This window comes from Accipiter gentilis, chromosome 25 (assembly GCF_929443795.1).
Source record: "Accipiter gentilis chromosome 25, bAccGen1.1, whole genome shotgun sequence".
NCBI classification, from domain to species: Eukaryota; Metazoa; Chordata; class Aves; order Accipitriformes; family Accipitridae; genus Astur; species Astur gentilis.
The window spans coordinates 19165125-19278246 of record NC_064904.1 but is presented as its reverse complement, the minus strand read 5'-3'; the positions used below and the strand labels follow the sequence as shown (position 1 = coordinate 19278246).

Below are 113122 nucleotides of genomic sequence, written 5' to 3'. Positions count from 1 at the left end.
GGGGACTTGTGAGAAGCCTAATGCATCACTTATCTCTCTCATAGTGCTATTTATTTCAGTGTCTATCAGCTCCTTGTGAGCAATATTTTAACAAACAGGCTAGAGGGAGGATTTCTAACTTGTGAATTATTTTGATAGTTGTTACTCTTCCTCTTTTTTTCTTTTAACTCTGCAGATGCTATTGAGTTCGGAAGCAGTAAGACCCCAGCGATCTACCAGGGGTCATCATGCATCAATCTCCTGCCACCAGAATTGACCGTGAGATACAGATGTTCTGCTGCTTCTTAGCTGGTCAAATACAACACAGACACCACGCTCTAAGCTATTTGATTTTGGTCTCCAGTTCCTGAAGGTCCTCAATTTCAAGGATTTCTTCCCCTGTAGGGAAAGAGCCGAGACTGCAAGCTCAAAATGCACCAGCACGCAGGAAGCCTGGGGTGGGATATTGCTGGCAGCAAGGCTGAGGGTAATTACGGCAAGTGGGGAGCCCCGAGGGATTCAGGCACCGCATTTTCTCATGTGGCTGCTCCGCTTGCCAAGGTTAGCGGACTCCTTTCTATGGCGGCATGTTTCATTGATCAAAGTAAGAACAGGGCAGCGATTTATGGCATATGACAGCTTGAAAAGCAATGCTTTTCAGCAGATGCTGTCATAGACGGAGACAAGATTGACAACCCAGCTGTTGTCTTTCTTTTGAAAGCCGGCTTCTTCCTAGGTGGTCGGTACCAAACGCTGGCTGGAGCGGCTGCAGCATTATCCAAACCCTCCTCCGCTGGGACAGCTTGAATGACACAAGAAGTTCCCTTTACATTTTGCTATAGGACCAAAAGAAAGATGTTTGCCAAGAGCTGGTGGATTCACATTTAAGAATGGCTATAGCTTTTCCAGTCTTTCAATCTTTAAGTATCTTCCCAGAGACACGAAACTGTGTAAATAAGTCTGCCAGCTCCAGTTTCCCCTTTCAGCACCAACTTCTTAGTGAAAAAGTCTCCATCAAGTCCAATGCTCTGTCATTAACAAACCATTTGCTTTTCTCCTGTCCTGAAAAAGGTATTTGATAATATATAGGACTCTTGACCCTATGACCTATTTTGATGGAGTCATTTATATCGGTCATTTTAGCATCCTATACCTTGGTGTTAGACCTACTCGCAGTAACCCATTAGGACGCTTCTTTCACTGCACCTGATGGACTCAGAAATTTCTAGGCTTTGCAGAGTTGTACGCTCAGCAGTACTTTGCCACTCCTTTTGCTGGGCTTTATTTTGCTGGGTTTGACAGGCAGGTTGGCAATGTGCAGGTTTCTCTGCAATTCATCCTGCTCCTGCTTCCAATGGCTGCAGCCAGGTGAGACCTCGGCAATGCAGGGCTCCACTATCCCCCTCTGGATACATCTGCTGTAGCTAACTGGAATAGGTGGACCTCCATTAGGCCACATTTTCAATAGTGTCCTTAAATGTTCCTGGTTGCTGCACATTAAGTGTTCATTCTCCAAAGATTCCTGTAAAAACCATGTCCTCCAGCACAGCCAATATTTCCCATTTCGTCCGAAGGCTACTGAAAGAGGCAGTGGGGGGAGAGAGGTGGCTGGATGCTGGTGAAGTTGGGGGCAACCACGGAAAACGTGGTGGCTTGTAAAGCTTTGCCCTGGAGCCAGCAACAAGTTTTAACCACAGCCATCTACACTGGAACATAATGCATGATCTCGTATTTTAACTATGTGGGCAAGGCAGAGCCAAAGATGTATCCACTGGGTTTTGATCAAGAGCCTTGTTTCTCCAAATGAGCTCGTTAAAGCACAAGAGTAGGAACGATTTTCAGTCTTTTGTATGTCTCTTACTTGGAGCAACATAATCCTTTGTAGCAGGATTTGGAGATGCACCTTGGTCCGGCTGAGTGACCCTACCTGCACAAATCTGATCTAAGAAGGTGTTTTTATCCCCTTTTTGCATCTGCTCATTTCCATGAGAATCTTCTCCTTTTCGGTTTTTCTTTTCCCACCTCTTGCAGAGAAACTTGTTGATACCTATGAAGACAGGAGTGGCCGTTTTGGGGCATTTTGGCAAAGCTGCCAGGGTTCCCCGCTCCCTTTGCCAGGCTCCCTGGGGAAGCGGTGACCCCCGGTGTGTTCTGCTGGGTGGTGGCTAGAGACCAGCTGAGATATACAGAGCAACATTTACAATTTTACATATTTATTTATTCCCTGTTTTCAAGGAAACATGTAAAAACATCTGAGCAGCAATTGAAGCACCTGGCAGAGCGTTGTATGACCCGCCTGGTTCATCAGGGAGCTGGGGCTGGTATTACCCAGTTTGCTGTTAGCCCTTCATAGATGTGCCAGCCGTCATTTATGGAGCTCTCCTGAGGACTCTTGAGAAGCAACATCCATACCAGGGTGAGCAGGCAGCGTCCCGGGCAAGCGAGTGGCCTAAGATGTGGTGGGATGGAAAGAGACGCGAGGACGGTGTGTAGGGTACGGCTGAGACTGGATCTCCTTGCCAAAACCCATCCTACCTCCTAAGCACGTCGTGCCTCTCTGCCCAGCTCACTCAGTTTCCACGTCTTGTCCCCTTCTTGTTGCTTCTTGCAATGGCTTCAGAGGACTCGGGCAAAATGCAGAATACCCCTTAGAGGCCTCAGCGGCTCATCTCTATTTACATCTGTTGTAGCTGCGCGCACACACGCTTCTTATGTCTGCGCAGCCCTAGAGGTTACTTACACAGGTTTTGTGGAAAGCTGCGTGTTTGGAGCCAGGAGCAGGAGGGTCAACGTGAGCTGTTTCCCCCCGTGTTTGCCTTTCATGCTTGGATCCCCTGCCATTTTATCAGGTGAGAGCGTGAAGGTTTTCCTCCACCCCAGCATCCTGGCTCCATCTAAAACCTCACCCAGCCTGGCAACTCTTCCGCTGTCCTTTAAGGAAATTCTCCTTAAATTACCATCATTTCATCAGCACCAGGCGTGCTTTGTTATTAATAATTAAGTAGGAAAACTGTCTTAGTACCAGCGCTGCTGACACGTCTTGAGTTGGAACCAGGCTTCCAAAGAGAATTGCTTGAAAGGGGTAGTTAGGGAAGCAATTTCCTCGATGGTGCGTGCTAATGCACATCTCCAAGCCTGTCTTGGAGCTGCTGGAGCCGGGGAGTCGAGCAGCAGCGTTGAATGGTGCCTCCTTGGGGATCAGTGTCTTGTTTCATCAGGGCCATCTGCTTGCAACACAGCCTCAGTCAGCTCCAAGTCCTACAACAAGCTGCTTTCATTGCTGGCTGGAAATGGTTTGAAAAATCCGAGTGTTGTAGGTAAACATGACGTGAGGCTATGGGATATAGCCATCCAGGGAGTTATCTCGCCGGCAGGCATTTACGGGGTGTTAGTGTGCACGAAGAGGGGCCTGGAGCCGCTCAGGCATCTCGCTGCAGACCCATCGGAGGTGTGAGCCGGAGCTGTGCTCCACGCTTGTGCCGACGGCCGGTCGGAGGGGGTGGGATGGGACATCTCTTGTGTGCCGCGCAAACCAGCGTGCCTAAAAACCAGGCTGCCCCAAAGGCCCAGCGGAGCTCCAGTCAGGCTTTGCCCTCAACACACACAGAGGTCTCAGTTTTGCAAAGGCAAGTTCTGCAAATATTCAGTTGCTGTTGATGGGACGATAAGGTTTTGCAATGCAAAAGCCTGCATTTATATTCAAAGGGCTATTTGAAACTGGAAGAGCCCAATGAAACCTACTGCCTGCCGGGTTAAATAAATCCTTTGCATCCTCTTCTTCCTCAGCTCCTCTTCATCACCGATTCTGTGCGCATCACCGGGCGTGAGAGCAGCCTGTGATACATTTGCCAGGGGCGCTTTTTTGAGAACCATTAGTTAAGCTGATTTATTTTGTCGCCTCTGTGTCCCTGGGGTCCCTGTGAGCCGACTCATCGAGCGCCCAGGGCAGAGCTGACATTGCTGGAGAGGCAGATGCCAGTGCACGGCGGTGTTTCCAGAGACGAACCAGGGTCTTCTCAAAGCGACCCCTTGACGACAGCTGAACAAATATTAACGTGAGCAGCGCTTCCCATGCTAACCAGTATTTCCCAGTGCTTTCACTAGCACCCAGATACTGCCACTTCTTCTCTTTGCCCTCCAGCTGTACACCGATCCCCTCGGAGGGTTAAACGCGATCCGAGCTAGTGCATGCTGCTTTCACGAGGATTTAGGCTGCAACACCTAATTTACCACTAACGGGGCTTAAGGAGCAGCGGTTGTACATCCAGACTGAGAGCTGATCCGCTTGCGGGGTCATGCATTAAGGCTGGAAGATGAGCATTTCACACCGTGCCCCAAAACGATGCCAGCAAAATGTGGTGTACGTAGAGCCGGATTAGGTGTTCCAGGGCCAGGATCATCCTTTCTTCTGTTTTCTTCAGTGCAAGAGAGATCTGTGTCCTCTTCCCCCAGCCTCAAGTAGATATGTGTAGGACAGACCTAGGAAGATCGCTGCTTTTTTCACGGTGAATTCAGACCCAAGGTCATCCCCGAACCCCAGACTGGGCACAGGAGCGTGAGTATAAATACAAATTTTTGACGGCTGCCCCATCCAGTTTGGAAATATAGACCCATGAAGGTTTTATTATGTACTTTTTATTTTTACTTTTCTTATATTTCTTTTTTTTTGTGTTTGTTTTTGGCAGGGCTTCTTTGTAGGAATTGTCCAGCTCCATTTCACCACCCAAGGTAAGGAAAACGTAGCGTCCCACTGGCCAATTCCCACACTTTGTTCAGGCACAAATGGAAGAGATGTTGGAGATGTTGTGTTCAGTTATCTCAGCCTGCCTACCATGATATTTTCACTTGGGCTTAACGAGCTAGGAAATCTGGGCCACTGTGTGCTGGTGGATATACTCATCCTTCCTTCAGCTAAATATGTTATCGGATGGCTTCCACGGAGATGAGCAACTGCTTCCTTTGAACTCACGAACCATCAAGATTCACTAATTTGCCTAGACCACCTGCTTGGCTAATATTACCACAGGCCTCTTGTTTTCTCTCTGAAGTGGTAAACAGAAACGCAGAAGGTGCCTCAGTGTTGCTGTACCGAGCCACCCCGGCATGCCGGCAGCGGAGATCGGCCGGACCACGCCGTCAGCTCTGCCCCGGCCAAATAACGACAGCACGGACAATGCAAAGCCCCGCTAACAGCCTCCGCTTTTTGGCCCGGGGACTTGCAGCCCTGCAGAAATCCTCCGGCTGGATCCGCGAAGGTCCCAAGGTCCCATATTTTGCCATAAAAAACCAGAATTATCCTGCTTCTCCGCTCGCTCTGCCTTGTTTTTGCGCAGAGCTGGCTGGGGTGCCTCTGCTCCCCAGACACGGAGTCTGCACATTGGATGCTCCATCCGTGGGGATGAGAGTTGACCGCTGAGGTGTTAATGAGTCCCCCCACCCCAGCCAATTAGCGCCGGTAAAGGAGATTTTCTTCCAGCCAGCCTGGGGAGCCTTCTATCGCGCTGATCTGCACAGGCACCCGCCCCGCAACGCATCTAGTGATGCCGCAGGGTATTTCTTCCACGGGCCGCAGATATATTTTTTAATTGCCATAGAAACCTCCAAACATCGCAGCATATGCTCTTATGTCAGGATCTCACCGCTCCGCACCTGCTTCCTGGGGACACTATGGGGAATAGGTGCTTGTAATCTCCTGAGCGGTGGCAGATGACTATTTTTGGTTTTATTATCCGGCACGCTCTTGATGTCCCCTGGAGCACGGGACAGACTCTGTGGCTTCGGTCCTTTCACTCTCACCCATCGATGACTTGCTGCGTGTGGGGGGACACCATCTCTCACCGATCTGCCCGGCCTCGCAGAGGGCTGCATTTGATGTTTCAGCCCTAAATATTCTTCCGATCGCTGCTCTTACCGCTTTAGATGTGCAAAATGCAAATCCTGAGAGGCGTTGCTGGCAAAGCAAGCTTGGCAACCCTTAAATTAGCAACGTGCAAGCGCGCGGCGTTCTGCCGGGAGCTCCTCGTGCCGTTAACGCCGACGGTTTAACGAGTCTCAGCTCCCCGTTCCCGTGCAAGATGTGCACACCGGCGTGGCAGACGGGGTATCCTCGCAGCTCCGCGGGCCATCCCTCGGCACGCCGGGACGGTGGAAGGACCGTCGGCACTGAGCTGAAGGGAAAGGGGCTCTTTGATTGACCATTTATTAGGATGGAGCCGGAGGATGAGACAGATGGCTAGGGTTTGTTGGCAGGGAACTCCGCTCCTGTTTGTTTAATTAGTCACCAGACATACTGAAAGCTAAAGTGTGTTCCATGCAAACTCGGAAGCGGGGTGAGATGGACCATTTGCGCTTGACGTACAGGAGCGACTTGGTGATCCTCATCTCGTGGTCCTGCTGCGGGATCGATGCTCCTGCACACAGGACTGGGCATTCCCGGTGGCTTCAGGCAACCTTTATCTCCCTGCTATTTTTTTTTTCCCCCGCAAAAGGGATGGATTCAGCCATGTGCACGGCTTTTTAAGCCAAAGGAGGCACAAACCTGGAGTTTTCCTTCCTCCAGCACGCACCGCAGCCGCTTTTGATTCACCGGATTCACCGGTGGAGGGGTTCAGCTCCTGGTATTCCCATCACGTCTCCCTCCTTCGCCATCTCCTGACACCTGGGCACGTCTCTTACCTCTGAGCTTCCCTGTCCGCAGAGTGACCGGGACTGGGAAATGCTGCAAAGGTACCAGTGTCGCTTGTTCCCTGAAGCACAAGCCGTGCGCAGATCGGACATTTGACACCCTTTTGCTGTCCCCACAAATAAACGCACTTTACATCTTTATTTATGTTTTATAAAGCGTTAGATTCTGCTCGGTATTTGCTGTCTTCTTGGAAACGCTTGTGCTTGGGTTTGGGGTTTTTTTCCCCATTTCCCTTCTTGGATATACCTGCATCACTCATCCCTCGAATACCAGGGAAATAAAATCTCCGGGGGAAATTGATGGCCCGAAAAAACCCAAATCCTCCCCCTCTCTGTTAGCGCTCGCAGGGTTAAATCCATCGACTGCTCGCCAAAACCCCGGGACAGCATTTACCACTGATCGTGCCGATATGCAAAACATTCCAAAAGAAAAAAAATTAAAATAATTTTTAAAAAGACCCCTTTTTTTTTTTTTTTTTGCCGATGCGACATTCACCGGAGTCGAAAGTGACATTTCCCCCCCCCCCCCAAAAAAATTAAAAATTAAAAATAAACCCTTGCCATTACCCCGCAGTCCACTAGATGGCGGTTTCCTCCAGCGGGAAAATCCGGGGTTTTGCCAACCGGCGGGGGGCGCGAGAGGGCGCGCCGGCGCGCCAGCCTTCCCCCCCCCCCACCCCGCGCCCCGCCCCCGCGCTCCCCCCTCCCCTCCCCTCATCATGACGTCACCGCTATGCAAATGAGCGGCATGTGGGGGAGCGGGGGCTCGGCGCGCCGCTGGGTTCAGTCTCGCGCCGCGGAGCCGCCGCCGCCGCCGCCGCTCGCGCTCCGCGCCCCCCCCCCCCCCCTTCCTCCTCCTCCTCCTTCTCCTCCTCCTCCTCCCCCACCCCTTTTTTTTTTCTCCCCCCCCCCTTTTCCCTTCATCCCCGCCATGGCACGGCCCCCCCCAGCACCGAGCCGACCCCCCCCGCTTCCCGGCGCCGGTATGAGTCAGGTGAGTGTTTTAGTGCGGTGGGAAGGGGGGGGGGGAACTTTTTTTTTGGGGGGGGGGGGGGAAACAACTCACTCCCCCTCCCCACTTTAGCTGCAGTGGGGACACCCCCAGGGTGCTGGATGCATTGAGGGGGGGGGGGTGCTGGATGTTTTGGGGGGGGTGCTTACTCCCCCCCCCCAATTGGGGTGCTGGATTTGTGGGTGGGTGGGTGCTTACCCCCCCCCCCCGGGGGTGCTGGGTGTGTGGGGGGGGGGCTGCTCCCAGCGCTGGGGGTGTCAGAGATCTCGTTTGAGGAGGAGGAGGAGGAGGAGGAGAGCAGCCGGGCTGCGGTGCCCGGCCCCGCTGCGTGCCAGGGCCGAGGGCGAGCCTTCCTCCTCCTCCTCCTCCTCCTCCTGCCCCCCCCCCTCCGCCTGACCCCCCCCCCCCTTCTCTCTTCCAGGTGTGAGGCCCCCGCCGGGAGGAGGCAGCCCCCGCCGCAGCCTCGCTGGGGGCAGCCCTGACGCTGCTGCTGGGGTTTTCCTTCTTTTTTTTTTTTTTTTTTTTTTCCTTTTTTTTTGGGGGGCTTTTTCTTTTTTATTTTGGTCGCCCCCCCCCCGCCCCCCCCCCTCCCCGTCCCTTCTCCCTTTTTCCCCTCCTCCTTCCCTCCCTCCCGTGTCGCCGTCAGGGAATCCAGCGCTGCACCGAAGCCAGAAGAGAGGGAGCAAAAACCCAACCCAGGCCGAAAGCTGCGTCCAAAACAAAACCCACCGTTTTTATTGCAAAGGAGATTTTTTTTTTTTAAATTTTTATTTTTTTTTTTTTTTTTTTTTAATCCTGACCCCAAACGTAGGGGAGGAAGCGGAGTCAGGGCAGGAAGGCTTTCCCGGTATATTTATTTTCTCCCCCCGCAGAGGTGTCTCCTCCGGCCGCCGGCTCACCATGATGTTTCGAGACCAGGTCGGCGTGTTGGCCGGTTGGTTCAAGGGCTGGAACGAGTGCGAGCAGACTGTTGCGCTGCTTTCGCTGCTGAAACGCGTCAGCCGGACCCAAGCTCGATTCCTCCAGCTCTGCCTGGAGCACTCCCTGGCAGACTGCACCGAGCTCCACATCCTCGAAGGGGAAGCCAACAACCCCGGTGAGTTGGTTTTTGCTGCAGCCCTTCTTGAACGATGCTCTAATGCAGGCAAAATTTAAAAAAAATGAAAAAAAAAAATATGACAAAACACCCAAGAGAGGAGGGAGGTCGGGGAGCCAGGGCTCCCCAGCTCGACTGCATCAACAGCTTCTCTTACGTTTTATTTTTCAAACGGGTGATGCCTTATTTCAGTTTGATTATTTCACAGCGAACTACTCCAGTCTATGGCGTGGTGTAACTACGGTAGCATGAATGATTGGTGGGGTTTTTTTCCTCCCCCCCCCTCCTTCCTCCTTCCATGCAGTTTCCTGTGAAATAAGTAAGTCAGGTCACGTAGAGTCTGGATTTTCTAGGCTTCTTTTGGACAACGTGGCTTGCTTTGCTTTCTGCAACATGCAGAAGCAGCCCATCACTACCTTAGACGAACTGTTATTTTCTAAAGGTCTGAGCAGCTGGGTTAGCCTACTTTAATTTTATTTTATTTTTTGAATGTGGCCATTCCTATTTCATCATTCAGATCCTGTTTGGACGCATTTTTTTCCTGCGGCTCTGAATACCCCCTTGTGTTTCAGTGGAGCTCTAAGAAAATACGAGTAGGCTGTTTTATGTTACTGAACGTTCAGGATGCATTACAGCAAACGTGCATGGCTATGAAAGTATATTTTGGTTTTATTTATACACCGTTACAAGTTACTCAACTCCGCAGAAGTAAACAGAGTTGCAGCAGGATGAAAATGGCCCGAGCGATGTGCGAATTGCGCCGTGTGTTAACGTATTTATTCATGGGTGTGTGTGCATTACCAACACGTATGTTCCTGAGTGCGTATGTGCAGATACACGCAGGGATGCAAGTCGCTTTAAGCAGAGTTTCTGATACGCAGAATATGAGCAGGGAGGGCGAAATCTCTCTTTAAGTTGCATATTTCTGCTTCCCCAACCCCTCCAAAAAAAACCCCAACAAAAAACCAAAGCAAAACCTCCCCCCTCCCTTGTTGCAAAGCCATCCCTTTTATTTAAAATCCCGGGGGGTTGCGGCGGGGATGGGGGGGGGGGGGGGTGCCCGGGAGCTCTTGCTTTTCGAGCCGTGCGTGTCGAAGCGGTGTCGGAGAGCAGCCCCGTTGCATTTTTGCGATAGGTGGAAAAAAATTTTGCGATAGGTGGAAATTTTTGCGGGCTGACGGCGGCCGGATCCCGAACAGAGTCCCCGGTGTTGACGGGACGGGGAGGAATGCAGGGTCCTTCTCCAGCTGTTCCCTATTAGAGCACCGAGCCGGCAGGATTTGGCAGCTGCCTGTGCTGCCATTTGATGACAAGGTCCAGCGCGACGTCGTCTTCGACCGAGGACGGATTTAAGTCCTTCTGCAGGAAACGCAGACCTGGGGCTGCTCCAGGGCTGGCTATGGGGGGGGGGGGGGGAGAGACGACAAGGCTGGAATTGGCCCGTTCCCTTATATAGCTCGCAGGAATGAGAGGGAGGAATGCTGCCGAGTGCGCCTGGGCGCGATACTGCTGGTTTTATAAACAGCTGAAGGGCCGAACCTCGTCCATTTGGGGTGGGGAGGCCCCTGGGGGTTTTGGGGAGGGAGGCAGGGAGGGAGCATGCTCTCTAAATTCAGCTGCTCCGGGATAAATGTGCCGCGATTCCCGCGGCAAGGCGGCGTGAGCAATGTATTTTTAATAATTGTTTATCAGCCTCGCGATTTTTCCTTCAAATTGTGGTTTTGGAGGTAGCCGCGTCCCCTCGGTTGGTCAGGTAATTAGAAGGGGGTGATTTACCTCCTGACCGCAGGAAAGGTAAATTCGAAAGGAAAACGGTGTTTTGAAGTTTTCCCGGGTACGAAGTCGCTTAGGGCCGTCTGCGTGGTGGCATTTGCTTGGTGTAAGCCAGGGTGGAAACCAGGGGTTGGACCCTTCCCATCTCGACTCGTGCGAGCAATCCCTGCTCGCCCCTGTAATCCCATTGACCTTGCTTGGCGCGAGGATTTCTCCCGCGAGCTGAGCTTGGCATCCAGCCTCCTGCCTGCCCCTTAGCGCGTTTGTGGAGCTGCCTGCGCTTTCCCTGACGTTCCTTCCAAAAATTTTGAGCTGTTCCTCCAGGGCATTCGTAACTCCAATAGCAAAACCTGCATCTGTCGAGTTCCTCTTTCTCGCCAAACGCCTCTCCGTACCGCTTTCCCGTGGGATGGACGTACCCGTGCATCCTGCGGAGCAGGACGTGCGCTTCTCCGAGCCGCGCGGTCCTGTTGCGGTGGAGGGAAGGGTAGCTGAGATTTGCCACCGAGCGCCGTTAGGAAATAGCTCTTAGGCTCCGGTGTTAACGCTGCCTTCTTCGTAAAACCACCTGTATTTCTTAAATCGCTCCTATTCAGCACCCGTTTTGCAGTCTGGCATTTGTCACTGGCCTGGCAGTGGAATCGCACCAAGTTCTTCTGAAAAGCAGCGTCATCGTCTAACGTTGCGTTACTCTTTGTTGGTTGAATCCCGTTGTTTGCTGAACTAAAGTTGAGCTCGATTCCCTCCCAGGCTGAGGGCTGAGGCGGCTCCTGGTATGTTTTCCTGGTGTTTGCTGACTTGGAAATGGTGGTTCCCTGCTTGTAGATGCCCCACCGGCATCCTTGTTGATGTTGGGGACGTGGCAGCAGTGGTGTCCAAGGGACCGCGGGGTGACGGGGTTGCACAGCCCCAACGGGCCGTGGGAGCTGGCTCTAAGACGTGGTGTGGTCACCTTCAGCGAAGCACGGGTGAAATCCTCCGTCTGGCAAGCGGCGTCACCGCGAGGTGAGCGATGCTGGTCTGAACGCGACGGGCTGGTCTAATGTGCCGGAGCAAGCGTCCGAATTGACTTAAACGGTGGGTCCGCGCGAGAAGCGAGTTGTTTCGTACGTGCAGGACCTGTTGCTTGTCCCAACCCCGTTGGGGAGGTGGGAAAGCTTGACCGTTACCCCCAGTTCGCAGCCGTTAGAAGGAGGCGGCAGCCTTGCCATGCTCCTTGGTGGATGGGCACCATCCTTGGCAATATCGTCACCAGCGACTGAGATCAGGAGGGTGCCCAAAGGGGGATGGGAGCATGAAATCCTCACTGGCTGCTGGAGCTGGGCTCGTGAGCCTTTGGGTGTGTGGACCAGGCGTGGAGGAAAACTCCTCTGAACAAAGGTTGTCCAGGTTGTTTCTTGCCTGGTAGACTCCAAATAAGAGGTCTGCTGTATGGCAGGTGAGATGGAAAAACCTCAAGGATGAAAAATAACTCTTTTTAACTAGTTAATTGACATGGGGAAGCAAGCATATTTATTTTGAAGGAGTTCTATCTTATTTTTTCCAAGCGTGAGGGTATTTTTTGATAATGGCAGCCGAGCCCTTCTCGTTAGGACTGCAAACCCGATGCGGCTCTGCAGCGTACGGCCATCTACGACCCCCAAAAAGGTCTGAGGAGCCTCCTGCTTCTGTGGCTCTTTGGATACCTGCTCAGGCACCGAGGGGTGGATGTAACCGCGTTGCCCACCTCGGATGAGAGACATCTTGCAGAAAGCTACACGGGAGACGTGGTGGCCACGTGTGGCGCGGGGGCTGCGGGACCGCCTGCAAGCTGCAGTGCGTTTACAAACGTTGCTTGATGATCAAGGTAAAATGGAAGTGAGAAGCAAACGCAGGAGGAAATCTGTGTTTCTTCATTAGGTGAAGTGTAGGGCTTGTGGTTGTCCTTCGTGGTGGCTATGAGTAGCCTCGCAGAGCCTTAGTGGTTTAACTGGTAAAGAATGTGGGTTGCTGCTAATTCAGTTTGAGCGCAAATGGCTTGGCCTGCCGTGCACGGAGAAGAATATAGAAACCATATTATCCGCGCACAGAAATAGAAGTTTCAGGTATTACATAGCGCTATTTAAAAGCCTGCTATAACTTCCTTCCTTCCTTCCAGCCTGGCCTCGCTGGGCGGCTTCGTTCCCAGCTGCTCGGAGCCGTCAGGACGCGGCGACCTCCTCCGAGCCGCCGGTAAAGGTCAGGCAGGAGCTTAACGTGCCCCGTGGTGGGAACGGGACCCACGGTCCTCCCGCGCCCGCCGGCTGGGGCTCAGGCACCGAGGGGTGCCGGGTACGGCCGCTCCGCGGGATACAGACCCGCTGGGGAGGTGGGAGGCCGCCGAATCCACGAAACATGGTCCGTAGGCTCTTGGCGTTGAGCGCGAGGTGTGCTTATGCTTGGGCATCCCCTCTCCAATGGCCAGAAGTGGGACCGGGGTTTTTTTCTTTTTCTTTTTTTTTTTTTTTTTTATTGGAATAGTCCCAAATCCCATCCCACCAGCCCCAGCTTTGGAGCTCCCGCAGTCTCTGCGGGTCGACAGAGATGCCCGAAAGCTCCTGTGGGTCCTCCAGGCACCCAAGCAGCCGTCTGCACTGATGGTAGCAGAGTGACAGCTTTAAGCTCTTGGTCTCGAAGGACAACAAGCTTGCTTTGCCCTGTCTGCAGAACTAACTACTTCACATGTTAAGGCCAAAATCTTTATTTCATTTCGGCAGGCTGTCAAGTATCACAATGAGAGCATCAAAATGACCTAGATTTCTTGTCCTGGGAAGGACTGGCTGGAGGAATAGACAAGGGTTGCAGGCAGCGGTAATGTCTTTAATTAGACCAAGTGATGCAGCTGGAAAAAATGGCCAAGCATGAAGGTGCACCAGCTCAAAGGAAGGCTTCTGTGGTTGTGGGGGTTTTTTGTTGGTGGTTTGTTGGGGGTTTTTTTGCCATCAGCTGTACCAGCTGCTCTATTAAAAGGTATTACATGTTCCTGCAGACTTCGCCTCTTATATTCTTAGGTCGTCATGGCTCCAGTCCCTACGACTTTTGCTGCCACCCCATCTGCAGACAGTCTCCCAGCACATCGGGAAGCTGCTACCCCTCCGCTGTGCAAATTTTGCAGTTTGCCCCCAGTGCCCCCCACTGATGGAAAATCATCCCAGTGCCCAGTTTGAAGATGGTTCCCAGTTTTTTGGGTTTTGGTTTTTTGGGTTTTTTTCTTGGCTTATCACTGCGTTGCAATGCTGAACTCTAGTTTTAAGCGCCCTTGGGCTGTGTAAGAGCATCGCTGGGCTGTCTCACGGAGGGGCTGAGCAGGCATCCTTTGGGGAGGACGGGGTGAGGAGCTAAGCCCCATGCTCAGTGGGAGCAATAGGAAATTTTAAGTGCAACACTGGACGTTGGCATCGTGTGGTGCCTCTGCCGGGAGAGGGGTGTGAGCAGCCCTGCCAGCTCTGCTCATTAAAAATCATGAGCTGGGACTCTTAAATGGAAAGATCTGCTGAGCTGTTGGACACTGGCTTCTTTTAATCTGCATGCTGTTGCTTGAGCTGCTGCCATGCATCTTGCCCAGGTTTTGTTTGCAAACTTGGGGGCTGGAAGCTATCTCTGCTGGGGTTTTTTTTTTTTTTTTTTTGGAGAATAGCAAGGGGAGGAGTATGGAGGTACAGAGCCGTGTTAGCCAGGGGCTTTGAGCAAGGCGACACACCCAGTATTCTCTTGCAATTCAAAGATACTTGTCTTTTGAAAGATGCTTTCCGGAGGAGCTGTGGGAAGCACCGCAGGCCAGTGTTTGGCTCACGCCAGCCCTGGCTGGAGGCAGGTCTGTGGCACGGCGAGAAGAAGGCTCCCCTTCGCTCTGCCCCTTGCCCTTTTACTGGGACCTAGAGGGGATGCCTCTGGGCTTACGCTTAACTCTTCTATACTTTCTCCTATTTGCTTAAAAACGCCTTCCTTCGTGGTTCCTGGCACGCGTCCCTCGCAGTGGGAGAAGCGAGCGGCGAGGTCTCCTCCACGGGGCAAAGCTAACGAGGGCTGGGTCGTTTGGGTGGCGGGTGCGACTCTTCTGTGCTGCAGGGCTTGCCGGGGGAAACTTTTTTTTTTTTAGGTAGCAATGCTTAAAACAGGAGAGAGGGAAGAAAAAGTTAACTCATGAGAACGGCGTGGTTTGCTGCCTGGAGCATCGTGTGGTGCGAGAGGGTCTGCCCACGCGTGGGATGCTTTCTTCCAAAGAGACTTTTCTGTACTTTGCAGTGTCCTTTTAACCATTTTGTCATATAGTTGCGTGCCTCAGCGAGGGGCCTGATGTCAGGGTTACTTTCCCCACTGGCTGCAGTTGGGAAAAATCCCACCGTTGAAGTGCGTGTAAAAAGATGCAGAGAAGCATTTCACCCATCGTCGCAGACCTGAGCTGGAGTTCTCTGCCTGGACCAGCTTGTTGTTGTTGTCCCTTGATTTCTATGCAAATGCTACCCTTCTCTGTAGGTATCTCATGTTTGTGCTCGGGAAAGGAGTCGAGATTAAGTTCTGCCCCACAACAGTGGGTGCAGGGAGGCTGTAAGTGAAGGCGAGGAACCGCACGGGGCATCGCTGACAGCGTGTGGCGGTTTTCAATCCATCAAGATATAGATTGATGGGAGAGGTCAAGGAAAACTTTAGATCGGGAGCCGAATAAGAATTAACTGTGGAGCCATCAATTAAAATAATCTAGTTTGCGAATGCACTTATCTTCAAATGAGATTAAATGGATGAATGGGGAAGGCGCTTTGCTCGTAGCCTGGGCCGTTGCGGGTGGATGATCGTCTGCATAGTTATGTCCTTTGGCGTGTTAGACCTCAGCACCTGAACAAAGCTGCGTGCCCATCTCGCCATTTATATTTTCCACGTTTGCATTTGGGCCAGTTGCTTTTAAAACAGTTGATGCTCTGGTCAGCCAAGGTTTCCCGCAAAGTTTCCCTGAAGCAGTTGGTGAAGGTTCCTGTGGACCAGGTGGATCACGGTGCGAATTCCCATCTTCCTACAGTTTCTCAAGCTTCGGCCTTTCTTTTCCATCTTCCATCAAAAACTACCTTTATTTAATTTGTGGCCGATGAAAGCCATTTTTTACCAAGCTGCGAGTTACGTTTGCAATCGGCGTGAGTAACTGAAATAGTAATTAGCGTGAACGCTTGCTATATTTTAAGATGCGTTCGTCAGTGCTTTAGCTCTCCAGCTTCGTGCTTCTGTCTAATGTTACCGCAGATAACTGTTTGGAGAAAGGGCACCCCGTGTCCGACCGCTGCATCCAAACCCCAGGGCTCAGAGCTGACAGCCCCTCGGGGTTGGGTTCATCGGGGCTGGTGTACTACAGCGGCTGCTGGGCTGCGTTTTTGGGGTCCCACCTGATCGCCCCAGTCTTCTCCCCACTCCTTGCGTGGTGCTAAGTGAGTGGGATGACCCAGTACGTGAATCGCGTGTGCATGGATATGTACCTCGGAGTGGGCATGTGCCCTTTGTATTTTCTTTCTGTTTTCACTGAGTAAACAAGAGCATTAGTTTTTTTACGAACTCTTAGTTACGCAAGAGCTGCTAAGGGGTCTGAAAGAGGCTGCAGACTCTGATGCAGGGGGTGCTCACCCCTTTTCTCTTAAAAAACAATGTGTTTATCTTCGCAGCCTTAAGAAGGAGACCCAGAGGTCTCCACCGAGCCCGAGTTTGGCAATGGCAAACGGCCAAGCCGGTGGCTTTCCATCTTGGCCTCAGTAATTACAAATAAAGTTGAGGTTGGAGCGAGCAGATCCGTTCCCGGCTTTCCGCCTGCGCGCCGCTTCCTCTTCCGCAGCAGATGCGTTAAGTGGAGGGGCAGGATCTCATCAAAACAAGGTTGGGATTGTTTCTCGGTTGGAGAACCGTGGTGCTGGCTTTTCTTCGGAAGGGGTTGCGTTTCTGGCAGGGGGGGGATTGCACGCTGGGTTTCTCCTCCCGGAGCAGAGGGTTTGGGACGGTCTCACCCGTTGCGTGATGGCCGTGCAATTCGGTCTGCTCTGATTTTTGGGTCCTGAGCAGAAAATGAGCCCGGTCGGGGTGGGAGGACCAGCTCTGGAAGCAGAAACCCGGTTTGCTTTGTACCTGGCAGGAGTTAGCAGTGTGAGGCAGGTGGATGGGCTTTTACTAATTTTTCCATGCCCGAGGCAAACGCATCTGTCTAAGGCAAGAGGAGACGTAAGCGAAGGATTTATCAGCGCAGGTTCATCCTTCCAAAGCCTGGTTCACAGCTTGCAGTTTTATCTGTGTATTTGCATGTGGTGGCTCCATGGCATGGTAGGGTTGCGTCAAAGATTTTGGCGGAGGTGTCTGAATTGTAGCCTGTTTTTTTTCTGATCAGGCTCTGGGCTTGCCGAGCTGCGTGGGCGTGCGGGGCAAGAAGCTTTCGGGGCTTCTGTCTGGAAGAAGCGAAGGTTATGCTCGCTGATGAAGCCTGTAGGCTTCTATCTCTGAGTTGAAACAGGGGTGATAACCGTGTATTTTGCTGCTATTAATTCTGGCTTCCGCCCTTTGCAGACTTTTCAGGGCATTTGCTTGAGCTGTAGCACAAAAAATTTCTCGTATTATGTAAAAATAATCCGCGGGGCAGAAAAAGACTTTCTCCTGCCCGGGCTACTGTGCTTGAACGAACTCGTGGTCATTTTGTATTGTGAGCGTGGGACTTTCCGTTACGGATGATATGGATGGATACGATGGCTCTGTTGCACCAAGGGCTGAGCCAGCTCCTGCTGCAATCCCTGCAAGCCTTCCCTGACATTTGCAGGAGCTGGACGTGGCCCCGCGTTGAGCTATCATGCCCGAAGATGTTATTTTACTTAAAGTAACGTTAATATTGTGAGTGTCATCTGCAGGATTCAGCAGCTTTGCTCTGCTCTTTGCTGTTGAGCGAGGCAGCCCTGGAGTGGAAGCACAGGGCGCTTTAAAAAGCTTCTCTTCTGTTACTGATCCTCGCAAGTAATTAGTTCCAGATTTCTCTTCTCTTTTTTTTCTTTTCTTTTTTTTTTTTTTTGATAAAACTTATTTCAGACAAACCACAAACCTACCTTACTTTTAACCAGTTAGTTCTCCTGTTCCTTGCCTACACTGTTGCCTGGTGTGGTATGGGCACGTGTTGTGTTTGGAGTTTTAATTGTTGTAAGATATTGAGTGGGTGGATAAAACAGGGTTTGACCAGGTTTAGCTTGAAGCATTTTAAAACTCACTTTTCATGCCACTGCATTTTTCTTGTTGTCTGTGTTTTCAAATTAAAAACCCTGAACATCACAGATTTGGTTCCTCTTGTCCTCGTGTTTTATTGTCCCCTTCCCTCTGTCCCTCATCTGCAACGGGGAGTGAAGAAGGAGAAAAACCAGGAGAGAAATGTGGAGGAAAAAAAACCTCACAACTCTTGTTGTGGAGAAACTTGGCTGATCTGACTTTTGCAAATAGAACATAGTGTTTCTGCAGCAGCTGTGGTCTATGTTCATGCATTTCCCCGGTTTTCATAGTTTTCCTGTTGGGATATTCCCCTTCTGTGTCATCCAACAAAAATCCATGTGATTTTTCTACCTTTTTTTCTGTCTGTTCCCCAGTGTGCTCAAAGTGCCCATGGGGTCAGCTTGGTTCTGGGTAGGTTTTTTTAAAAAATCTTACAGTTCCAAAAAAGTGGATTATTTAAAACAAAAAAAAACAAACAAACAAAAAAAACAATCCAAAAAACAAAGTCCCCAGGCTGTTTCCCACCAGATAATGCGAACATAGATGAAACGTTGAGTTACAGCTACCTGAGTGACCTTTTAAGATAAGAATTGTTATTGACTGGCGGTATTATGTTAAACTGATAAGAAAGAATTCTTTTCTAAAAGAGGAGGGGAAAAAAAACCCCAACAAACCTTCCAGTAACCATAACAACTTACTCGGCAACGCCGCGGGCAGCGCACAGCTCCTTCCTGACGCTGGTGCTGGGGTCTCGATCCCGTCCCGCAGCCCCTCGGAGGGACCTGGGAAACCTCCCCGGAGCTTCAGGTTGGTGCTCTGAAGGATGCTCGAGGTCGCTTAACGCTTCTCCGGTTGCTGTCAGCCCCTGAATTTTCATCCTCCGTAGGGGAATTTTAGCTGGAGAGTTGCGCTGGGGCTCGGTGCTGTGCTGGTGAGTCGGGTGCTGCGGGTTTTGGGTGTTGTGGGAGGGATGGGTGCGAGGGGAGGAGGTGCTGGGAAGCAGGAAGGATGATTTTGGAAGGCAAAGGAGGATGCTTTCGATGGTCCTAGCTTCAGAAATGAGGAACCGGGCAGGGAAGGCTCTTCCTTACGGTTACTTCCCATTACCTTCCCTTACAGGCAGGCAGAGCGCAGCCCGTGGAGCCCCGTCGGGAGCTGGCTCCCATCTCTGCACCCCAGCAGAGGTGCCAGCCCCCGTTTTGGGTTATTGTAACAGAGTGAGGAGTCTGGTGAGGACATACGTGTGCTTAAAGCCTTCCTTTGCCCAGATGAGCCCTGCTTGGTATGTTTGCACATGCTGCTCCTGGGGATGCTGTCAATTTAAAGCAGAATTCACACTTCTGCCACGGACTTCGTTACCTTCTGTTATCAGGGGCTGCCACTGAGATTATTAGAGCTAAAGAAAACCAACCGTGAGCAATTGATTTTTCTTACCACCGGCTTTTCTTCTTCCTCCCCCGTCCCTTTGCACTTGTATTACCTGCGTGTCGTGGGTTCCCACGTTTCGTGGAAAGCGCGTGTCCACGCTCGTGGCTCGCGGGTGGGGGTGAGCCGAAAGGTGAACGAGCAAGAAGCAGCAGCTTGGAAAGCTCAGGGACCCGGGAGGTCTAAAAGGAGAGGGGATAGGCCTGATACAACAAAAAAATACTCTAAATGCTTTAGAATTAGGGCTGGGGTGGGGGGGGGGGGGGATCCATTTGAATACATACCAGCAGAAGCGACAGAGGTGTGCAACTCGGTGTGTCTGTTCAGGAAATCAATTACTTAAACCTGCTCGGTTAAAAGAATCATCGCAGCAGCATGAATTCTTTTAACGATAGCTCTTAGCTCTGTGTAAAGGTGTCTTCTCGGACTGCACTCGCTAACCTTTCATCACATTATTCTGAAGCAGTCAGTTGGATGCTGAATGCTTTTTGTAGCCGATGTCAAATCTCGGTCAGCCGGGGAGCCTTTATAAATAAAGGTGTCTGCTTGTATTCAGGCATACGTGGATAATAGCTGCTGTAATTCAGCTGTCCAGCTCAGCTACCCGGCTTTTATAAATGACTGATCAGAGATTCCACCGAGAATGAGTATTTAAAGGGATGGAGCTGCTAAAAGTGGTCTCTGTACTGATAAGTATAGCGAGTCTCTATCCCCGGGACAGGTGGCCGGCGTTGCCCTCCTTCCACTGATGTCCCGGGTTTATATTTCACACAAAGCAAATGTTGCATTAATAAATTTTTGCATTGCGGCTAGATTGCAAGGCTCTGCATTAATTTTTTGCAAGCTACGCTTGAATCTTTCAGTTTGTCATCTTTTTCTTTTCCCTTTTTTTTTTTTATGGGAGCGGGTAAACACTCGGAGATCTCTCTGGACAAGCCACAGCAGCTGGAGGATACTGGTTTCTCTATGGAGTGGAGGAATTTCATCAGAGGAGCTATTGTTTGACTGTGTTCTCAGCATTTTGGCAACTGTTCTTTAGATTAACCCTACAGAAAGGGGAGGGTGCTCTTTGCCGGGTCTGAAATAATTGCAAAAATGTGGGCAGATGCTTTTGCATTGTTAGAAGTCGATACTGGTTGGTAGTGGGGAAGCATGGTGTGGGATTAAGGAACGAAGAAGCCCAAGTTCTTTAAATCCCTCCTAAAGCCAAACTGGATGTTAGCATTGATGTTCAGTTGTTTTCTGTTTTTAAAATAGAAATAGTTCGCGTTTTCTGTGCCCGGTTCCTGGGCGCACAGCTTGCTTGCAGGGTGGCAGCTTGCGGGGAGCATCGCCTGTCCCCTCGCGGCCGGTGGTCTGGATCGTTTGGCTCCATCCCTGTTCCCGGGCTCCATCCCTGTTCCCGGCCGCTTCTGTACCCTCCCTTGGAGGGAAGATGCTGAGAGCTGCCCCACGGCAAGTTTCTTGCTGCAGAGGCTCCTTGGGCCGTTCCTTCTCTCCCGGAGGGCTGCGGTGGGTTGCAGCTGGCACTCCCAGCCCGTGTCCCAAGTGAACTAATACAGAATACTCACTTGCTGGAAAATCCATTTTCCTGGGCGTAGGCTGTTGTGCTTGCAAAGGAGGAGGATTCGGTACAAGAGCAAGCATCCCACGTATGGCTTAGATAGGGCAGGTGGGGAAGGAAACCCTGCCCCAGCTCTGAAATGTTTGTGCCTAGGTTACCTGTATGCAGGGCCCTTTTAAAATGTATTTCTCCGTGCATTTATTTATTCCTATCCTGCAGCTTGAGTCCTGGCAGAGCTGTATATCCACATGCAGTATACCCCAGCCCTTTCGCCATTTGCATCCCCTGCAGAAAACATCTCAGCAAAACGTGCCTTCTCTGGGGTGGCTTTTGTTTGCTTATTTTTTTACTTTAAAAAAAAAAAAAAAAAAAAGGTTGCTAAAGCTTTTCCCAGGAGACGGTCAGCACTTCTGAGTGACTTCTTGCATTCCCGGGCTGTATTCCCCATCCTGCGTGGGAAGGCAGGGCTGTCCCTGCGCACAGCTGATGCTGATGCCCTGGTTCCTTTTTTGGTCTCCCCCAGCACTGGCCAGGCTTGGACCCCTGTGCCCACGCCGAATCGCAACGTAAATGCGTCCCACCTCAAGGATGGGAATGAAGAGGGATGTAGTCTGCTGCCCAATGAACCACCCTGCTGAAGTCAGTGATGCTTTTAGCTGGGTTTAATTCCAGTGGGTGAGTCCTGCTCGCCAATGAAACGGATAAAAAATTGCTTCTTGGGGTTTTGAGTGTAATTATGCTGAATTTATCCTGCTGGATTTGGCCCCTCGGCACTGGTGGAAAACGGGAACAACCTCCCTAATCCTGCTAGGGCCACTGAATCTGGCAGCAGCCTCCCCGAGCCGGAGAAAACACTTTGCAATACTGACTCTCTTTTTGTACGAAGGCGCATCAAGGTGTTCTTGAGTTAACAAATAGATGCTGCTGGCGAAAGCTGGTGGCTCTGGAGGGGCAGAGCTCCTCACTGCAAAGCTGCCCGGCTGCAAAAGCTTGGCATGTGCCCCTTCTTCCCCTGGGCACACCGCTCTTCGGTGGTAGACCTGGGTACGACGTGCAGATTTTGCTTTTTTGGGTTGATGGGTGGGGAAGTTAGCTCATGAAATCTCACGTTTTAGCTTGCGGTGTGAGGGTGGCAGTGTCTGATTTACCAAGGCAATAAAATCTGATGGTGGTGGATAGCAAAGAACCCCCTTAACGGGTTCGGTGGTGGCTGGAGATAGCCGGACTGGTGTAGAACTGGAGGGGCGAGTCGTTCCCGTGCACCGAGGGACAACACGAACTCGCTGTGGACCAGCAGTTGCACCACAGCCTGGGCTCTTACCTGTCCGTGCTCTGCCGTGAGCGCAAGGATGCGTCGCCCACCCGTGACCCGGCGTGGTCCCTCGCGGGGAACCCGGAGGAGAATTTGGGAGCCCGTGAGCTGTGGCCGGGGGGTGATGAAGCTCCTCGCCCACCATGCAGCAGCTTCTTCCTCTGCTGGTGCCTGCAGAGCCGAATTCAGCCCCTGGCTCCGTTAGTTGCCAGCTCTGCAAAACATAACCGAGGTGGTTTTGTTTGGTTTGGTTTTTTGTTTTTGTTTTTTTTTTTTTAATCTGATGTGCTTATTTTGGTTCAGTTTACCCATACAATTACACTAATTTGGTCTATTATATGCAAAGAGATTAAAAATGCATCTGGCAGAGAGGATTAAAAACTAGTAATCTGGCTGTTAAGAAGCACACGATGTTTTCGGATTTCCTTTCTAGGTGTGCGGAGCTCTAACATAAGCAAATGTGATCCTTTGTAGTTGCAGTTTTCATAGGGAGAGCTCATTAAAGCTAGTGTGATTGTTCAAGTAAACGAGAAATGAATGAATTTAAAATATAAAACTAAATGCTACCACATTAAAGCAGTAGTCATGATTTAAGAGCTTGATCTTTGTTTTGTTTTGGGGTTTTTTTCCCCGTACGTGAACCTGGAGCAATAGGCTTGCTTTACCTTTTAAAGGATTTAACAAGTTGCTCTAATTTTCTTTTAATGTTGCAGTGCTTCAAAATAATGCAAGGTCAGACCGAGCGTAACTAATTCCAGTTTGAAGGCAGAGGGTAGCCTGTTTCTCAGTAGACTTACAATTAGTGCAGCAATGCTCCTGCCTTCGAGAGGGACATAGTAGGAAATGAGACTGCTGGAATCTCGGTAAATAAAAATATGTGCTTGGGTATTTTTTTTTTGTTCCCTTTTTTTGTACAAGGAGATGGGGGAACCCTATAAAAGCCGAGGTTTAATTTACTTTTGCTTGCTTTCACGTGCGCTTCTGGCCTGAGAGGACTCGTGGCAGGAGGTCAAGCAGGAGGATGCTCTTGCATCCTTGGGGGCTGGCACACCCCTCCGAGGGTGCTGTCTTTCGAGTTCTCGTCACTTGGTTTGTCCGGGTTTACCCATGGCAGGGTCCCGAGGATGCCGAGAGCTTTTCTCCCGGGATCCGAGTTGGTCTGGTGCTGCTGCGTGAGTCCTGCTGCTCCATCCCAGCCAGGCGCTGGGCTTTCGGGGGCAATCACCTTGCTATTTTGCAAAATCTCTTTGTTGCACCATTAAGACTTGTTGTTGTGAATATTAGCTTCATCATCTTGACGTCAGGAAAAAAAAAACCCACCTGGCTGTTTTCACATAGCTCTTGGTATGCTACCTGTTCTGGCCTCCCGTGTAACAAGAAGCCCAAAGCATCGTCCTGCTTCTCCTGCAGCAAGCCCCACAGTGTGCGTGTGGCCAAAGCATATCTGGCTTTAGTTAGGGTCATCTTTGGGGATCCTGCAGCCTGTCCCGGCTGCGGTGCTACTCCGATGGATGCTGTTAATTAGCAAATAGCTGTCACCGTGTCGCCTCAGTGCTTCAGGTGATGCCCAGGGTCCTCCACTGCCATCATTAGAGAACAGTTTCCCAACTTGTCCCTTATTGCATGTGTTAATTTTGCTTTCAGAGTCTGGACTGCTGTCGCAATCCACGTGCAATCCACGTTTTTTCCGTACGTTGCGGTCTCCTGCTGCCGGAGGTGGCCGGCAGCGTGGTGACACCGTGAGTGTGGGCAGGGAAAGGGGAGCTGCCATGCCCTCGCTCCTATTTACCTTCCGGAGAAACTTTATTTTCACGATGTAGAGGTTGCTAGCGATCGCCGCCAGTGTTTGCTGCCACGTGCCCAAGGGGGGACGGCGAGGACGAGTCCCGTTTCCCACCAGCCTTGCCCCATCGCCGCCGGGATGCAGGTGCTGCTCCCTGGACCACTCTGACTCTTCCCCGCGTGGGATGCAGCCAGCAACCTCCCATCCCGTCGGTGCCAGCTGGAGCCTTGCCGGCAGCACCAGGCGTCCCTGGGCATCACCTTCCCGCTGGCAGAACCCTGGACGAAGAAAAAAAAAAAAAGGCGTTTTTCTTTCTCTGTCTCTTACCTGCTGCGTGACTGCCTGGCCTCGGGGAGGGAGATGGGGCTGTGGGCATCTCTCCAGCCGTGCTTCGGTCTGCTTTTATCTCCCTTGAAATGTCTGCACGCCCTGGTTTGCAAATACAGTCAGCTCTGCCTGGCTCCATTGAGGTTTTTTTTCTTTTTTTTTTTTTCTTTTTCGTTAACTCCTTACATGCCCCTGGCTGATATAATTTGGCCCGTTGTGGTAGAAATCCCAGTGTGTGCTCCATGCTTGTGCTCTTTTTTTTTTTTTTTTTTGCAGCAAAGACCGTATGTTGCAGCTCCCAGGAGAGAGGGAAGCAGAGTTAAGTTTTCATCTCTGTCGTAGCTAATTTAAGGGGTGAGAAAGCGGCCTGGGTTTGTTTTTTAAGAACTGGGCATATACTGATAGTACCAGTGTCAGTACTGAATAACTCAATAAGCTGAAGAATGCAGTAATATCTAAAATTAAATCTGTTCTTAATTGCTGGGTTATAAATGGCAGCGTTTTCTCCAAATGGAATTAATTTATTATTTTTCAATTGCCGACACAAGACTCAGCAGCACAAACCCCACAGTTAGCATTAATACAATAATAAGGCGCTTCCAAAAGGTGCATTTGGCATTTGTAATGCACAATACAATCTAACAAACCATAAACTGTGTCAAAATACCGTTAAGGTGGTAATTAAAACTTAAAAAAAAAAAGTAGAATAGATGAGTACATTCCAAATTGCGACTTTTCAATGAAGCTCTTTCATAAAAAACATTGTTTCTTGCCAAAACAAATTCAAAGGCATTTTTGTAATTTCTGTTGGGGAAAGGAGGAGTGTTTATCCAGCTTTTCATGTTGGCTGGGCTTTTTGACTTTTCTTTAAGGAGGGGAAAAAAAAAAAATGCAGTGCAAAAAGAGGTATTTTTGTCTGAATGTGCATTAAAAAGTCTCGCTCCTGTCCTCTCCAGAGTGATGTGCAAAGGCTGGAGAGGGATGCGCCTGGGGCTGCAGGGCTTTCTTTAGCATCATAGCTGAAACCCAGCGGTGATGGGATCCCCTCGCACGCGGAGCCCGAAGCGGTTCCTGACGGCACCAGGATGCCGGGGGTCCTGCCGACATGGGTGGCAAAGCTCCCCTTGCCTCCGGTGGCTCCTGTTTTTGGAGGAGGAACCCCCCGCGGGTGCTCGGGCTGGGGCTGGGGTTCCCACGCTTGCTTTGCAGAGCATCTTCTTGCAGTGACAGGCATCCAACTGGTGCACAAAGCAAAACTGCTTGAGGTATTTATAGTTTTTCCTTCTGATTTTTTTTTTTATCCTTCCAATTTTGGACACGTTTTTGACAGCTTTTACCTGCTGAGTCACCATTCATCCTCTTGCACGGGAGCTACTCCTGCCATACCAATTCCCCGAGCAGGCTTGAGCAACCATCGTTTAAAAATAAATCCTGTCAAGGAAGTGTTGGGGTTTTTTTTTTTTCGTATCACCAACTGCTTTTCCTGCTGTGTGTTTGCTTTCTTACACAAGATGGCTATTTTATAGATGCGATGCCTTCACGTTGCTAAGGATGGCTTTATGATTTATCACGTCCCGCCGCAGCATACCGTATGGAGGAACTGCGTGTTGAAACCAGATAACGGTGCAACTTTTGAAGATAACTATATCTGATTCTGCAACAAGTGCTCTGGTTTCCCTAAGATGGACTTTTGCGGTGGTAAACCGCAACTTGAGCACAAACTGTTTGATTTGCGTAGCTCCGCTTGATAAATAACTCCTCGTCTGCGGCAAGTAGCTGTGACTGTTCCTTCTGATGGATGGGAAGGGAGGGTCGGTCTGGCCAAGGGTAACCCTGATATCCAGGTTGGTTTTCTTTCCCAGGTTCAGATGGCAGTAGTGTTTACAGCTGTTTTTGCAGTGTTGCTTAGTGTTTAATCTGCAACACTTGCTTGCAGACTGCCTGTTGGCGGCCAGACCGCGATGGCCATCTCTCTAGAAACCACTTGGAAAGACTTTGGGTATGTGCAATGTCGCTCATTCAGGGTATCGAAGCATCTGCCTTCCCGTCGCTTCAAGTGCTTTCTGACCCCCCAAAAATGCATGTCAGATTTATTTGCTTTGCTTTATTAGCTGTAGTTTTGTGCGTTGGGTAGTAAATGTCAAGAATATCGTTAGCTCCTTCCTATTTCTATATTCTCACCAACTGGAGCCCGCATTGATGCTGTAGATGAAGGGGAGATTGCTTTATGTTGTGCACGGCTGTTCTGCCCGAGCGGTGTATTCCTTATTTTGTGGCTGCTTCCACCTTCCTTCTTTCCAGGGAATACACTGCAGAAATTAAATATTTGGTCTATTTATAAATTTCAGTCTAAATATTAATCCGCCTATATATTAATTCTCCAGGTGGTTGCATTTCACTGTAATACAGCTGCTAGTGGGATGTTAATCTTGGTGAAAGTCTATTTTAGCTTTCTCCTGGTTGTACAGCCTGCAGTCATCCCGCGGGGCAAATCCTCCCCCAGGAAAGAGGAAAGGAGGCTATTTAAGGAGGAGCAATTTGGGAGGGAACAACTGCGGCTGAAACCGAAGCCAGGTTTGGGAGGAGGAGGCTGGGAAGGAGCTATTTCAGGGGAAGGCTTGCCTGGCCACATCGACGTCGGGCACGGAGGTGTCCGTCCACCCTCCTTCGTGTCTGATGACCAGCACTCGTTTTGACACGAGAAGTTTAATGCGTGATGTTTTCTTGACAGGCTCGCACGGGGAGGTGCAGAAATGTAGGATGCCACTGGTGGTGTAGGTGCCTTGGTGGTTTGGGGGCGTCTGGTAGGTTTTTGTGGCATCCTTCGGGGTTCTGCCTGTGCGCGGGTACATCTTGCATGCACCGCAGGCGTTAAACGTTGCACGTGTTTTGTGTTGCGTGCCTGCTCCTTCCTCAAGGGTTTTTTATATTTCAGCCTGTCTTCCCAGAGGGTCGGATCCCAAGCAGCCTCTTATCCAAACTGGAGTCCCATCCTGCTTGCAGACATACACCTTGTGTTCTTTCTTCTCGTTTCTTCTAACGAGCGGCCCATCTTTTCCATAACTAAACTTCTAATGCCCCGGGGATATGCTGTATTGATCGGCCAGTAAATCTCTGACCTCAAATTCAGCAGGGCAGCTCAGGTCCCCACGGGAGCGGGGTTTAAGTGTGAAACCCTCGGGATATAGTCACAATCCTGGATGCGATGCTCTAGCCCTTGCCCCTGTAGTTTTTCTTGATGACACAGAAGACGACAAGCTTTGTACTTCTGCTTTTAAATCTAAATGAGTAATTCAGTAACGAATAGCTATCAGTTCATTGCTTTCATGTTAAGGAGAAGTCCTGTCCTTTGAAAGCCTTTATATAAGAATATATGTGAGCTAATTTCTAATCTTGCGCGACTAACCAGTACTTGAACATAAGGCTTCCCTTTATCACTGCAGTCTCTTTTGTTATAACAATCTTCAGCAAATGTTTTTTGGAGAATTTAACGTCTAGCTCAGACACGTGGTGACACACTCTTAAGACTAAAAATGGCCTTTTTTTTTTTTTTTTTTAACTTTCCAGCATGCTTGTGAGTACTTAGCACTAGAAGGGAAAACAAAAGGCCCACCAACACCAACAGTTTCTGCAAAAGAAGGTTTCTAAAATTGCATCTCCTTTTAGTAAGGAGACCGCGTGTGCCTGGGCTATAACACAAAAATTGTTGAAGTGTTTTGCTTAACTCGCTAAGGGTTTTTCAGTGCCGGGGACTTGGTCGTTGTTTTTTTTTTTAACAGTTGGAAAAAGCTTGTAAAACTGGGGAATGTATGCCGTGGTTTTCCCTCCTTTCTTATCCCTGCTGCTCCTCATCGGGCTTGCCAGTGCTGCCCGTGCAAGGGTCCTAAATCATCTCCTTGACGTCTGCGCTCGTCCTTGTGCGCCGAGCCTGGGCACAAGCTTCCTTCTGTCCTGCATCTTTCTGCTTGTTTGAGATAGAGTATTTGTTTTCCCTCCTTATCAGCCCACATGGGGACTCGAGGGCGAGCGGCTCATCGTGTCCTGCATCCCGGGGAGGGAGCAGGGATGCTGCAGCCCCTCTCCTCGCCGGCGTTGGCTGTTTTCAGCAGGGTCGAAACGCTGAAATCGCAGTAGGGATGCGTTTAGGGGAAAGGGGGCCGTGGTGGCACGGGCCGTGCATCCCCACTCCTGAGCAAAAAGGGGTTGTTATTGCAGGAAAATACCTTCAGGGTTGTGGGATGGGACTGGACGGTTGGGGCTGGGGCTGCTGTGGTGGTGGTGCTCCTGTCCAAAGGATTTCAGCTTCCCTTTATATATTGAATAGAAAGTGAATTGGGCCATGCAGTATTTAAATTGTTTTTGAAAAATCAGCTTTTTTACAGTTACTGTTCATCCTTCCTCTCAGATGTCGCTTTGGCTGGTGATATGTGGTAAAGAGGAGAAAAAAGAAGGGGAAATCCTACTTAGGGATAAAGAAAAGTGTATTGTCCCTAGTGCCGGAGCCAGGCAGCGAAGCGTGAGAAAGACTCGCGCAGGACTCCTTGCGGCCGCGTGTTTCAGCTTCGGCCATTTTCCCATCAAAGCAGAAGCCACACAAATATCTCGGTTTTTATTATTGCCGTGATAAAGGAAGCATTTTCTGTCTGAAGTAATAGCTGTAAGGGATTTCTTGGGTAGTTTAGAGGGATAAGTGGGCCTTTTGACCTGCGCTGAGGACACAGGGGCTCCTCAGAGTAAAGACTTTGAGCTATACAAGTTCTCATGTCACTGAGGATGATGATGGTATGCTACGGCGTATCTGAACCTTGCTCAAAACACACAGGTTTAGCTTTGTTTTTCTTTTTTCCCCAGGGGTTTTAACATGCCCTGCTGGCTTTGTACACTTCTTTCTTCCCATGCACGTTGGTCCGTGCGCAAGCCGAGAGCCGATTCGTGGGGAAGTCTCCCCGTCAGCATCCCGGGAGGAGCGGGATGAAGGCATGCAGAGGCCTTCAAGTTGAGGGATCCCTGTACAAATGGTGTTTTGCGCCATCTCCCCTCGCTTAGCGAGGGAGTCCCCTCTGTCTCTCCCCCGGCGTCCTTTGGAGATGCTCCAGGAGAGCATCAGCTGTGGGGACCTTGTGCAGATGGTGGGGATGGTTGGATTCCAACTTCCATCCCTGGAGATATTGAAAAGACGTGTAGACGTGGTGCTTGGGGACATGGTTTATTGGTGGAGTTGGCAGCGTTAGGCTTATGGTTGGACTCGATGATCTTAAAGGTCTTTTCCAACCTACATGATTCAAGTAACTATCAAGTAACTAGTGATAGGATGAGAGGAAATGGCCTCAAGTTGTGCCAGGGGAGGTTTAGATTGGATATTAGAAAGAATTTCCTTACCGAAAGGGTTGTCAGGCATTGGAACAGGGAAGTGGTGGAGTCACTGTCCCTGGAGGCATTCAAAACACATGTAGACAAGGCACTTCAGGACACGGTTTAGTGGGCATGGTGCTGTTGGGTTGACGATTGGACTCGATGATCTTAAAGGTCTTTTCCAACCTAGACGATTCTATGATTCTATCTATGATTCCACTCTGGTAGGGGGATGGATGGGAATTCCATGTGTGTTGGGATGAGGAGGTGCCTGCCCACCCAGGCTTGCTGCGGGGTGGGAGCAAGGAGACCCCTTGGCTCCAGGGAGGATCCCTTGTTGCACCCCGTGCTCCGAGGGATGACTTTGGGAGCGATGCCCCTAATCCAGACCTCTTAAAGCTGCTGCTGTCCTGCTTTCGGTGGGCAAATGGGAAACGTTTGGATGAAGGCACCATCTGATGGGCGCCAGAGCTACTCCCCCCATCCGAGACCGCGAGATAAGCCGAGGGAAAGCGTGGAGACGTATTCCCTCCCTCCCCCGGCACGCACATAACCCCGAGGCTTGGCTGTTGTTTCAAAGCTGCTGTCTGGCTGTTTTAAATTTAGGAACCAGCTCACGCAGGCGCAGGCTGCGAGCGGCTGCACCGCAGGACGGGGTGTCTGCACCGACCGGAGCTGCTCCTCCTCATCATCCTCATCCTCATCCTTCTCCTGCCGGATCTGCTGCGCTCCCCAGCCCAATTCTGTATTTCCACTTCACCTGCGACATTCCCGCTTCCGAGTCGAGTCATCGGGAATTAGGGGTTTTGGGGGGAACTTTCGATGTTGGGGGAAGAGAAGCAGCGGGGAGAGCGGCTCTCGCGGGGTCTCGAGGTCTGTGCACCCACGTCCCTGCGTCCCTGGTGCACGACCTTGTCCTGCAATTGCGTTTCGGCTATAAAACACTCTTTTTGGCTTGAGAAGTCGCGTTGGCGTGGACTTGCAGAGCACGCAAGCATGCAGCTCCTGTCTCTGCAGGCATGGGTTGAAGTCAGAGCATCAGCATCTGTCTTGAAGCTTGACCTTTTGTGCGCTCGCTATTGCAAACACAGTTTTTTTGCAAACTTGGGGGGGGAAAAAGTAAAAATATGTAAAGAGCTGCGCTAAAGGCGTTCCCTGTGGGATGGCTTCATCTTTAGCCCCGGTTTGTTTCTTGGTCCCCTGTAAGAGGAAGATAATCTACCTGGCAAGGGTGCTGGGAAGCTAAATTAATTCACGCTGAGGTCTTCGGTTAGAAATCGCTGCAGTAAGCACAAAGTGTGGGTGTAGGCATGGTGCGGTATAGCACTCGGATGGCGCCTGTTAACGTGCACGTAGAAATGTGCTGATATCTTTCAGCGTGGCTTTAAAAGTCGCCTGTACCGTTGAAAGTGTAAATATAGGAACAGTAATCAGCCCAGCAGCGCTCTCTGCAACCTCCAGCTTCCAAAGTGAATCCTTGTCTCTCCCTTCTTTCTGCACCCGCGTCCCCATCTTGCGTTACAGGTCCCTGCTCAGGACATGCGCTTGCAAGACTCTCTGTTTTTCCCTATCTGACGGTCACGGAGGATTGCAGCTCTTTGTCAGGAGGCCTCATGCCCCTCCTGTCATCAGGCAGTGAGGTTTAAATAAAAGGAAAGTTTCTTTGGGTAGGAAAAAATAAATAAGGCTCCACCTGAATTTCCTGGGGTTTTTCTGTGGCTTTTCTTGGGTTGGTTTTTTTTTTTTTTTGGTCGAGAATAGCCTGGAACGCTCCTCACTAGAAACAAATAAGAGCTGAGGTGTCTGAGCTGAATATTATAATTTATTTGAACTGAGTATAATAATCTATTTTGAGCACACTGTGGAAGCAGGAGGCTGCAATAGCTTTGCAATCCTTTGTGCGAGTGAAGGGAGGAGAGATGGGGATGAGGATTTCTGCTTTGAGGTGTGCCTGGATGTGGTCATCTACATCTTGGCCAAAAAATGTGAGACCCACCCCATTCATCCAGTCACGCAAGAAGCATTGCTTTGCCTCATCACCATGCAGATCGTGGGTAAAGGGGAATTTGCTCCGCAGACCCCTCTGCTGCCCTTGCACTGAAGTTTCCTTGCATAAGGCTTGGCGCAGTTTCTCGGCAGAGATGGGAGTTTACCCCTGTAGGAACAGGGTTCCCCTTAACAGGAGATCTTTGAAAATAAATAAGTATGTTTTTGGTCTGGAAAATGCTTTCAGATCCTTAGATCCTCCAGCCAGAAGGGAGCATGCTGATCCTCCGGTCTGGCCAGACAGTCGTGCTCCGTCATTCCCGTAGCCGAGCTCCTGGTTATTGGGTGAGCTGGATTTTATTTCGGCATTTTCCATCAACTCCGCGAAATGGGGTCAGCTCTTGCCCGCTGCTCTCTCCAGTGGATGATGTGCTCCTCTGGCAGAAAATCCTCTCTGCTGTGCCTAACCTCACCGATGGTACGTGTCAGCAGCGCGTAGGGCTTTTATCGGGAGATGAAAACAGATGCTCAGCACTGGAGGGGGGGGGGGGGGGAAGCTGATTCCTAAGGGTTTGGCTCTCGCCATCCCTTCTCCCACCCCAGGATGGGACGGTGATGGGCAGCAGCATCCCTCCTCCTTGCCCCTTGGCTGCCTGGTTCCAGTGGGTCCCATCAGCATCACGAGGGGCGAATAAATAAATAAGTAAATGCAGCCGGGGGGGTATCCCCGCTCGGAGCAACCGGCAGGTTTGCCGCTGATCGAACGTACCAGTTGTACAGACTTCAGCTGGGGCCGGCGGGTTTTCTTCTGCCGGGAAGAGCCAGGTTGAGCGATAAAGGCCCCCTTGTTAATGCATATTGCCTTAAGCTGTGTTTCCTCAGCTTTCCTTCTGTTTACCAAAAGTATTCAGACATGTAATTCCACCGGATCTGGCTGCTTACGGAGAAGGCTGGATTATTTGTGTTTCATAAATAAGGCCAGAAAACACAAGGTCCAGAGCACTGAAAGCCAGCTCTGCATCACTCCTAATGGGGCTTCTTTTTTGGTCCCATGCTCCTGCCCTTTGCTTTATTTATTTATTTTTTAATTTCTGGGGTTTTTTTAACCGTAGCCCCCCTTCCCTCTGGCCCCCACGTGCCCCGTTATCCATGTTCTTTCCCCAAACTTTGAGAAACTCCGCAAGCCAACCATGTTGCCGCAGAAGGAGGCACTTATGCCCCCTTTGCACCCCTTCTGGCTTTACCCCACGTGCTTTCAGCTCCGCTGGCTGCGGGACACGGCCGGGCAAACCTCGCTGCTGGAAGGAGGAATAGCACGGGGCTGCTTTTTAGCATCGGCATCAGCTCCTGCTGCCTTAAACGATTAGCGGCTCTGCGGCCGGGTCGTTCCCCTCCATGGGAAAGTCTGACCTGGGCTCTCTGCTCCCCATGGCCCCTCTCACCTGGAGGGTCTTTTTTCTGCTTTAATCCTGCTAGTGGTTTTTTTTTCTTCTTTTTTTGTACGGTAAAACCTTATTTCCAGAGGAGCTGGGATTATGTCTTATGAGACCCGGGTGTCCCTGAGGAAGGGAGGAGCGATCCGTCAGGAGGAGATGGTCTCGGCGCATCCCTTGGCAAACCCCTTGCCGGTGTGGCAGGGGGTTTTATGGAGCTGCTCTCGTCTCGGTGAGCTTTTGTGTTCCCCACCACCTTTTCCAACTCTCCTGTTTGTCCTCCTGGCCATAAAACCAGTGAAGGGGAGAGGCTGGTTTACACCAGCACCTGTATGAACTGAGAGCTCTGCATCCATCTGCCCCCCCCCCCCCCACTCCGGAGTACAGCATCCCTCCCTCATCTCCAGTGCAGCCCATGGGAAAAGCGGCTCTGGAAAGGTAAATGAGCAGTTTGGTTAATTAGAGCTCTCTGGACCTTTTCCAGCTGGATGCTGGTGGAAGCAGGGGATGGCTTGTGTCCTCAAGCCAGGCACCTGGACCGCGGCTGCAGGGCTTGCACCCGGACCCTGCAGTGATGGTGAGGCTCTGCGGCGGGGGAAACCCCTAAAGACTATTTTTTTTTTTTCATAAAAAGTTCTCTAATGATAGTTTAGCAGTCCAGCCTGCCCTTAAAACACCTTGTAGGAGCTATTAAAGTAAAAGCAGTGCTGGTACAAGCGCAGCCATATGTTCATCTGAACAGGGAGGCATCGATTCAATTAGTAGAAGTGTTTGGAGGAACATCTGTGAAGGGGTAGGAGAGATTTCCCGTACCACCAGCATGGCAAGTTCTGTTCCTGTCGGACCCATGCTTGGTCTCCAGAGCTGAGCCAGACTCCTCTTGTGAGACTGTCTCACCGAGATGCTGCTGCCTCACTCAAAAAAAAAAAAAAAAAAAAAAAAAAAAAATCAGTGTTTCTGCAGTCTGCCCTGCTGCTCAGGGTGGTTTGCAGGACAACCGACATGCACAGCAATAGCATGTCCTTCAGCCAGGCAAGCCTCGGTTTTCCTAAGTTGGAAAGAATTGCTTTGGATAAACTCTGTAAAGTCTGGAGTCGTGTCCCGTCTGAGTCGGTGAACAGATGCCCGTTGTTTTATGGAGCTGTGGATGAAAACCTGAGAGCTTTCCTTTGGTTGTAGTGTACGGGGCTAACAGCTGGGATGCCCCAGGTTTGTGAGAAGCACTGACTTGGGGTTATTTACCTGCTCTGTAATCCAGGCTGCCGGGACCCTCGGTGCTGAAATTGGGGAGGTTAAAGGTAGCCTGCGTGTGGTTAAATTGGGGATGTCTGTGTGTGCATCGTCAGACTCCTGCCGTACCCATACCGTTAGCTGTATCCCTTAGCGTGCAACCTGCACGGTGCCGCATCCTCAGCCTGATCGGGGATTTGGGCTGGGGACATCCCGACGGGACGTGTGGCCAGCCATAGCGATGACTGACAAGCAGATGTGTGGGAAATCCTTCCAGCAGCAAGGCCTATAAAGTGATGCTTTCCCAGTATAAACTCTCATTTTCCAAAACCCCAGCGTTTCTGGGGACTTTCTTAGGTTCCATCCAGACCGACTGGGCTGAGATGTAAGTTTGGGAAACCGACCCCATAAGCAGAAGAACAATGGGAAGCTGTTCAGGCTATTTCTTTTCTAATGGAAAACAGACTTAAGGACTTTTGTTTCTTGTTCTGGGAGAAGTAAATGAGTCTTGCTCGCTCTCTGTCTGACTTTTCAGCATAGCAATTAATATAAACCCCCATTTTAAATGTATCCTCAGAGAAGAGCATCCGTGGTGTCGGACCATAGATTTAGGGATGATGGATCATCACGACCATAGCAGTTTGGGGATGATGCAGACTGTACTTGGCCACTTCTGCGCTTGCTGGTCAGGGCTGCCGCAGGGAGGAGACGGGGGTAATCCTACAAAATAACGATGTGCGCCGACTCGGCGCTTTGTATCTTCCCTAGCTGTGAACTAGTTAATGCCAAACTTTTATCTGCTCGGTCACAAAATTGTGGACCAAGTTGTGAACCGTAGGGGAGCGAGGCAGACCTCGAGTCTTGCCCTGGCTCGCTCTTCCCCTGGCTTGATGTGCCGCTGCAATATCACGTTACATCCCAAGCACAAGGGAACATTCAAGTCCATAAAATGTTTGACACCAGAAGCGTGTTTAGGAAGACGTGACCCTCCGGGCGAAGGTTTGGTGCTGGTTTGACTTTGCAAAGAGCAACACGTGAGCTGTATAACCAGCATAATCTTCAAGCAGCCTACGTCCGAGAGACTCTAGATGCTGATAATAAAGCCAATTAGAGTCTTAAGAGTGTTTTTTTTCAAATGCCCCATGCGATGTTTCCAATGGCATTTTATGTTTCAGACTTCCTTGGTAGGACAACAGTAGGATCTAGAAATAGCCGAGGCATTAACAGTGTCTCTGTCTCTCTCCCTCTTCCCATCCAAAGATAATAAGAGCTGCAGGGCTAGCCCTTCCCCCAAAGCTGCAGGGCTTGTGTTGCTTTTCCTTGCATATTTTGGCAGGGAGAAAATAGCCTTGAAGTATGGTAAAAGACAGAAATATGCTGGAGCATCAGGAATCAAACCAGCCTCTTTGAGGATGCAGTAAGAGAACATAGAGGTTTTTCTTTCTTTCTAAAGGCATTATGAGCAAAGCCGTCGGTTTTGGGGATGGAGAATCATAAAGTACTTTCCTGGACCAGAGAAATGATTCAAACTGACAGATTTCAAAATGAAAACAAAACTGGGGAAAAGCTGAATTTTTAAGCACTACTGCTTGCACAGCTTAAAAACAAAAAACTGCATTTGCTTTGCAGTTTTGCTGACATTATTTCTCAGGCTGTGCATTAATGGTTTGAAGGTAGTGATAACTTCTTGACTATTCCATTGGTTTTTAAACCCATTTTTGCTGGACGGGGTGGCTGGTTTTTCTTCCTTTTTGTCCCCATTTACCTCAGAGTGCTCTCTGTGGCTCTGTGCTGATGGGGGGAGATGGCGATCCCCTAACAGAGGGGGACCAGGAGCTCGGTTTTGGCCGCTGTAGGCTGTCGTGCAATGCCCAAGCCTTTGGGAGCAAGTAGTGTAGGAAAAGGGTAAACTTGCCTGCACTCTACGGAAAATTTCAGTGCTTTGTGGCATATGCTGGTGCCAGGAATCTCTCAGCTTCGTGTGCTGAAGATGTATGCAATTTGAAACTACGTGTAAGTGATTTTAGACCTGATAGCATCACTCAACCGTGAGCACAGAGAAGATAAAAAATTAAAAACCAAACAAAAAAAACCTCGGAGGGATGCGTCTTTGCTCCTTTATTTTTTTTTTTAAATGAGACCTCATGAGCTGGTAGCGCTCGTCCCTGCCGTGGCTTTGCAGAGGGGAATCGCAGTGGGTCTGTGGGAGGCAGCGTGAAGTGGGGTCCCCATCCCCTGGCCAAATTGAACGGCAGATCCCCCTGCGCGGGCATCACCCCATGGAACAAGCAAGGGGCGTTTGGGAGCCGGCAGCTTGCCTTTCCCCTTTCCCCAGCCCCCTGAGCATCACTCGGGGCTAACACCAGGCTGTGCCCCCCTTGCCAGGGGATCCCGGCTCATCCCCGGAGCCGCGGGGCTCCGCTTCACCCCAGCGTGTCTGCGTTCCCAAAAGAACCGCCGGGCACAAGCGGCATCGAGGACATCCGCGCACGGACGCTCCCCGTCTTCGGCATCGCTCGCCGAGGTCGGTGCTCCCGGTGCGGACGTTTTATTTTCTGTCGTCAGCCGCAAGTACTCCGGCGTGCTCCCGGGTGAGCGGCTGACAATCTGGCACGGCCACGGCTCCCGCTGCTCCCCGCGAAGCTGGCGAAGCTCCATCGGGAACCGGTCACGTCACCCGGGGCTCCAACCTGGTGCGGCAGCATCGAGCTTAGCTTGAGAAGAATTTATAAGGGACTGGGACAGAAGAGTCGCTTTACCGAGTTGTTTAATGGATCTTTACCGAGTTGTTGAATGGATATTCAATTTTTTCTACAACCGCATCTATCACCGTGACTCCGGAGTGGCTACATTCAAGCAGTAAGGGCAGTGGTGAACGTCAGATCCTACGGGAGGAGAGACCTTGAAGAAGTGACCAAGAAGTCCCTGTTCATCATAGAAGCAGCTCGGATTTAAACCAGAGTTCTGTAGGGTTTTTTCTGGGGTGGTGGTGGGGGGGAAGGAGGCCAAGAAGAAATACACTATGTGTCGGTAGTGCCTTCAGAAAAAAAAATAATTAAATTATTCCACATTGCAAAGTGCAAGGAATCTGGTGCAGAGCTTTTTGTGGTGCTTCTGGTGAACACCACGAGTTGCTCCCTCTCTGCTGTCACATCTTTTGTTTTAATTTCCCTGCAAGCAGCGGTGCATCCACCGTACGGGTTTACTCCTGAGCAAACTCTGGCTGCAATTTGTCTTTCTGCAGAAGGATGTTTTTGCCAATTTAAAAACAGATCTTCAGTCTCTCAAAAGATGAGGTGGCTTCAGACGCCCACAGCTTTTGTTGGATTCTTGTTTTTTTCTAGCATGAATGCTTCCAAAAACGAGCGGGAATCCTTCCAGAGATAAGCACTGTAATTTCTACTTTTGGGAAGCTTTTTTTTTTTTTTCCTAGTTCTATACATATTTTCGCTCATTAGTGATGGCAGAGAGCCTACAGGTATTTATCACAGTATCAGCCGTTCAGCTTCTCCACAGTAGCTCCCAGCCTTTGTATAATGCTGGGGAATTCAGGCAAAGTGCAGGATGTAAATATAGAAAAGGGCAGATAAATAAAAATTAAGAAAGCCCTGTTTGATGAAAGCGTATTTTTTGTGAGAAGAGAGTGAAAATTAAACTTCAAATTATGACAGTCTGCATTAAGATAGAAACGTACCATGATGAGTTGCTGTGCTTCATATTAAATATTCAAGCGCTGCTTGTTTGCTGCCAGGGTGTTAAAGAAAGTCAAACTGTTAGGAGTGAGGAGTCGATAGCAAAGTACCTGTAAGGAGGTTATTGAAGTGCTAAATTTTCCTCGTTTCTGTTGAATTGACCAGTTCTGTTCAGTGGCTGGTCCCTTCAAAGCAAAGAAAAGTCATCAGGAGCTGAGACGAGGTTGGGGATGTTTTCCCCTCCAACCTGCAAGTTGAGGTGAGATCTGTTACTTCTAAACTCTTGAGACTGACCAGAAAAGAATTTAAAAAATAATAACAAAAAATTAGAAACAATAAAAAAGCAGGTAGTATGAAATACAAGTGAAATAAGCTTTGATCCCCTTGCTTTCTCCAAATGTATTTCGTCGTGCCGAAGCTACCTTGTCATCCTGCTCTTTGGTTTCCACTTGAGCGAAGTTGAACACATCACTGCAAAGAATGAGCATGTAGTAAATATAATGATTCATCATTCCTACCGTAGTGAAAAAAGGAGGTGGGGAATGTCTGTCAAGTTCTCTTAAGTCCTTGAATTAAATGTGTAGGTATTTTGAATAACCTCAGAGTTAGCAAATAAAAGCACTAATTTTAGTGTTGAGATATTTAATTGAAGAGCAACCAAAGGGACATACTCATTTTTAGGCAACTAACAAAAAAGTATAAATACAAAATAAGTTTCAAATAAAGTAATTGGAAATTAATTGAAATTTAATTTTAATTAGGTGCCCGAAATTGGATCGTCTGGATCCCTGGGGGTCCTACCTCTGTTTCTTCCCTTTATTTTTCCCCCCTGTAAGGCAAATGCCAATTAATTTTTTATAAGTGCTTTAAATAACTTCATGTCTGCAACCTGTTGTAAGTCAGTGGGACTCAAATGTTCAGAGGTTTAGGAACCTGTGTGCGGTTGTAGTTACAGAGTAGCTGCAAAGGGGAAGAAGCATCCAGGTCTTTGTGTGTCTTAGGTGCCCTGTTTTCCTTGAAAGCAGAAGGAAAAAAAACAAAACAAAACCACAGTTTTGCTGTTCTGCTTTGAAATATCACCTGTACTGGTTTTCTTCTCTTGGCTGGAGACAAGAGGGTACGGTTCAGACCTCTTAGCGAAGATCTTGCGTGTTTTTCTCTGAAAGAACTAGATCTCTGACGATGCGACGGGTTGGCTTTTCCCGACGCCTCCAGCTGCAGCAGCGCCTTAAGGCTGGTCGATGGTACAGCATCCATCCTTTGCCCTTGGGGAAGTGGTTTCCATCTAGCAAGGGTCCTCTTGGGCATCTAGACATTTTTTCGGTTAACCCTGGTGTCCAAGGTGTTTGGCCGGGTGCTGCCTCTCCGCAAAGAGCTCCTGGGGCTGGAGGAGATGCTTGAGCATTTCCCCATCACGCCCTCCGTGGTCCAGGGCGTGCAGGTGCCAAAACTTCTTCTCGGGGCTTCGTTGACTTTCCTGGGAAGATCGGGATGCTGCTCCTGGCTGCCCCGAGGGATTTCGCCACGGATCTTGCCCTGGACGAGTGAGGACACGGCTCCGACCAGCCGCCGGGCTGGCGGTGGGGCGAGGAATGTCCTCCGTCTAGACGGATGGGTCTGACTCAGGGAGCGGGCGGTTTTGGGAACGGCCTCACCGGCTCCCTCGGGGCAGGGCTCAGGTGCACCAAACCGCTGCTATTTTTGTAGCCGTGGAGAGAGCAAGAGGAGGCTCGTGCCTCATTCAGGCAGCCCAACAGCAAGATGAGCAAGATGCTCCAAAGACGAGCAGACCCCGGAATGCTCCCCAGTGCTCGGACCAAGCCGTCTCCTCTTGTAGCATCCCCAGGGTGACCTTGTTGGAGGAAAAAAGGCTAAATGGCCGCAGCTGGTGAGCTGACGGGGTTTGCCGGTGCTGGGTGCGGGAGGAGGGAATCATTTCGTGGGGAATACCTGCACCTTTCCCACTTTCATCGCACGCCTGACCTGGGTCCCTGTTGGGTCTCCACTGCTTGGGGAAGCTGGCAGCATGTTCTGGCTCCTCGCCAAGGATCGATCTTGATGCTTATGGACTCCAAGGTGCCTTTGTCGTGCTTCGTCAGAGAAGTGGTGTCTAAAAGGGGCATCTTTAATGTATGTGAGGAGGTGCCACTTAATGGCTTGAACCGTGAAGCTCATTATTGTCGCCTAAAAAGAAGGAAAAAGTCAAGAAAGAAGGAAAAAGTCAAGAAGAAAGAAGGAGAAAGTCAAGAAGAAAGAAGGAGAAAGTCAAGAAGAAAGAAGGAGAAAGTCAACAAGGAAAGAAAAAGCCAAGAAGGAAGGAAAAAGTCAAGAAAGAAGGAAAAACAAGTTTTCTTGTCCTTGTGCTGCGACCCAAGCTGCCCTGCGCGTTGTCATACGTGCACGAGCCGGCACGTGTGTGCACGCCGGGGGGGACGGGGACGGCGTTCGGTGGAGCGGGTCTGGGTTACCCTCGCCCGGGTGTCGCGGAGTTGAGCCTCCTGGAGTCGACGCCGTTTCCTTCCACCTCTGGGAGTTCCAGAAAAGATGGGTTTCGCTCAGGAAGTCAGAGCGGCTGTGTTATTTATAGAAGAATTATTTGTTTGGACGTGAATAACCTCGGCGTTTGTTGGCAGCGAGTCGGGGAGCAGCTTCCCTGCCTGCTGTTACTGCATCTTTGCTGCCTGGGGAGACCCCCCTTGGATTCGGGGTGTTTTCCTGGGCTGGATTCCTCCCCGTCCCCCTGCCCACCCTGGGGCATCCCTGCACACCCCTGGGCACCATCCCGAGGTGTCCCCTCCATGCCGGCCGTCCCACACCATCCCTGGTGATCCCTGATGGTAGCAGTGCGTTTGCTGGCACGCAGCTCAGAAATCCTCTTTAAAGGCATCTCCCTGGGCATATTGGGTAAGGCGGTCCCCCCAAAAAAAGCTGATAAAACACCATTTTTCAGCACGGGCTTAAGAAAAGACACAAGTGTATGTTTAGCTGCATCTTACTCATTTTGCTGGTTTCCCCATTTCAGCTCCGAAGTGAAATCATCCCTCAGCCTTTAACTAATGGAAACTTGGTTTAGGTGCCAAGATAGAGGCAGCAGAACCTGAAACTATTTTTCCAAAGCGCTGGAAACATTGTGCAGCTACAGCTATCGTAGGGGAGGCAGGATGGAAACGTTCACATCAGGTTTGTTACCTCTGATACCAATTTTCCAGAGATAAGGTTTAAGTCCCCTGCATCATTCTGCAATGAAGTAGATTGTTTGTGTCCTTCGGTATAAGAATTTTCAGTTTTCAGCCAAATCATTGCATTTTGGCTCAGCGAAGGACCCTCGGAAGATGAATGGATTTCTTCTGCACGCTTTCCCCCTGCTCTTTTTCATCGTCAGAGCAATGTAAAGACTCCTTAGAGTAATTAGGAATCTAGCCCTTTGCTTTCCTTTTGTTTTTTATTTTCAAAATTAGGGGAGAGGGCTCATTCCTCCTATTCAGCTGAGACCCCACGTGAAATAAAATCTCCCACAGTGCGGTGTGGGCTTGAGTAACACTGACTTGAGCATCTGCCTCCCCTAACATGCAAATCGAGAAGAAAACAGATTTATTTTCTTTCCTTTTTTTAAAAACGAGGTGTGTGGTTTGTTTGTGGAGGGTTTGGAAAAACCTCTGGAGCTCCTCTGCATGTATATGCAATCCTCAGCATACTTGTCTGACTGTCCTAGTTGCTAATTTAAAGGTCAAAATCTTGGAGGTTTCCCAGTGTATATCGTCTACCGTGATTATTTTTTCCATATAAAAAAAAAAAATTAAATTTGCCAGTAATGTTTAATTATTTTCCAATTCATTTATGCTCTTGCGGAAGGGTTTATGTTTGCACCAGCGGGGTATTGCCCGAGCGAGAGCAGCGTGTCCCGCTGGAGCTGCCTCTGGCGCAGGGGAAGGGCTTTTTTTTTTTTTTAATTCTCTAAACACGATTCGAGTCTCAAGTACAAAAGTCTGATGAGGGGAAATACTGCACCAGAACATTTGCTTGTGGTTTTTTCTCTTCTCTCCCTCCCTTTCCCTGTGCGTGCCTGCGAGAGAGGGAGAGCGAGGGTTTGTGCGGAGGGAGGGGGAGGCACCAGCCAAAATTTTCCAGCGGGGAGCAGCTGGGGCTTGGCACGCCTGATGTGCCAGCTCCTTGCTAGGATATTTAGAGGGAGGTGGAATAACTCAAACGGGGGGGAATTGGGCTTTATCCTACTGCTGTACGGACAGCAGCTTCTCAAGAGGAGCAGCTCTCCCTGCCTCTCCCTTTTGTTCCCACTCGTCCTTTTCCTCTGACCCCCCCTCTCCCCGCATCGCCTCCAGCCGACGTGTGTTTTTGCCTGGTCCCAAATGGCTTTGTGTTTGGGACGGGCGAAGATGGAAAGGGCTGGCACCGTGGGATGGGGAAGGAGGTTTTTATGGGGAAGGAGTGCACCAGCTCTGGGTTAACAGCCCCCAGCCCCCAAGGTGGATGGTACCACATGCAATTTAGCTCTGGTAAGATTAAAGGAAGGGCTGCTTATCTGATTACCCCAAAGGATAATTATAGCAAGGAGCAGAAGTTGAGGGAATGAGTTTTCTGGGTCTGACTCATCCACTTTGCTCCTCTCTGGCGGAGCAGAGTGGGTGGGGATGTCCCCAGAGATGCTTCCCAAGCCTGACGGTGTCCTTGGACACGGGGCCGATGGCTTCACCCGACCGATTTGCCCGACCTCTGGAGCTCCGGGACCTGTAGTCAAGCTCAGGACCCTTCGGCTCCAGCAAACTTTGAGGGGCAGAGGACTTAATGCCGGGTCATGTTTATGGTTGGACTCGATGATCTTAGAGGTCTTGTCCAACCGAAATGGTTCTGTGATTCCAGGATTCTGTTGTACAGCCCCAGGAGAATCCAGGAAAGTCCCCTTTCCTCCTTCGGGCATCGGTTTGGGTTTGGGGTTTGGGGTCCGAAGGGAGGCAGAGGGTTTGCCGGCGTGAGCCCTTGCGTAACGCAGGGCCGGAGATCTCCGCCCGGCAGTTCCCGAGCCGTGTCCCCTGCCTGTGCAAATTGGCCCATCTGCACCTAATTAGGGTAGAGTTTTCTTCCAAGCAGCTCGTTCTTGAATGAACGCTGTTGAAAGGTGCGTTCATTTTATAAGTACTCGTCGTAGGTCCTCCCAGGCCATCCGTGGGAAGAGGCTCGAATAAGAGATGCCCCATCGCCCGTCCAATTCTTAAATTTTCATTTCATTCGCTTATCTGCCGGGCTACACCTGCTTTCCCAGACCCCTTCATTAAACGCCAAAAGAATTAAAATGTCAGATATATGCCACCCACCCCCCCGCCACCCCCCAGCCCGATTTCCGTTGCTGTGCTTTATAACTGGATAGCAGTGATGTACCCATGAAGGAATGCCGGGAACCGCTGCCGTTCGGGATCTTCTCCCAGCCCACGGAAACTCCGCATTCTTCGGCCAGCTTGCGGCACGCCAGCGCATTCCTGCTCCATGAGGTGGAAGCAATACTGGTAGTGTGAGCTGTGATTTCTGCGGCCGGGGTGGGGAAGCGCCGCTTTAAAAAGCCTCTTAATTATATTCTTTCTCGGCAACGCATCAGTGCTGTTTTTAGCCCATTACGAACGCTGCGATTTTTCTCTTAAATCATGCCTATTAGCTGATTGACCTAGTTCTTTTTTTTTTCTTTTTTTTTTTTTTTTCCCTCATCACAAAATGTTCTATTTTCAGGCACTTTACAGCCCTTGAAGAAGAAGGTGGAGTGGGGGGCAAACGGGAAATAAGGAGCCCAGCCCTGTTTCATACCCATTTGCACAGATACAATGCAAATCCTTGCGCAGCCTGGTCGTAGCTGGTGCTTTGGATTTCTTCCTAATTCCCTAATTTCCTGGGGCAGCGATGCTGCCGGCAGGACTTGCCCCTAGCCGTTACGTTGCTGTGCCGCATCCATCCCTCGCTGGCACCCGGTGTCACGGTTGTGCTGCAGACCGGGCTCTTCGCTCGCTCGGAGCTGGGTGCGAAAGGGTGCAGCTCCCATCGCCCACCGTGCCGGAGAAAGCGGGGAGACTGGGATGAGGGTCTGGGGGTTGCTCACGGAGGTGTCGAGGGGCGACGCGAAACCCTCCGCCAAAGGAGAAGAGCGTAATTGAATTCGCCGGGGGGGCGCGGAGGTGGGAGCAAGGTTTTTCACCTCTCCATGCTGACGGACCCCGCACGCCTTGAGGAGGGAAGGATGGGAAAGCATTTCCCTCCGAGTCTCATCATAAATTCCCTTGCAGCAAAACCAGGTTTTGGGAAGGTGTGTTGGCCGCAGGGTAGAAGACGGACCGGCTGCTGGAGACGCTAATCCGGAGTCGGATGCGTGTCGAGGTGACGGACCCGCTGGGTTTGTGATCGATACGACGGGTGTATTTATTGTAATTCCGCCCCTTGTCCTTAGACCTGGCGAGTCAGAGCCTCGCTGTGCACCGGCAGCGACCTGCCCTCGTTTAAACGCTGATGAACTGGAACGGAAAGTTGATTTGTCCGGTTTGTATGTTAAGCGGCGGTTCTTTCGAAGAAGCTGTTGAATCCAGTTGTTACCAACGATGTGGGAGGTTGGAGCCTCTTCGGCCAGAGATAAAGCAATGAATAAAAGATACCCTGCCTGGGGGATAAATCTCTGTTAGTCCCGTGTCAGCAGATAGTGCACCTGGGAGAAGTATTTGTGGCAGCCTGCGTTCAGGGGAATGATTAAGGAAACTCAGTCTATCAGGTTTATCCAGGAGGACACAAAGAATTGATCCATCCACGTATAAATACCGACGCGGGCGGTTTCAGCGGCGGTTGGTAGCCTGTTTTAAAAACACGAAGGGTTGGAAGTGGGTGCCGGAGACATTCAGGCTGGAAATGGGGTTTGGCTTTTTAACTCGTCGTGTAATTAACCTTTGCAGCAGCTTACCAGGGACTCGGGTGGATTCTGCCTGGGGTCCAAGTCGGGGATGTCAGGTTCCCACAGGGTACCTGGTGTAGATGCTGCAGGCCAGGGTGCAGGGCTTCCCGGCTGTAAAATTCTCTTCACTTTCTTAATTCAGAAAATCGGAGTAAATGGCCACAGCACAGCCCTTCGTGGCCCTCACATCGACCAGCTCGTGAATCTGTGAATAGTCTCGTAATGTGGGGTTTTTTGGTGGGTTTATTTTTTTTAGCTGGCATGGGAGGCGTCTTTCCCCAGACCTGCTGCGTTTCTTGCCTAGGCTCCAGCCTTGTCTCAAAATGCATGTTCTGAAAATACTTTTCAGGTAGAACATGGGATGTTATAACCTCATGGCAGGGCCTTAGGTTACCCCGCAGTGACTGTGATCTCTCTTTACTTCTTCCCTATGAAGTTGCCTTTATGCAGCACCCGGCAGGACCTTTCTTCACGCTCTGCATTCAGATGTGCATGTTCTAGACAGGTCGTACTTTTTTTTCCTCCCTATGCTGTGACAAGCAGATCAATAACTCTTTGCTTTCAACAGGGTTTTTGATCCCTTCGGCCGGGGAAGACGCTCGCTTGTGCTCTTCTTGCAGGCGTTCTCCTCTCCCCGTGGGGGAGGAAGCCTTCCAGCTACGGCCACCGCGCTCCTTTTTCTTGCAAAAGGTGTCAAAATGAGCCCAAGGCAGTGATGCCCAAGAAGCCTGTCCCACTGCTGGTTTCCCAGGTACCGGTGCAGCTTGGGGAAGCAGCAAAGCTTGCTGGCGCTACTGGCATCGCATAGTCATTCCCTAGGGATGGATGTTGCAGGGAACCGAGCGTGCAGATTTCATCTTGCAGGGCTGGTCTTTCGCAGTTGGAGACTTCGATAGGTGAGAAAAGATAAAACAAAGAAAATCCCGTTGCGATGGCTTCATCCATCCCCCCTTCCCCGGGTCTATTCTTGGTCTGCCGCGATACCGCAAGGGTATTTTTAGATCTGCGGTCATGTGTTTGCTGTATCTAATGTGCTGCCGTGCCTCCTGCCCAGCCGGTCACAGGGATGCGGGCTTCCCTGTCAGGTTGCCAGTCCTGGGGGTCCTTTCGCTGATCACGGATGGCTGTTTAAAAAAAAAAACATAAAAAAAGAAAGCCTTAAAGGGCTCCTATCAACCTGTTGAGTTTTTTAATTGACCTGTGAAGACAAAAAAATCCCATTTGTAATAATGCAGCCTGTACTGACGTATTGTAAGAATACACTGGAATACAAATGTGCTCTGTCTTTAGATGTTTAGAATGATCTTTTCTAGGGAAACCTGCCTAATTGTCCAAATACATACATATAGTTTATCTATATTAGTTGAGACTGCACATATCAAGCCTTTTTGTTTAACGTCCTTTAATCATGGTGTTCTTACGTATTAATTCTAGCTATTGGCAGATAACTGCCTGCCTGAAAACTGTTTATCTGATAAAAATAAAATTGCCAAGTTGTTAGTATCCTTTTTCTCTTTGTGCCCTGGAAAGAGGTGTTTTCTTTTGAAGGATGCTAATGATGGGAGCTCTGATTACTTTTGTGCTGAATACATGAAGTCCGCTCGGATGGACACCCTTTTTTCTCCATGTAGAGTCTTACCTGCAAGCTGCTGTCTTACCTGTGCAGACATGAAAATCATAAGGGAGGGGGCAGCGTGATACAAAGAGCATGTCAATAAGATAGCTATAAACCAGAATATATACACTCGGAGTGATGGAAAATCGTTCGTAAATCACTGGGGGATCACACATACTCCAGAGGAGCTGCTCTAGACAGGCTTCGTACATGCCAGACAGATAGATGGGAGTATAACGTTTGCTCAGGAACAAGAAATGGAAAAACCTCACCCCAACCTTTTAATGCTAACTCCTTTAAATCACATTTTTATTGACTTGTTTAAAATAGGATGCAGGCAAAATCTGTTTCTCAAGAGTGACTTATGCTGGAGTTAAAAAACAGAAAGCAAATTTTGTCTGCCAGCCAAGTAAAACTTGGATTGGCTATTAAAACTAGGATTTTGTTGGCTAGCATTGTATCTGATTACATGAAAGTGTGGGAGCTAATGCTTTCTAAAGCTATTTTTCCAGCCTTTCAGATGTTCAGTCGTATCACCTACTGTAGCTGTTTAGCAAGACTCCCCTCCCCACCAGCCCTACGCCTTCTAATCAAACCCGTGTGCCTCAGGAAGCTCAGGAAAAGCACTTTTTGTTCTACATATTTATTTCTGAGTAAACATAGCTGTCATTCTAGGCAAAGGATCTTTAAAACAATTTTGCTGAACTGCAAAGGAGGTGGAAAAACTTGTTGATTGTAAGCATCCGACTGCTTACATGGTTTCAACTGCCAGAGGTGAGAAACTGTCTCAGCAGGTGTAAATTACCCTGTTTCTGTTGAATGATACAGAGCCGACAGTCTGGCTCAGCCAGGGGAGATCTCAGCACCTCTGTGTGGAGTGGAGTTTAACTTCACCTTTGCAGAAGGTGCATGGGAAGATGTACACTCCTCCCTTGCTTTGTGGGGGGGCATCGGTGGATGTGTGTAGGATCCTCAAGAAGAACAAGCAGAGCAGCCGCCCCTTGAACTGGTTAACTTCCAATTATCTCAATGAATGTTTTTATCTTTTTATTGTATATAAAGTTACTGAAAGTAACTCCTGTACAGACTACTGGAAAAAGCATCAAGATGACTTATCTGTCTTTCTGCACTAGTAGTGTTGGGCCGTTTTGGACACACTTGTCGTCTCTGCTATTAAACTCTTCCTATGAAGAAGATTGGACCTAGCTCCTTGGTCCAGTGCTTTGGTGCCCTTACTGCAAATAAATTTTCCCTAATGCATAAATTAATGCTCCTTCTGCCACATTGCACCGAGTCCTCTTTGTTTTCTGGAAGCCTTTTGTTACAAGAGGAGGGCAAGTCTCAGGGAGCCGTGCTTTCTGCGGGACACCTGGGGCTGTGGGTGGGAGACTGAGGGAGCCGGACTTCTCTATCTTAGCTGGAAATAATTCCGTGGGAGCTGTGAATTTCACTACCGTAGGTGCTGGTGAATGGAGATGATGTTTTCCGGTGCTGCTCCTCAGGGTCGTGAAGAGCTCTTCCATGAAGTGTACGTCTTTGGGGCTGGAGCTATCTTTCTATCCTGTGTGATAACACGCTTAGCAAGGGAGGTCTTGGCCAAAAGAAAGATTTTGGTTTGCTACAGTAATGCAGTGAGGATGATGAAGATGGCGTGACACACTTTGCAGGAGGACACCAGCATTCAGATGGCTGAGGTGGTGATAGCTAGGGAGGATGAGCAAAGTTTGGGTTGATACTGTGAACGTGCTGTTTATTTTGGCAAGTTCAATAGCAAGCTGAGATGTTGGATTACCCTTTTCGTCCTCTGGGCTAGATTTTGTTTATGAAAGACAGGTTTCATCAAAGAGGTGCTACAGGCATAACCTGAGATCAAAAGAAGGTTTCTGAATGCTGGTTGCTGAGAGTTTATGTGAATTCATACAGTGATGGAGGTGTTTGCTGCCTTCTTCCCTGCCTGTTCCTCTGCTGGCACCGAGGGTTTTCTTCAGCTCTGAACATGCAGGCGAAGTGATTCTCTGAGATGGAGTGAGGTTGGTGACAGGTTTCTCTTGGTGTGATGCATGCGGCCAGCATTGCGCCAGAGTCTGGTTTTGGGCAATGCAAGATAGCATTGCCCAGGTCCACATCTCCAGTGCTCTGCAGGGCTGTGACCAAGGTTGGGGACCATGTGTTCTGCACTGAAAGGGCAACATTGACTACCTGGTGGGCTTGGCCTGGACGTTCCTAAAATAGTAGTCTATCCAATGTGTCCCATCTCCCCACGTTGTCTCATGGGGCACAGCACTATCAGAAGAGCAACGTTCTTCAGGAGTCTACAGCACCGGGGCTCTGCTTCAAGTCTGCAGCAAGGTTGACTTTCCTGTTGTTGGCTCTTCTTGCCAACAACCCTCTTCTTGGGTGAGGTCTTCTTGCCTGTTGGTGTTGAAGTTTCAAGGGCGTTGGTGCCCACAGCTTTCATCTCTGTCAATGGCTGCCATCACGTTGCCAGAGAGCTTTTTTTCTTTGTTGTTCCTTTCAGGCCTCACCCCATGTGCTGTGAAGGTGCCCGGGGCATAACAGTAGCCACAAAGCTTGTGAAATAGGCCGGGAAGAAATGACAAACATGTCCTTACTCAAAGTCATGCATTGACTGATCAGATGCTGCTTCTTATGCCAGCAGCCTTGGCTTCTCGTAGAAGTTTGGAGAAACTTGCCCAGCAAGATACCTGGAGAGTCCCCAGTGTCAGACTGTAGCAAAGAAGGTGCCACAGGACCGAGAGCTCCCAAGGACAGCCCGGCACCCGTGGCACTTGGATCTCAAGAGCTATAGTGGGTCTTCAATATGTGAGGTGGAGTGTTTTTTTGCACGGGAAGGTACAAATCATTCAGGGCTTTCTGGGTCGCATCGATCCATGGTCAGAAAAGGACCAGGAGCCAGCCTGCGGTGTTGCGACCCAGCGGACGGCCGGGTCACAAAGCTGAATTGCATCTGTCAGACATGTTTGTCATCACCAGCGTCAGCTTGACGTCTCTCACGGTTTTGCCCAGAAAAATCCTTCAGAGGGAGGCTGGAAGGTAACCCCCTGCTGTGAAAGGATAGGAAGCTTCTGGGGAGAAATGGTGTAGAGGCATCCCAGCCTCATTCGTCTGGAGAATCCCAGAGGAATTAAACTGTCCTGTTCAGGAGAAGAAGATGGGTCCAGGTCTCCTCGTCCCAGCCTGGAGCAGCCCACTGCTGAGGCTGCTGCTAAGGGAAAGCCATTACAAGACTGCCCTAATGTTACAGATGAAGAATGCAGAAACTCTGAACAAGCAATATGTGTATAGGAAGTATTTGGAAAGATGTTTTATTTTTAGAAGCAAGCATGCTTCATTAATCTTACTGAATAACGCCAAGCCATAAATTATATTCATAATAGATGTATTTACATAATGAAAAGTAACTTCACTTGGTCTTTACATGAATAGAGATTAGAAACAACTGTATTTTCAGGCAACCCCATCAGTCCGTTAGAAATAGTGTGCTGAGAGGTCAGAGGATGGAAGGACCCAGCTGCGCCCCAGAGCCGTCTTTGTGTCTTCCCACACCGCGGCTTGCGTCTCTTCTGCAGCATCATGGAAAATGCACCTTCCAAGGGGGTTAAAGAAAATCGCTGGGACTTGCAGTGAGTTTGTCTTGTTTTCAGCATCCAAAAATATTAAAACCAGCAGCCCGTGCAGTCCAGACCACAACAGAATTTAGAGGCCGTGGTGCAAGTATCCAGGAAACTGGTTTCGGATGGGAAGGCCACGTATCTGTAACCCAGTAATCCCCGATGCCGGGAGAGCTGGAAGTGGTTGCATTTCAGTGCGGTGAAGCTGTTTAGTCAGGCTGGAGAAACTGACTTTGCCTTGCAAGAGCGGGGCTAGAAAAAGCCATTTAATTCAAGCTTTGCACAGGACACAGCAGCTGATGGGGCTTTTGGGTACCTCCGATTTTATGGGTTTACCCAGAAAATGCCTCAAACAAAGAAATATGGTAGAAATGTTCTCAGAAGTAGGGATGCTTTTTTTTCCCCCCCAGCATTTGAATGTTATTTTCCTCTCTCAAAGCCCAAACCTTGCCACATTGGCAGTTCCTCTCGTCCGGCGGGTGGGTGGGCAGTTTTAGGTCCCCAGCTGGAAGAGGTGAGTTGCAGCATGAGCAGTTTTGGCTAATGGGCACCCACGTTAACCTAGCAGAGGGGCTGGTTCCCAGTCCCACCAGCAATGCAGAACCCTGTGAAATACCAGCGGTGGGTGATGCCACGACCAGCGATGCAGGGGTCATCCTGGACATCATCTACCCAGAGGCATATCTGAGTCACAGGGAGATGATTCTCCACCGCCTTGTAGGGCTGTTACTTGCACCGGTGAATGGGACGGCTGAGGATGGGGGAGTGGTTCTTTAACCCAATTCTGCATTCGTTTGGTGTAGTGGAAAATCATTGTGACACAGAAATGGCAACCTCAATGTCGAGGAGCACAGCAGGGCTTGAAGAGCTCTGACTTTGTCACTCATCTTCCATTGACAAGGTGTCCTGCCACGTCGCCTGTGCCACCACTCAAAGGCGCAGAAAGCTTTAAACTCCTGTCAAAGTACTTGAAAGAGAGGAAGGGCTGGGCTGGAGATGAAGGAGATGCTGGCAAGCTCCAGCCTTGCAGCTCCGCAGCTTTTGCAAGTAGTTCACCGAACACTAACGAAGCAGCGAGATCAGTCTGTTCGTGTCAACTCCTGCGAGCGGGAGTCCTCGCTGCTCGCGCCGGGCTCTCGGCACGGCAGAGGGGAAAGGACATTAGGAAGTCACGCAGGGGGTGAAAGTCCTCTAGGATCCTAGGAGAAAATAAATCACTGCATTCCATTCCGTTCCGTTCCGTTCTATTCTGTCTCGCGTTCAGCAGCCTGATCCCGTCTGGGTTGGTGTCGGTGACGTGGGCCGGCACCGTGCGACACGGCGGGTGCGGGAGAGGAGCAGCAGGTAGCGCCGGCAGCCCCAAGAGCCGATCACGTTTCACCCCGAAATAACTTTCTTCTGCAAATAGTGGTGGCCATTATAAGGTCTGAAAGCTGAGCGTGGCCTCGCATTGGTTGCTTTATCAAGCCAGAAGTTTATTGCATCTATCATCTCTCCCCAAAAACTGTTTACCAGTTTTCCCCCTGCCGTGGTAATTGGTGGGACTGGGGAACCAGGGCTTCTCACCACCTTCCCCACCTCTTCCCTGTGCTGCTGCAGGCTGGTTCTGCTGTAGCTGGTGCGGTTTCATGCTCTGAACCAACTGTCAGCGTCTGATGGAGAAGCATCTCTGGGAATAACATTCCCTCCTGCTGCGTTTCCATATAAAACTTCTCACTGTTTATTTTGCAGCTTTTCTTGTCATGCTGCTTCACGTTGAGAATTGCAGTTTGTTGTCCGGTGACTGTATGTGCCTATTCCACAGCAGCAAAGGGACCGTGGAAAGTGGCAGGTCAGGGAATTTGTTCCTGGTGTCCAATTTTCTGCCCTTAACAAGTCTCTTGCTGTGTTGCTGTTCATAAAGCCCAGAAGAGGAGCAGAGGCTTTGCAAGCATTACTTGTGTGAGTGCTTTTCTTTATGGGATTGCCAGCATGCAGGAGAGCTGCAGCCTCCAATTCCCCTCTACTTAAGACATTTCTCCTCAAGGAGTGAACCTGAGGTAGCTGGTGGAATAGAGTTCTCCGCAGGCTTTAGTGAAAGGCTACTGACTGCAAAAACAGCCCTCTACATGAAATATTGTACTGGGTTTACAGTAGCTAAGCAGTGCCGTCTCCTCCTAATACCAGGAGGAGACACTGTGGAAGGGCAGAGGAGACACATGATAACTCAGAGTTGTATAACTCATCCTGAAGTTTCCCTTCACACCACACAAGAAGACTTGGAGACCTGGAGGACCCGAGTAGTTGTAGGAATCCCTTTGAGCTGGGAAGCTCCGGAGCTTCGCTCTCCCTGTGGGGAACCAGGGTGTGGACCAGATCTCCACCTGAGATGGAGGTTGCAGAAACAGCGCTGAGCGGGACGATGCTATCGCCGTATCGCAACACAGCAAAGCCTTCCTCTGGCTCTTCCATGCCGGGTGGGTACAGTCTGCATCTCTCCAGCCAGAGTCAGGATTGCTGGAGGTATTCGGCAATCAGGTCTTTCTGCAGGGTAGATTTGCCTGCAGCAGAACCCAGCTGCATGGGATCGCATGAGGAAGGAAGAGATGAGAGAAGAGAAGAGAAGAGAAGAGAAGAGAAGAGAAGAGAAGAGAAGAGAAGAGAAGAGAAGAGAAGAGAAGAGAAGAGAAGAAGAGAAGAAGAGAAGGAGAATATTTCAGCTGGAAGGGACCTACAACAATCGTCCAGTCCTACTGCCTGACCACTTCAGGGCTGACCAAAAGTTAAAGCATGTTATTAAGGGCATTGTCTGAATGCCTCTTCAACACTGACAGGCTTGGGACATTGACCACCTCCTTAGGAAGCCCGTTCTGGTGTTTGACCACCCTCTCAGTAAAGAAATGCTTCCTAATGTCCAGTCTAAACCTTCCCTGGCACAGCTTTGAACCAGGTTGTGGCACCTTGACGTTCCCCATAGTACCCTGCAGCATATAAGCTACTACTCCCACCAATTGCATCTGTATTTTTGGTTGCTCGTCGTCTTACTGTGTTTTTCCAACTTTGCTTCTAGCCAAGAAAAGCTTCTAGCACCATTTCTGAGGATCCAGCAGTACGCTTTTCTCTCCGCTCACTTCTGCATGCTGTTTGCAGGGATGCGATTAGGGCTTGAGGCATCGCAGGGACAACTTAGAGCGACTGCCAGGAGTGGTGAGGCAGGATTTACCCACTGCAAAATCCCAGAGAGTGTTGCGTAGCTTTCCTAATTTACTGGATTTCTGTACATTTACCATGGTGTCGCTGTAGATCATCTTGGAGCCACTTGAGGAGCGCGGTTGCTGATCGACTGTAATCAATAGCCTGGAGGGTAAGAGAGGGGTCAGTGGCTTCCAGAAATCCTGTCGCTTCTCGTGTTCGTCACTTCTGAGTACTGTAGGTTGAATCTTTCCGTGCGGGTTATTGCAACGCGTTGCTGCTCTTCGAAGGAAAACAACAAGATGCACAGAAGGGAAATCTGCAGGAAAATCTGTTCCTCTCCCTCCACAAAAATACTTGTTTTCCATTTTTGTGGGAAATGTATTCCCAAATACTACAGAACTTGGTCAAGAAAATGAAATCTTAAATACTTCTTGTGATTTTTTGGTAGTTGAAAATGGACGTTTTAGCCAGGCAGGGGAAGGGGGAGGAAGGATTTTGGTGTGACTGAAAACTTGTTTGAACTGGTAAAAGCTTTTCAGGTTTCAGGCACTAAGAAGTGTTGAAATCATCATTGCTCGGAGCTGGGAGAGCATTTGTTTTTCTATGTCATTCTTAAGGCTCAAAAGCATAGTGTTAAATGGAGATTTTACAATTAAACAGAAAATGCTGTCCTACCGGAGCCTTGCAACATTTCCCTAGGTGTTTAAGGATGATCTTCACTTTCCCTCCTTTGGTGTCTGCCCTAATGCTGGTGGCCAACGTTGATAACACCAACGCTTGGACCACCTTTAGCTGTTGGAGCTACATCAGCTGCTGCCAAACATCCCCAACACCCGTTAGTATATAAAAAGTGGCAAAATGGGGCCGTATGAGTTTTTGGGGCTCCTCAGCGTAATTTTGGGGACTTTCATGGGCACTGTGCATGACCAAACCAACTGGCCGAGCAGCAGGAATGTGTAATTGCAAGGACCAGCGTTCTTTGCTCTTTAAGTTAAATGTCCATGTTGACCTGTGTCATGTTATGTTCACTGTGGAAAAAGCATCACGGAAACCTTCCTGGTGAAATAGCTGTGACTGCAGCACTGCCAGATCGTTTTACTCTCCCCCTGCCCCCCAACAAAGCCTTGCAGCTCCTGGGATGTTTTCGTGAAATATAAATAAAAATTGGGTGAACAGCAGTTTTATTCTGAAGGAACAATGTCGCTCTTTGTTTTGAGGTCCTGCAGCAATTCGTGGGTACATGAGAAGCAAAATGTGAAGCTGGTTGTAAAGGAAAGACAAGCCGGCTGCCTTTACGTGCCAGCCGCGGGCAGCACTGAAACGCGGTGAATTCCCCAGTGAAAGGTGCATTTTAAGCTGGTGTTTCTGCCTTGTGAGTGCTTGTTACAGCTGGCAAAGATACAGGGAGTCAGTTGAGCGCTGGTACCGCTGCTCTGGTACAAGCTGTTAACTGGTGAGAGTCAGCTCTTCCAGTCCACTTTTTTATTTTGGTTTGTAAAAAAAGAGGAGTTTCACTTTGCTTTGAATGTCTCTGTGAGAGGTGCACAGATTTTTCCCATCCTCCCTGACTCAGCCCGCATCTCTCCCCTCCCTCCTCTTTGACGTTGGCACTTCAGGGCAGGATCGAAGTGGGTGAAATTAGAAAGTCTCCTCCTTACGGTGACTCATCGCTGGCTTTGGTCAAGTGCTTTGCACTGGGTGATGTGAATAGCAGAAAGGGGAAGGGATGGATGTCTGCATTGCCTAATTCCTCCTGGGGCTTCTGCACCCAGAACATGCAGGGTGTGGGGGGGTGTCCGCTCGTCCTCACTTTGCACCCAAGCTATTGTAGTTTTCTGTTCATCGTAATTTAAAGCCGAAGCAAAATATGTCGATTTTTACTCAGGGAGGAAATCTCGTCAAATCTGAGATCTGATCGGATCAATTAAATTGTTTTTTCTTTTATTTGCTGCAGAGAGTTTGAAGTGATGAGCAGCCAGGTGTTTCCCCAGGCTCCCGCAGGGCAGAGAGTTGTGGCCAGCCAAAGCCAGGGCTTGATTTTTACACCTCAAGCATTGCACAGAAATTTTCTTTTTTTAGGTCCTGGGTATGTTTTCCCTGTGAGGAGCTTGGCAGACTAACAGGCTCTTGCTCTTTCAGTGTGTGGGGTGCATGCAGCAAGAGGGGCTCCCCTGTACAGATGTTCTCTGTTGTCTAATGCTGATTTGCAGCAATAGACTCCATGTCCCTGTAGCTCCTGAGGTTCATAAAAAAGCTAAGAACTGGGCCAAACCTCTGACCGAACCACAACCTTTCTCATATTTTTAAAAAAAAAGTCTTGGGAGAGCTGCACAAGCTTTGCACAACCTGGATTTGTGCAAGAAGCCAATTTGTCATGGAAGGGGTTACCTGGGGGGACAGGAGCTGTCCCAGACACTTGTGAAAATCTTAACCAAGAAGGGAAAATAATAATTCTGTGTCTGGCAGATCCGCACAGATGCAGCCCGTTAGCCCGCAGTGCCCGCGGTCCTCCTGAGCGGTCCTGGATGCCTGTGGCTAGGACGTGGAGGAGGATCCAACGTTCATCCCAAGAGGTGTGGGCTGAGCCCCTCGCACGGTGGGGGTCCCCCGTGGCCTTGCTGTGATCTCGGGGCTTGTCCTGTTGCGCGCTCAGACCCACCCGAAGAAGCCAACCTGGGGCCACCAAGGAGGTTCTCCTCTCCTGGCTCCTGTCTGCTCCAGGGACAAGTGTTGTTGAGGGTTGCATTCAACTGCTTCGGGTTGAAGATGCCCAGTTTTGAAACACCGGTGCCAGCAGCCATAGACGTGACATTGCACACAACCTTCTCCTTCCAGCTCCTCATTCTGCAGGGGCTCGGCGGTGCCTGGCAGGAGCGGAGGCAGCTCAAGCACAAGGGGGTTTTGCAGCATTTTTATGCAGCGTTTTGCTAAGAGGAGCAGCAGATCGTGACGGTGACTTTCATTCATAGCACTTAGATGTGTATAAAAGCAAAACTTCCTTAAAACTCCTTTTCCTCCAGACATTGCTTTCCTCTTAATACGTGGAAATTACATTATCGGCCAGTGCGGTTCCAGCATTTATTTTTATTTTTAACATTTCCATGTCTGCTCTGGGACAGGAAGCAATGGTAAGAGTCCCTAGCATCCAAAGATAGGAACCAGTTTGTTTTATCTTTACTTTGACCGTGTTAAATTTTGCTGAGCACATCTTGGCCGAGCTCCAGGATGCTGGACCAAGCCCACCACATTCAGAGAGAAGTGAATAATTACTACTTTGCGGTGGTAACGCAGGGAGGAACGAAAAAGTGTTTGCAAAATGCTTTGAAGATAATGACACCCCCCGATTTTATGAGTGGCAGCGTTACAGAGCATGCTCTAGATAGCTCATTAATGCTCGGTGATTAGAGGACCAGACAAGAAACACCGTTTCCAACGGTGCCCGATTTGGACTTCCTTTAAGAAGGGAGTGGTGAAAGGGAGGGCTTAGCCCAAAATAAACGAGCATCTCAAAGGCAGATGGTCCTATTCACAGACCTAAAATTACACCAGCGGAGGGCCAGGCAGGATGAAAGGAATTAGCGTCTGGTGGCGAAGGGAGGGCAGTGTCACGGCGCAGGGTGGGTGACCAGATGGCCCGGGCTCTGTCGGATGTCCTCCTACAGGCGGTTTCAACCTTTCCCCGCTTGCAGACCTCTATATATTAATTTTATTTTTTTTTTCCGGGGAGGTGCGGATTCCTCCGGAGCAAATGTAGGCTCGCTGGCGGGAGGCTCGTGTCTCCCAGTTACCTTTTATGGACCCGTTAACACCCTCTGCTTCTGCAGCCGCTGCACGCCGGAATGAGCGAGCGCCTTCGGCTTGGGCTGGGACCTTTCGGCGGCACAGCACCGTGGTTAATCCCAAGGATTGGCACGCCAGCCCCGGCGAAGGGAAAGCCCGTAAAGGTTTAAGCACTTGGTTTCTCAATAAAGGTGCAGCCGATCACCTCATTTCTGTGGACAATTGGCGTTACCCTAGCTGAAATTAGGTGCAATGAGCCCCTGCTTGCGGCCGCTCCGGCTGCTTGGGGCACTGTCCTCCTGCATCCCGGACGGATGCTCACCAGCTGGACCCGGAGCAGCGTTTCGGGGTGCGGAGGGACCAACACTTGTTTAAAGGATTGTTTTCCCTTCATCAGCCGGAGCACCAAAAACCTTTTGTAGAGCCGTGCCGCGAATCCCATCAGCAGCCCAATCTAGGTTAAAATGACCTTTTTTCGTTTATTCCCCCCGCCCTGTCCCAGTGTTATTTTTAGCCTGGAGGAGGCCGATGACCTGGTTCATGGCACAGTGTTGGAGGGGTGGGGAGGTGGAGGTCGGTGCACATGCTGGCATAAGGGGAACCCCCTTGCACCCCATTCCCTGCCGCAGCCCTGCGCCGCGGGTCTCTGCAAGTGCGTTTCTATAGCGTGGCTTCAGAAAGTATCTGAAAACTCACAAGGCTTAAAAGCGCTGTTGCAATGCAAGAGAAAACCTAAGATGTCTCTCTCCCCCTCCTCACGTATATGGGGGATTTGGGGAGGGACTGGATTTGGTCCAGGCTTTGTAAATGTTAATTGTACAATATATCATAGCGTTCTGCAAAGGACAGGGCAGAAATCTCTGGAAGAAGTCGCTGGCTGGTGGGGCTTTGCCTTCCTACGTAGCCACATTTATTTTTATTTTACTTTTGAGCTAGTATTCCAGGAAAGCCCATTAAAAGCTGGCAGCCGCCTGCTAGCGAGCAGCTTGCCGGAGCTGAGCGCCGACGTGTGATGCCGGAGGAGCCGCGCCGACGGTTGGGGATGACTGATGGCGCGAGGTGTCGGTGGAAAGGAGGGGAAAAGGGGGATGTTCTCACTCCGCTGAACTTCCTTCCTTTGTGTTTCCTATTAAGCCGAGGGAACCGCGCTGATGCGGCTGCTTTTGCAGCCTTCCAAGCTCCGATTTAATTGTGGATGATTTCATCCTGGCCTTTTTATGTTGAAGCCAGTGGCCTGCGTCATGCAGCAGTGAATTTAGGCAGATTTTATTTGCATGTGAGTCATTGAGCTTTTCCAGCTGAATGTCACCAACTTGGAATTTTTGTCTGATTTTGTTGTTGTTTTTGTCTCTTGGTGTTTTTCCACCGGGCTTTTTCCCTACCCCTCGCTGCCTCCAAGCCCTGTCCCTCCACAACCCCCCCCCCCCCCAAAAAAAAAAATAGGAAAAGACTAAATGTGAGTTTGAGTTGGCAGTGCGAAAGGATAGGACTATGAATGTTCGGGGAGGGGGGGGAAAAAGGATGCTTTATGTCGCTGGGAGGGAAGGACCGAAGCCAAGTCAAATTGAGGGCTCTAATTTGGGAGCGGTGTTATTACAGGTCAGAGGGAGTCAGTTACTGGCTAAATTGGGAGAGCTGTCACATGCAGGAGCTGTAAATGCTGCTCACATGGCTGGGGCACACAGGCTCTTGGACAACTCGGTTTGATTTTGTTGACAACGCTTAAAAAAAAAATAATTTAAAAAAGTTCTGTTTATTTTCCCTCAAAATATAGGCTCCGTAGCAGTGGCCCTCTGCCTCTGCTGCCTGCTAGTCCCAGCCCTCGCCTGCCCTTTGCACAGAGAAGTTTATAAATAGAGCAACTCCTCCATTATGTGCAGCTTCAGTCTCTTTATTTTTATACTGGAATCTGTTCAATGATTAACAGTTTAAACCATGTGCTGTATATCAATACCTTACATACCCTTCATAACTTATTTTTAGTATTTTTTTCCCCCTTCTAAATCCTTTATCCATGTTAGGCAACACAGTTATGACACTCAGATAATTTTTTATTATTTTTTTTTTAGCCTTTGAAGAATCTTATCTGCATTTCAGTTGAGCTTTTGCTAAAAGGCTTTTTGCAATTGAAATTAAGAAGTCAGGGGAGTATTTTCTCTGTGCCTGTGGTTGTGCCTGTAGTCGTGCCTGTAGTCTCCTCGCTCAAAGCCAGGAAGATTTGGACATTTTTGTGGATTAGGCTCAGAGAAGAGATACAGAAATCCCTCGTTTTATTTCTCTGGCTTCCTGCATCCTAGGAAATTCCACTAAAAATCTGGATTTGAGGGTGTGCGGCGGCATATGAGCAATATAACCCCAACGTAAGTGAAAGCAGGCATTTCCCACCTGTGCCCCCATGTCACAGAAGCAGCAAAACCAGCAGCGTTTTGCCATTGCTCAGCTCACGAGCTCCAAGAAGTGATGGGACTTCTGGAAGCCATCTGCAGCCCCCTGTTTAATTATACTTTTAATCCTCGTTGACCCATCCCGTTGCCGTGGGCCAAGCTGCCTCTGCGGGCCGGCTAAGCTCAGCTAACATTGCATGGCAGCCGACAAAAGCCACTTGACCCGGGATCTCATCAGGATATCTTTGTCCATCGGACCTGGCACGGCTGCTGTGATATTTCTGTCTCCTCGATGCATGCACAAGGGCTGATGGATTCCCATCCGCTCCGCTCCACTGTCCAAACGGGACAACATTTTGGTGTCATTTCTACTGCGGTAGCTTTCTTCCACCCACCCTGTATGGATGGTGCTCCTGCTTTCTGCTGCTCTCCTGCACCGCTGGGTAGAGGTGGAAAAACCACTCACCTGATGGTGTCCACACCGTTGATGGTGCTTTTGCAGTTCTGCACGCTCTCTGCTGTCAGGTGCGACCCAGGCACTATTTTCCTGCAGTTTCAAAAGACCATCCTCCCCATCTGAGTCTCGGGAGCACGATGCCCCTGATGCCCAGGAGCTTGTGTGCTCCAGCAAGTAAAGAGAAACCGGTGCTGTGAGTCCTCGTTGGGTGTCAGGCTGGCTTTGCTCTTCAGGACAACTTCGTAGGAGGTCGGTTGGTTTGTCTACCAAGCATCTGTCTTCCTCCTGGCCTTTGGGTGAGAAGCAAGGAGATGGAACCTCATCCTTGCTGATGCCGCATCTGGCTCTGAGCTCTTATTTCTGATGCTGAACCATTTCCCACGTTTTTCCCACGTTTGTGGGATTTTCACTCTTGTTTCACACCCGTTGGCACTGCTGTCATCGATGTAGTCATCAGTCCACGAGACCATGCCGGCTGGACCGTGGCTTGTGAAATCAGTGAAACAAATCCATCTTCCCCAAGGTGTTCTCCATGCCAGTGCCAGCCACATCACGTTGAGGAGCTCAAATGCTGTCATACATACAGTATAGGTTCCCTTGGCACCTATGGGGCTTTTGATAAGGTTTCCCAGCGTATCATCTTTGCTCTGAGTCAGTGAGATGCTCTCAATGTTCCACAGCTCTGCACTAAATTAAAAGTCATGTTGCTAGGGAGTGTTGTGATAATATATGGTATTACGCTCCGTAGAAAAAGTGTGCAACAGATCCAGCCTAGAAAACAAATCCATAAAAACGCTCATCAGATGCACAGTATGAAAATTGAGTGTACTTCAGCTTGGTATTAAATATGTCATGGAAAAAGACTCCCGCTCCTTCTGAATTTCCTGAAAGTCTGCTTTGGGCTGAAAACCATAGTGGCTGCAGCCAATTTAGAGAAGGAAAAATCCCTGCTCTTGTTGCTGTCTGCAGAAGCATGCTTAATGATCGTGCCATGCGATTCTCCAGTGCTAAAAATATATTGCTTCTGGGTTTGTACAAACAGCCTCTTAATAACTGGAGCTCTGGCAAGCTCGCGAGGTAGAGGGGGAAAATAGTGTCAAAAATGTGAAAATCTTTTTTTCTTTCTACTCACTCTGCAGCACAGTAGAGCTGGGCTGTTCCATCCTTGCGGCTCTCAGCATGAATTAAAGGATGTTTTGTTGAAGGACCTCCCAGTTTGTTCTGCTTCTGACCAAAATAATGGGCATTTTGCTCCCTTTTGAGCTTACAACTTGGATGGAGAGCGCTGAGCTCTCTGCCTTGCTGCTCTATCTGCTGGCAGAGTTTTATCAACCTATTTGGGGTGATGGGATGAGGAGATCTGATTGAGGGTTGTCTCTGAGGCTGGCTTCAGTGCCGAAATTCCCAACTCTTGCTAGCCCTGTTCCTGCTGTGACATCAAGAAGTGCAGTCCCAGCCTGAGATGCTCGGCCTGGAGACATCCTTTCCAGCCATTTTCTTCCACACAAGGAAGGGACTGATGCTACAAAACGGACACTTGATGGGGCTGCCGTTGCTTTGGACGGAGCGGGGAGCTGCCAGTAATAAACAGCTGAACTTGCTGCCCAAGGAGAACTGCCTTTAAAAGGGCAAGGAGTCAAGTAAGGGCTCATGTCTTATCCCCCACAGGGGTTTTGGGGAGTTTTTTTGTCTGGGGTTTTTTTTTTCCCCCAGAAGCCACATGTTGTATCATCGTCACCTGCTCTTTAGTCTGGCTTCCCAAGAAGAGCTGCAAGAAATTGGCTGTTCTTCAACAGCAAAGTGCATTCAAGATGCAGCAACCAGCTCCCCGGTGCTCATCCATGTCCACCTCACCTCTGCATCAGGCTACCTTTGTTTCAGAGCACGGCCCCGCAGGGACGCACCTTTTATTAAAGAAGCACAGAAAATAAGGCCAACGATGGCCAACGTGCCTCTTGCAACCCAGCTGTGTGGGCAAACCCATCCATGCTGCCTTGGCAGCGGGTGTTGAAGAACTTGCCCGTTGCACGCGGGTGGGATGCTGGGGGCAGTTGCCAGACGGTTGTGTCTTTTGGACAGAATTGTATTCAGTGGTTAAATTCGCACCGTTACCTTTAACAAGTCAAAGGGGTATTACGTAGTTAATCTACGTGGAGCTTCTTAATCTCGGTCATTAAAGACGGAGAAGATGCTCCTTTGTGAAATCCCCTGTGCTCCTGTCAGTGCTGAATCCTGTAGTATAATGAGAAACACTTTGCTTTTGATGGGTGTATGACTCTTGCCTTTGTTTTTCCAAGGAACCAGTATTGCCTGCAGCGGGGACTTCCCCGGTCACCTCCTTTTGCAGGACATGCTGTGCCTATTGCTCCATTTTTCTGGCATCTCTTCCCTGCATCCACGCTGGTCTGTTCACCTTCCATCCTGCTCGAAGATTCTCCGCAGCAACCGCTCGGGTGGAAAAGAAACATTAGGGAAGTACTTAATGTATTTTTAGTCTCTTAGAATGGGACGTAGCTGCTGGAAACACGGAGGAGAGCCAGCACCATGTGAACCGATAGGTTGCAGCTCATCACCAGCAAATTTTCCGTCGAGCGCCGGTGCTCCTTGGCACCATGACGGAGCCCGTGTGCGAGGTGGGTCGTGGGCGCTGGAGAAGGGAGATCGCGCAAGTGCCTTGCGTGACACAAGGCGCAGATTGCCATCTCTGTGTCCTCTCCTCATGGGTGCTGATGAACAAAACGTCCTTCTGTCCTTCAAAGAGGTCGTCTACACTTATATCTGCACAGAAGCTGACCAGCTAGGGAAAGGGGGAATTCAGTAATTGCCTTTTTATATCTCATTATAGACCAAAGATGCTGGGGTTGCGCTGAGCCGTGCGGCCACCTTGGGGCTAGAGGTTCATAGCTGTCGGGGTGGGTGCTCCAGGAAGGAAAGCGCAGAGCCCCAGTTACCACAAATAGCAGTCCGCAAGCCCTCCTGGTGGTGTCTAGGGCTTGTTTGCAGAACTTTTGGCTTCTCCCAGCTCCTAGCCAAGGCTTGTTACAGGGAAAGAGATTGGCCACTACTTCCCAAACTTCTCTCCGAGTCGGGCTGTTAGACCTGCACGGGAGGGAGCGAAAGCAAAAAGCCAGCTGAGTAGTTTTCTTTGCTTTTCCTCTGCCAAATCCTGCATTATCCACTGGGACAAGTGGTTTCAGGGACCTGGGAAGAAGCGGTCCCCAGGTTGCAGAGCTGGCCTCTCCCTCCCGCTGCAGCACGGAGACACGGGAGATGCCAGGAAGCCACGGGTGCCGGATTCAGCAGGCGCTGATGCTGTTTGGCACGGCTCCTGTTGCCTTCAGACATACGGGATTAGGTCCTCCCGCTCCGTGCTGAGGTCAGCTCTAGCGCAGGCATAAATTCAAACCCGTTTGAGTGTAGCAGGGGGAGGTTGATGGGGTTTACACACCGCACTGCAGCCTCCCGGCCCGTAGACGTGCTTAGAGACATCACCGGTGTCGTCTTGGCCGTGTTAGCTGTGGTTTTGCATTGACTTGGGTGAGACGAGGAGTGGGATTCAGGTTCACCGGCATTTCAGTGTCAGCTTGCATCTCTGTCTTGTGCAATTGACAGGTCTGCAATAACCTTTATCGTTGAGATTTTTTTTCCTTTAATTAGCATCAGTTGCAATAATGAAAAGGCACATGCTGAAATTCTTATTATTTGGTCTCTTGTGGAGGGAGGAGGCTGCCAGGTTTAACAGCGAGGGTATTGATGTGCTTTGGATGGGGTACAGAGAGGGTTCCCAACAGGGTTCTCACTTTGTTTTCTTTAATGTTGGTCTTTTGAGTGAGGCTGATTTAGGAAGAGAATGATGCAAATTCACCCAAACGAAGTACTGTGAATGGGTCAGCGTGTAGGTGCTAATTACTGCAAATAATAATTTCAATCCCTTCGTCTGGAAACACGCTGTAGTTCACCTTCAGTCGAGCTGCTGCGGCGGGAGCCAGGGCAGAGGTTCGCATCCACGGCACCACTGGAGGGAAGATTCGTGTGATCGGTGGTGGGGAGTTGGGCCATCTCACAGACCAGTAAACCCAGTTGCAGGAAGGCTGCGACTGGCAGCAGCCTACCCTTGGTCGATACACTCACTGCAAATTCAGATTTGCCATTGAAATCTCTTCATTTTTTGCTCTTCTGCTTTAACTTCGCTGCAAACCACCCTGTGTGAGATGGGGTATGGTCTCTCCACCCCACTCATGCTTCTTACCAAGCCAGTAAGACCCAACTCACACGGGTGCTCTAAGTCATAGAGCCATCAGAAGTATTGGTGTGGGCTCAAGATTAGTGAGCATAGAGCCACAACCTGTTAAGAGACAGGACATTTAGCTTCTGCTGAGCTTACCAAAAACAAAAGTGAAAGGTTACTTGAGTGCTGAGTCTTGAGTACCTTCACTTGAGAAAATGCAGGACATCAAAGAACTCTAATTCAGACTGGAATTTATCTGGAAGCTGAAGCCACATAAATTCAAGCTTAAACCTGATAAATTAAATTGGAAATGAAGGCAAACTGAAGTGCTTGGGAGACATTGGAACAAATAGCCAGTAGATGTAGAGTTGGGGTTTGTCTCTTGGTGGCCGTTCACTGGGAGATGACATTTTGGCCAAACAGAGGTTGTTGGGCCGCGTTCATATGCCAGGTCAGGTTTCTTGACCCCTTTTGCCCTGGTGAAGACACCCGTGCAGCTGTAATAGGTGTTAGATACCAGGGCTGACTCTGGCGATGACCTCGGTTACCGCACATTTGGGTGGTTTTGATGGAAGCAGAGCATCTTGCATGCATGTGTGGAGGAGCTGGCAGACAGTGATGTGCTGCTGGGTCTTCGTGCAGCAGGAGGAGTCCGGGCATTGATTTTTCTGCCTCTGCCGAAAAAGGGGTGCCTCCACGTAGTTCAGCCCATCGCCCAGAGCCAGTGCTGCATCCGTAATCCAGGAAACGGCAAACAATGGGAACCTCTTCTGGGAGCTGCCTCCTGCAAAACCTTCCTGCGAACCCAGAAATAGCCATCGCTTGCACCAGGGCCGCTGATTTCAGGCTCACTTGAAGCAGTTGCAAGCTGCCTAAGCATGGATTGGATTTCTGGTTTGCTGTTGGCCATCCAAGACATGAAAACGTTGGTGTCATCCATCCTTAGGAGGGCTTGGTTACCGTCCAGGAGCACCAAGTTTCTCTGTCCATTCCCTAATGCTGCAGCATGTCAATTGGCAAGATCAGGGATCCCAGCCTAAATTTTTGGTACAAACTCCCATTTTTTCTCCCGAAGTACATCTGAGAGTGTCGGTCCATTCAGCCCTGCTGTGAAGGTGCTCTGTTTGGTGGGTGCCCTTCAGATGTGCACATCTAACTCTTAGTCATTTCTTGCTTGGACAAATTATCGGAATGGGCTTTTGAGAACTTTTTATGGAAAAAGTTGTTAAACTGAAAACAAGGGCATAATAAAACAGTAATTTAAGAGCAATTTACTGACAACTGGAGCCCTTTAAATGCACTGACTTACCATTGTGGAGCAATGATACCAAGCCTGCTATTTGAACATACTCTCTGTCACCCGGAAAATCCTTGGGCAGCTTTTAAAACAATTCCAGTCTTTAATTGTTGTCCTTGTTACTCATGATAAGCTGTTGTCTAGCTCATAAATTACACATCATTCATCTCGCCTGCTTCGTCAAAAACCCCAGTCAACATATTTGTCTGCTTCACTTGTGAAATGTGCTAAGTCGTATATGACAACAGGAGGATAACCCAATTTCTGCCTTCAAAATGAAAAGGTTTATCTCGGTTGGGGTTGGTTGGTTTGGGGGGTCTTTTTAAGCACTTGAGAGGTATCCGGCATTGCCGTTGTTCCTTGGAGACATCTCACCTGATGAGACACACGCGTTCGTGTGCCTGTGCTGACAGCTCCTCTTGGCCATCCCTCTGGGCAGGGTCGGCGTTTTTGAGGTAGGGGCCAGAGGTCTGTTTGCAAAAATCAAAAATAGAAGAAAAAAACAGGCAGTTAGCTACCTCAGGGTTTCTAAATGCAGGCACCGGTGTGCCACCTGCATTGGGTTTTGCAGGGACCCACTTTGTCCATCCAGGCTGGCTTTACCTTTGGAAAACTGCGACTGTTCCCAGTACATCATTAACAGCTTCAGGAGCTCCACGTGCCTCGCTAGTCGTTGAAATAACCCAGCCATCTATCAGGAGGCAGGTTCAAAGTAAAGGCAAGAAGGTCCTTCACACGGTGCAGTGTTACGGGTAGATCTGTTGCCACCAGACATGAAGGGTTTAACAGTTTGCAGGGATCCAGAAGCGATTGAGCAGATTTGTGACAAAGAAATTCGATGAGCAGTTATTAAATTGACAAACATCACCTCTTTCTCAAGCCATAAACCCCCAGGTTCGGGGGTAGTACTGGACCTATTCATAGCACAGCACAGGTTTCAGCCTTGGAAGCAGGACCCGGCTATATTTGGTGCTATATTTATCCGCAGGCACTCGGCACATGCATCAGCTGTGCTGTATGGCAGCAAAATCGTATAGGTTAAGTAATCCTACATTAGAAGGTAGTTTCACATCCCACCTTCATTCAGGCTCTCACCCAAGAAAAAGAGTCCCATAATAAAAATTGGAATTTTCTGCTTCGGGGATGCCGGCAGCTCCCATCTGTTCCCAGTACAGGGATCACAGGGCTGGGATGGGAGCTGGCTCCTTGGGGTGCTCATGGTCAGTTGTTATTTTAGCTTACCGCCAAAAGATGTCGGTGCAATGACAGCACCAGGCAGGACAGGGATTTGGGGGAGTTTCAAAGCAGCAAGGTGGAGTTTCTAACTTGCGGGCTTTCTCTATGCTCAGATTTGCCTGCTGCACAGATCAATAGTTTTGCCATCCCATAGGGCAGCAAAAGCCTTGTGACCGAAACCATCAGGCCCCCTTGAAGCAGCACCCGGGGGAACTAATGAGGCTGTAATGTCATTAGTGCCTGTGACCCCATACACCACCGCACACAGTGTCCTGGGACCCTGAGACGTGGGAGCCCAAAACGGGGCCACATCCTAACCGCGGCTGACCTGGGGGCGCTTGGTCCGGCAATGAAGGGTGAGACATCCCAAATGATGGGGAGCTGAAGCAGAGGCTCCTGCGTTCGGGGAGAGGGTGGAGAGGGGCTTTGGGGGGGTCTCCGGCCCCTCTCCCCCTGCCCAGAGGCAGCTCCAGCTTTCCTTCTCCCACACCGCCCTCTCCAGATCCCCTTTGTTTTCTGGCAGATAGGATTAAGCCTGACCTTCCGCCCTGCCTCGGAGAGAGCCAAACCTCTTTCGGATCTAATTATTTTCCATTTTTGTTTAATTGTGCACATCCTGCTGCTGGCTGAGAAGGAGAGAGGCTCCTGCCCGTGCCGGCCCCTCGCCAGCCACGGGTTTTTGGATCGACACTCCATCTTTTGGGCTTGTGATTTCAAACCCCCCCAAATCTCTTGGAGGTCTGAGGCAAGTTTCCCAAGAAGCGGCTCTGGCACCATCCTGTTTTTCCAGTGGTGACCTTCACACTCAGCTTGCCCCTGTGCGAGGAAGAGGAGTCCGGCCATGGCCATCTGCCTTCCCCATCCTCCTCCTCCTCCCCTGCACCCAGTTGGCACCAGGCTCTGCTTTTTCTGCATGTGTTTTGCTACCTAGTTCCTATGTGCAAGTGGTACCAGCTTCTTTTAGCAGTGCATTGCATGCCTTTTTTTAATTTTTGCTTTCTGAGTGTATCGTCTGAGCTGCTCCAAAATCCCACAGCCTCTCCCCACAGGTGGTGCCGGGCTGGGATTTGGCTGGGCCGGCCTGAAACCGCTGCTGAATCGTCCCAATGGCAATGATAAAATGCGGGGCTGATAAGGGAATGGATGACATCCCCCTGCAAGAGGAGGGGGAGAGAGAGGGGACGAAGAAATCAGATTAAGCACAACAGGAAGCTTTGCCTGTCCCAGTTACATCTGCATTTGGAAAATACAGAGATGCTCTGGTGGACCTTGAGTCCCACTCCGCTCGTGTATTTATTGCAGCTTCACTTAGGTTGAGCGTTGCTTTTCCAAATCCCATTTTTTAGCACCAAAACAACCTCACAGCATCTCCGCGGGCACAGGAGCGCACCCGCAGTACCAAAAACTCGCTTCTGCTGCAAACGAAGCGGTTCCTTCTCCACCCAAGCTGTGCCACGCCACGTCCCTTGCACCTCTCGGCACGAGATTGCTCGGGCATGCCGTCGGGAAGCGGCTCTGGAAGAGGGCTGGGTCTGCAGAGAAGTAAATACCGCTGCAGAAAGTTCCAGCGAGAGCCGTCGGCGTTTCCAGCAAGCCATCTAGTGGCTTCCTATTAAAACGGTTGCACGCCTTGAAACTGGGAAGGCGAAGCCGGAGGGATGAGCGCTGCTCACCGCCGCCGTTGTGTCGGGGAACTGATGTGTGGGGTTTGGTCCTAACTGGGAAAAGGACCTACTGTAATAGCCCTCTTTTGGGTGGTGGGAGGGTTGGGTTAGCTGCGTGGGTCTTCACAAGAGCAAATGTGATGGGTGATCCTACAGGTGGACATGCAGACCTTCATTTCACTGGTGTGGGTTTGGTTACCCTAGCTCAAAAACACATGAAGGGTATAGGGATAATCAGTGATTTAGAGCAGCTCTAGTGTGGACAGGAGACAGCAGACAGGGAGGGAGAACATAAAGTTTTGGGGGTTTTTTTTAATAACATGAGAGCTCAGGGCATCTTATTTGGTGAAGTTTTGGGCAGTGGGTGTAAAGTCCTTTTTCACCAGATGGTTCAGTTGTGGCACTCTTAGGCACAGCCTGCTACAGGGACTGAAAGTTTGAAGGCTTCATAGAGGGGTTTGGTAAATGCTGGAGGAGAGACTGACCTGGGGCTGGGAAGCGTCAGTCGGGTGGTTTAGGTAGATCCTGAGCTATCCTTGGCTGGTGTTTATATAAGCTGTTCAGAAAAACTTCCAGTGATGGACATTTCACAACATCTGTAGGCAATCTCTCCCTGCACATCACCTGCAGGAGGTAGTTTCTTCACAGCCAACCTCATTCACCTTTGCTGCAATTCAAACCTACAGTCCCCAGGAGACATGGAGAGCCACTTGTCCTCACCAGTCTTCACCTCTCAGACAGATGACAGGCTGGCTGGTGCAGTTTTTATGTGCAGCATGGCATTTTGACCGATGTTCAGCCTCTGATGCTTCCTGACCCCAGGCTCTTCCCCGCCTGGTACTGCACAGTGATTTGTTCCTACCTGCGTGCAGATGTTTGCACCTACTTGATGCAGCTGGGTTTTTTCCGACTTTTTTCCAGGTCTCAACATTGTTTGACTTCTAATTCAGGTTTCTGGAGTGTTTTCATTTCTCCTAGCGTGATACCTGCACATTGAATACATTTATCACATCACCCGTATCACCGATGACATACTGGGTAGTGTCACGGCCGGGACAAGTCTCCTTGCTCAGCACATCCTCCCAGTCTGACGGTGAATCACCAGTAACATCTCTCTCCATATGGTTTTCTGATGAGTTGTGTGCCCACATTAGAGTAGTTTCGCCTGAGCGTGTTTCTGTGGTATGCTGCTGAGGAAGCCATGTGCGGCAGCACCTAATGAATATCAAGATATACGGCGCTGACTGCTTCTCCAGCTATTCACAGCCCAGTTACTCTGTCGCAGAAGGAAATTAAATTATTCTTGACAAATTGGTGTCGGCAGTCACTTATCATCTTCTTATCTTCTAAGTGCTTACAAAGAGGTTGTTTCATTATTTGTTCCATCAGTTTTCTAGGAGTTCGAGTTAAGCGACCAGTTTGTAAATCCTTGGCTTTTCCTTTTGCATATTTTTAAAGCTAAACCCTATGTTTGCTTTTTTTCTGGTCTTCTAAAACCTCTCCTATCTGCCCTGAGCTAACAGAGGAACAATGAATAGTTCTGCAGCTGCTTCAGCTGAGCCCTTCCCTCAGTACGTTTGGGGCAATTTATCGCACCAGGCTGGCGGATGGACCAACACCCTGGTTTGGTTATTCTCCTCCTGCTGGGATGCTTCTTCCCTTCACCCTCTGTGGCTCTTGCCTGTGTTAGCTCATTTGAATCTTGACCTTTTCCATTTTCCAACCAGCGCTTTTAAAAGTTTAGGTTTACCCACCAAGTGCTTTTGTGTAATCTGCAATGATACAGAAAATTTGGGCCAAATCGTGACTTTGATTAACATTAGGACAACAGCAGTGGAGCTGTGTGGCTGTAAAGGTGGGTGTAATTTGGCTTTTTTAGTGATTTTCAGGAGCATCTGGTAACTCTCGGTGTCCAGTTCGGCACACCTTGCTGTGACCTTGCTTTTCAGAGAATGGTGATCCCCCCTGCCTGGCAGATGCTCACACAGTGGCATCACTCATGCAGGCATCCCTTTGGCGTGTCGTATTTACCTTGCCAGGGTGCATTTATTTCTTTATTAGCTCTGTTTGCCGATTTCTCAATTCTCTTCTTTTTTCTTTTTTTTCCTATTCCTTCAACAGGAATCATTAACCAATGGCAACAGGAATCCAAGGATAAAGTGATTTCTCTATTGTTAACCCACCTGCCTTTACTGAAGCCCGGAAACATCGAGGCAAAAGTCGAATACATGAAACTCTTGCCTAAAATCCTGGCCCACTCGATCGAACACAACCAACACATCGAGGAGAGCAGGCAACTGCTGTCCTACGCCTTGATACACCCCGCCACCTCCTTGGAGGACAGGAGTGCCCTGGCCATGTGGCTCAACCACCTGGAGGACCGCACGTCGGGTGGCTTCGGCAGCCAGAACAGAGGTCGGTCGGATTCGGTGGACTACGGGCAGACGCATTACTATCACCAAAGACAAAACTCCGACGACAAACTCAACGGATGGCAAAACTCTCGAGACTCGGGCATAAGCGTCAGCGCTTCCAGCTGGCAGGACAAAAACCTGGCATGCGAGAATGGCCATCTACCCCTCTACTCCTCCTCCTCCGTCCCCACAACCATCAACACCATCGGCACTAGCACAAGCACCAGTAAGTACCCACGGGAAGCTCTGGGGACGGCCACCTACGGCCGCTTTTCACAGCACGGTCCCCCCCATCCCACTAGAAAATATTGCTTTGCCGTGGTTAGCAGAGGGGCTAGGTTCATCTGGGCCATAGAAAACTCCTTTTTTTCTTTTTCTTTCCCCTACCTGCTTTTTTATTTCCTGCCTGCCTTTTTATATTTTTTCTCTCTAGTCCTGTGGGATTTTAAAAACCTGGCAGCTGGAGAGGAGGGAAAAACAGCCAAGCTGTAAGAGCAAAAAATGTGCGCTATCAAAGGGAGCCCTTTTTATTTGATGTAGCTCCATGTAGATTTGCAGTTCATGTTTCAAGTGTTCCTAAAGCAGGCAGGGAGCTGATGTTTCGTGTCCAAAAGTGAGCTGGGGAACTTGAGGCAAGTCCAAAAATGACCTGGGGACTTACTGGGAGGAAATGGGATTGGGGCCCCAAAGCGCAGGCATCGTTTTTGGAAGCAGGGCTGGGATCCGCCATCTTCAGGGCGTATCTGAAAACGTTCCCTTGTATCTGTAGCACTTAGAGGTGTGGAGCTGATGGTGATCGGGGCGTTTAGATGCACAGTCCTCAGTGTTTTTCAGGAGAGTTGGGTAGCTCCTTCCCCACGGAGGCCCTGCCGGGCTTTGATGGGAGCGGTGGATGACGCAAAGCCCAACCCAAGGCTTGGACACTCCGAGATGCCGCAGAGCACCGTGGCTGGAGATTTATCACTGGTTTTGTGTGAAGATGTAGTGCAGCTGTAACTGTTCTTTTAAAGCGGCCGTTGATGCCTGCGAGCCATCCTTGGGCGAGGAGGAGCAAAGCATCTTCTCAGCAGGGTTCAAGAGCTCCTCTGCCCACCCGTTCCCTCTGTGGAGGGCTGTTGCGCCTGCCTTGCTGTCACCTTGGGTGACTGCCACCATCTCACTTGCAAGGCTGGATGTCCTCCTTCACTTTGGGGCGTTCAGGAGATGGTTGGCATCTCCCTATACACAAGGGATGCCGAGAGCGCTTTGGGGAGGAGAGGCTTCTTGCGGCGAGGGCGCTGGCTTCTCTTATCGGCGTGCAGAAAGCCACAATTAAATAGCTGAAAGCTTTAAAATGGTCACTTAAGGCTTCTGGGCTTTTCTCTCTCCCGTAATAAGTGCTTTTTTTAGGTGGTGTTTCAAATCGACAGCGATATGAAACGCAGCTCTGGGTTTATTGGTAGCACCTTGGTCCCTGCCTCTCCGGCGTCCATCCTCGCAGGCAGCGCTGCCTGCCCTGCCGCGTAGGGATTTAGCAGAAGGGTCTCAGCTTCTCCACCGACTCTGAACATCATGCCCGTCCTGTCCCCCGTCTGTGAATCCCCGGCTGCTGCTGCCATGGGACTCTGTGACGTTCGGCTTCTCCGAGAGCCGGGTCCCTGCGCTGCGGAGGAGAGCTGTTTTAGGGTGACCAAGCTGCATGGTGAAAGGCTTAACAAGGAGGCAGGGTGGGAAAAACGGTGAATGTATTTGCAATTTGCAGTTTGCAAGAGGTTAAACCTCTCCAGAGATTGTTCGGGGGGAGGGTTCTTCCTTGTGGTTTTTGCATGCCGGGCGGTTTGGAGGCTTTGTACACCGGGGAGGCAGTGGGAAGAGATGACTTTGGAAGGGATCTGGTTCCTTCACGTCGAGATCTGGAAGCAGGGAGGTCTGATGGGTGCAGCACGTTAATCATTGACAGTGGCTGGAGCTCCGCAAGATGTGTTAGGTGTTGAAGGATGCTTTTCAAAAGCCCATTTGTGTTTCTTTGAGCCTTTTTGCACTCCGACTTATCTCTTAGCAGAAGTAGTGACCCACCTCTTGCCCAGCAGGGTCCCCAAGTATTAGCAGAAGGTGCCAAAACCCAGGCAACAGCTGAATTACTCAGCAGTGCCCGAGCTGCCGCACTGCTGGGGTTTTTCCTAAATTCTCCAGAATTACGTGTGCACAGCAGTGGAACAGGAGCATTTGTGGGTCTGTCAGCAGGGGCTGTACAGCCCTGTACTTTACCCTGGTCTTTTGCTGGAAGACCACGTCCCTCCTCCATCTCTGTCACTCACTTTGCCACGGCATCCCCTGCCGTAAGTCCTGGCGTGGGAGCCTTTGCCTGGTCCGGTCCTTTGCGGCATCCTGCAGTATCTGCTTTTCGTGGCACCAGGGCAGCTCACTCGCTACCGTCTTGCTCTGAGCTGCAAGATTTATAGAGTCCATATTCAGGGAAGCTTTTCCCCAAGCATCACGCCATGGCCAACACGTATTTCTGAGGCTGAGTAGCTTTGCAGAGGCATCTGAACACATCTTCAGCCCGGTCTAGTCCTAAATGTTAAGCTGTTGTAACTCCTGCTAACGTATTTTGGTGGCAGCATGTTCAGACGACCTGCGCGCTGAGCTGGAGACAACCCGACCACACTTCATGTGTTAGTTCATAAACTTCCTTAACGCAATATTTGCTCAGACACAAGCACAGTAAGTCCACAGACAGATGCTAAAAAATAAACACGGCTGTCAGCCTTTGTCCCAGCCCCTTGAGTCAATCAATATGTCTATTAATCTTTTATTCCAAAGCAAAGCCCTCAAACCGTTACTGTTTGGTTAGGGTTTAGTGTTATTATTTTTAAATTCTCCCTCTTACTTGGAGGTGTTTATCTGGGCAGGGGCTTAATCCAGCAACACCCTGCAGGGCACAGCCTTCCCCAGCCCATCCCCGCAAAGGCACAGTCTGTTCCTCATGCCGAAATGGGGCAAAGTCTTTCCCGGAGGAGTAACGTGGTGATCTTGCCTGAGGTACTTTCTTCTGGTATTGTGGCATAATTAGGTGTAACGCTATTACGGCATAGGGTTTAAATATGGGTGGCTGGAGCTCACGTGACAATTCGCTTTGCGCTGTCCTTGTCTTTGACTCGACCTAGACCCAGGCTTTGAGACTTGGTTCAGGTTTGGTTCATCTCCAGCTCTCTCTTAACGGTGCTGGCTGGTGTTAGCCAAGGCTTGAGGAGATGTTGCTGGAGTCCTCCAGCCTTTGCAGGGCAAGTCTGGAGAGCTCTGAAGAAGTCGCTCTGGATTTACACCAGTGACGGTGATCCAGGAGCAGGACCAGCGTTCTAAGTGATGGGTTTGGGTCTGGAGCAATCTGAGGGGACGGACTCACCCAAAGCGATGGACGTTCACATGCTCCTTCCCATCCGCTGCATCACCGTAACTGCTTTCTCAGCCCGTCCCACAGACCTTGAGCTGCAACTTTAAACCAAGCTTTAGCGTGCCGGGAGTAAAGGTAGCCTTGGCGTGGGCTTGGGAGCGCGGGTGGGCAGGAGGCCAGAGCGGTGGGACGTCCAGGGGCGGTGGGACGGGGTGAAGCCCAGAGCTCTGCGGCCGGGTCAGGCGGCGGTTGCAAAACGCCGGGATTGCACAACTCCTTTGCAGTGGAGACGGGACCTGGCAACTCTGGAAGGACAGAAAACAGCAGCTGGCTTTCAAAGCTGCAGACCAAGAGCTTCTTGCATGAGAGCTCCAGCTCCTTCCTTTCCCCTGTGTAATTGGTTCCACCTGAGTACGATCTGACTGCATGCCGGGTTTTGGTTGTCAAATGGAAGTACAGTGTAGCTTAACCCTCTGTTTTCCACCCTCTCAGAAGGGAATATGTGCAGAGGAGAAGGAGGGTCTGCTGTTAAATATGCTTGTCCAGTGCTGTGAAGGTGGGGTGCAGGTACACCGGTCTGAATTGGACCATAAGGTCTGCGAGCGAGAAAAGAGAAAGAAAAGCACAAGGTTCGGCAGGAGCGATAGCAACTCCAGTTGGCAATAGCAAACCTGTTGTACCACAGCTAAAGAGGTAAGGATTTGGTTCCTGGCTCTGACATGCATCTGCTGGACGAGTGTCTTGGTCCTCTGCTCCCAGTATATAACCTGGGGATGACAGTATTACTTCTTCTATCAATGTACGGTGAGATTTTCCCGTGCTCTCACCTCTGGTGTGGTGCCAGGGCACTTAAACTCCCCATGGAGAGCAGGTTCCCAGGGGCAAGTCTCTGCACAGGGGCAGAAGGTCTTGGTTTTACTGTGGGAGCAACAGTAACTTGCCCCAAACATTCAAATTAAGAGCCAGATGTTGCAGGCTCTTTCTGGCAGAGGAACGAAGACCTCCTTATGCCAATACCTGCCCAGAAGAAGAGGCAGCTCAGTGCCAAGCGCGGGCAGCACTTCAGCCAGGGTGAGTGTCTCCAGTTGTCACCTTGCCTGGGGGACAGGAGCTCTGCCCAGACTCTGTATGGGCTGTAGTGCTGCCGTAACGCAACGGCACGTCAGGTTCCCCGGTGGGGGATGGCCCCGGAGAAAATAAGCAGAGCTTGGTCTTACTGGACCCTTGTGTGTCTAGGAGAATATCTCCTGTCTGTGCTTCCAAAAAGAGGAGGACGTCCCCAGACTGGTAATGGTGGTATCTGAGTGCATGACCGGTGGTGTCCCGCAGTCCTGTCCTTGGGTGAGCACCCAGTGTGTCCCCGGTGTGTGCCCTGGGTCGCTCGGAGTGGCACCGGTGCCTGGAATTATGGTGTGGGTGGCACCAGGGGACGAGGTGATGGTGTGCATCACAGATCAGTGATGGACAGGTAGGGTCAGAGACTTCACAGAGCAGAAATCCCAGGCACTGTGGCTGTGTTCATAGAGGAGAGACGTTGCAAACTCTTTGGTATTTCGGTGTTGCTGCGCTACCTGGATTCCCCTGTGAGTGAACAGAGAGGTCCTTGGACCAGCAAAGCTGTTTGCCAGTCTGCAGCCACCCTTCTGCTTCGACACAAATGGGAAAGATGCCGGCTGCTCAGGCCTGCTATACCCTTCCCGTGGGAGTCTCTGCCAGAAAACTGATGTTGTTTGTCTACGAGGAGAGAGAGAAGGAGAGCGAGCAGGGCAATGCAAGAGAAATACTCTCCTGTGTAACCTCCTTGTCCTGAAAAAGAAAAATCTCTGACCTTGTCCTAGAGCTGAAGAGAAGGAATAAATCAGCGTACTCCCTTCCATGCATGCCAGTCCGGATTCACGGCTCTCTCCCCTGCACCTGCCCGCTCTCGAGAAATGCTTACGTTTCAGAGTCATGCTCAGGAGGCACCAGCAAGACGTACTGGTGATCAAACGCCCCGTACCACAAGAAATGTAGAGATACTGGTGGCAGCAGGGCACCCTGCAGAAGGAAGGACGGTCCCGTGGACTCTTACATGAAGATCCTGCCATTCTGGGAGGGCTTTCGGTCATGTTGCTCTTTCTCAGAAGAGACTCAATCCCAGCTATTGCCCTACAGGCAGATCTGCAGCTACTAAACTGTATTGTCAGCATGTGTGTGCATGACGTGGCTTGCTGGATTTTGCCTACATTTGCCCCAGTTCTGGAGTCCCTAGTGGGAGAGCAGATGAACAAGATGGTCGAGCTCTTCCCCAGGTCATCAGGGAATTGATGAGGTGGAAGAAACGGCAGCAAGAAAGCACTTGTCATGAATGGAGTGTGGGTTTCCTAACTCTTCCTCCCCTACACTGTTGTGCAACAGCTCACTGCCTACCACCGGAGGTGACCCTGTCATCGTACCCAGTATCCAAACTGAGCTTGATAACGGAATAACGGCATGTTTTAACACGCAGGACCACCCTGATTTGCGTTGGGTTGATGGGCAGCTTGCAAGTACAACGCTCTCCTCTGTGTAGATTTGCAACGACACCTGAAGGGGATTTTGTGTCCTCGGCCTGTGTTTGATTTATGCAGGGCGACACGTTTCCTCCCATGCAAAGTTAGCAAAACATGCCATTTTGCTTGCTGAAAAATAAAGAGTGCTAAAGTCTTAATAAGGTTACAATATTGAAGCAAACAAATGTACTGTTCTTGCTGGGGGGGGATTAGCTTTGTACTTGGGAATTGCCTTCAGAAACTCGTTCCTCAGTTGGCCATGCTGTCTACTGGGACTTGGCACCCTGGCACTCATCCTGCCAGGTGGGGATACTTCTAATGTTTGCTTTTTGTCATGTTTACTGATGGGCTGAGAAAAGCTCATTGGCCTTTATTACACTTGAGCTTTTCTGTGGTGGTAGACAGGGGCATTTGTTGTCTTGCTCATGCCCTCTAGTGTTGCACGTAACTGTTGGAGAACATTTCTAGGAGTCACCCGCTTTGCCAGGGTCCCATCGCTACAGTGTCTTGCTAATTCTGTAGCTTAAAAACAGAGCTGTTGTACAAAAAGATAACGTGAGCAAAGTTCTCGAGTCCATGTAGAATATGTACAAATACAGCAGCAAACGGAACTGAGAGCAAGGACAGCATAGAATCGTAGCATCGTTTAGGTTGGAAAAGACCTTTAAGATCATCGAGTCCAATCGTAATCTTCTACTCCAGCTCTGAACAGCAGATACAGATTTCTTGGCCCCTCTATAAATTCAAAGCACTTGGTCCCTGGGAGGTATGGTCCCAGGACCCAGGTGATACGTACGAGGCTCTGCAGACCATCACTCAGCAAGCAAGGAGATGAAGGCTCACCTGCCCTCAGCCTGAAAGCCATCAAACATGGGAGATGGTAGCGGTGGTGGAGGACAAGAGCGAAGGCCTTTTTGGGGTGTCAACAATGCTGGGGAAAACCTGCTACTGCTCTCGAGTGGTCACTGCAGAGCTGTTTAATAGCCAACATCCCTTCCTGCTGTTGAGGCTGCTCCATTTGCCGTGTCCCTCACCCTCTGGTTAGCAGGCAGGCGTCCAAAATCAAAACAGAGCAAGCTGTGCCTATTCTCCGTGAGCCGGTCTGCTGGCCAGGATGGTTTTAGTTGATGGGCCAGCTACGTGTGCTCATCTCACCATCAACCCAGCTCCCACGCTGCCCAGACCTGGTCTTCAAGCGGGGCAGCCAGGTGAGCCATCCCACCCTGGGACCACAGCAGCCACCAAGGTGGTCGTTGGCTGGTCGGGTGCAGGGAGGGAGACTGCACCTGACGGGGTCTGTAGAATCATAGAATCATTTAGGTTGGAAAAGACCTTCAAGATCATTGAGTCCAGCCATTAACCATGCCCACTAAACCATGTCTGTGGGATCCAGGTGTGCAGCAGCAAGATACGGGCTGGAAGAATGGGTTTGTCTAAATGGAAGACATCAGGGCAGCCCCATCATACGGTCCAAGTAACAAGTGCTAGGACGAGAAGAAATGGCCTCAGGTTGTGCCAGGGGAGGTTTAGATTGGATATTAGGAACAATATCTTCACCAAAAGGGTTATCAAGCACTGGAACAGGCTGCCCAGGGAAGTGGTTGAGTCACTGTGCTGGTTTTGACTGGGATAGAGTTCATTTTCTTCATAGTAGCTGGTATGGGGCTATGTTTTGGATTTGTGCTGGGAACAGTGTTAACACAGGGATGGTTTTGTTACTGCTGAGCAGTGCTTACGGAGTCAAGGCCTTTTCTTCTTCTCTCACCCCCCCACCAGTGAGTAGGCTGGGGGGAGCACAAGAATTTGGGAGGGGACACAGCCGGGACAGCTGACCCCCACAGACCAAGGGGGATATTCCAGACCATACAACGTCATGCTCAGTATATAAAACTGGGGGAAGAAGAAAGAAAGGGAGGATGTTCGGAATGATGGCATTTGTCTTCCCAAGTCACCATTACACATGATGGAGCCCGGCTTTCCTGGAGATGGCTGAACGTCCGCCTGCCCATGGGAAGTGGTGAATGAATTCCTTGTTTTGCTTTGCTTGGGTGCTCGGCTTTTGCTTTACCTAGTAAACTGTCTTTATCTCAACCCATGAGTTTTCTCACTTTTACTCTTCCAATTCTCTCCCCCATCCCACTGTGAGGGAGGTGAGTGAGGGAGCTGTGTGGGGCTTAGTTGCCAGCTGGGGTTAAACCTTGACAGTCACCATCCCTGGAAGGATTTAAAACACGTATAGACGTGGTGCTTAGGGACATGGTTTAGTGGTGGACTTGGCAGTACTAGGTTTACAGTTGGACTCAATGATCTTAAGGGTGTTTTCCAACCTAAATGATTCTATGACGGTACGATTCTGCAATCTCTGCTGGGCACTTGCTCACAAGGGCTCAAGGTGAAGGTGCTTGAAGACATTTTGGGCAGGAAACTTCTGGTCTGTCACCTTTCAGCATCCGTGTTGCTGTGTTCAGTGTTTCCTAACCCGGTGTATCAAAGCGTCTTGATGGACTCTTGTACTTGAGCAATGGTCAGAACCTGTTCTACCCTTGAGACTACAGTTTAGCTGCCCCGGCGCTTACTGTTCGTGCTTTGAGCCTGTTTTGCCATGTTCCCTTCACCTCTTTGCTCCCAGAGGGTCTCCCTTCTCTCCGTGTCTTTGGCCAAAAGGGCGGGTGGCCGACAAAGGGCAACATGATGCTGAGGTCCCACCTGCAACGCATCTCCATGGGGATCTTAGACTGTCACCGAAGCCCATCAGCCTACCTGTTGTCTTCCCAAAGACCACGCTCTGCACTGGAAGGAAAAAAAGGAGGGGTGGGATTTACAAGGTGACACAGAGCAACCCATCATCCCTTGCTGAACACTTGGCTTTGGACGTTGTCTCCAGGCCAACATCTGGGAGGGTGCCTCTCCTGTTCCCGTTCAGCTGGGACTTGGTCTTCACAGGTAGCATCGCTCATGGGGATGCACAGCCATGCAGCCTTCAGGGTGGAAAAAAGAAGTTTCTTGCCAGCAGCAGTTGACTTTGGGGGGATGTGGATGGCTCGGGGTGGGGGGGATGAGGTTAGCAAAGCAGAGCTGATGTTACCCCAGGCATCAGAGAGCACAGAGATGGGGATGAGGTCCTCCCCGCCGTGCCCGCTCCACTCTCACGTGGGGGCAAGTGACGACGGGGGGGCATACGTGCAGCCTGCAGCAGGCGTTGCTGGTGGGCTTTGCGCCCATCCTGCTGTAGGCAGGGTGTCGAGCGAGTGATGGATACCTGCTTACCAAGCGGAGGGAGTAGGCAGGGAAAGGGGCCACGTTTCCCACCAGCACGCTGCAGCGAGCGGGTTTTCGCATGGGCAGAGGGCTGGGTCTTGCGGTCCTGCCTCTGCTCGGCCCCTCGTCAGCCGTGATGCTCCGAGGCAGAGACGTCACCGAAAGGCGGAGGGGTTCTACTGGGGTCCCAAAGGGAAAGAGGGGAGGGGGCCTCGAGGCTGGGCTCAGCGGTGGCTTGTACCAGGGGGATACCGCGGGTGGCAGATGAGCATGCGTGGATGTCACCGGTTGCTTTTGGCTGCTGGTAGGTACAGACCCGCGCGGGTGCTCCTAAACCATCCCTCGCGACACCGAGCGATGCTTCTAGGCACTTAAATAATCCGTGTAATCTGGCCTGCCATAGCCCTAGGAAACAGCCCCGTTGGCAGGGAAGCGGCAATGGGGGGGTGGTTGGTCTGCGGGGCCGGTGAAGAGGACGGGGACCACTGGGTGTCAGCGGGTGACACGTGGCTGTCCCTGAAGAGGGCATGTCACCCATGCATCCCCTGGGACCACACCGTGACTTCTTCCAAACCCGGTATACGCAGGGTTTGATCCTTACATGTACCCACGCATCCCCTTTACAGGGCACCGCTCCCAAATTCACGTACCCTACTCCCAGAGCGACGGCTCCGCAGCTTCCTGGCTGGAATGAGGCCACCTAATTTGGGAACCTCTATTCCAGCAGCACCCGGGGATGCTCCCACCCTGTCGGCTTGTGAATTCCCGGTGCAATCACCAGCTGTAAGCGCTCAGGGCAGGGACTGCGTGCCCTGGTTTTGCGTGGCCGTTAGCGCGTTGCTTGTCCGTTGGCAATGGGGGGTAGGACGCCATCCTCGAGCTGCAAGTTGGGGTGGGGGGAATTTGAAGCTTGCGGCTCCAATGCCGCCTCTGCTTTCCTTACAGCAGCCTGGGTGTCTCGGGGATGGGCGTTAAGACGCAGCAGCGGTGGTTTTGTGCGTTATCCTACGGTCCTTGGGATTTCTGTCGCCAATGAATCACGCTTCTGACCTGGAAGCGCCGCTGAAGCCGCCAGCGCAGCTGATTGATGCTCTCCGGGCTGTGGAGCAAAGTCAGACGTCCCCAGTAATTCTCTCAGACCCCTCAGCAGTCTCCCATGTCGGTTGACCGGGAGGTTTTGTTGATGGATGGACCCTCCTAGACCCAAGCGTATTTTACCAGCCGCCCTGGTGCCTGTCGGATACCAGCACAGGCGACAGTGAGCTGTGGTTACTCATTGCATAGGAGCTTCTTGCTCTCCCGAGGGAAACTTTGCTTTTCCCATCGCCACATGAGCGCCCGTGGGTCCCCGTCTGCAGTTTCCATCACCGCCGGAGCCACCGTTGGCGTGGGGCTGGGGGCTCTGGCTGGGAGCCGGGTGGTACCCAAGGACGCTCCTCACCACCTCCACTATTAACTTACGTCTGTAAAATGCCTGATAAGTAATGCGTCCAGCTGCCTGCAGCTAGGGAGTGCTTTCACCAACTCGCCCCTGGGCTCCTAGTTGCCAGCAGGCACTTTTGGGATGCCCAGCAGGCAGCTGCAGGAGGGGAGGAAGGGTCCATGCTGGCAGAGGCATGCATACCCCACTAAAACCCTTTTTGCTTCTCCACGACAGCCTCCCGATGCCACCTTTCCTCAGCCTTCGCTCGCAACGTCATAAAAATCAGATTTGTGATGTTTTTCTGAGCATCTTTGTGGGGCAAGAAACCCCCGGAAAGGATCACCTTTCCGTCGCTCATCTTTTGAAACCATGCGACTCTAGGCTTTGGCAAGTAAAGAAATGGAGACAGATGAGCTTTCCTTCCCCTGGCCATCAAACAGCAGCTGCAGAGAAATGGCAGGAGGGCACCGAGGAGGGAAGGGAGTGCTGGGGTCTGGATTTATCCGAAGCAACTCCAGTCTCCTTCCCGACTGCACGGGGGCTTGCTGTGTTCTCCTGACTCAGTAACGTGCCGCTATTTAATTAACTTTTGACTTCTGGTTTAAAGGAGCAGTGCACAAAATAGTTATTTACTTCATTTGGAAATTCTTTTAATCGTTACCATAATTATAGCTTCCTCGTCTTTTTTTTTTTTTTTTTTTTTTTTGGATATTTTTCTTAGCAGGGGGAAGGGAGGAACGGAGGGGAATATTTGCCGCTCTCCTTGTGGTTATCACATCCTTCAAATTACTAAAAGAGGCTGGGATAATAGGTCTGGTGATTATATATAGGCACCATCTGCTCTGTGGCTGCTTCCTATCAAAGTGCAGTTAGGAGAGTGCAAGAAGGATATTTTCTCTCCAGCTATATTAAGACTCTGTTTCCATCTCGGCTCCAAAGCAAAGCTCTCTGCATGCAAATGGATCAAATGCGCTGTAATCAATGGCTCAGTTTTGGCAGCCTTGAAGCTGAATTATTTTTTTTTTCACTTTATTTTCCCTTCAAGTTTGCTGTTCCCTTTCGTTATGCAATTTTATTCGAGGCTGGTTGCTCTGCATTTGATGTTTTCTTGTAACCATAGTCCCCCCCCCGTTTGCTGAGCAATATAGTCTCATGTTAGCCAGCGCGGAGATCTGTGTAATAACTTGAATGCAAGGCAACATCTGAGCAATCAAGAGGATGATGAGGGCAGATTTTTAGGATGCGTATGCTGTCGGTATGTAAAGGAGGTGGAAAGCTGAGCTGTGTTAATTCGGGGCAATAATGGGAAAGAATTAATACATGTTTTATGATGGCAGCTGTGGCTATCCCATTGCTGCTGAGGACTTTTGGGGAGCATCGCAGAGCTTGGTACTTGTGCAATACGGGGAGTCGTGAGGTGTCCCTGCTGAGCAGTGCCTTTTGCATCTTCTCACGTGGGGAACTGGATACTGCATTTGCCCCTCGGTAGCCTCGGAGACCCAACGGGCTCTTCTTCTCTCCTGGAGCGGGTAAGATTTTACGCTCTTGGAAGAAAAAGATAGGGGAGAAGGAATAAGACATGGCCAGCCCAGACGGAGGGTGCTCGGGATGGGACGTGCGAGTTCCCGAGAGCTGGAGGCCAGAGGAAGCCGGTAAGGCTGAAATGAAGAGGAATTTGTCTTGCAAAATCCGGGCCATGGTGCCTACAAGAGAGGAGGACTAAATGGCTTTTTTGAATGAGTGAAAGTGGGTAAAAAGAGACATGGGAGGAGAAAATCCCAGATGAGTCGGTGAGGATAGAAGAGGCTACAGTGCTGTAGCAAAGTCCTGTTTCTTTCTGGGCGAAACTTCCCCGATGATGGTGGGGTGATGACCGGGGGGCGTACGTCGTGTAAGACACACGTCCTCCTGTATTTTGTCACTCCTAAGGGCATGCTGTCTCCCTGCCCTCACTCCACAGACTCTTGATGACTCCTTAGGGATTATTAGATCCCAATTTCGTAGGGCAATTCCAGAGGTTTCGCATTCACCCCTTCCACTCGACTGGCTTAAGACCCTTTTCTTACTCCCAGTTTCCCACAGGTTGCATATTGCTATGTAAAGGATGTACGGCTTCCAGCCTGGCCTCCAGAAATGACTGTAACTGATGGAGGGGTTTCTCCATCTGAAGTGGAACGTGCGGTAAAAGCTGACGCTGTCAGTGGTCTCGGATGCTCCTCAGACCAGGGATCTTATTAGCAGCTGATGGAGGCAGTGGGGAGCGCTGGCTGCTGCTTCAGCCGAGCAGATGCTTTTGGACATCTCTTCTGGGTGGAAAAGGACCGTAGGAAGGAGAGTTTCTGCGTCCCAGCGCCATTTATCCGGCTTGATCTGCGAGCAGGGGAGGAATTTCCCCCGGGAGCCCCTAGCAAAAAATCAGTGAATTCTGGGATAATTACGGAGGCTCGGTTCGGCACAGCAGCGTTGTTCTTAACGGACTGGGATTCCCCAGGGGCGAACACTGTTTTTTCTGTGGTTTGTGTATAAATGTATGAGAGAAACCACATTTCTTGGCCTGGAGATCGGGGTGTTTCGTTTACCCAGAAAGCAGCATCGTTTAGGGCAGCGCCTTCTTGCAACGCGCCTCTAATCCTCCATCCCCAACCCCGATTCCCACCTCCCCCAGCCGTCATTTCGTGCATCCTTTTGTCTGCGAGTTAAATCGCGGTCGGGATGCGCTCCTGCTCTGTCTTACTCCCACCTTGCTGGATGCTTTGGTGGGAAGCCCCACGCAAGGACCTCAAAAGCAGCTCCCCAGCTCCTGCTCCTCGGTGAGACGAGCTGGGCTTCCTTCCCGAAATGCATCCCGTCGGATTGCTGAAGCCAACCGAGAGCTGCGTTTACACATCTTCATATGCAAGCCCCACTCCTTCTGCCACGCAAATGAGTAAATAACAAGAACGGCAATTCCTGCCGGAGCCAAACAGCGGGTCCACGCGTGCTCGTGCCGTGCAGGGGCTCACGAAATCCCCCGCGGTCAGCAGAGATGTCCCCCTCCCCGGCTGAGCCTGGATGGGGCCTCGCATGTGCTGCTTGGAGAGAGCAGCAACAAACGGGTTATTGTTTCTCTGTCCAGTTTCTCGAACAGGAAACTGTGTTTAAAAACGTCATTTTTTAAAAAAAAAGTTCGCTTGAGAGGCTTTTCTGCAGTCTGTGCTTCTTCCTAATTTCTCTGCTTGAGGCAGCGCTCTGCTTGTATCTTTTTTTTTTTCTTTCTAACATACACAACTACCCAGTGGCTGCTTGAATTTAGGACCCTTGGTTTCAGCCCCCCTTGGCTTATATCAGCGCCTGATTCAGAAGCGAGGACATGGTTTATCCGGCACTGTACGAACACAGTTAAAGTCACAGCCACAAAACCCAGGGAGGAAAAAAAAAAATAAAAAATAAAGGCACAAAGAAAAGGCTCCAAGGGTTAGGGGATGTTGAGCCGAAAAATGTTCCATCAGGTTCTGCTTCGGCCACGCTGGAGCTGCCTGCGGCGGCGTGGAGAGCGGGTGAATGAGGTGCCCAGGAAGGAGGCTGGGTGCCAGCCGGGCAGCGTGACCCACCGGCGGCTGTTTCCAAGGGTCCTGGGCACAAAAACGCTGGAAAAAGCCGCGAGCGTTGGTCTGCCAGCGTGGGGGGAGCCTTCCTGGAGGGGACGATGCTTCGTGAGCGGGGTAGCAAAGGGGAGGCGGAGGAGAGGACCGAGCTGAACTTGGCGGTTGCTTTGCGAGGGGAATCGCAGGAGCTGCTCGGTATTTCCCCTCCGCGGGGGTGCCTCCGGGCTGAACAAGAGACCGTGTGGCCTCGGTGGATTAAAAACGTCCCCGCTTTCTATAGCAAATCGGGGTCAAGCTGCTGCTCCAGCTACCTACAGACCAGAAGAGGAATTGTACACGATCGGACACTGCCTGAGGATGCACCACAACTAGCTTTGCAGCCAAGAATTGCCGTTTTTAGACTAAAGACAAAAAACCCCATCTCCCAAAGAGTTCAGCGTGCACCTTGCCGCACCTTTTCCTTTCTCCAGCCTCAGGGAGGACCTTGTTCTGAATTGTAATCCGCCGTGTGGATGACGTGCTGGGATAAGGGGTCGTGAGGTTGTTGTAAAGGTCCTCTGGGTTTTAGGGACACGGCGGGGACCGTGCAGCGTGGAGGGCATGCCAGGACCGGGAACGCTCCTCTGTACCCAGAAATGGATCTGGCTGTCGGTGGAAATGCTCACATCAGCCCCACGTGCGTCTCTTCAAGGACTTTTGCGGCGCTTTGAGCCAGATTTAATGAAGGGTGCACTGGGGCAGAGGGAGGGCGAGCGCCTCGTCAGCCGTCGCACGCCGTGTGGAGGAAGGTCTGCCTGCAGAGCCCAATTCCTCAGCTCTAATTACAGGAATGGGTGGCTTTTCCCTTCTCAGGCTGAAAAATTGGCCCGAAACCCTGAGAAACCACAACACAAATGTCTGACGCTGTTCCACATGGTCTTCAGCGAACAAAAACCCTCTTGAAATTAGCCCTTGCCTACCAAAATAGGCAACACCACTTCAGAAAGGAAGAGGAAAAAAAAAAAAAAACAACCAAAACTAAGCCCAGGGCTTGACGGGGAAAGCACTTGCAGCCTCAGAGTTTCTATAAGCACGTTGTCGTGCCTGCCAGCCCAGCCAGCATTTGGTCCGTGGTAAAGCCAGTTTTGCCCGGGGAGGTGGTGGTCCCGCAGGGATGCTCCTCGCTGCTCCATCCCTGCGGCAGCGTGGTCTGCAGCCGCCCCCTGCGATGGGGAGCCCAGCACACCGGGATGGTTCCATCATCACCACATCACCATCACTCCTTCTCCATCCTCTTTTTTTTTTTTTTTTTTTTTTTTTTTTTCCCCTGGGAATATTAAGCCGAACTTTGTTTGAAGCCTGAGAGTGCTTCAGCAACGCTTCATACGTCTCAGCACCGGTAGCTCCAGGTTATTCATCCCATTTTTTCCCTAGGATGCAAAACATCCCAAGCTCATCTCAAAGGCCTTATATTTACCAGCATCTGCTGGCTTGTAGCTGACCCCGATCGGGAGGCCACAAGGAGCTTTCTTGCAAGGAAACACATCTGGCGTGGGCTGAGCACAACCCCTACGGCCGTTCAGAGCCGTGGTGGCAGAGCAAAGACGCGATTCCAGCCCATTTATCGCGGGGAAGACCGTCATCTTCTCTGGTCCCCATCCCATCGGATACCCACGTGGAAGGAGCCGGACCAGGCAGTGCCTTTGCAGAGCGAGTGGTGGGTCCCTGGGGAGCGGATGGCTCTTGCATTGCCTAAAAGAGCCTGCGCCTGGCAGGAAAACGCTTCTAAACCAGAAGTGGGTCACGCTTACAAGTTGTAGGGGATCCGTGTGCCAGCGTGGCTTGCATTTCGGAGCGGTGGTTTCCTCTCTTTGTTCGTCCGGCTCGCACCGCCGCGGCGCTCAGAAAGGCAGGCGTGCCTCTGGCCACCTCCTGGAATCTTATCTTACCCTAGAAGAATATATTAGATTTCCTTTTTAAATTAAAGCTTAATATTTTTGTAATAAAAAAAAAAAAAAGAGGCTTGAGTGTAAGGTTATAAACTCACACTTGGTTTTCTCCGGCTGAAGTTAAAGCACGCGTGGACCATTTATTTTAGCAAAGAGACTGAATAAGTGGCTTGTCCCAGCTTGGCCGTCGGCAGCCCTGGGTTCACCTTGGACCATCCAAAAAGCACACAGGATTGTCAAAAGCAGGGAAGGACCTATAGTAAACCGACGCTTTGAAAATCATTAGCTACATCCTCTGTTTCAAGAAACTGAGGGCAAGAACACAAGCAGCAGCATTAATAAATATGCAGATTTATTAATCCCCTTTCTGAGGGTTACAAATTAAAAGAGGGAGAGGCGTGTGCACGTCAGGCAGGTGCCATCGTCGGGTTCTCAGCATTTTTGAGCCTGAGTGCTGATGGAAACTGGTAAGAGGGTTTGCAAGAAACCAAGTTGCTCACCGGTGTCTGTTACAGCCAGAAGGGCTTAAGCAGAGCCTAGCTAGGCAAGTGCTAAGAGCTCTTAAATAATCTCTTATCTGGTACCAAGATTAGCTGGGGTGGTTTCAAAGAGCTGGTGAGTTTTTCTGCTTGTAGCATCCTTTGCAGAGGAATTAACCCTAACCCATCTTGTGAAGTTGTGTGAATTGACTCACACAGTAAAAATCCTTGTGGTTTAGTAAAACGTGGTCTGTTGGACTCCAGCGTTGCGTTATCTCAGGGAAAGAAGTGGAACTAATTTTTATATGTTGCACTGGATGATTTCTAATTGTTCCTGGCCATCCTGTGGAGTTCATTATTTCTCCTCCAGCCGACACCAGCTTCTAATTAGGGGACATAAAATTAAGATGGAAGAGCAGCAGTTTGCAAGGGTATTGCTGCTCAGGAAGGAAGCTGGGCTGGATTTAAGCCAAAAATAGCCTCTCATTTGCAAGATTTTGGTGGGGAGAGGATGGTTTAAACGCTGCAGGGTACCAGCTGCTGCCTACACCCTGTAAGAGGGAGGACTAAGAGAGCAGCCCTTCGCCTCCTAAAATGGGGCAATTAGCTCCCGTCTTCCTTGCCTGTTCCCCTCCATCTCTCATTCATTCAAGGGGCACAAATATTTCCTAAACCAGAGTTTTTCCTACAACAAATTCGGGGTGGCTTCTGTCACCCCAGCCGTGCGACCGCGGCGGGGGGGCAGCAGACACAGAAGGGGCTCTGGGCAGTGCCGCTGTGATGCTGAGCCGGGCTGATGCGTTTCAACGGATTCATCAGGTTTTTTCCCATATTGCCCCCCGTAATTTTTTTTTTTTAATGCTAAGTATTTTTTTTTTCTCCTGGGAGGGTGATGTGACATCTACACAGCCCCCTTATGGTGCTGCTTTTGGGGTCAATCACAAAGCCAAGAGCTGGAATAGCTTGTCCAAGACCTTCTTAAATCCATCTATTTCCCCATCAGGATGCATCACAACTTTAGGAAATATAAGATTGCTCTGAAAACAATCCCGGGTCCTCATTGACATCCTTTTCTGGCAGGAGACTTCTGGAAGATGTTTCTATAGCTGTTTAATGGGAGGGGAACAGATTCTTCACCATAAGCCATCCCCTTGCTTCCCTGCGCGGCGTGGTGTTTGTACTACGTGCTGGTAGAAGAAGATGCTTTCAGAAATGGGAACAATTTAGACGTTGCAGAAATCCGCAGGTTTTTGGCCTCATCCATCAGCTGCGTGTGGCACCAGCTGCTTTTTACAGGTGCTTAATAAAAGCAAACAGGGTCTGGTGTTTTTCTCTCCCCTCCTTTTATAACCCTACTACTTGCTCATTTTCATTCCACTTCTGGTCAGCAGGGATGGCTTTGATGGTGGGTTTTCCTCCGGGCTTTAGCTGGGAATTAAACTTTTACAGCATAGTACAACTGGCTGGGGGTTTTCCACCAAGACTCATTTATATTTGGAAATAACAAATGGATGAGCCGGAGGAGTGGTTTTGATGAATTCCTGCCAGTGGAAAAAAGGGGGTTAGGGAGCTTTGGTGCTTTAGGAGGAAAAGCAGCAAGAAGGATGAATTTCCCCCGGGTTTTGTACAGAGTTAAGAAATTTGATTTTGAAAGAAAAATTGAAAAGTTTTTGCTTCAGTTTCATATGGGCTGAAAGGTCATCTTAAGCCCTCTGCCCGCAGGTTTCCCTGGAGCAGAAAAACTGCTTTTCATATCATCTACCCCGCAATGAAGCTTACAGCCACTAATTTTGAGAAATGAGTGTCTTTCTGCAGAATTTGCTCTTGTCTCTAGAAATGAATCCTTTGTTAACAGACCAGTGCAGATGTTTTGTTAGCCGTCACGATGTGAATCCCACACCTGTACCCAGGGGCACGCTGAAAATAGCAGCATTGGCTTGGGTTTGCTGCAAACCAAAAAGGACCTTCCCGTAGCGCTGGATCCAGAACTTGTCCCGGTTATCCCAGCAGGTGATGAGACACGGCTCGGCTGAGCGACAGCTAAATCCAGAGATTTTTTTGGTCTCGGTTATCAGGAAACAGCCCCCATGAAGTTCATCTAATTTCATTGAGAGTAACTGCAATAAAACATTAAACAAGTGTGTTACATCCTAAGTCCGTACATTAAAATACATTAGCTGCATTTGGGGTTTAACCAGCAGTTTAGTGACTTTGCAAGTGATGGAATTTGAATTTTGTTAAGCCAACAGACCAATCTTTTCATATATTTTTCATTACAGGAAACAAAGATAGTTCGTCCATTTCCATCTTTTCTTCTAAATACTGTGTATTACCCCTACTAACCAACAGACCCAAGAAAAAGATACCTAAATCTTTAAGGAGATAACTAAAAATGAATCAGATGGTATGGAAGAAGAGCAGTGAAAAATGGAGACTATTCAGTAAAAATTTTATTTAAAAATCTATTCAAGTTGCAACACTTCTACCAAAAAGTGTCAGAAGATCTACGATTTGGGGTTTTTTAATACTTTAGCCTACATAAGGCATATTTCTGTACTTGACTGAAAGGCAAGTAAATACCTACCCCCTGTAAAGCCTTTCTTGAGAAATAACTCCAAATCACAGGAGTTTGTGCATCACTCTTTTCCTAGCAGTGTTAAAAGTTATTTATTAAGAACAAATTGAACTTGGTGGTATCAAAATTTCAGCCAGGAAATACAAACCCATCTACAACTGGGAAGGAAAAACAAATCCAAAGCTTTCCAAAGATAATTTGGGGAGGGGTTCAGCCTCACCTCTTTGTCGTGGGTGTATTTTCACCGTTGCTTTGGGTGTTTGCTTTTGTGGAGGGTTAAAAGGCACGTGGTTGGAAGCGCACCTGATGGGCAGCTGAGCTGGGATGCTCTCGTTGCTGTTGATAGCTCAACGAAATGCAAGATCTTAGTAGGACTCAACAGGGCTTAGACATTTGTATGGATGCCAAGAACCTCCGCGATGACGTTAGGCAGATGTGTAAATGCTCGTGCTTCGGTGCATAAGCCAAGTCCTAACCCAAAGGGAGAGACAGAGAAGCTGCCCCTGGGTCTGTGTGAGGACATTCCCATCCTGGGGATTTTTATGCCTTTCCCAGAAAGATACGGGTCCGGGTGATTCTAGCGGGGCGAGTTTCATGGCGAGAGGCAGCAGCCAAGCACCCGGCACGGTCGCGTGCTCAGGTTTGCTGTCGGTACGTGACTCCGCAGGGGGAAAACCTCCAGAGCTGCTCAATTTTTTTTAATTTTTTTTTTCCCCTAGAGGTGCAATCCACACAACGCCTTTCCTTAAGCAACCTGACATAGCTCCTGTAACCCCATCTCCTTGCAGGTACTCCCATCCCCTTTGCTTCCCGGGAGGCAAAGCGAAGAGCTCAGGGTAGGGTCCAGCTAGCCGCGGGCACTGCAAAGCCATCAGCAAGGCACCGTGGCCAACCACCACGCATTTTATAATTTCATTTAATTTTTTTCGGGGGACTCTGCTGCATCCCGGGCCGCGAGGGGGGAATAACCTCTTTGATTTTTTTTTTTTTTTTTTTTTTTTCAGTTCTCTCAGGCCAGACACACCACAGCCCTTTGAAACGCTCTGTGTCCCTTACCCCACCCATGAATGTGCCAAACCAACCTCTAGGACATGGATGGATGTCTCATGAGGACTTACGAGCTAGAGGACCCCAGTGCATCCCTTCCGATCATGCCCCCCTGTCTCCACAAAGCAGTGTAGCCTCTTCGGGAAGTGGTGGGAGTGAACATTTAGAAGATCAGCCTTCCGCTCGTAACACATTCCAGGAGGAAGGGAGTGGGATGAAAGGTGAGTGAAAAACCAGATGCCTCCCCCTCCCCATCCCCAGCACCCAGAGGCAGGAGGGGAAAAGCCTTTTTCCCGGCAGCGCGGGGCTCGGTTGGCGGTTTTGGGCGAGAGTCCTCGTAACCAAACGGGGCCTTACGGCGTTTCTTCCCGGCTTAGGAATTTAGGTTTAGGGGAATAAGTTAGGTTTTCTTTGAAGCAGCGGCTGGTCCTGATCTGACGTCTTACAGTTGGGTGCCGGTGGGCTGGTTTTGCCCCAAAATCCTGCAAGCTGCCAGCTTTCCAAAAAGCTGGATTTTTGCCATAGCCTGGGGCTTTTGGCTGCGAGTTGTGCTCTTTTCTCTCTCTTTTTTATTACGGTGGAAAGTAGCTTAGTGTAAGTTTAGCAAGCCACGTGTGATTTACCATTGCGGTGTTTGGTACCCACCAAGTATTTGGGGAAGTTTCAGCTTAGGATACTTGTTTGCAGCGAATTTATCCTGTGTATTTCAGTTGTTTTTCCCACTATGCCTGCATTTCGCGGAGACTCTAAGCAATAAATGTATGTGATCCTGTTGGTAAACAAGGCAGAAACGAAACCCTACTGCTGCAGTCGAAGATGGAGCGCAAACTTCAGGCTGTAGCGGAATAAATAGATAAAAACTGGGCAAACACACAGGCTGTATATTCCTGTGAACAGACAAGATGACTGAAAATGAACCCGCAGCTATCAAAGACTGATTTAAACAACTGCCGTTTTCAGTAATGCAAAGCAACTGAACTGGGTAAAGACCGATGATGTATCAGAATAAGGGAATAATCGTGTTTTTTAAATAGTCACAAGGTCTGATTTTATTCTAATTACAGACAAATCCAGATAAGTGTAAATCTCTGTAACATGGAACGGCGTTTGATTTGGCACTGTGTGACTTAGATGTGCGTGAAACAAACCGGCGGGCAGGCTCGGCAGGGTCACCACGAGCGTGTCGAAGACTAAGCTGCGATCAGCGTGAAGGGTCCCCAAGGCTTTCCGTGCCTGGGGCCGCATCCTGCGGTCTGTCAGGACAGGGAGACCCTCGTTGGGAGCAAGCGGTGCAGAGGGGGGTCTGTTTAACCCTTCAGTGTTTCTCCGGGTTTCTGCCGTGGAGCTGGCAGGGAGACCGTGGGGAGCGTGGCTCCCCGTCATCCACAGCTGAAGCTCTGGGACCTGCGTGGGTAGAAACTTCCCCGTGCAACGCAAATCAATCCGTACGGCCAAATCCACAAAACCCAAAGGCGCTATTGCCCAGGCCGACCACACGCGATAATCGATTAAATAAACTCCATGTATTAGGACAGTCCGTTGGAGCTGCGTGCAGCCCCCCATGGGGGAAGGTGGCTGCCCTTCCTCGGGCCATCCCTTCCCGGGCGTCCTTCTCTGGAAGCAGGTTCGCAAACATCTAAACCTGATTCTCTCCAGTGCTGAGTCAGCCAGTTTGTTTTTGTCCCGCTGTCCGGGGACGTGCAAAACAGATGTCTGCAGCCTCTGGTGTCTACGACTGTCGTGTCCTTCCCCCCCCACACCCCTCCGCTGTATTTTCTTCAGACTGAAGCAATCCAGTTTCTTCCCAGATGGTGTTTTCTAAACTTAGGGTTGTTGTCACTTGTGTCCACCGGCTTTTTTCCAGAAAGTCCGTATTTTATGGAAGGTGTGTTGCCCAAAACTGGACTCGGGAACAGAGCAGAGATTTGCTTGCCGTACAGCCAGCGTTCCTGTGGCTGTATAGCTCATCGTCCTCAAATAACACACCGCTGAGGGCTGCGTGTGACCCATTGTATCCCCACAGCTTTCCTGCAAAAAAAAAAAAAAAAATGTACTGCCCGTTCCCTGCCCTCGCTTCGTGCCGTTTCTTGTTCCTACAGAAACGCACAACTTTGTGCATTTTTATTGGGTTGCATCTTATTTCATCCAGACCGGTTGCTCCGTTTGCCAAGTCCCTTCTCTGAATTGCAGCCACGTCTCCCTGAGCGCCTGCAGGCTCTTGGGGCTTGATGTCACCCGTGCCTCTGGTCAGCTTGCTCCTTCTTTAACACCCTCCGGGGCATCCAGGAGGATAGAGGGGAAAACAGAACCACAACAGACCCCCATCCAACGTGGCTTAGCAGTTCATCTCCCCCAGTGTCCCCTATTTCTCTCTTTTCCATCTGTCTTCATGCCGAAGGAAAAGTGCCCTTTGCCTTTTTCCTGACCCCTGGTTTCTCCAGGGGGAAACGTGGACACTTTGTTCCCTGCAGAGCTCGTCCATCTGTCTGTCCATCTCGTCTCGGGGCACAGCTTGGGGTGCACCGGGTTTGGGTAGAACTGAGGGTTTCTGCTGCGAGTATGTCCATGGCTTAGCATGGTGTGCCATAAGGGCACTTCTGAAGCTGTCCTGTGTATATATTGGCCTTTGTATATATATATATATATATATATATATATGGCAGAGTGAATTGTTTTCCTTTTAAATTTCCATGCCGGTACCCCGATATACACGTGCCAGCCCAACTCCGGCGTTTAATGCCTGTAGGTGACAATGTCAGTGAGCAGCGTGGAAGTCCTCGCTTTGCTGCTCACGTCAGGCACGGCGTTTCTGACAGCCGTGCCATGACTTCGCAATTAGCTCCCGGTAATCAGTGATTAAAGCGTAGCTCCGTGGGCAGGCAGCTCACTGCTCCGCAGGGAGCGTTAGGAAATTTGACTTTCCAAGGACTACGAAATCGCCTTAGATGACCTTGCACCTCCCGGTTGCCTCTTCCCCAAGGGAAGGGGGAAAGCCCCACCACCGTTCCTCTGTGGTTCCTTCTCCCCAGCCCACTCCCAGGATTGCCATCCCCGCTGGCAAAGGGGCTCTGGGACCATCGTAGCTCCCAAAATTAGGAGGTGGTCCAGGGAGGCTTGATGCAAAGGGACAGAAGAGCTGCTTCTGCGCCCTGACCCTCTGCAAATGTTGGAGATGGGTTTTCTGCAGGGTTTAATGTCTTAATGAAGTTGCAGCTCTCTTCTGAAAATATCTCCATGGGCTTTGCCATCGGCACAGATGTGTGCCAAAGACGTGTCCCCAAGGGACGTGGGATCAGGTAGACTTTTATTGTGTCGTCACTAAAATGGCGTGGTGGTGTGTTAAAATGAAGTTGAGTTTTGAGCCTGCCAGTCCCAGGCTGGAAACACAGGGCTTTCTGCTAAAAGCTTTTAATTTTTTTAAACAGAAGATCGTTTTGAGAGGCCTCTGGTAGCAGTTTTTAGGACTGTTGTATGTTGGGACTTTTGGAAAATGGCAAAATTCAGCTGGTCCATGCTCAGTAACTGCTTTGCCCCCATGTTTGGTGTGGGGTTGATCTCCTTCTGTGCAGCATTTGAGGAATTTCATTGAAACCCAAATCCTGATGTGTGTCAGAGGACAGAGAGTGTGAGCAAAATGCAGCATTTTGGGGCCGTTTGCATCCTCTGCTTGGATGCGAGCGGGGTTTGGGGTCAGCCCGGGCAGTGGGCAGCAGGAGACTTGTGGCAGATGTAAGAATTGCCTTAGGGGACCAAACCAAAGGTCCATCTTGCCCTGGCCCCTCCAGCGACGAGGCGTTGGTTTGGGAAGAGCTCCGTGACGATCCTTGACTTGCATCTGGTGCTCAGCAACATGGGGCTTTCTGGACACATCAGGGGATGTCCCCAGCAGTGAGACTGTCCTTCTCGCATCATCTCATCACGTTCCAAAGCAAGCCTGGCCTCACGCTTTGCAGTCGGATCGGCCTAGAAAACCTTTGAGGTTGGCTACGTTAGCGAAGGTTATTGGATGTGGCCGTGGAGGTTGTCCTCACGCTGGCCTTGGGGATGGTGAGCAGAGCACCAGCACCCACAGCAGCCCCAGCCCGGCAGCAGAAGCACACAGTGGGTAGAAATCCCTCCCGAAAATGGTGCAAGCCTCCATTCCATCCCTCGGTGGAGGAAGGTTGGGCAGAGGAACCCCATCGGGGTATCCTCACCACCAGCCATCGCTCCTTCCCCTCGGGCTTTCCCACACCGTCAGCCCCTGCCTTGCCCTGGGACGTGGGGTCCACCACCCACTCCACACATACCCCGCACATCGACTCGGGAACCATCAAAGAGAGGGGAGTTGTTGCTGGTAATTAGTATTTAGCCCCAAAAGAGACATTTCCCGAGCCTCCACCTGCTCTCTCCATTCAAGGTGTGGGGTTTGGGGCTGAAACACTGGGTTTTTGTTGTTACTGCACCCCATGTGGGTTGAGACGGGGTTCCTGGGTGTCTCGGTGGTGGGGAACGGGACGAGGACTAATGGACGAGGGTATTGCTGGGAGCGGAGCGCGTGAGCTCGGTAGGCTAAGGCAGAGCTATTGTCGGGTTGTAGGTGCTAAATAAAGCAGGTCCCGATTTGGCACAGCGTTTGAAGCCTTTAGGATTCAAAGCAAAAGCGTCATCACGGGCACGATGTTGTGCTGCAGCACAGATATCTGCAGGGCCCCCCCCCCCGGCCCTTGTGGGGTGTCACCACAGGCCCCCCAAACCTGTGAACCCCCAAGTTGCATGTTGAAGAGGAAGGATTCCCCTCCTGGGTCCCTCCCTGTGAAACCACATTGACGTCAGGAGAATAAAAGTATTTTTGGGTACCCATCCAGCCAGGCACAGAGGTGCTACGCTGCAGATAACGACTGGGAAGGAAGAAGTCATTTCAGTTAGTGCATTTTGAGGTCCCAAGTCACGCTTCTGAAAGAGGTTGTGGGACCATCTTTGATGGCACGTCATTTTTCCATGCTCAAAAAAAAAGATCTCTTTATTTCTCTTTAAGCATCATTCAAATTTTCAGCACATACCATCTTCCCTCACGCCATAAATCAGTGTCTGCCATCTGCAGAACAGCCATTTGCTCATCCTAAGCTCAACCACACCATTAGCTTCGGCGGTTCCCACGTTCCTGGGAAAAGGGCAGCGAGGAGCTTGGCGTGCAGTGGTACGACACCAGCTCCCCATAGGCTAATTCCCAGCATCTCAGCCACAGAAACCAAACCTCTGAGGACGTGTCCTCATCCAGGGGCTGGTTCCTCCTACCATCCATATCCATAGCACCATGTCCTCATCCAAGGGCTGGTTCCTCCTCCTAGCATCATATCCATAGCGCTATGTCCTCCAAAAGGTCCGTGAAGTTCAGTAAGGTGTCTGAAGAACCGGTGGGGTGGTGGATAGCACCTAATCAACTCCTCGTGTTGCTGTTGATGCTGTTGCGCGTGGTTGAGCGGTGTCATGAACTCAACGGGAGCTCTTATCTCCTTACCTTTGTGCTGCAGATGTCCCAGCCTGGCTGAAGAGCCTCCGGCTGCACAAGTACGCCGCTCTCTTCTCGCAGATGACGTACGAGGAGATGATGGCCCTCACCGAATGCCAGCTCGAGGCACAAGTACGTCCCACGTCAGTCGTAAAGCAACCGGCCGCGGTCCCGACGCGTGGGCAGTCGGTCGATGAGATGCCTCCGATGCCTTTTTGTGTCTTCACGTGGAAGGCGTTTTGCCTGCAGGTGGTTGGGAAGCAGACAGAGAAAGGAAAATTGGGTCTTGGGGAGTGAAAAAAAACCCACATTGTACCTGAAAAAGTCCTTGTCCCAGATTTCTTACTGGAGTCCCAGCATGAAAGTCCCATCACTGGGAGCTACGCTTGGGTTTTTTTCCAGTTGGGATTAAGTTCTGGAGTTTCAGGGACACAGTCTGCTGTACCCAACTCCTTTAGGGTCAGTGGGGCTTTGGTGGCCAGGTGCCTTGTTAACCTTTGAAAATGTTCCCGCTTTGAGATTTACCTCGGGATTATCCTCAGGATGAAGAGAGCCGGTCAGCACCTTTGCTTTCACTGTGTGAGATGTACCGGGGAAGGGCAGACTAGCTAGAAATCTCTATATTCAGCAAGCCTCTAAGTGATTTTTCTGATGTCCCCCGCTAATCCCTGCATGCACTCAGAAATTTGATTAATTTATAGCAGCCCTTTTCGTTTAGGGGAGGAAGGATTTGGGTTGACCTGGCTGTCCTGTGGAAATGTTAATGTCGGGTTTTGTGCTGTTTTTGCAGAACGTTACCAAAGGCGCAAGACACAAAATAGTCATCAGTATCCAAAAGCTAAAAGAAAGACAAAACCTGCTCAAATCTTTAGAAAGAGTAAGTAATCACAACCGCTTTTGTATTTCTTGGTTTTCAAGAAGCGAGGAATTAATGTTGGGGTGAAGCACTCTTCAGTTACACATATTGTTGGGATCCTTTGCAGAGGAATCTGTTGTTGGCTTGGCCGCCTCTGAATGATGTCTCAAACACTCCTGTACCAGAGGCAAGGTTTTATTTGGGGCTATATTTTGCAGAGTGAGTCCTAATCCATCTCCACTCAGGCAGCTGGGATGGATATGCCTTGCAGGACTGGTACAAGCCCTGACCAGCTCCAGGGTGCTCAGAAACACCTGAGCTTTGAGTGATGGGGGGCACCATCCCAGCGACACCGACGGAAGGTGGTGGCCCATCTGCTGAACCGTGGTGCAGGACCAGCTCTAGCCCCAACAGCCGTCGTGGTCCTCTCTGCCGCTGGAGAACCAGCTGGGCAGACCCCTGGTCATCCCGCGCCCACTCGCTTATCTCTGCCTTCTTGATGCCACTGTCCCTCTCGTGAGACCCTTCCGTGCGTGGGGTCGGCACGTGGACCCCCAGAGCCCTGCCCCTACCTCTCCGTCCCCAAAAAGAGATGGGATTTCCCGGTGTCCGTCAGGTCGAGGGCCACTGCACTTTTCTGGGGCATCAGATAGGTAACCTGTCCCCAGATAAAAAGGCAGACACCCACGTCAGTGCCTGAACAACATCTTAAATTTCCAAGGAGAACAAACAGAAACTTCTTTGTCACTTCAGTAAAAGCTTAATCTCTGCAGAAATGGCTGTCGGAGAAGCAGCAGCACCACAGACTTGCTGGGAGCAGCTCACCCAACCTCTCGCTATTTATTATCGCAATATTATATTATAGTTAATTGCACCATCTTCAAACAGCAACTTGCAGAGCCTCCCACTAGGGGCTTTTAAATACTCGTGTGGTGTGTTGCTGTTTATTGGTGTTTTCGTTAGCTCACTGCTTCACTATTTATTTATAATATGGGCTTGTACTCAGAGTATGGCAGGAGCTAATAAAGCCATATTTACCTCCGTATATCGATAATAACTATTAAATCCAAGAGACAGCCCGCTGGATTGAGCTTGCTTTGGCGATGTGTTTTCCAGATGATTACACAGCCTCTTCCCCCGCTTTTCCGCCTGGGTTTTGAAATATGGTATTGATTGACTGGCATGGTGCGGGAGCTTAAGCCCAGTTCAGCTGACACAACCAGCCACGCACGCTGTAAAATACAGGCAATAAGTGGCAGGGACTGCTTTTGAGCCCTCCTGGGGTGGGTTTGAGCTGTGGGGCTGTGACCGTGTCCCACTGCTGGGGCTCAGAGCTGCCTGTGAGCTGCCTTACTTGGGAGGAGACGTCTCTGGTTTTCCAGGCTTCCCATCCAATTTCTTTTTGCTAAACAAGAGCATGTGTGGGACTTAATTTTTTTGGGCAGTGTCTCACTGCTAAAGTTTGCTGCTTTCTTGGAAAGAGCTGCTCCACCCCTCTCCCCCAGTTAGCAGAGCAGGATTTTTTTCCCCAAAAAATAGTGCCCAGCAGACTGACACCAGCTCTTCAAGAGAAGTGGGGCTGAGACGTCCAAGAGCGAGCTGGGGAGGGGGGGGGGCAGCAGGAATTAGGGAGAACAACCATTTCAGCTGGCTCGTGCACAGCCTGCGTGCCCGCTTTGTGTCTCTTCCCTAGGCACAGCCAGGACTCACTCCAAAAGCTGCCTCTTTCCAAGCAGCGTCCCACGAGCCGGACCGTGCAGGAGCCTGCAATGAGCTCTTCTGGTCCAGGCTACATTAAAAAACAAAATGCAATTATTTCTCATCAGCGGGATGAGGATCTGACCATAGAAAGGGGTTTCTTGATCCACACTATAACCCAGAGCAAGGCTCGGGGTGTACCCAAATTCTCTCCCTCCTGCGTGGACCTCCCCCAGGATCTCCGAGCTGAATGGTTTTGCTATGGGGATATAAGCTCCCCTGCAGCCTCGTGTTCTCCCCTTCTGCGTCTGACCACAACCCCCCCTGCTCCCCTTGAAACCCTCCCTTTCCCCTCTGCATCCACTCCCCCAGCCCATCCCAGTGTGGGCTCCTGCATCCCAGCGTGGTCCTGGATCCTGTGGTGGTCCCAGGGCATAAGGATGCTACGGCAAGCTCTTTGGGATTAATGGAGAGCCAGGCTTGAAGGCAGTGCTGGAAACTGGAGAGAAGCCCACATTTTAAAATACAGTTCTAATTAAATAGAGCTGAAATGTCGTGATCGTGGGATTGTCTGGGGAAGGAGCAAGATGCTCGCTGGTCCAGCATTGAAATCTCACAGGCTCAGTCGCTCTCACGAAGTTGCCATCTTCCTGGTGGAAATTTGGAAAGGCTGAAGCCGGATTGTCACTGGTTTTGGGTCCCAGTGGTTGCCAGTGGTTGAATCTCTGGGGATTCAGGTCTGAACACATCTGTGGATAATCAGACACAATCCTTGCAGCAGCTCCACATTCCCCTGGTCTAAGCAAAAGACGGGGTGAATGAAACGCGGCTGTTGACTATGGGCTGCGGCAGGGTCCTGGCGCAGGAGCGAGCCCGTCAGCTTTGCTGGGGGGGTAACGGTAGGGATCTGGTTCGTAGCTGATGTCCTGTCATCCCCTCTTCTCTCCACTTGAATCCTCAGGACATCCTGGAAGGTGGCAACTTGCGTGTCCCGCTGCAGGAACTACACCAAATGATCCTCACCCCCATCAAAGCCTACTCTTCCCAAAACTCGAGCACGGAGGAGCACAGCCGGGACGCGGATTCGCATCACCCCTCCTCCCTGATCGGCTCAGACAGCCAAGGCTCTGACTGCAAGGACTCTGCCGCGGGGGGGATGCAGCAGCATCCGTTGGCGGGATGCGAGGGCGAGTCGGGGGGGGCCCCTTTACCTGAAGGCGACCTGCCCGGGCAGTTCACCAGAGTGATGGGGAAAGGTGAGCGGCTGTCACTTAGTATTGACGTCCTCGCTAGGGAGAGCTGCTTCGGGGCAGGCTGCGTGCGGTGACGGTGCTGGCGGCAGCCTTTTTTCCCGAGCCCCTGCAAGCCGCGGTCCTGGGGAGGGGGGGATGATTTTTTGAGGTCCCGTCGTGCCGTGGTAAGAGGTAAGAGCGTGGCTGGGGAGGTGGGCAGTGATTTTTGGAAGGGGCGGCGATGGGACCGGCTGCCTGCCGCGGGTCAGAAGTGGACAGCATCCTCTCCCTGCCCCAGATCAGGAGCAGATAGCATCCTCTCCCTTCCCATTCAGAGCCCTGGGGGCATCCCACCGGTCCGGAGGTGTTTTCAGCAGCATCCCTTAGGCTTTCTCTGCTTGTGTGGGGGTAGCGCTGGTGCGTGGGCTTAGCGTGAGCCGTCCTGACTGCAAATCAGCTGGGTCCAAACCTCTTAAGTCCTGATTTAAATAGAGGACACCCTAAATACTTGGGTGCCTTTCCATGGCTGGTGCGGGGTACACAGCTTTGCATCAGGATTAACGCACCGGGAGGTGCACAGGAGCGATGTGAGGTAGGGACCGACACCCTGTGCCGTGTACAGGGCTCTTTTTTAGCAAATTTGTGTGAGCTTGGACGTGTCCCAACTCCCCTCGATGGGATCTGAGGTGTCGGTGCTGGCTGCGTGAAGGGAGATCTCCCTGGGGAAGAGGGGAGGGGAGTCTGGTCCGCAGGCTCACACAGGAGACCAGGAACAGAAAGAAACTCCTTGGGATGCCACAAAGAAATATCAGCCCTGTCCCTATTTCAGACCTTTTTTTGCAAAAAAATAGACGAGGTGTTTTCTATATAAAAACTTGCTGCAAAGTGTCTCACCAGCTAATGGACTGCATGCACAAACTTGGGTTTCTGGCCCCATTTTAAACCCGCTGATGAATCCAGCCCGTGACAAATGCCTCCGTCACGCACGGAGCTGTATGTATGGCACAAGCCTTGCAGGACGAGGTGTCCTTCTGGACTGCAAGGCATCCCTGCCCGGGGGCTGCGACCGGAGAGACTCGCTTCTCTGTGAACTCATTTCCACTTGCTTTTATGGCGTTAATTCCCAAAGAGGATTAAAATCCATCGGGAAAGGTGGGAATCCGTTTGCAGCGGGAGCAGATTTTGGCTGTAGGAGCAGGAGCTCTCCCAGCGCCGGCTCTTGCCTAGGAATGGGGAATAATCCTGTGCCCCTCATTTGCTCAGGTCTAATTTTGGTGACGCCCCTGATGTTACTCTGGATTTACACCATCATACCGGAGAACAAAATCTGGTCCTAAATATAGGATGGCACGGCAGGAATTGGGGAAGGGAGTTTTTTCTCGCTGGTGAGAAGACCTGCCTGTGGGACAAGGGAAACGGGATGTCCAAGGCGTTCGTTGGACCCCCCTGGACCCCAGCTCCGTGTCCCCATGCCCATTTCTCTTCTCTTTTTTTTTTTCCAGTATGCACACAACTTTTAGTTTCCCGACCCGATGAAGAGAACATAAGTTCCTATTTACAGCTCATAGACAAATGTCTAATCCACGAGGTGAGTCGTGACGGAGCATCTAAAACTGTTGTTCTCATCACTTAGAAACTGTTTCCAAAGTGTCTGTTTATGTAAACCTTTTGGTTTCTAACACAAATATTTTTGGGGGGTATTAATAGTAATTCTGACAGAACAGGGCTGGAGCGGGCGGTAGCTCCAACGTGGTGCATGGAAACGTTGCCTCCCCACCCCACGCTCGCTTAATTGCCAAGACCTGGAGCTGGGAAATTCATCTGGCTCTTGACAGTCCGATCAGCAGCTGGATGAAAGAAAAAAGAATCCCAGGCGGTTTCTATCAGACAGACCCGGCGATCGCTTGGCGTTGCCGCCTCCTGTTTTGCAGCGCGGGCGGTCTTGGGATTTTGCAACGGGGGCATCTGTTTCTGCTCCCGGCAGATCCGCCTTTGCCGCGGGATGGCTCGGGATGGCCGAGGTCGTGCCGCAGGGCTCCGGCACGCTCCTGCCCGGTGGCAGGGAGGGATGGCCGATGGCTCCGGTGTCCTGCAGCATTTCATACCCATGCTGGCTTCACCTGGCAGAACAAGCTGCTCCTCATCACCTGCCCATATGGCAGGGGTCGGGGGGGAGGCGGTACACCCTCTCGTAGGAGCTGCAGGCTTTCCCAGCTTTGTTTCCAAAAAAATAACGCTGTCAAAGCACGGGGGAATCTCCTCTGGAGAGGGCTAGTGGCTGCAAACCCCAAAATGTGCTGCACGCTGCGTGGAAGAGGAGAGAGGCGATTTGCAGCCCCTTGCTCTTGCAGCTGAAGCCGGTGCCCGAGCCACGTTTGTGCGAAGGTTTGATCCGTGCATCTCCGCAGGGCCGAGCATGGGGCATCTTGAATCGGGGTGAAATAGTTGGATACCGGGCAAAATGCGAGCGCTTCATCGTATTTTGTGAACTGTGCTCCCGGCCGCCTCTGTCGATCACGGTGGGGGTTTCAGTGCGTTTTGCTGGCAGCGCTTGCTGTCTCAGCCGATTTTTGGCCCCGTGCAACACGGGATGGTGGCACCCGCTGTTCGGGTTTGCTGCAAAACAGGTTCAGAGCCGTGGGTATGGTCTTCTTGGTGCTTTACACAGACAGGGGCAGTGGAAAATAGCTGGAGGGGAGAGCATGTTGTGCTCCCACTTGCTCCCCTCTTGGAGAGCATCGGGAGCCTGGAAAGGTGCCTGGACTTTCTGGATGGCCGAGCAGGGCATCGCTGTGGGAAGAGAGATGCCAAAGAAAGGAACAAAGGTGGTGGGAGCAGAGGCCTGGGGCTCTGCAAAGCCAGGAAAACACTTTGCTGCAGAGGAGCTCGTTTTCCAGGAGCGCCTGGGATGGACGTGGTGACGCAGCATCACCCCACCGGTGCCAGGCTGTGTCCCAGGATCACCGTCTGCGTCGGCTCCAGCATAATCAGCGCCGGGAGAGAGCATCTCCTCCCGAGGGTGGTTCAGAGCAATCAAGTCAGACGCTAATTAGCCTCCAAATTGTCCTCCGGAGACCTCCGCTCCTCTCCGCCGCCGGCGCGGAGACGTTGGGTGTCTAAAGTTAGCTGCGGTGGGCACGTGGGTGTCCCCGTAACCCACACCGCCTGCCGGGAGGTCTGGGGCGTTTCGGGAGGAGATCCATCCCTTGCGTGGGTGACCTTCACCACAAGTCGGGTGCGTGATGGGGCTTCACCCCGGGTGACCTCCCACGGAGGCTGTCGGTGCCAGCAACGGAGCCGAGAGGAGGGTAGGATGCAGGATGCCACGGAGCAGCTCTGCTTTCCAAATCCCAGCTTTTTTCCCACTCCGGCAGCATTTTTCTAGAGCCCTGCTCTGCCCGGGGGCTTTGGCAGCCTTGGGGCCATCACTGCGGGGTGCAGGGGATGCTGCCGGAGCGTTTGCTCTACCTGAGATGAGTAAATCCTTGAGAGAGACCAGGGTTTCCCTTTGGACTTGGCCGATGGGGCTCAGCTCACGCCACCGCCTGCTTCGGCTGCTTTTCTTCACACGCACACCCACATGCACATCCTTGCTCGCTTTGTCCAGAAAAATATTTATATGTTTCCTATATTTCTCTCTTTTGTTTTTTTTTGGGGGGGGGCCCAGGCGTTTACAGAGATCCAGAAGAAGCGGCTGCTGTCATGGAAACAGCAGGTGCAGAAACTCTTTCGGTCTTTCCCTCGGAAATCCCTCCTGGAGCTGTCAGGCTATCGGCAGCAGAGGAGGTACGCTGGTTTTTGGGGAGGGATGGGTGGGACGCAGCAGCCGGAGGGGCCGACAAGGGCGTCTCAAGTGGGACCGGTGTCTCCCAATAGGGAGGGATGGATCCTGCCGGGTTCAGAGCCGCATTTCGGGAGGGAGGAGGGTTGGAAAAGCTTCGGCAATAAAACCCCAGGCGTCGGCTGGGAAGGGAAAGCAGCAGTAAGTTTGCTTGAGTGTGTGGTTGGCGCTTACCCCACCGATTCCCACCGTGTCCCTCTGGCTCTGAATCCGGAGCTTCCCAGCTGTACAGCGTATCCCCAGCACTGGGTGGCCAGCTTTGTCCCTGCCTGTTGCCCTTTGCTAATTACATCAGCGCTGGAATTTCACCAAAAAGCCGTCAACTGGCAAAAAAAAAAAAAAAAAGCTTGAAGCCTGCGGAGGGTGCAGAGCCGGGGTGCTGTGGTCAGAACGCCTGGGTGGGGATGCGTTACAAACACCGTGTCTGCTCACTTCCACGGTGATGCTGGATTTCGGGCGATCCCAGAAAACGTTGGGGTTATGGCAAGAACAGATATTTTTAGATCAGTTTTAACAACAGCATCAGCCTTTTGTTTTGTTTTGCTAAGTCTATATTGCTGCAGTCTTGTGCAAGTTCTTTTTTCTGAAAAAGAAAGGGGTTTGGAGATAACTGGGAGCATTGGGACAGCCGGGATGTGAGGTCAGAAGGAACAAGCGCAGAACTGCAGTGTTCCCCAGTGGAATTAAATGAAATATTTTGGAATGCAAAACCAAGCAATTTCAGTGTTCATGGCAGGATCAGAAGCAGAATAGACAAGAGCAAAGGGTTTTGCTGGACCCATTTGGGTCACCAGCGCAGCGGTTTAGCTGCGTATCCAGGCTGACCCCAAGCACAAGCTAAAGCTGCCGGCTTGAAATGATCCCAGTCCCTTTCCCAGGGCCGCCCAGGATGCTCTCCGGTTTTCCTTGCTGCTTTTGAGTTCTTTGCCTTTTGCGTTTCTTCTGCTCCTGGGGAGCCACGGGAGAGGAAGGAGCACGTGGCCAGTCTTGTTTTTCTCATGGGGATTTAATGGCAAGAGTGGGTTTTGGACGAGGTTTAAAGAAACCCCGTCGTAGTTCTGCCTAGTAAATTTATCCAGTTTTGGGATCCCAGCGTGCTCGTGTTGTCTGAAGCATGTTTGCAGCTGCCTGCACAAGCAGGAGAGATGAGGGCTGGGAGGAAGGTGAGCTGAAACATCTGCGAGGGTGATTAAGTGCTGGAGAAGGGCAGGAGGGGACCAGGGAGCGTCAAAGCAACCGCAGCTGTGGGTTTGCAGCGTGCTCCTACCCTTGGCTGTGCTTAAACCCGATAACGACGTCGCAGTCCCGCTGCCCAGCTAAGGGGGCAGAGACACCAAGCCAACGTTGCGCGGCGAGGAGACCCACGCTGCCTGTGTTTCTGTGGGTTACCTGATTATTTTGGTGTCATTCCTCTGATTTTAAATGCAAAAAACCCACATGGGGAGGGACGCCAGCGTGTCCGAGCCGATCTTCCAAGGAGTAAAGATGATTTTGTGTCCTGAGATCGGTGCCTCGGGACGTTTGGGCTGAGTCTTGGGTCCAGATGGTTTTGGTCTGACCACAGGGAGCTGGGTGAGGGTTTGCAGTGCAGAGACGGGAGCGGGTGAGGAGTCCCACCTCCACAGGCACGTGCCTTTCGCTCAACCCTTCCCTAGAAAATCTTGGACTCGTTAGGTCGTTTTAACCAAATTTTACAGAACTTGAGAAGTCTCAGAGAGGACCGTGTTTGTAAAAATGAACCTCCTGGAAGGGGAGAACTTCGAGCCCTTTAAGCATCCCCAGTAAAGAAAACCCAACTGCACGAGCTGAACCTTTATCAGACACTAGAGAATCCACATGCGAGAGCTCTCTCCTCTACAGCTCAAAGGCATGAAGAGTTTAAGTCAAAACCCAAGAAATCAGGTGCCGCTAGCTCCAGTGCCTAGGGAATTACCTGCGTTATTTTAGCTTGCATTTAAGAACAGGCCCATTTTGCAGGAGTAAAATTAAAAAAAAAATTTAAACAGTGAATCTGACAACTGCAGAAGGGAGGGAGGGAGGGTGACTGGCAGGAGGGAAGAAGAAAAGATGCTGCTGTGGTATGGCCAAACCTCCTCCTTCCCACTGCACGTGCAGGATGGAGGACCAGCAGCATCGGGGCAGGAGCAGAGGTCACGGTGAACCCGTGGCCGTGGGACGGGTATGGGGGGACGAGCATCGGTCCGGCATTTCGCGATAACGCGGGGCACCCTCAGGATGTTTGGCTGTTGGTCTGAGCACACCAACCCAGCCGCTCGCCCCAACGGCAGCACCGTCCCCTTGCAAGGGACCGATTTCTCACCCGCGGCGATTTTTCTCTCCGCAGCCGAGGCTTTGGCCAGTCGAACTCCTTACCGACAGCCGGATCTGCAGGGGCAGGACTGGGCCGGCGAAACCCCCGCCAGTTCCAGATCCCCTCCCGCAACCTCCCCACCGCCCGGCTGGGGCTGCTGGGTCCCAGTGGGCTGCTGGGCACCCCCCAGCGCAGCCCCGCCGCCAGCCCCGCCATCCTCAAGCAAGGCAGACAGGTTGGTCGACGTCACCTCCAGCTTTTTCATCCCTTCCCCATAAGCTCCCTTTGCTTTTTCTCCTCTTAACTCATCCGGATCCCTCTTTTTCAAGCGAGCGAGAGGGATTTGCAGGCGTTCGGGTTGCGCTCCCCTCCCTGCGGCGGGATGCAGAAGAGGGACCGGCGCAGAGGGGCAAAACCGAGAGCACATGGGGCGGCGAGAGAGGGATGCGGGGAGGGATGAGCCCCAGGGCGTTATAAATATGTGGCACGGAGCCTTCCATTTTACATCCCGCACCCCGTTTTCGTTTGCTTCCCACAGAACCTCTGGTTTGCCAACCCCGGGGGCAGCAACAGTATGCCCAGCCGGAGCCACAGCTCGGTGCAAAGGACGCGCTCGCTGCCGGTCCACACCTCTCCGCAGACCATGCTGATGTTTCAGCAGCCAGGTAGGTCGCAGACGTTTGTTTTTTCGCTTACCCACAGCTCAGCGAGACGAGGGGAGGCTCTGAAAGGAGCCGAGCTAGTCGGCTTACGGGATTGATTGAACCGGAGACATCACCGGAGGGATTTTGACCCTATATATATCATCTTGGCCCTGTATCTAATAACGCTGGTGCCTTACCTAGCTTACTTCTGAGGGTCTTCGTTCAGGCAGGGAAGGGGGTAGCTCATCTGTCACCTTTTTTGCTCGTGCGTGGACACGGAGAAGCGGTGCGGAGGGACTGCCTTCGTGCACTCGGGGGAAATTCTTTTCTCAATGTATGTGAAGGGAAACGGTGCCGTGTTGGTGCTTCCTGCCCAAACACCGCAAAAAAACGCTCCTGTATATAGGAGCAAACTCTGATTTGGGGGGGGGGGGGGTGTCCTGCTGAACCTGGAGCCTGAACCTGGAGCATCCTTCCCATTAGGGACGTGCATGCGTTTTTCTCTGTGTATCCATTAGCCTTTAAGCCTGCCTTTTCTTACCAACACACTTACCATAACAATTTATACCGCAGGACAGGGAGTTACACCCCCCCCAGTATACTCAACCTCATCCGTAAGCTTCTGCCGTGGTTTCAGCTTGGCAGCTCCCCTCACGTCACACGCCTGCGGTGTTTTAACTGCCTAATTTAAGCGGCAAATGTCCTGTACAGCAAAAGCAGCGTCTGTTCTCGGGTATTGATTAAACACCAAGACAAGGGCACATTTCTGCAGGAGAATAAATAGGTTTCTCTTTGCGTGTTAGCCTGCGGTGAATGAGGGCGTAGGAGGATTAGAGAGCCAAAGATGCGGACCGAGTCGCGAGGAAAATAAGCAGTAACGCGGGGCTGGGCTTCTGAAACACTTTTCATCAGGCTGCGGGGACCTCAACCCTCCTGGACCTCGTCCCACGTTCCTACAAGCCGGTGGCAAGCCGGAGATGCCGGCCGTCGGGAGCAAAAGCTGTATTTGCGAAGCTCTTTTTGCTGCAGAGGGGAGGGCATTTCGGTGCTGTAGGGATCAGGCCGGGGTGTTGCAGCACACCAAACTGCATTCCAGCTCCTTTTTTTTTTTGTGCTCACCCCACCGGGGACGTGGCGTGGGTGACTGAGCCGTGGCCGAGGCGGCCATGGAAAAGCCGGACGGATGGCGGCTCTGCCGGTCTGTGCTGCCATCCCACGTCCGAGCGCTAACCCTGCCTGCACGGGCAGCTCCCAGCCCTGCTTGAACATTTTCCATGTATCGAGGATTTTTGCAGGGCCTGAGCGAGGGGAAAGCCCGGGGCTGCCCCCTCCCAGGTCCTGTCCCCCCCTCCCACCAGCATCTCCCACCAGCACCTGAACCCCTCATTTCCAGCTACCCTCTTCTGCAATGCCACCGAGTCTCCCCAGATTTACCCCTTACCGATAAGAAACAGAGGATCGATGACTATTTTTGCAAATATCTCTCGCCGGAGGTGATTGCACCGGGAAGCAAAGCGTTGCCAGAGTCCGGCCGTGCGGTCAGACCCCCCCCTCCCGCCCCGGGCCATCTTTTGGGTGGTTTATTACCCCAAGTGCTCCCACGCCAGCAGCAGCAGAGCGGGCAGGGGGGAGTTACGGGGACGGGCAAGCGGGGTCCCTGCCGGGTCCCCTTGACCAAGATCTCTTGTCCTTTTCTCCCTGCAGAGTTCCAGGTGCCGGTGACTGAACCTGACATCAACAACAGGCTGGAGTCCCTGTGCCTGAGCATGACGGAGCACGCGCTCAGCGGTGAGCACTCCCTCCTCCTCGGGCTTTTCCAGCACATCCACGCCGCCTCCGCCGAACCCCCCGGCACCTGCCCCGCGGCCCCAAAAAGCTGGGACAGGCTTTGGCTGTGAGGGGACGGGACGGCGGCGGGGCTGGATGCCGAGACGCTCCCAGGGATGCTCCCGGAGCGGGGGGGTCGGATGGGGACGGCGGCTTCTCTCGGCGAGGTAGCCGGGGCAGGGGGTAAAAAACCGAACGCGGGGCTCGCACCCAGCGCTAGTGAAGTCTGTGCTTGTTAGCCGCTAGTAAGCTTGCTAATAATAATTAGTATTAGCTCGCTAGTCTGTTATTAGTTCTCGATAAAGCCCTTGCCACCGGCGTGCTCGAATGGTTCACAGGCTTTGGAGTATTTTACCCTTCTGCCACCGGCATCCCTCGTTCGGCCGAGGGGTGCGGGACCCCCAAAGGCACGGGGCTAAAACCCTGCCGCGGGCTGTAGGGTGCTGTGCCGGGCGCTGTGCCGGCTCCTTGCCCGTGCCCGGGGCGGCTGCGGATGCCAGCCCGGGCGGGCGGATAACGGGCAATGGGGAGGGAGGAGGACCAAGGCAGAAAAACAGACAAGAAAGGTGGAAAAGGCAGCGGCAGCGTGATGGAGAGCCCCCTGCGGCAAAAAGCACCGGCACCAGCAGCGCCTGGACCCCCCCCCCAAGCACGAAGGATGACCCCCTCACCCCCGGCAATGGGACGAGCACGGCCGCCGGCATCGCCCAGACCCTCCCGAATAATCAGCTCGGGTCTCATCCCCCGGCAATCCCCGGACTGTGTCGTATATACGGCTGAGGACAGGAACGCTCGGGGAGGAGGAGGAGGAGGAGGAGGAGGAGGAGGACCACCAGGCTCCCCGCAGCGATGCAACAGCCCGGGACACGAGAGCAAGGACTGTAAGAAGCAGCAGGGCCCTGGCAGTGCCACGGCAGCATCCTCGGCCGGGAAAAACAAGGACACTTCTGTCACCCAAAGCGTTTCTCCGGCGTGTGCCCAGGAGAGGCTTAGCTGTCTCGTTCCTCTGCAGGGTACTGTTCCTCCGAGTTATTTTTTTCCAGGTCGCATACCCCGAGCCTCTCGAAACCGGTCGTGCTATAAATAGCTCTTAAAAAAATAAACCTTCGGGGGAGAAAAAAAAAAAAAAAAAAAAAAAAAAAAAAAAGGCGTAACAAACCTGTTTGTTTTTAGTCTTAAGGAGGGAGGCGGCCGTGATGCCTTGGGTAGCGTAACAGGGAGCGCTCTGTTCTGGGGCTACCCCAGGAGCCCCCCCCCTCCGCCGCTCTCCATCCTGGGGATGGGGGTTTGGGATGGGGGATGTGGGGTGGTCAGGGCCGGAGGAGGGTTGGAAATGCTGTTGGGTGTTGATTTCTGGCCCCGTAAGAGCTGCTGGTGCCCGGGAGGTGGAGGAGAGGGGGCTGCTGGCAGCAGGGTCCTTTCTGCGGCTTCGGGATGGACCGTGGACCCCTCACTCCTGGGCTCGGGGCTGCAGCTGGATGCGTCCCTGCTGTCATGGGACGCTGGGGATGGGGGCTCTGGGGAGACAAAAACAACCCCTTGGGGGGGTGGTGTGTTTCTTTTTTTGCCCTGCCATGATCCTGAGAGGGAGGAAAATTTTGCATCTTCTGCGGACGCAGGTATTGCAGGGCTGGGTTAGCTGCTCCCCCTGCCCAGGACCGGCTCCGTTCTCGTGGGCAGTGGGGTCCTGAACTTGTCCCGCTGTATTGGGGGGTCCCAGACTCGCACCCACCTTTGCGTCGAGTCCGGGCTTCCCAGAAATCCCTCTCCTGGGAAAGGTGCCGTGGGGACGGGGCAGAACCCTGGACCGATGTTGGGACAGCGACTCCGGGGGGGCGGGGGGGCTGCCGTGGGGTCAGACGGAGGCACCGGCAGAGTGCTGACACCCCAAAACCCTTCTGTACCCCTTTGAGGAGATGGGATGGAGGGGGGGGGGGTGCCCCCATGGTTCCACCTCGCCGTGGGTTGGGGGTGATTTGGGGGGGGTCCATCCCCCCTTCCTCGGCTCCAGGGAGGGAGGTGGGATACGGATGCGACGTGAGCGGCTGCTCACCCGGGGTTGCTCCTAACTCAACTTTCCTGCTTGCAGATGGCGTTGACCGAACCTCCACGATTTAGAAGGGCGTCGCGACGGGGACGCTGGCCGGGAGAACAACTGCTGCGGGTCCAGCGGCGAGGTCGGGGGCTTGCAGGGAGCCTCAAGCGATAGCTTGCATCCTTTCTCCTCTCTCTCCTCTCCTCTCTCTTTCTCTCTCTCCTGTTTTAATTTTGTGAATGTGTAGATTGTCCTTGTGAACATATCATTAGACTTGGAATTTGTGTTGTCATTTATTACATCCATGCTAGGGGGGGGAAAAGAAAGAAAACAAAAAGTGGCAAAAAGTCAACGACGACGATGGAAAAGCATGGGGAGGGTGGGGCGGGGGGGGGGGGAACGCGGCAGGAGAGTGCTGACAACGGAGGGTTCACCGGAGCACCGTGGGCAAACCCTGTTTCTGGATGAGAATAAGAATGAATAGTGAATATCACGCGGGTGTGTGACCAAAAACCCTTGGGGGAGGATTTGCCTGTCCTGCCGGGGGCTTCGGGACCGGTGGTCCCATCCCTTGAGTTTTGCTGCGTTCAGGCACGGACTGGCCTGGAAAGCCCAGATTTTAGAAAAAAAAAAAACCAAAACAACCAAACCCAAAATTTCCTTTCAGTTTAGCCGAGAGCATCCGCAGTTTCGAGGCAGCGTTGTGCACAGGGCAGCCGAGCCGGAGGGTCGGTGGGTGCCTGCCGGACACCGGGGTCCGACCCCTGTCCCTGTACCCCCGGCGTGGGTCGGGGTACGGGGACGTGACGGGGGGCATCTCGCCCGGCGGAGGGTCCCGGGGGATGTTGGTAAAGCGGGATCGGAGGAGGGATGCTGGGTGAGTTTCCGTGTCTCTTGCCTTGCCTGTGCGGGTACCGGGAAGGTGTTGCATCCGTGGCTTTACACATCTACCCCCCCCCCCCCCAGCCTGCCAAAAACCCAACGATAACGGGCTTTTCCAGCCCCCCGGGGCGGCCGATGAGGGACGAAGGCTTTTGGGAGGGAGCGTGCAGTTTTATTTAGCTAAATAAAAACCAAAGGGCACCAAAACGCAGTTTCACAGCCCCATTTTCTTGGCATTATACATGTGCCGGAGAGGAGAGGTGGATGATGGCAGTGGCTCGGCTGCTCGCTCCCCCGCCGCTGTGTCGCTTTTTATAACGGGGAGCTAAATTTGGTCCGAGGGCATTAAAGAGATAAATCCCACACGGCGCTGCTCGAGCCTGTGCTCAAAGCGAGGTCGGGGCCAGAAAAACCATCGGCGCCCACAGCGATGCTCGGCGGAGCGGCGGCTTCGCTCCTGCCGGTCCTGATGCTGTTCCGAGTCCTCTGCTGGAATAAGAATAAATTTAAAATTAATTAATGAAGGGAGGTGATGAGTGGAAGCGGCAGCCACGGGGGTTGTGGCGATATTCCCAAAAAACTGGGCTCGGCCGTGAGAACCGATGGGTAGCAGCGTGTGCCGGGACCGGCCGGAGCAGGGCTGGGGGCAGCAGGGCTGGGAGATGTGTGAATCCATTTGCCATGCAGCATTTTGAAGTTGTTTTTCTTAAAAAAAAAAAAAAAAAAAACAACAAAAAACAACCAACCAAAAAAAAAAAAAAAAAGTGCCATATGCAATGTTTTATGTTTGCTGTTCCTTGGTGTCCTGCTTCCCGGCAGGCATGAGATTTTGGGGGGGGGGGGGGGTGCGCAGGGTAGGGGGGGAGCGGAGAAGGGAAAACCCGAAAGCGAGGGAGGTTGGGAAGAGGTGCGAGGAGGTGAAGGCGAAGCGGGGGGCTGGGGGGGGCTGGGGACCTGGGTCACCCCCCCCCCCCCCGAGCACCCCCAGGTTGTACGAAACCGAGGTGTGAACACAACCGCCGTAGCAGGAGCCTTCCCCAGAGAAGGCTCAGATGTATTTACGGAGCTGAAATTCTATTTATTCCTTCGCTGACTATAGAAACAGAGGTTATCCGATTGTTAAGAGATATTATTTTGGATATATTACCTATTAACTTGCTATGGCTGGTAACCATCATAATGTCTGTTATTAACAACCACCAAATAATTCAGTTGTTTTTTCCTTTTGTTAAAAAAAAAAAAAAAAAAAGGCTTATTTTCCATTGACAGTGTAGAGGTTAATAACGACTTAGTTGTGTTTGCTGTTTCTTGTTTGTTTTTTTTTTTTTTTTTTAAGTAAAAAAAACAAAAAACAAGTGGCTTCAGTTGCGTTCGGGAAGTCCTGCCTGGCTCTGGGGTGCCTGTGCTGAGT

The 113122-nt window shown here is 51.1% G+C and overlaps 1 protein-coding gene across 4 annotated transcripts; it reads left to right on the top strand.

Annotated features, from left to right (window-relative positions):
* Window positions 1–8266: 8266 nt before the first annotated feature.
* SAMD4A (sterile alpha motif domain containing 4A) lies at window positions 8267–111109 on the top strand. 4 transcript variants are annotated; one of them, XR_007509593.1, is made up of 12 exons: window positions 8267–8771; window positions 70404–70922; window positions 90852–91115; window positions 96408–96517; window positions 97176–97262; window positions 99901–100195; window positions 101674–101759; window positions 103839–103957; window positions 106357–106558; window positions 106862–106988; window positions 108672–109807; window positions 110884–111109. XR_007509593.1 is itself a non-coding variant. In XM_049828614.1 (12 exons), exons 1-12 carry the CDS (start codon window positions 8576–8578, stop codon window positions 110910–110912), a joined length of 2118 nt encoding a protein of 705 aa, XP_049684571.1. In that variant the 5' UTR covers window positions 8267–8575; the 3' UTR covers window positions 110913–111109. The 4 variants fall into 4 exon arrangements, 2 of the variants coding, with proteins under 2 accessions (XP_049684571.1, XP_049684572.1); XM_049828614.1 differs by having other exon boundaries at window positions 108672–108755; XR_007509594.1 differs by lacking the exon at window positions 90852–91115.
* The last annotated feature ends 2013 nt before the right edge of the window (window positions 111110–113122 follow it).

Bases quoted from the DNA above. Each gene is read 5' to 3' on its own strand.
- SAMD4A (XM_049828614.1), top strand. From the start codon at position 8,576: ATGATGTTTCGAGACCAGGTCGGCGTGTTGGCCGGTTGGTTCAAGGGC. The intron at 96,518-97,175 runs GTACGTCCCACG...CTGTTTTTGCAG, and splicing joins AATGCCAGCTCGAGGCACAA to AACGTTACCAAAGGCGCAAG. The intron at 108,756-110,883 runs GTGAGCACTCCC...TCCTGCTTGCAG, and splicing joins GACGGAGCACGCGCTCAGCG to ATGGCGTTGACCGAACCTCC.